General features: G+C 41.0%; 2 protein-coding genes across 2 annotated transcripts; one reads left to right on the forward strand and one right to left on the reverse strand.

Moving 5' to 3' along the window:
• Positions 1 to 11,836: 11,836 nt before the first annotated feature.
• On the forward strand, positions 11,837 to 18,209 carry kics2 (KICSTOR subunit 2). The gene is made up of 3 exons (XM_079263365.1): positions 11,837 to 12,269; positions 13,163 to 13,454; positions 17,239 to 18,209. Exons 1-3 carry the CDS (start codon positions 12,038 to 12,040, stop codon positions 18,056 to 18,058), a joined length of 1,344 nt encoding a protein of 447 aa, XP_079119491.1. The 5' UTR covers positions 11,837 to 12,037; the 3' UTR covers positions 18,059 to 18,209.
• Positions 18,210 to 22,591: 4,382 nt separating this feature from the next.
• On the reverse strand, positions 22,592 to 82,113 carry LOC306773654 (SLIT-ROBO Rho GTPase-activating protein 1-like; the record flags this gene model as incomplete). The annotated part of the gene is made up of 23 exons (XM_079263528.1): positions 22,592 to 23,044; positions 25,004 to 25,337; positions 27,516 to 27,644; positions 30,676 to 30,877; positions 31,203 to 31,282; positions 31,613 to 31,837; positions 32,404 to 32,509; positions 32,765 to 32,899; positions 32,992 to 33,069; positions 35,426 to 35,486; positions 37,160 to 37,193; positions 37,343 to 37,370; positions 37,460 to 37,544; positions 43,723 to 43,920; positions 46,210 to 46,311; positions 46,522 to 46,743; positions 46,983 to 47,111; positions 50,206 to 50,403; positions 51,922 to 51,984; positions 56,555 to 56,662; positions 56,749 to 56,803; positions 58,656 to 58,851; positions 82,047 to 82,113. 23 exons carry the CDS (start codon positions 82,111 to 82,113, stop codon positions 22,592 to 22,594), a joined length of 3,288 nt encoding a protein of 1,095 aa, XP_079119654.1.
• Between the last annotated feature and the right edge of the window lie 56,074 nt (positions 82,114 to 138,187).

Raw genomic sequence — 138,187 nt, forward strand, 5'->3', positions numbered from 1 at the left:
AGGATTCACAGGGATCTGTTGAAGAACAAATAAACCTCTCTCTGTATCCTGACAGTGTCCGCTCTTTGGATCCACCTAGCCCCTCTCTTACAACAAAACTATATGATATTTGATTGTTACCAAAATGCCTCTGTATAAAATAAATTATGGCTCAGAGAGGATAAATGTTGTCTTTTCATAGTCTGGACTCTTCATCTTAGTTTGCCATGTTGGTGAAACTAACAACATTTATCCATCTTACACATTTGTGTTGAGGGTTGCCAGAGAGATGTTAGATGCAGTATATGTTCCACCCTTATGGTGTTTAAAAAAGAGCTTAAAAGATGGCTTAAAACCAATCAAATCTGTCAACATAGATGAGATTTAATATGATTAATAGGTTTAATATGTGCAGTATATTGTATGTGGATTGATTTTGTGTGTGTGTGTGTGTGTGTAGTAATTTGACATATGTTTTATATGTCTTGTCTGTAAATGTCTGAGGACTATGGATGGAAAGTAGCTTCGAGCTAAATCTGGCATATTTACACATTGTAATAAATTTGTACAAAGTGTTCATTAATGTGAATTGTCCTCATTAAATTGAATAAATAAGATAAATAACAGTACATAGTCGATAACAGCCTCCTACATTTCTGATGTTATTTGATTATTAATTCTTACTTATTAATTAATATTTTTTCTTGCATTGTCCAAGACTAATCAATCCCGGACCTCATAATATTTATACACAATATATTTATGCCATTTCTTTGTCTTTTCTGTGATAAAATCAACATCCTGTTTGTCCAGCTCTTTGGGTTGTGATGTAATCCCTCCAATAAGCTCAGCTGCAGTGAAAATTTAGCGTGCCAGCACATAAAAAGTAAAGCAGTGAATATCAGTTCTGAATATTATCTTTGCATGTGAGCAAGCACCAAATTCCATGACTCTGAAATCCGGATTTTCCTGGAAGTATGTTTTACATTCTTTTTAGGAACAAAGTAGCTGAAAGGAAATTTTAAAGGTTATTCATAGAAATCTAATTTCTCCAGCAAGATGACAGCAGTTTACAGAAGTATCTGAGAGAGCTGGGCAACGTCTTCCCATGAAACGATTCAGAGGATTCTCTTTTTTTTCTTTTTTTTTTTTTTTTACCTGTCCTGTCCAGCATCTCAGCATACAGAACAGCAATCTGCGTGCCGTGTTTTTGCCAGACAGATTTGCTCTGTCAAGGGAGACAGAGGATTCAGGGATATTTCTCAAGGAAATCAGAGTTCTTCATTAATGTATAACTCGATCTATTTGTTCTTGATGAATTCTGACAAGATGCATTTACACCCAGCTGTCTTTTTTTTTCTTTTTTTTTTTTACGTGTTTGGGAACATTAATACAGCGTGTCAGAGTGGTTTTCCGCCTGCTCGTGTGATTTAAACCAAAAGATTCAGACTTTTTTCTATTAGCTTTATGTGCTGGAATGTTTCATCCAGACCACAACATAATCTGAGTGATTAACGCTTCGTCATGCTGAAACATGACGAAGCGTGCATTGATCAACAGAGTTCATTCGGTGAAATATGATGCAAGCGAGTGAAAAAACACGGTGTGACATTGTGCTGGGAAAGGTCATGAAGAATCTGAACTATTTATGTGATGGTTACACTTTCACAAAATGCCATCAGCAAAATGAGCTCAATCTCTTCTCAGTAAGTGGTGACAAAAGCTTTATTTACGACTTCAGTGATGGGGATTTCTATGAAACTTGTTCAGGGAAATTTAAAGAACTCAAAGACTTCCCTTGTCGTTCACTCTGGCATTTTGTTCGCTTTCCAGGTTCTGGATTGGAATTTGGACTTGGACTGGCTTGGGTACCTAAAACTGTTGATGCTGTTTTCTGTTGAGTCATCTACTTTTGCTATAAAAAAAAAGCCAAGTTTGGGAATTTTCCTCTTTTATAAGGATCTTCAAAGCTTCCTCAGTTTGACCATCGATAGACGGAGCAACTTCTTAGTGAACACTGCAGAAACCTGGTCTCACTTAAACTTTGTTAAAGTTTTACTGGACAGAAAAGAAAGATGGAGATGGATTCTGTGACTGGATGAGATGAAAATCGAGTGTTACTGGACATGGTAATGGGTTTTATTTGGCAATAGAAAAGGGAGGATAAAGACGACAGCATCTACATATTGGACATGTGACCTGGAGTTTGCTGAGGAGGCTTAAAAAAAACTTTAAACAAACACTTTATTATTGAGAAATGTTATCCTGGATTAGACATTTTTAAACTTTTTTAAAACCAGAGGTCCTCCAAATGGGCGGGTATTGAGAAGAAATGGTGCCAAACTGCCAAAATGACAGTTTTGGAGACCTTACCTAAACCATCTATACCAAGATTTTGTTCTGCCTCTCATTCTCAGAAGTACCGGTAGCCTTTGCAGCGATAATGAATATCTGATAATCCATATATCTTCTCACTCCCATCAATCTTTCATACTTCTCTTCTGCTTCTACTGTACATTGTGTATATTTCTCTGTATATCAGTCTGTTTTCTTCATTACTCCCAACTTATTTTATGCATTTAATTATCTAATAACTTTTACTTTCTAATGTTTCTAATGCATGAGTAAAAACATCAGTTAGCAAAAAAGACCTTGTATGTGAACAGCAAATAAAGTTGATTCTGATAGAAGTTTCTTAGGAAAACCTGAGACTTTTGTGTCATCTCCATTTATTTATCAGCAATGACATATATTGTCGTATTTACACATCTTAATAAGTCTCACAGACTGGCGACGTGTCCAGGGAGCACCCTACCTCTTGCTAGAATAGGTTCCAGCTTCCCCGGGACCCTGAGTTGGAACAAGCGGTAAAAAAAAATGGATGGATGGTTGAATAATCTCACAAGTGTTCCTCTTACTATGACTCCATAAGTATTCAGAGAGACATTATGGTTGGGGAAATATACAGATTTTATTCTGATTTTGCCATTTTTAAGCTGAAAACAAACCATTCTCAAGAAGTTAATATCAAACTATCACTTGTTTGTGTCATTTTGAACAAGAAATCCAAAATGCAAATGTAAATTTATGTAAAATCTAACCTTCAGAGGCAGTATGAAAAATTTTAACTTTCTACAAATACATAAAAATAAATTTATTGTACATAAATGCTTTAATAGCATTTATTATAAATCAAAGTGATGAAAAAATAAAGATCTGTCAAAGTAAAAATACAATTATCTTGCAAGATAATAATATAATAATATAGTTTAAAAGTAAACTATATTCCCTCTAATCTCCTATAAGACACTTTGTTCTGGTGCTTAAAAAGATCAGAGGCCTCTTTGGTCGAATATTTAAACATTTCCACCAAATTAATGAAGATCTAAGTTCACCCTTTCATGCAATAATTAATTTTAAAAAATGCAATAACTTTTAAATAATAATATTTTATTTTACCTCTACAGACATATGCAATGATACTGTTTTGTTTGTTAGAGATATTTAGAACTTATCATGATTTATTTGAATGTAGTCTATAAAATAATATATAATCATGATTATATTATGTAAATCTTTAAAATATAGCTGTATCATTTTCTTTCTCCATTTATCACAAAGGCAAACTTGCATAATTACATTATGTTCAATTATATCATATATTTATTTATCCTCCAGTGAGTGGAAATGAATTGGATGACTCACTAACATCCAACTAAGTGGTTTATTTCCAAAAATACCATCTTCATTTATGAATATGCAAGAAAAAAGCTTGTAAATAGGGGTCCACTATATTGCTACTATGCATGAAAGGGTTAAATATGAGTTCCTCTGTGATTAAGTCAACGCTGAAGTCATTCTGACGGAGGAGAAACGTAAACGTTCATCTGTTTAGATTCAATGTGAAACGCTTGATTTAAAGCTGTACCTGACTTGTGATCTGCTGTTGTGGTTTTACTGAAACAGAACTATTGCTTGAAAATGAAAAAGAAAAGGGCAGAAATCTACTGAACTGACTGTAAACCCTGAAGACACATGCACGAGGGAGCAAAGTGGAAATCACCTACCGACCAGAGATGAGAGGATGAAGATCAGAGACGTGGTGTGAGCTCGTTTGCTGCAGCTGACACTCTTTGAAGATGCACAGACCCACCCCTTCAGAGAGATGCAGTGTTGTGCATGCATGCACATGGTCAAGATTAATGTGAAGTCCATGTTTTGTCAAATCACTTAAGATGATTGCATTAGATGAAATACCTCTGTGTGTATTTCAACTTTATGTAAATCAGTTCTGCTGCTTCTAAGAGTCAAATTCATTTATTTAAAAATAAATTGAACCATTTGTGGAATTGAAGAATTTCCTCTAGCATGCATCCACCTCTTTAAGTCTGATTTAATCCGAATGTTCTGCATTTAGTAGTGAAACGGTGGACTGAAAGACTTTTGTAAAGCTTTGCCATCAACAGACATGAAAACATTGACAGACATTTAGACATTTAAACATCCACACAGCTATAAATACACTCTGGCCTTCTGCTGATGAAGATCACATAAGTTGAAAGAACAAGTTTTATCAAGTTGTGCCTAATAGAAGCTTAATAAAGTTATGCTGACTTTTAATTAACAAAAAAAAAACTTATGCAGAATCATCATGTGACAGTGGGCACCACCTTGATTTCTGAGCGTATTTCTCTGTAAATTCCTTTAAATTGAAACGATGTAAAATTCACCAAAGTGAGGCAGAAATAATCTAATTTGCTGTGGCTGTGTGGGATGAGCCAGAAAACCACACGTTTCAAGAGACTGCATTTGCACACATAAAAGGAATGAAAGGTCATGAAAATGATATGGCATCACTGCTGATGCTCTTTCCAAAAAATTGTTTGATGGGACTTGCAAAAGTTTTCCGTATCTGATTATCTATTAAGTTCTGTAAATGTGTGGCTGGAGAAGACGTGCTGCAAACTGCAGTTGCAGAAACTAATCTGGAAGTGTTTACATGAAAGCATGGACCTCTAATTAGAACACTGCAAAAACAAGAAAAAATATACAAAAATGAGGTAAATGTTGCTTAAAATAAGATAAATTATCTGCCAATGGAACAAGAAAATTTGGCTTGTCAAGACTTCCCAAAACAAGTAAAAATACTCTGAAAACAAGAGGAATTCTCTGGAATAAAAACAAAGACTTACCTTACCTTTAAAAAAAATGCATATATGTACTTAATTAAGATTTTTAATCTTACTTAGATTTCAGTTTTTGCAGTGAAGTGCAAATGTGCACAGAAACATGGGCACATCTAGCAATAATTATGTGAACAGTTCGCACAGAAACATGTAAAAATGGACAGATCATTGGACACTAAGGTTGCTTTATTTGCTTCTTGACACAAATATCTAATCAGTCAACCACATGGCGGCAACTCAACACATTTAGTCATGGTGAATAAAAGCTGCTAAAGGTCAAACTGAGCATCAGAATAAGGAAGAGAGGTTAAAGAGTAGTTGTGCCCATCTTCTTTCAGCAGGATAATGCAAATCATCTTGAACATGACAACGAGTTTGTTGTACTGCAACTGACTCCTCTGTGTTATGCCCACCGATGGAGGTTGTCCAGGGGAACAAAGGGGTGGCAACATTAACACGAGGAAACCAGGAAGATGCAGAGAAATGAAAGCTTTATTTAGGACCTGCTTGTCCTTAAAAAGCATCAAGAGTCACAGACAAAAGTCAAAACAAACCAAACAACAAAAGCAAAAACCAAAGCTGGCACCAACCCAGAAATAATCACCAAAATGAAGACGGCTGCAAGACTGACTGAATTTACTGTGTTGGAAATTAAATCAAGTTGGAGAACTAATCTGCGCCTGTAATAACTACAGCTGACCACCAGATGTCACTGGTATGGTCTATTTTATAAGGCTTTGAAGGTTTGACTCTTTTTTCAGAGCAATCAAATAGAAGCCTTAAAAGCTTCACAAGGCTTCATTGACCCATCTCTAACAAACACCAAACAGTCAAACTCATTCAATATCAGGGAATGAGTGGCAAGCTGTGGCACCAAGACTCAACCAAACACAGCTGCCCCGAACAAAGGTCGTTGGCCGCCTTTATTCTGGTGCTCAGCAGAAGGTTCGGCCAATCAAAGGTAGGTGGGTGTGTGGGCGACCAATCAGCATCCAGCACATCAGTCTGAGGGCGGAGTCAGGAAGAAAACCAGGAGTATCCGATCTCCCAGGTGATGATGGTTTAAATGGTGACCAGCTAGATGACAGGCCATGGGCCGTAACACTCAGTCGGCAGATCTATACGTCCAGCAGAGCAGCTTTGGGATGTGGAGCAACGAGAGATTCTCGTCATGGATGTGCAACAACTGTTTGATGCTTCATGTCAATATGGAGGAATGTTTCGAACACTTTGGCGAATCTGTCACCAGAAATTCATTCAGTTCTGATGATAAACAAGGATCTCTGGTGCTTATAATGGGTATTTAACAAGGCAACCAGGGTGTGTGTGTGTTTGTGTGTGTGCATGCATTGTGATTTGTACATGTACAACTTGCTGCTGAGAGATATGTAGGCCTGTACAGGTTGTGTGTCAGAAGAAACTGCAGAGGTTTCACACACACACACACACACACACTACTACTTCCAAATAAATTATATTTCATGCATAAAATTAACACGTAAATAATGTTACATTGATTGGGTTGTGTGAAAATGTAAAAAAAAAGAAAGAACTCAATCTGTTGGTTTCCTTATGTCGGCTATTATGAATTGGCTCTCATTATGTTCTTTTTTCCTGTCTGTAAAGCGTCTTGAGATGGCGTTGCCGTGATTTGATGCTATATAAATAAAGTTGAATTGAATTGAATTGAAAAAAGAAAACACGAATCTGCCTGCATCAACGTAACTTTGTTCACATCCCATGACACCAATCTTAGCTGGTTGTTTGACAGATGGGGGGCATGACAGGTGGTTCACCCAGGGCGCAAAACTAGCCAGGACCGCCTCTGCACACTGCGATTGGTTGGTCTTGGAGAGACAGAGCTGCAGGAAATAAAGGAATTTTTGAGAGTGCATTTCCAACATCCATCCATTTTCTTAACTCTTGGTCCAGTTAAATGTTGTGGGGAAACTGGGGCCGATCCCAGCAGACACTGGCCAAGAGGCAGGAACACCCTGGACAGGTTGCAAGTCCATCACAGAGAGACAAACAACCATTCATTCTCACACTCACGCCTAGAGTAGCCAGTCAACCTGAAGACAACCCATGTACACACGGGAAGAACATGCAAACTGCGTTTCCAACATGCAAACAGCTGAATGATCTGCATACCTGAATCTGACTGCATCTGTGTAAAGATGGACGTCCTGTTGAACCTGGAATACGGGGTGGAAGGTTTTCAAACAGCTACTTCCATTGCAGGTGATACAGTCCAGTTCATGCATGTGTGCATGTTAACACATGACCTTTTCATTTACTCACCCTATGAGTATGCTTCAGAATCAGAATCACTTTATTTGCCATTTTTGTACAAACAAACAAGGTATTTGACTCCAGCGGCAACTTGGATGGAGTTAGATTTGTGTTTTTATTCAATGCAAGAAAATATACAATCTGGGAGGGAAAAAAATGTTTTGTAAGGAAAAAAAATCTGATAGTAATTCTTTTCACACTGATCGCAAAAAATAATATTTAATGGTAAAAAAAACTTTTGAGATAAAGTATATATGTCATAGAATATACATAAAAAATAATTTGACATGTAAAAAAATATGAATATGTTTTTTGTTCTGTCAGAGTGAAAACTTTTACTTTAAATAAAAATTTATTTTCTCTCAAAATTTTTTTGTTCTCTCTCTCAAAACTGCAGACGAAGCTTGTCATGGAGTATGGAACAAGCTTGGAGTTGGATCGTAGCAGGGAGAGCAGGAGTTTCCTCATAAATAATAGTGAGAAAGGCGTAAACACCTTGCAAAGTTAAACCACCAAGCAGGCAATTTGGTTAAGAACGAACAATAGCAACATGAGACCGTCCATTGTGCAATTCTCACATTGTCAGCAAAATCTTTAAACAAGAGCAGAGACAAGTTTTGAGAGAGAGAACAAAAAAGTTTTGTAAGGAATAAAATCAGATTGTAATTCTTTTCACACTGATCGCAAAAAATGATATTTAATGGTAAAAAAAACTTTTGAGATAAAGTATTCTGTCTTAGAATATATAAAAAAATTGACATTTTTAAAACATATCGTAAAAATAAAAAAAAATATGAATATGTTTTTTTTTCTGTCAGAGTTAAAACTTTTACTTTAAATAAAATTTATTCTCTCTCAAAACTGCAGACGAAGCTTCTCATGGAGTATGGAACAAGCTTGGTGTTGGATCGCAGCAGGGAAAGCAGGAGTTTCCTCATAAATATTAATAAAAAAGGCGCAAATGCAAAAATGAGCCACCCAGCTTTCAGTTTGGTTGAGAATGACCAATAGCAACATGAGACCGTCCAATTTTCACATCGTCAGTAAAATCTTTAAACAATAGCAGAGACGAGTTTTGAGAGAGAAGTAATTTTATTTATTTTGTGTTTTTACTCTAATAGAAGAAAAAAAACAAAAACATACTTGAGTGTTTTTTTTTTTTTTTTTTACGATATATATTTTTTAAATATGAAATTCATTCATTCATTCATTTTCTGAACCGCTTATTCCAATTCAGGGTCGCGGGGAAGCTGGAGCCTATCCCAGCCGGCTTTGGGCGACAGGCAGGGTACACCCTGGACAGCTCGCCAGTCCATCGCAGGGCCACACAGAGAGACGAACAACCACTCACACTCACTCCTAGGGGCAATTTAGAGCGACCAATTAACCTATCATGCATGTCTTTGGACGGTAAATATAAAATTATTTATTATATATTTTATGACAGAATACTTTATCTCAAAACTTTTTCTTTTACTATCAAATATTATTAGTTTATATAATAAATAATAAAATAATTACTATCAAATGTTTTTTTTTCCTTCCAAAACATGTTTCATTCCCACATTGCATATTTTCCTGCATTGAATAAAAACACAAATCTAACTCCATACAAGTTGCTGTCCTTATTCTAACAATTAAAAAATATGCAAAGAATAAGCAAAAAAAAGGAATTTTTAAATAAAATAAATAACTATAAATGCAAAGTAAAAACAAAATAAAATAAAATTATATAAGTACAAGCAACAATTAAAATAGTACGCTCTAATTATTAACATGGTATCCACACCGTATCAACAGCAATTACAGGTTGAGGTTACATAAAGATGAATTTTGTTCATGACAGCGATGGCCTGGGGGAAAAAACTGTTCCTGTCTGCTGGTTTTTCAGTGCAGAGCTGCAAACTGTAAAGATGAAAACTCAAATATATATGAGTACTAAAACCTGGAAAATCATATGCAAATCCTCCCAGAATGCAACTGTGCATGTTTGTAAGTAAATTTATTCTGGGAGCTGGAAATGTCTACACGAATTTGTAAATCCATGCTTCTAAGTACGTGTCATTTATCTGGTGCCTATCAAAGTTTAAATGCATACTTTGATTTATATGTGTACTCTGTGAATTTTCAGTAATATGTAAATGTACAATCAATGTGCTTTTAAATGTCAAAATTAGTACTGAATGCTGTAAATGTAAATCTTTAAATATGCATGCAAACTTCAAAATATGTCCATGATTCTATATGTATATAGGGAAGTGTAAAGGTGGACATTAAATATAAATGTGGATGCCAGTTTGTTTTTATGCTGCATTTATGACAAACACAAATATGTCATCTGTGCTATGATAACTTATATCTACTTTTAGCACCATTCTTCATTTTATGAAATTTGTTTACACCACTTTTTTGTCGTAGATTTCACGAGCAATCTAAACCAGCAGTTCTCAACCTTTTTCCAACACAGTACCCCTTGTAAAATATTTTTTCAGCCAAGTACCGCCTAACCTCTGCAAAGTATGAACATGAAATACAGCACTTTGTCATTTGTATTTGTTTTATTAAATTTTAACCGTGCAAAACAGTGGCAATTATTTTGTACATCTCTACCAGTTGTTTGCGTTGTCAAGGAGACAGTGACGGATGGATATGTCTCGGCTTCTTACATGTGGGGTTCACGTTAGAATGTTAGATTTTGGGAGGAATGAAAAGGTGTAAATCTACAAACATACACTTACATTTATTGAAATATATTAAATATTTATTCAGTATTATATTTATAATTTTTATTTAAAAATGTTTTAAAGAAAACATGAAAAAGATATATGTTTTCAAAAAATTTCACATACCCCCTGGAATGCCTTGAAGTACCCCCAGGGGTACGCGTACCCCCATGTGAGTCCCAAGTCAGATCTGACTTCCAGCAGCCACATAAAAGCTTCACTAAGAAGCTTTTTACCAACGGAGAAACATCAACAGAATTAAAAGTTTAGTCTCCCAGAAAGATCAGGAGAAACTCTCCATCCATTCATCTCCAGCAGACTGGATTACTGGAACGGTCTCTTAACAGGACTTCCCAGTAAAACCAACAGACTGGATTACTGGAACGGTCTCTTAACAGGACTTCCCAGTAAAACCAACAGACTGGATTACTGGAACGGTCTCTTAACAGGACTTCCCAGTAAAACCAACAGACTGGATTACTGGGACGGTCTCTTAACAGGACTTCCTAAAAAGAGCATTAAACATCTGCAGCTCATCCAGATGCTGCTGCTGGAGCTTAACTGGGACTAAGACGTCTGAACACATCACACCAGTTTTAACATCTTTATACTGGTTTCCAGTCAGTCACAGGATAGATTTTAAAACCCTGCTGGTTGTTTACAAATCCCAGAATGGTTCTGGACCAGAATACATCTGGGATATGTTCAGAGAATTTAAACCAAGCAGAGTCCAGACCAGAGACCAGATACCAGACCAGAGTCCAGACCAGATACCAGACCAGATACCAGACCCGAGTCCAGACCAGTAATCAGACCAGAGACCAGACCAGAGTCCAGACCAGATACCAGACCAGAGTCCAGACCAGAGACCAGACCAGAGTCCAGACCAGACACCAGATCAGATACCAGACCAGAGTCCAGACCAGATACCAGATCAGAGTCCAGACCAGAGACCAGACCAGAGTCCAGACCAGATACCAGACCAGAGTCCAGACCAGAGACCAGACCAGAGTCCAGACCAGATACCAGACCAGAGTCCAGACCAGAGACCAGACCAGAGTCCAGACCAGAGTCCAGACCAGAGACCAGACCAGAGTCCAGACCAGATACCAGATCAGATACCAGACCAGAGTCCAGACCAGATACCAGATCAGATACCAGACCAGAGTCCAGACCAGATACCAGATCAGAGTCCAGACCAGAGTCCAGACTAAACATGGAGAAACGGCATTTATCTGTTACGCTGCAAACAAGTGGAACAAACTGCCAGTGGAGATTATACTCTCACACCAAATGTAGAAACTTTTAAATCCAGGTTAAAAACATTTCTTTTCTCATGTGCCTATGCATGGCATCTGCACAGTAACCTTTAATTAATTCTGCTTTTAATTGTTTTAATATAATTTATCATTTTATTGTGATTTTATTTGTATTTTCTTTCATGCTTTTTTCTGTAATGCTTCTTAATGTTTCATGTAAAGCACTTTGAATTGTCTTGTACAGGAAAGGTGCTGTACAAGTAAACTTGCCTTGTCTTTAGAAACAATGATCTTTACCTTATTTCTCCTTAAAAATTGCGCTTGATCATATTTGGTACTCTTTGCTTTCCGTAGTATTTACAAACGTGTAGCCAATATGGCGGAAAGCAGATAAGTGGTTTGTAGGATTCAGGCTTATTGTGAAATATTCTACTATTTTCTGGCATCAGTATAAATATGTTACTTTAGCTATAATGATATGTTACTTAAAAGTTGGTAGAAGTTGAACATATTTCTTGAGGAAATGCTATTTTCTTGGTCGGACTTGATGTTGCTAACTCGGTGAGCTAACTCCTAGCAGGCAGCATTTAGGAGATCCATGACGGAGGTGGAGGAGCTGCGGCCCGTCCCACGGGAGAGGGCCATCCTAGAGAGCTTCTTCACTCAGCTTGGCATGTTTTCTTTTGACCGAGCCAAGGATTATGTGGAGAAAGAGAAGGACATCAGCAAGAGCGCCGGGGCGATCTGGAGCTCGTTGCTGGCAGCTCTAGCTCACCTGGCGGCTGCCGAGAAGGTGTTCCACAATATGACATTCCTGGGACAGAAGATAGGTAACTAACTAACTAAATCTCTATCTATCTATCTATCTATCTATCTATCTATCTATCTATCTATCTATCTATCTATCTATCTATCTATCTCTGTCTGTCTGTCTGTCTATTTTATCTATCTATCTGTCTAAATGTCTATCTGACTATATGTCTATGTCTGTCTATCCATCTATCTATCTATCTATCTATCTATCTATCTATCTATCTATCTATCTATCTATCTATCTATCTAATGTAGTCATTTAACACAGCTTGTTTTCCTTCTATTTTTTTTTTTTTTTTTTAAATCACCAGAACAGCTTATCCATCAGGTTCAAGGAGTGTCCTTATTCTGTTTTACTGATACTCCCACTGTAGGGTTGTTTAGATGAACAGTGTTAATAACTTTACATGCCTTTATGTTACGGCAATCTGTGTCTAATCAGGAATATGTGAAGAACTTAAAGTCCTCCTTCAGGTATTAAGACAATACATGTAAACAACAACACATATCTATAAACAGATTTTTGGATTATTTAAATGCCGCAGGGATTTTAAATTAAAAATGTTGCTAATTTATAATATTGCAGAGGATTTATTCATCCAACACTGATGAATTGCTTCCAAAAGCTGCAAAAATGTTTTTTTTTTTTTTTAGACGATAATTAATTACAGTCTAATTGGGACTGTTGGGGAATGGATATAAGGGTGAAACTCTCCAGCATTAAAATCTTTCTATACAGACTTTTAAATCAATAATAATAATAATAATTAAAAAAAAAAAAAAAACAGATTCTTAAAGATTATTCAGTCATTTAGAATAAAACTTTTAGACAGCAACATATTTCCAACACCAGATGGCGCTATAACACATTCATCTAACCTTTAGTTTCCCTATAATCCCATCTCTGCAGGTGGCCAGTCCTTCTTCAGCCGCAAAGACTCCATCCGCACCGTCTACACCTCCCTGAACAACGAGCTCAGGAAAGTGGCAACGACCGGACGCCACAGCCAGCCAGGCTCGTCCTCGTCCTACCTGGAGGACCTGCTGTCTCACCTGTCGGAGCAGCTGTGCCACTTCACGCAGGCCCGCATGGAGATGGCCGACCTTTACGAGAAGCTGCACTCACTGGGCAGCCAGAAGAGCATCAACTCGGAGGAGCTGGTCACCACGCTGGAGGCCATCCTGCAGAAATACAGCTCCAAGTCTGTATCTGAGTACATCTACTCAAGTAAAAAATAGAAGGAATAGAAAGTGTACAGTTGAATTTCTGCTGCAGCAACCAGCCTCAGTTTGTTTTAAATGTTCAGACCCTTGAGGTTTTTTCTGCTTCTTCCCTTTTCTTCCACGTACATTTTAATCTGGGCTGCAGTAAGGCAGGAAAATCTTACAAAGTACAGCGACATATTGAGGTCGATGCAGGAAAACTTTCTCCTTAATGAAAGCAGCATTCCAGCTTTTCCAGCTAGAAACAGCAGCTGGAGCAGGAAGGCAAACCGAGCTTCTGCTGGCTGAGCAGGTCGCAGCGTGACACATTACACATTGCAGCTTTCACCGTGCACTGAGGGGTGAAGGTGACAGGTTCAGCTGCAGACATCGGAGCGCCAAATGCAGTTTTAGGTTCAGAAATAAACTTGGCAGATCAGAATGCGTCTGTCAGGTTGCAGCAAATTAGGTCGGCCTCTGCTAGAGAAGATAGATGCACCTTTCCGTCTCCACAGAGAGAGCTGGATCGGACCGTAGGGACCTCGCTTATCAAACATTTACAATAAAAAATGGTCTAAATTTAATCTGATTAAAAAAGTGAAGACTTTGCATGAATACAATGAGACACTGATAAATTCCAACATGTCACAGCCCATTTATGGTCGTTTGCATTGAGAAACATCCTCACTTTATTATATATAATAACAACACACCCCTATAGAAATGAGACGGATATTATCTGTGTTCCCTCTCTGAGAGAGAAAACTGAATGAGGCAAAACAATGTGTTTTAAACACGACATATTAAATATTTAAAGCGCATTTAGAAGAAATAAAATAAGTGCAGAAGATAAAGAACGGTTAAAAGATAAATAGTCAAAGATAACTGATAATTAATGCTGCAAAAGAAATGAGTGTGGTCAGAAATTTAGGATTGATGGAATGATTCCCGTCAGAAATAAAAAGAAGAAAAGTTTTGACATTAAACTCGTTTCCAAAGAAACGGACTCATCTGCGACCTGAAGGCAGAGCACAACAGAAACTCCACCTCTGGAGCACATTGCCAGCATCTCTGCAGCTCTTCCCTGTGTGAGCTCAGCTGGGTGATGATTTGCAACACCAAGCTGGTTGAACAAATATTCACCGTTTCCAAAAGTAGTGGGACGCCTGCCTTCCCGTAGCTTTAAACTTTAATGACATTCCATCGGGTTTAATGTTCCACGCTTTGCAGCTATGAAAGTTTTCCTAAAGGTTTAGGATTGTGTTCATGGGAATTCTTGACCATTCTTCCAGAAGTTGGTTTGTGAGATTAGGCCTGGCTTTCAGTCCCAAAGGTGTTTGGTCAGGTGGAGGTCAGAACTTCAGCCATTCTCGGCCCGATACCTGCGGCAGCATGGCGTAGTTTGGACCCAGAGATGATAACATCCAACACAGATGTTGTAATCCAGATGTCCATGATGTGTCCTACTCATAGATGTATAGTAACGAAGTAGAACTACTTCACAACTGTACTTAAGTAGTAAAATCTGGTGTCTCTACTTTATTGAAGTATTACTTTTTCTCTCCTACTTCTACTTTTACTCCACTACATATTTTGGATCACGATGATACTTTTACTCCGATACATTTTTATTGTCCTGCTTCGTTATTCGTTACAACAGAAAATAAGAAAAAAACATGGTGGAAATTTGTTTAAATCCATTATACTTGTCAGAGTGCGGTGTGTGTCTCGATAGACAATCTCTGTACGAAAGTGTGTAAGTTTCAGTTTCATGCCAGTTAAAAAATAGAAAGAGTGGGACCTCTTTCCTCTAGCTAAAGGTTCTCTGGCAGCTTTGCTCAAGCATCAGGCAGCAAGTTAACAGCAACACAACATGTCTCTTGTGCTTTATAAGTAACCGACATAATTGTAATGAAGTGTGTGATTGATGTGATGTGGAAGAGGGATCCCGGATCCAAAGGGACACATCCTCTGCAGGGGAATCAACAATAATAATTACTTTAGTTTTCACAGAATAACTAGCTTATAAGTGGCCGACTTGCCTTTAGTTGCCATAAGTTATGGATGAAGAGAGACGTCTTCACATAAATAAAAAACATTTAAAGTATAATTACTGGTGTTAGAAGGGAAAAAGCTATGGAGGACAATGAACAGGCTTGATACGTGTTTTTTTCATGGATCTTATTGTTCATGTACTACTGCTCCAGCTAAAGATTTCTGAATGTCAGAACAAAAGTTTGAAATCATAAACTATATGATATATAACGTTTAATGTTGTCTTAAATAACTACACAACACAATGAACTACTTTTACTTTCAGTACTTGAGTAGTAATTTTAAAATAAACTACTTGCAATACTTAAGTACAAACAATATTGAATACTTTAGTACTTCTACTTAAGTGGAGCACTTCAAGAACACTTCATTCATAGAGTACTTGTACTTTTACTTGAGTCTTTCCAGTACTTTCTATATGTCAGGTCCTGCTGCACATCAGTAACAGTTTTAGTACAGAAAGTATCTCTACAACACAGATCCAAAGTAACAACGTGACTCTGACGGAGACTTTTTGGGGGCGTGGATGTGCTCTGAAGCTGATCTCTACTTTTCTCTAAAGATAAACCCACAGTGGGGATCACAGTTGTAAAATCTTCGTATAATAGTTTTCAACTACCCGACTGTCAAACACGGTGGTCCTGAGTGCAAACCACAATAACAAAACAAAAAACACGAAACTACAAAACAAAAAAACGCAACAACAAATTAAGAAAACAGCAACAAATTGAAAATGACAACAACAATAAAAAAAATACACAATGACAAATTAAAAAACACGACAAATTTAATTAACACTACAAAAAATTCTAAAAAAAACCCCACAACAAATAAAAAACACAAAAAAACTTAGAAAAAGCACAACGACATTAACATACGGGAAGAGGTAGGTACCAGCGGGCGACAGGAGAAATCACTGATTGGATGATGGTACCAGACGGCTTTTGAACCAGATGTTCTTGTAGTTTTGTACCTCGTTCAGTTTGGAGTAGAGGAAAGGCTGAAGTAGTCCTAAATTTGTTGTGTTAAATACTACAGAAGTGTTGGAAGTAGTTTTAGCGTGCTGATTGAGACACATTGTGTGTAATAATCAAACTATTCTTGGATAGCAGCAGCTATGTTTGGGCCACGGGTTACGTTCATGTTTTGAAAACTGCGCTACGTACACGACAACTTCTGGTTCAAAAAGCCGTCTGGCACCATCGTCCAATCAGCGGTTTCTCCTGTTGCCCGCTGGTACCTACCTCTTCCCGTATGTTAATGTCTTGTTCTTGTGTTTTATAATTTTCTTCATGTTTTTTATTTGTTGTGCTTTTTAGAATGTTTTGGTAGTGCTAATTTAATTGATTGTGTTTTTTAATTTGTCATTGTGTATTTTTTTTTAATTTTGTTGTCATTTTCAATTTGTTGCTGTTTTGTAATTTTGTGTTTTTTCTCAAGGTTTTGACACAAATTAGTCTGAACGTGGTTTAAACTTCACATAATTATTAGAGCGATCATTTTGAGGGTGTGTAGATGTTGAGCCCGCCTCCATCTTTTATGTTTGTTTCCACTGAGAATAAAGCTGCACGTTCCAAAGTCTTAGTTTAATATGTCACCATGGTGACTGAATGAAGGTCCAAGTTGTTTAGTGAAGGTTCACATCAACAGGTTATGTTAATCTAAACTGCTTTAGAAATGATAAAATGTCCAGACGTTGATGACTGATCAGTACTCTTCCTCCTCCAGGTTCCATCATCCCATTCTGGGCCGCGTGGAGGAGGGCTTCCAGACTGAGGTGGATGTGGTGACGCAGCTGCTGCGCTGCCAGGCCCAGGTGTCGGAGTGGCACTTCCTGCCTGCCCTGCTCAGCCTGCACGGCGCCCACACCAAGCTCGCCGCTTGGGGTCAGCTCTTCCAGCGGCAGAAAGAGACACGCAAAAATCTGTTTGGCGGTCAGTCCCAGAAGACCGTGCAGCCTCCTCACCTGTACCTGTGGCTGCAGCGCTTCCAGGCCGCACTGCTCGCCAAGTTCAGCTTCTACTTCCACGAAGCCCTGAGCCGGCAAACGGCTCCGGCTGACATGAGAGCGCTGACGGCTCGCACCACGCCGGACTACCACGGAAAGATCTCCACCTTTATTCGCAAACACGACGCCAGCAACGTTTCGCTGGTGTTTGACAACCGGGGATCAGAAAGCTTCCAGGGCCACGGATACCACCACCCACACTCGTACCGCGAAGCGCCGAAGGGCGTGGAGCAGTTCCCCGCCGTGGTGTCTCTGCCGTCAGGAGAGCGGCCGCTCACACACTGGCCCAACGTCATCATGATGATGGGAGACCGCGCCGCCGAGCTCAACACTCTGGACAAGGTGGTGCACTTCTACGACGATAAAGTCCAGAGCACGTATTACCTGACGCGGCCTGAGCCGCATTTCACTCTGGTGGTGATCTTCGACGGCAGAAAGTCGGAGAAGGACCTGCACATCGCTGGCTTCCTGCAGGAGATCTCCACCTCGCTTCGAAACTCCAAACCCTTCAGCACCCTCAAACCGGGATCAAAGGGCTGAAAAACAGCAGAAGAAGAAGAAGGAAACTCGACTCATCTCGATGCTCCTCGCCGTGTGACGCGTTTTCAGAGGTCCAACTTCAGCTAAAAATGTTCCAGACCAAAGATCTTTCAGCTATCTGGTGAATTTCTTTCACCTTCAGATTGTTGGACTCTGCCTGGAAGCCTTTATGTAAAACTTCCTTTTAATTATTTTCCAGCAACAACTGTTTTAACAGCTTTTTTTATTTCTTATTCGCTGTATTGACACAACTAAATAAAGTTTTGAGACGACTGTGTAGCTCTTACTTGGGGACTTGACAAGATTTTTAAACTTTCACCCCCCTGTTTGACCTTTTATGGAATCAGATTTGTTTCAGAATCTCAGAGCAAATCTTTTTAAAACTCAAGCGAAAAATAATTAAAACCAAAAATTTCTAGAACTTCAGTAAAATAAATGATCTCAAAATCAAAAAAGATCAGTCATCATGAAAACTATTAGGTTTTTATTTGGTTAAATTGAGTAGTTTTGTTTGCAGTTTCCTCTATTTTGGTTGCGCTTCACAGTCTTTGGTTTTGATTCTTGATTGTTTGGTTTAATTTCCGACACAAACCTTTAATGGGCGGGCTCCTTCAGGGGCGCATTCTGATTGTCTGGTGAGTTTTGGAGTGACATAGTGTGTGACCCTTTAATGTCATTTTCTCAACTCTGACTTTTTCTGAAGTCTAACCACCAGAAGATGTAAGCCGTGATTGACAGCAGCTCTTAAAGGGGAAATCACCATGTTTGGACCTCTCATTAACCACCCCCCAAGATATTTACAATGCTAAAAGAAACAAATTCATAGAAGAGAACATCTCTTTCATGCCATTGTTGCAAATTTCTTCACTAAACTGAATTTAAAGTTACTTTTTGTGGATTTTTGATACTTTTACCCCTAGAGTAATCAGCAACCCTGTTGTTCTGCATGTTTTAGATGTTTCCCTGCTGCAACAGCGACTAAAACTCCATGAAGGTCAGATTATCTGAGTAGCAGAGATATATCTAAAACCCGAAAAGAACCAGGTTTGGTGATCTCTCAACTCAAACCAATTCTGTCGCATCGGGATCTGGGAAAAGTCGACCATGCCTTCGTAACATCACACCTGGACTACTGTAGCTCCATCTACCTTGGACTTCCCCAGTCCCCCCTGACTCGGCTGCAGCTTGTCCGAAACGCAGCTGCAAGGCTGCAGACTGGCAAGAAGTTCCAGCACATCGTCCCCACCTTGCATTAGCTGCCCATTCTTTTAAAATCCAGTTTAAGGTTCTTTAAGGTACTAAATGGACAAACACTGCAGTAGATTTCCGAGCTCATTCAGCTTCACTCAGTTCCCAGGACCCTCCGCTCCTCAGACACCAGGCTTTTATATTTTCCACGGTTGAAAAGGAGATGAGACGGAGCTTTTTCTGTGGAACCACTTACCACCTGATATCAGATGGGCCCAGTCCATTTCAGCTTTTAAGTCCCGGTTAGAAACTCACCTTTACTCACCGACCTTCTCCACACATTCATTACATGTCTGTCAGTACACTGCAAAAACTCAGCCTTAAAAAACAAGAAAAAAACATACAAAATTAGGTAAATGTTGATTAAAATAAGATAAATTATCTGCCAACAGAACAAGAAAATTTGGCTTGTCAAGACTTGTTACCAAAACAAGTAACAAAACTCTATAAACGAGGAATTCTATGGCATAAAAACTAAGAATTATCGTACCTTTAAAAAAATAAGCATATTTAATCTTACTTAGATTTCAGTTTTTGCAGTTTAGGGTTCATTTGAGTATGTTTTTCCTTTTTAATTATTGTGTTTGCCTGTTCGTTTTCTTTCTTTTATGATATTTTTAACTCTGTAAAGCACTTTGGTCAGAATGTACTGTGCTTAAATGTGCTATAGAAATAAAACTTACTTACTAACCCTGGGCTTTACAAGTACCATCGGTGGTCTACTACTCTTGCAGTTTCTTAAAAAATACTTAAACAAAATGGAACTGCTTTATTGTGTTTATGATGTATACTGATATCTGAAACAAGTCCTTCTTCATGTCATCTTTTCCTCATTTATAAGGCGGCGCTGGTAAAACTGGCTGCGGGGCCGAAGCTTTTAGTTCGGTTCTGTAAACTTGTCAAATGTAAATGTCTAACCTTGGACGAGCTGGCTTGAACCTTGAATTTCCCCTCGGTGATAAATAAATTATCTTTGATTTGATTTGTGTGCACTGAGAAGTCAGCTGAACAGCAAGAACAGCAGCAGTTGAACATCAATGTCCTGCCAGGGATCAGATACGCTGCTGGGATAATAAAGCGGCCAAAGATGGAAGTTCAGACCACAATAGTTAAAACATGGAAGTTGTTCACCATGCATCGAGGATTCCACCCAAAGTCCAGTCTTTATGCTGAGCGATCAAGTCCTACCAATTGCTGCAGAATCCTGAAGTGTTATGGCAAGCTTTAAGTACCAGGGTCATCAAGGCTCAGATCTGCCACACCAGGCAGGACTCCAGGTGCCAAGAACCCCTGAAACGATCCAGCACCTCACAGCAGGGTGCAAGATACTGACAGGCAAAGAATACAGGGAACGTCATAACCAAGTAGCCGCATAGTTTACAGAAACGTGTGCTGAATATTTACTGAAGACCCCCAAGTCCAGCGGGAGACCCCCAGAGAGGGCTAAGGTCCTGTGGGACCTCCAGATTCAGACCGACATGACACCAGACATGGATGTTCAGGACATGACAGAAGGCTGAACAATGCACTGCTTTACACATTGAAGTTTATTGAATGTTCAACAAAAACATTGAAATAAAAGGTTCAGTCTGAGGATGACTTGAATGCTAATTTATTCAGGTTTATTTATAATATAAATACAACACATTGATACAATCCATTTGGCTATATGAGCTTCACTTCAGGAAGCTCAGTTCTCAAATACAGCAACACTTACAGACAAAAAACCGTTTCCGTTATCATCAAACACATTCAAAGAAACCTCCCTTTGAGTTAAATGCACCAACATGTTATGATGCTACATGCCAAGTACACGATCCTATACATCAAAGTGCAATGTCACAATGGGTTAATGCTAGAATTCATAATTCAGTAATCTACTAAACACTTTATGATTATTTCATTCGGAGTGCTGCTGCTCTTCGTTCAGGACATGCGTGAGTGGATTCACAACTCCCAAAAAAGACAAGGATTAAAAAAAAGGCACTTTCACATTCACACACACACATTTGCACCCACAGCCCATCTCAGCACGTCAGGTTTCATTTTAATCACCACACTCACAGCCCGATCAGCGGCCACATTCAGTGTGCTGTTAAAGTGTTTTTTTTGTTATTTTTTTTGGGCGTTTACACACCGAGCCCCACCCTGTTAGCTTATTGTGAATTTAAGGTTAACCAGTGAATCAGTGTAACAAGCAGGTAAACTGTTATTCTGACACACACATACAGAAAGTGGCATGCTTTTTGCACTCGTACCGTTATCCTAACTTGCACTCGTGTGTTCTGGCACTCAAAGGCAGGCATGAATTATCTATCCTCTATCTATTCTAGTGCTTCTGCACATACAGGGGGGGAGCAGAACAAGGGGCAGGCAAGCAGGACGCACACACACAAACACACAAAACTCGACTTGCACACGCTCAAATAAACAGGAACTAAATCATACACACACACACACACACACCTCGTCGACCCAGAAAAAGCTCCCTCCAGATTTGAGGTTCTGCTCTGGGTGCGAGGTTTTCCTCGGACAAACACAAGAAGGCTGTTAAAAAGTTGAACGAGCTGCCACATCCAGCAGCCCGCTGAACATTCAATAAATGGCTGAACAGTCGTTAAAAAGCTGAAAACATTCATTAAATAGCAAGTTGGTAAAATAAGTTGTCAGTCACCGACAACCTCAAGAGGCGTTTGAGGTGTGAGTGAGCTTAGCAGCTGAACTGAGTGGGAACAAGAACGAAAACATCAATTCTAAGTCAAACAGACGTCGTTGAACCATCGTTGTGTCCTCCTCTTAACCAATCAAGTCACTCGTCGCAGAAACAGCAGCCAATTGGTGAAAGCCTCTTCAGCTAGCACGGGCCTATCCTCATGACATTACAGCCAACGTTCACGTCACTGAAACTACATTTTACTGGAGCTGAGCTACACCGTCCCCCATGTCCCTCTGACGCGGGACAGGAAGCTCCGCCTACACGCTGTCCTGTATCGCCGCATCAGCAGTTCTTTTAGCTAACCTTTGATAAAATGCTTCAATACATGGAGAAAGTAAACTCCTACACACCAAGAGAGTACACACCAACCTGACGACACATAAATATCATGGCATATCATAGGTCATGTCATATATTATAGTTTATTACTACATTAAAAGCCTTTTTGTCTGTCCTACTGTTTCTACCCTCATGTTGATTATAACCATTAAGCAGTACCCTGATCTCCTCTTCTGGCCCATTTTTGGCCTGGGTAGGCCTGATTTGGCCTTCTGTCGGCCTTGTTTGGCTCACATGGTGCAGGATTTGTCCAGCGGTGGAGGCAGAGGTGGGGTGCTGCTCTTCGGTGGGACCATAGGTTTGGGCCTCAGGGCAGGGGGCCGCAGCGGAGCCCCGATGCGGGCAGCTGCCACAGGCTTAAAGGAGCCCAGGGCGTCTGGGGAAGAGTTGGTCGGTCTGGGAGGTCCGGGTGGGGGCCCAGGGAGTGGACTGATGGGACTCAGTGGACTGAGGGGACTTGGGGTGCCTGGGGTACCAGGCGTTCCAGGGGTCCCAGGTGTACCGGGGGTTCCTGGCGTGCTCGGGGTACTGTGGGGGCTGGGAGACTCAGAGGAGCAGGTGGTTACGGGGCCGTTCTTCACCTGCTCCAGAGTGTCCAGGACTACGTCAGGGGCCGGTCGGCAGCCCTGCCGCTCCAGCTGCCTCAGCTCCCCCAGGGCCACAGTCACCGTCTCCTCTATGTCCTGATGGAGGGAAAGCGGGATTAAAAGACGATCCAACTCAAACCTGAACTTTAAGAGAGGAGACATGTTAAAGGTGCATATTTACTGTTTGGTGATAAGATTTCAGGTACTTACATTAAAACATTAAACATTAAAAACAGATTTTTTCAATAAATATTAATGTTGTCTAATTTTAAATTTTGTCCCACTGTATTTTTTAATTTGACACCCCTGCTTTTGAACATTTAACACGCAAAAAAAATACAGCTCTCCAAATCTAATGAATTGCCCTTTCTTATAGTTTATAAATGGATATAATGGAGAATGGGGTGTGTTGACAAAGAAACTAGCTGAAAACATCAATTTAAACTTTGCTGCTACAGAGTTACTCATTCATGACAATGCAGCTTGTGATAAAAAATAAAAACTTTAAATAAAACAGCAAAAAAACTTTTTCTTTTTTTTGACTAACTTGGTGATGCAGACTTAAGGCCCATTTGTGCAGCATTTTGTAAATTGTCGTCAAAGAACAAATTCCAGCAGTAAAAGGGAAGTCATTGCAGAAGTGCAAAAATTGCAGTTCCCCCTTCATCCACTAGAGGCTCTATGAGGGAGTCAGTTCCCTTAAAGTCCCATGTTAAAAAGGCCAACTTCACTGGAGAAATAAACATGTTTACAGCCTGATGAAAAGAAAGAAAATAGGTTTAATAAGTCAAGTTTACTAACTGTAGAGGGAGTGATTATTAGTCTTGAAATTCTGCATAATTAGAAGCGTGTCCTTTTGATTGACAGGTATCTGCTATCCAGTGGCAAGATGTCGGAGTGTAGCACAACCACGGCTTTTAGCCGGAAAACGGCATGCCCGTTGACTGTTTAAAAAGAGATGGGCGGAGCCTCTGTGACATCACCTGTAGGTTTCTGAAGAGCTGAATTGAAGCTCGGTGGGCGGTTCCTACCATCACCATCTTGGCAGGGTCATGCGTGTCATCTCGCTCGGAAAATACAAATATGGGCAAAGAGGTGGAGCTGATAGGGGGGCTTTGATCGTCATGGCGGATGATTGACATCGAGCGAGCTCCGAGCTTTCTGTCGCTAAGAGCTAACTGAGCTAACCCAGAGCCAACAGGAGCTAACCAGCTAACGGAGGTAAGCGGGCTAAAGCTAAGTCATGTAGAACAACCGGCTAAAAACGGTTGTTCTACGTTCTTCTGACTTGAAGCAGGAGATCGGGTACCTGTCAATCAAAAGGACACGCCCCTAGATATCCCGAACTTTGAGATGAAATTACTTTTAAACGGGTGAGTTAGAAAAAAACTAACTCCCCCCACAGTTGTCATGAAGGTAAACCTGACCTATAAAACCTAAAATGGATTTTTGAGCCAGGCTGTAAACATGTTTATTCCTGCTGTAAACCCGTTTATTACTGCCGTGAAGTTGGTCTTTTTAACATGGTAGTCTATGGGGATTCGCTCTGTTTTGCAGAGGATGAAGGGGGAACTGCAGTTTTTATGCACTTCCGCATAGGCTTCACTTTTAACCGCTGGAGGTTGCCGCTTGGGCATGACTTAGCTTTAGCCTGCCTACCTCCATTAGCTGGTTAGCTAAGGTTAGCTTGGTTTGTATTTTGATGTATGTTATCCACTCCCATGCTCACAGCCCCCCTCTCTGTTCCACCTTTTCACCAATTTTCGCTGGAGTAGAACAGGTATGATTCTGTCAAGATGGCGACGTTGGAAACCACCCATCGAGCTTTAATCAGCTTTATAGTTTACAACTTAAAACACCAGAAGAAGAAGAATAAAATCATGGTTATCATGGCTGCTTTTTGGAAGCTTTATAACTGGTGGTTTCTGCTTCATCTTCTTCAAAACGTACCAAATTATGTACGTAACCAACGCAGGAGACTGAGTAAACTGTCCATCCGCCTTTAACATCATGTGACTATACCTGCCATACCATGTACACGTGTTATTTGTCTACCTGTGCAAGAGTGTCAGGGTCCATCGCTCTGGATCGAAGGGAGTCGCTGAAGCTGTGCTGCCCGCTGCTCGAGCGCCTAATGGGCGTGTCCTCTGGCCTCCGCAGCGAATCATGGCGGCTTACTGTCATGGTCACGGCAGCAGAACGGCGGCGGCGCTCGGGGCTGTCGAGAGGCGGAGTCATGCCTTGACCTCTTCCCAACAGCAGATCTCTTGGACTGAAATGACCCGTCACAGGTGGAGAGCTTCGCTCCATTACTCCTCCGTTGCCGTGGTTGTCGTTGGAGCGGCAGAGCGGGCGACGGAACAGACCATCAGTTCGCTTCCTCCTGTGACTTTTTCACCCAAAGATACCAAGAGTTAGCTTCAGTCGAGTTACATGAACAATAACCAGTAATCCATTCTCTTGATATGATTCATCTTAATTAATTAAGATTGTTAATTGATTATCCAGAATCTCAAATTTCCTAAATTTTTTTTTTCTGTCAAATTATCAATAATTGATATTTGAATGATGGAAATCAACATATTGTTGATTAAAAAAACCAAAGCAAGAAAAATGGAAAACTACAGATAATAATAAATATAGTTGGATTAAAAGTTAACAGAAGTAATTGGGACATTAAAAAAAAAGATCAACTTATTAAGTATTAAGAAACATATGAGGCAATAACAGTTTATTCTGCTCATAACCGTTTCCACACTCCTTACAGGTTGGTGGCAGTAATGCACTAAATAATTGTGCTAATCTGCAACAAACCAAGAAACAGAGTTTTCCTGCTGCAACACACTTGACCTCAATAAGACTTAATTAGCAGAGCTCTGCACAAGTCTGCTAATCATATATGACTGTGACTTCTATATTTTTAGACACAATAAAATTATTTCAACTGTGTAATAATTGATCATTTTTAACATATATGGACAATGGTTGTCACTTTTTTCAAGGTTACTTATACTGTTATTAGTAGTTTAGCTGAAGATACATCAGATGATGCTGGAGAACCAGCTTGCCCAAATGTAAGGCGGCGTAACAACCGCTTAGCAAAATAAGCTAACATTATAGGTGCTACGTTGCTACGATAAAAATCCTGACACCAAATAATCTTAAAAGCCATGTTTAGAAGTATTTTTGATTTGTCATTATAAAAATGTTAGTAACTTATTAATTCAAGGTCATTTGATGACTTTGTAAAATGTTTAGCTCCATGATTCATATGTTAGCTAGCTAGCTAGCTAGCTGAGTGAGTCAGCCCAATATAATTCAAAGTTTACATGACGGTTTAGCAGAGGTGGCAATTCCTGGCCAAGAAAGTAGAAGTCCTGCCATGTTTTTGGATCTACCTGTACATTTAGAACAGGTGTTTTCACTAACAGGCTTGTTTACCTGGCAAATGAACTCTGCTCATTAACCCTCTGGGGACCAAAGGTATTTTAGAGAAATAAACCTCACCTGTTTTTTTTTTTTTTTAGTTTAAACACTAATAAACACCACCTTTCAATGCACCATAATGTCCTATACCTTGTTTTTTTATTATTTTGAATTGAAATATAAACTGCTATGTAAATGCGGCTTCTTTACTTATTAAAATGATAAAGTATTATAATTTCGAAGCATGACTAAAGGTACTGAAGAGGACTGAAGCACCGCAGCTTTCTGAAATCACTGTCAGCTGCACACACTGTATCTGTTACCAAGTTATACATCTGTTACGACGCCATCGTGTCGTTTATGTTGAAATAAACTATTTGAGTAATGCAAATGTTTGTTTGAGCAATTACGCATGGTATGCGTGCGTAAAAGCTGTTGTTTTCATAATTTATCGGCCTTGTAAATACAGAAGGCAGCTATCCGACTGCTAATGACACCGATGCATAGTGATTGACACTGCTTGGAGGCGTTTCCTGAGGCATCATCAGCTCTGATTGGACAAAAACACATGTCATGGGTCAAAGACAAAGGCTCTGATTGGAATATCTATTTTGACACAACACTGTGTCACTTGCTACAGTGATGCCAGAACTACTGTCTGAAAGCCCGGAGTCTCCCGATTAAGAGGGGGAAAAAAAGTAAGTTTCTATCTTTTATGGTTCGACAGCTATGCTCGATTAAACACAACATGGTCCCTGGCATCGCCGACTATGCCGGCGTCCCCAGTGTTAAATTCAGCTGGTTTGGTGACTGGTTGGAACAGCTGCCGGACAGAACTTTTACTTTCTGGACCAGGAATTACCACTTCAGCTTATTACTTCACATTTCTCTTCTGAATGTTTGCTTCTAGCTTTTTTACCGCCATCTTTTATGTGGTTGAACATGAATTGTGAGGAATAACTAGACAGTGAGAGGTCTCTGGAGTCAGCAGGTGGGGAAACTGGTCACATGAGAGACAGCTGTGAAAACACCATGATGAGATCTGAAGGTATTTTTAGAGGTGAGAGGAGAAGCTGGAAAATGGGTTTGAAAATTTTCTTCTCTCCTGGTGATGAAGGGAGAGGTGTCTTACATGACAGACCTGTTATAGTTATCTGGTCGGATGTCGGTCGGGGAGCTCAGCTCGCTCCTGGACCTCTTATCTTCAGTGCTGCTGCTTCCTCCGTCGCTGTCGGCTTTCTGACTGAGTGTGTCGGACATGGCATCAGCCCTGAAGACACAGAGCACTGACTCAATCAGGACAAACCATTGCTGAACTCGCACAACACACTAATCATTAATTAACTGATCAATAGCACTGTGGTTAGAGACTCGCCCAGTCCAATATGATTGCTAGTTAACAAGGCGTGCGATCCAGTGTGAGACAAATCCACTAAAATCCGTCAGCACAGGTTGTCAATGAATCAAATGGGCCAATTACTGCATGTCAAATTTAATACGAACATTTCCTGTTACGACGACTTAAAATAAAAATATGAGACCTTCAAAAGCTTTAAAAATCAGTTGAGACATTTCCATCAATTATTATTCACCAATGTTTCACTACTAAGGCTTTCTATATCTAAACATTATGAGATCGATTCTTAAAATGGGGTAAATACAACCTTAGATGAACAGCGACACAAGACATATTGCACTGTCGTTATTTAAGTACCAAAAAATTGAAGAATTTATGTATAAAGTGCTTCACAATGAAAAGTAAAAGACAGAAAAATAAAAATATATAAAACGAAGTAAAAGCAAGTTTAAGAATATGTGTTTTTAGGTACTTTTAAAAACAAATCACAGAGTCCTCAGTCTGAGAGGAAGCAGTTCCAGAAGGAAGGAGTCGCTGTTGGAAAGGCTCTGTCACCTTTAGGTTTCAGTCGTGTTTGCTCCACAACCAGCAGACTCTAATCACGTGATCTTGAGGACCTGATGGGAACACATTGCTGCAGAAGGTCTCTGCTATAATCAGGTGCTTGGGTCATGTAAAGCTCCATGTTCTAAAACCAGAAATTAAAAACACCCAATCTAGGGAACCAGTGCCGCTGGATTAGTATTTGAATGACATGAATGAATTTGGAGGATTTTGTTATCAGCTTTGCAGCAGCGTTCTGGAAAACCTGGAGATGATTCAAGTAATTTTCTTTTTCTTAAACATGTGAAATGGAATTACAATAACCAAGTCTAGAGGAGATGAAGGCATAAATGATAATCTTTTTGAGCTCATGCTAACAAGCAAGCGGTTTTACGTGAGCTAGAGACAGCGCAATGTCAGGAATTATCTAAATGTTCTTGATCGAGGGGTTAAAAAAATGAGGCAAGTTGGCCAAAACTCTCAGACATCTTAGGTAGAAATCTGTCAGAACTTCATTCAGTTGAAGAAAGTCGTCTTTTCGTCCAACTCCTGACAGAATCCAAAACACCCAGACAAGATCTGAATCCTCAAAACATCTAAAGGTTTAAAAGCTTAATGTTTTCAGCAATTATGAAAAATGTCTGCAAAGGCAGCAAATATAAAATAAATGATAAAGGCTCCAGAATGGGCCCCTGTGGAACACCATAGACAAGTGACGAAGAAGAGGACTTGAATTTGGCAGCAGCTATAGAAAATGATCTTCATATAGAAAAGCGGAAGACTATTCAAGAACAGATACTGATACCCCCAAATCAGTGTTTCAGCCTGTTGAGCAAGACATGATGATCAGCTGTGTCAAGCTGAGTGCAAGTCCAGCAACAATACCACGAAGTAACGACCTGCATCGCTCTGCTTCCAGATGTCGCGGAAGACTCTGGGAAGGGTTGTTTCAGTGGAGCGAGCCCCGCTAAAGCCAGACCGAAAATGACCCAGGATACTTTAACTCCTCAAGAAGACTTGGAGATTGTTCAGATGAAGCTTTGGAAACCTAGGCCACGCTGCCATTTTCTTGTTCGAGAAGAAGCTTTCTCTTGTAACGCTTCCAAACAAGCCATAGTTGTTCAGCCTGTTTTCTAACTAGACTGTGGTCAACCTTTACACTTAACATGCTAACTGAGGCCTGGGGAGTCTGAGATACAGCTCTTGGGTTTTTTTGTAGTTTATTTGACTGTTACATAGTCTGAACTTGCTGGGAAGGCAGGATCCTAAGCCTGGGAACACTGGTATGCCCTGCTTTGTCGTTTGCTTACTGCGTTTAGTTTTCTTAAAGCGAACCGAGACCTTTGTTTGTATGTGGGTCAGGATTCACTTCTTTAATCTACATTAGAGTTTAATTGTGTATTCACTCTTTCCCAGTTAAACCAGACTTCCCAAACCAACAAAGTAGGATTCAAATAAGATAAAAGGCTGTGGATCCACCATTAGTAGCAACAAATCTCCTCTCAGATTTGTGCTTTTGTTTTTCCTTCTTGGCTTTGTGTTAACTCATCTGAATGCTGCAAACTGACTAAACTATTTAACTTTTCATGAATTTTTCCTCAAACTGCTTCTGTTTTGATTTGTGCTACATAAATAATAACTGATTGAATCATCGTACATTTTCTAGTTCATCTGATGTTGTATTCAACTCATTTTAAGAACTGCTGAGGACAGTTTTTTATTTTTAACCTTTTTAAATTATAACCTTTTTATGATATATAAAACCTTAGAATTGAACTTATATATGCAGGTCTATAAACATGAAATAATATTAGATTACATTGTGTATATTACTGTTACACAACAGCAACTATAATAGTACTAAAAGCTAGTAACATGAAAACATACATGCATTTAAATAATACATAATCATATTTTGACATGAACTTTACACAAGCATGCAACAGAAAGATGCAAAAAACTATTATGACAAACAGAACTTCACTGTTATATCTAAATAAACATTCAATATTTGAAAAATTTGTGTTATAAATTAATGTATATATTTCACTAAATTATTAAAACTGAAGAAATTACTAAAAGAGAAATAAATTTTAAAAAAATGCAAAGAATTGCATGTAATTGAATTTGGAACAAATTCAAAATCAAATGAATGACTTAGCATATAATTTTATGTCCAAAACAATGAAAAAAAAAAAAGAATTTAAAATGATTTAAAATAAAATTAAACTAAATTTTCTGAAATATAAGAAAGAAAATAATAAAAAAAAAGTCTGATAATTTGTGAAAATGAGCCAATAAAAATAAATCTGCACTTCATATGAAATTATATGGTGCTCTTTCAGAAAAATAGCTGCTGTCAGACTGTGTTGTACTTATTTTACGTCTGAAGTGTACAAACCATCTGGGGCTGTGCACTCGCCTGTCCTTCACCATGATGTACTGATGAGGCACCAGGCCGTGGTTGCCGTTCAGTCGGCCCTCCCACCAGTCATGTGATGCGCGCTGGAAGAGCTGCAGGGACGCTCCCTTCTTAAAGGAGAGCTCCCGGCCGGACCGGCCCACGTAGTCGAACCTCGCCACCGCCTCCACGCCTTCACCTTCTGCCAGGAAGACGGTGAAAGAGAGGAGACAAAGAGGTAAAGATAAGAATTAGCAATGAAACAGAGGTCAATCTGAACCTGTCAATCAACTGTATGGCAGGATAACCAATCAGAAGAGAGCATCTTAAAAAAAAGTCTTTTCTATGAATTCACAATCGAGATGAGAGGAATGAGGAAGGGTAGGTGGGTGTTCGGAGGAAAGGAAGGGAAGGAGGGAACGAGATGGTGTCTCCATGGCTGCTGTTGCCCTAGCAACCACTATCCACTAGGCGGGTAGAGGGACTGGAACGTGGGCGATTGTGTGAAGGTCAGGGGTCAGGCGTACCCTCATCACTGGTCTGGGTCTCGGTGCCGGCATCGGGCTCAGTCTCCTCCAACGCTCCTGGCTCACTGAATGGACTCTCGCTGCAGAGAGAGGAAGAGGAGGAGGAGGAGGAGAAGATCAGGCAGTGAAGCAGGCTGACAAACCATCCATTCAGTATGGAACAAAAGGAGGAGGCGCAAGCACAGCAGGAGGAGTGTGGCTAAAACAGGAGTAGAGCCAGTCACACATGGGGGGGGGGGTCTCAATGTGACCCTGCAGGATTTATATCTAATATGCATGTGAACAAATAGTTAAATTAGTTAGGTTTGGACTGCTGAAGTCAACATTTAAAAAGAAAAACGAGGAATTGGAGGGGAAATATTAGTGGAAAGCAGGAAAAAAAGGAAGCAAAGCTGATCTGTGAGCCTCACCAGTACTGGTCTCCAGTCATGCACTTCTCATAAACGGGGCCAGGAAGCTCCTTAGTGTCAGGGAAGATGTTGTCATGGTGCAAAATGACCGTTTTTATGACCTCATTCACGTGCGCCTGGCAGGCCACCTGATCCAACGTGTCGGGCGTCGGCAGAAGGGTGGGGCCGAAAACGATGGCCAGATTTCCAGCATCCATCATATTCTCATCGCTGTACTGGGAAAGGCTATGGGAAAGAGGAGGCAGCATGAAGACACTGAAATGTGGGTAAATTTCCCTCAAAAAGCCATTTAAAAAATACATAAAAGCAACATAATGATTGAAAAGAGTTCATTCATGGAAGACATCCTGAAAAACGCTGCAGTGCAGCTTTATGGTTCATGTTTGCATGATTCAATAAATCTCCACCTCTTCTCTGTGATAATAATAGGGATGGAAATGAAAATGCTCTCACGCTGCTGCTGCAGCTTTAATAACATTGTAGCTGAATGCATCTCAAAGCTCTGCTAATAGACACAAATTCATCCAGCTCGTTCATCACACCTGCACATCACACTTCCTGCTCACACCTCCTTCCTCTCAATCCCCGGCTGTGCGTCATTCTATATTTAAGAGGCATCGAAAAAACAAAATGAGCCCAGTTTTATCATTTCTACAAGTGTGCACTTTCACCCCCTCTCACTAGAAGAGCCTCTCACACCTAAAAACCACGTGGGAGCTCTGGGAAAGTACAAGGAAATGGCAGTTATCGTTTGATGAGAGGGGCCTGGTTATGTGTGAGTGGATACTCACTGGTTGAGGAAGGCGAACAAGTAGCGCATCACCACCAGCGTTGCCCTCGGGACGCCCAGCAGGATCTTCCGGATGCACTGCGCTCTCTCGTACAGGTTCTCTATTCCTGCGGCAAGAAATGTGCATCACAAAGTCATCACAAGTCCCCGAGACAGCAACGTTGTGTGTGTAAAACACAATGCCACACATCCTGGAAAACACCAGCCGGTGCCAAAATAATGAGAGGCAGCCGGCTCCATGTCGCTGCTGCGGAGGGGATGGCTTTCAAAATGACAAAGATACACTAAAGAGAAACAAAGAGAGGGAAGATGAGCGTGTGTGTGAGCTGAAGAAGGATGGATTCATGCAGCATGGTACTTACGGACGCAGGAGAGGAGGTCATTAAACCTGTCCTTGGGAAACAGAGGATTCTCCAAACCCCTGAAGTAGAGCTTCAGTACTCCTGCCACAGAGTTGATGTCATGGTTGCTCTCCTCGTCAATCAGCGGGTCGTTACCTGGACCAGAGACAGAACAGACATCCTCAGCCTCTGGTTTTACAGCTTATTATTTACATGACTCTCTGGTCACCTTCAAGTTGACTTCTCACCTCTCTCGAATGAGTTCTTGATGTCGTTGACCTCAACCTGTGACCCTGACACGCGAAATATGCCTTGATGCTGAAGACCTGTGGGAAGCAGCAAGCAGTGTTCATCTGCGGTGTCAGAATTATGAACTGGTACTTGTTTTTAAATGAAAGAAAATGAAAATTTCAGGTGGGACCATGTTACTACAACAGGATTTTGTTGTTTTCCTGTTCCAACACACCTAACTCAAATTCAATGGATCCAACAGCCTATGAAGTTCTGTGCAATGACTCATTCATTTGAGCAGGGATTCATGGAAAATCTGCAGGATTGTGGCCTTTGAGGACTGAAACAGGACACCCCTAACCAAAGCTCTTTGAGAACTGCTACTATTCAGCAAAAGAAGAACCTTTTTAACACCCAACTCCAGTAAAATGTGTGGTTCTGTGGGGTCTCTGAGTGAAATAACGCTCGGCTGTCTGAGCAGCCGAGCTAACCATCATCAGAGCCGTTTGAGACCAATGGAAGGAGCTCCAAAGCTTTCTTTTATGGAAGTAAGAAGATAATTCTGTCCAACAACTCGATATGGCAAGAACCTTCCAAGTTAGGCTATGCAGCTGCACCATCTGTGTATGAATATGATGTAAGAGGAGGGAGCAGCCATTGACATCTTTCACTTTTTTTTTGCGGCCGAGTGTGAAGCGGCTGGGATGAGAATCAGCACCTCCAAACCTGAGACCATGGTCCTCAGCCGGAATAGGGTGGATTGCCCTCTCCGGGTCGGGAGTGAGGTCCTGCCTCAAGTGGAGGAGTTTAAATATCTCGGGGTCTTGTTCACGAGTGGGGGAAGGATGGAGCGTGAGATCGACAGACGGATCGGTGCGGCGTCTGCAGTAATGCGGACTCTGTGCCGGTCTGTCGTGGTGAAGAAGGAGCTGAGCCAGAAGGCGAAGTTCTCGATTTACCAGACGATCTACGTTCCTACCCTCACCTATGGTCATGAGCTGTGGGTCGTGACCGAAAGTAAGAGATCTCGTATACAGGCGGCTGAAATGAGTTTCCTCCGCAGGGTGGCCGGGCTCTACCTTGGAGATAGGGTGAGGAGCTCAGTCATCCGGGAGGAGATCAGAGTAGAGCCGCTGCTCCTCCACATTGAGAGGAACCAGTTGAGGTGGCTCGGGCATCTGGTCAGGATGCCTCCTGGACCTCCCTGGTGAGGTGTTCCAGGCACGTCCCTCTGGGAGGAGACCCCGGGGAAGACCCAGGACACGCTGGAGGGATTATATCTCTCGGCTGGCCTGGGAACGCCTCGGGATCCCCCCCGCAGAGTTGGCGAATGTGGCTAGGGAGAGGGAAGTCTGGGCTTCCCTGCTTAGGCTGCTGCCCTCGCGACCCGACCCCGGATAAGCGGCAGAAGATGGATGGATGGCACTTTTTTTTCATTTTTTATATTCTTAAATTATGAACCGTGATAGACATATGAAATCATATCATACCAATATGATATTCTGTCTCAGTGCAACATTGTGATAAGACTGACATAGATTAAGCATTTAACATCTTTAGTTTCAGTTCTGTCGCTTTTGCATTGAAGCTTCTTTAAAGTGTGGACAGATTCTCATAAGACTGCATAACCCTGTAACATCTCCATGGAAATTTTATTTCATTTTTCACCCTTATGCTTCGTTTGGGACAGAGCAACTCAATTTGCCCCGATAAGACTGCAGGTTTTCAATGTAATCCTGCTCCAACACACCAGTCAAATTAAATGGAGTGCATTGGAAAAGGAAGACATTGAAAACCTGCAGGACTGCAGCCCTCTAAGGAGCCGTGATTTCATATATAAAACACTTAAGGCCGCTGGAATTTCAAAATAATTCATCATAAAATGTACACTGTGCAAGAATTACTGAGATCTGATGGTAAAAACTGTATTGAAATGAATTAAAATTCACAGTTGTGAATGGATGGTGGCTGTCAGTGGCCAAACTTGTTCCAGACAGAAACCTTTTATTCATCTAGTTTGTCCATTCAGAGACACCATAGTTAAAATGATTACATAAATATGGCAGCTGCCCATAAGTTGATATAATTGTCTGATTTTTAAAGGTTAAAAACTAAACAGTTGTTGTAATTAGTTATAAGATACAAACAGAAACACAATTTTCTAATCACACATAAATGTTCGCGTCTCGCCTTCTCATTGCTGGCATCAGCTTCAGCCCCTTCATCACCCTGAATTGGACTAAATGGTATAAAAAATTAATGAACATAACATTTATCTGCTACTGTTTTTCATTTTTATGTCATTTACATGCTGTTCCCTTAAAGCTGCCTGTTACACAACACCACTTAAAATCTAACAACTGCTAAAGAACACTTGTACAAAATAAAAGAAAATGACAAATCCAGGAAATCCAGAAATGATCACATCTGACATGGAGAGGTGAAACTCACCATGAAGGTTGATGTAGCGGATGCAGCTCTCCACAAGCAAAGGTATGGCTTTGGTTGAGTCCTAGGAACACGATAATAATTTCTATTTTAGTTTTACACATTTAAGTAAAAACACAACATGCACAACTTTTCAAAAAACACATTTAGACAGCCATACTTCCAGGTAATTTTCTTCTTTTTTTTGGGTTTAAATCAAACAAACAGCAAACAACAAAGTGAAGTTAACAGCAGGAAACGTCTGTCTAGCTTCAACCTTGTTCAGTTTCTAGTGAACAAGTATTACAAATGACTTAAAAAAAACAAAGGAAAGTGTCCGCTAATGTGTTGATACTGCGTTATGAAGCTGCAACTTGAGATATAGACAGAAAATACAGAGAAAAAAACGGAAATGAAAAATTGATCAAATCTTTTCTTTTTAAAAAAAAACCTTTTCACAACCTTTTAATGTCCTGTCCGTTAAACAAATAACAGAAAATGGTCATGTTTTAAATCCTAAGTCTTTATTTGTCCCTTTGTTAAATTATTTTTTAAAAATTCATAAAACATTAACAATGATTATGGAAATGATAATTGGAATATATACTGTCCATTACTGTATAATGTCAGATTTATTGCAGTACAAAGTGTAACCACTAGGTAGGGATGCACTGATCCACTTTTTGGGAGTTCTGATCCGATATCTGAAACTTGCCGATACTGATATCTGTCGATACCAAATCTGTTTATGTGAACATTAGTGTAACTATGGTTATTATTGCTGTTATAACTGTGTAAGATGTCATCAGGTTGTAATAAATGACCCATCCTTTCTGAAGTTACCTTACCAATACAAATATAATAACATTACAGATCAAACTATTTCAACAAGTTTTATTCTGATTTGGCACATTTTACCTAAATACAACTATAAATGTGTGGTTTGGAAAAAAGATCTTGCTTTTAGTGGAGCAAAAAATGTCACATTTTAACATTCAAGGCATTTATTTCTTTTAAAACACATCTGAAGCATTTCATCAACCACATCTGTGCTGGCTTGACTAGTGTGGTATCGGTACACTTTTATTAATACCAAGTACGAGTACACACACTTGGTATTGAGTCGATACCGATATCGGTGCATCCCTACCACTAGGGGATGGAAGACAAGAATCAGATTGTATTAAACAGGGTTTGGAGATCAAATTTTGATCAGATAGTGATGCGACTGATCGCAGAATCTGTTTAAAAATAATACGATTCAGGTGTTGAAGGGTCACGACAATGTATACTAAATATTGTCTTTTTTTTCTATATTAAATTTTTTTTACCCTGAGTTGTGTCTACAGGCTTTGTGGCCAGACAGATGCATCTTGGGGGCGTCATAACCCCATAGGCCCCTCTGTCTTGTGAAATGTACACCTTTTCTTTATATTTGTACAACTTCTTTTCTCTTTTAGTCCTTCTGTAATCCGAATTATATTCCCTCAAATCTCTTTCAGGCTTTAAAATCAATAATATCTTACATATACAAATTGTTTCCAAGCTCTTTACGGTTTGTATTGATCCGCCAGGTCAGGTCAGTTCAGAGCCTGCTTATTCTACAACACCTTTCCACATCCAGCTTACCTTTAAACGAAGAAATCTGAAAAGTGAGTGCCACATCAACAGTGGAAATTACACCCCTAACTGTGAGCTGTCACCACACACTCCCAGGCAAACCCCCCCCCCCTCAACCTGACTACAGTAAAACTCTACCTGGTGCTTGCTATGGGAGTTCTTCCGCCCACGACTGTGATGAGCAGAAAGGGGAAGAGGAGACAGAGAGAAACAGGAGTGTCTCAGTTTCACAGAGTTCAAACTCAAGCGGTGGGAAAAGAAGCAAGACTTATTATTAACACAAAAAGGAAATGTGAACGTTGACATGAGAGAACACCTTACCTGGTAGTCAGTAGCTCAGCTTTATATCCTGCAGGAAGAAACATTAAAAAGAGGGTAAGAAATTCAGATTACCATTTTAACACAACGTGTAAGACAGAAGACAAGTGTCAGTCTTACCCTCTGCTAAGGCTTTCTTTAATACATCATGTTTGGCCTGGAGTTTGGAGATGAGATTACTTCCCTCCAGATACTCGCGGAATTTCTAATGAAACAGATGGATGTTTTATTCATCCCAGCGGGAATTGTTGAGTGACTGCAGCTACTTCATATAAAACATAAACACAATTTATGGTGAATTTTCAAATAAACCTGTCAAAAGTAGACAAATGATGGAACCATAGCTCCATTATGTGGTGAATATGAAGATAATGAAAACATTTTTTATTAAAGGTCCTATATTTTTAATAAATTCATATGGAAGCCAGAGGTCCAGCAACACTGATTACAAAGTGTATTACTTTAAATCCTGCTTTGGTCCTTAATTTAAGCTATTCTAAAACTGTCTCTGAGAAAACTGAGAAAGTTATTGTGTCTGAACGATAGACTGTATATAAAAGATGGGCGGAGCCTCCGTGACGTCACCCGGAGGTTTCTGAAGAGCTAAATTGAAGCTCGGTGGGCGGTTCCTACCATCGCCATCTTGGCAGAGGCATGTGTGTCGTCTCGCCCAGAAAATACAAATATGGGCAAAGAGGTGGAGCTGAGAGGGGACTGTGAGCGTCATGGTGGATGATTGACATTGAGCGAACTCCGAGCTACCTGTAGCTAAGAGCTAACAGGCAGGAGCTAACAGGAGCTAACCAGCTAACGGAGGTAAGCGGGCTAAAGCTAAGTCACAATGTTAACCGGCTAAAAACCGCGGTTGTTCTACGTTCTTCTTACTTGAAGTGAGAGATTGGGTACCTGTCAATCAAAAGGACACGCCCCTAAATATGTCTCTAAATATGCCGAACTTTGAGATTGAATTACTTTTAAACGGGCGAGTTAGAAAAAAATTCACTCCCCCCACAGTTGTCATGAAGGTAAACCTGACCTATTAAACCTAAAATGGATTTTTAAACCAGGCTGTAAACATGTTTATTTCTGCTGTAAAGTTGGTCTTTTTAACATGGAAGTCTATGGGGATTCGCTCTGTTTTGGAGCCCCTAGTGGATGAAGGGGGAACTGCAGTTTCATACACTTCTGCATAGGCTTCACTTTTAACCACCGGAGGCTCCGTCCATCTTTCGTATACGGTCTATGGTCTGAACCCATTAATGTTCATGAGTAGCGTCAATCTATGTCCACTCCATACCCTCTTCTGAGAGAGAATGTTGCTTTTTTGGTGCCCACTCAGTTATTTTAGGGGGTGGGCTAAGTGAGCTGGGGGGGGGGGGGGGGGGGGGAGTGGTTATTTCCCATTATGAGGTCACAAAGTGAAAGATCTCAGACTTACCCGTCTGACCACATATTTGCTAAAAAGTGGAACAAGCAAGTAATGAAGATGCATATGACTGTTAAAAAACCTTTTAGAAAGTGAGTTTTCATTAAAATGGGACATTTATTGCATTTTGGAAAGATACTCAAAGAAAAGTTGTACTTTCAGGTGCAGACTTGACCGTATTTAAAAAGATTAAAGAGAGGGAACGAGATCCTGGAAAAATTTGTTTAAGCAAGCTACATTATGAAAATACACCAAAGTCCAAACTGCTTTTTTCAGACTTCTTTCCAAAGCCACACCTTCAAACCCCAGAAAGACGCAATGCTTTTACCCAAACTGTTGAGGGGGGAGGGGCAAATGGCAATGGAGTTTGATGGACATATCGCCATACAGTGGTTGAGAACGGATTGGTTAAAATAATTGGATGGTGTTTTTTCAGTCATGTTTGTTTCACAGGTGAGTCAACATTTTTATTTTTGTGTTAGAGCATTTAATTAATCAGCTGTAATTGGGGTGTGAATGGGATTATAAGCAAAATAGCAAAAAAGAAAAAATGCTGCTGGAAAACATCTGCAACCCTACCTTAAAGATAACAAACAGAAGAAGAAGAAAATAAAAATGCGATCAAATAATGTCCTAAACTCTAGCTGTGTTATCAAGGTCAATGATAACTTAAATATTAAACCCGAGTGCAGTGTATGGCACTTTTTTATGCCACAAATCAGTATGCAAACATCATTATACCAATCGAAGCATTTAAAGCAAATAAAGTTTACAGAACAAAGTTTATTACCTACAACAGGCAGGTATGTGGTTCATTTAGTTTGTTTATTGGATATTTGTTTATTAGTGTGATTAATCAAAGTGTAATGGATGGATTTACAGCTAATAACAAAAACAATTAGACTATTGTTAGAATAGTCATATTTTGAAGAATAATGTAGTTGCATAATATCTGGGACCCTGCAGGTCCTGCAGGACCTGACACAGTTCTAGTGGGAATAAACTACCAACAAATACAATGCAAGTCCCACAGGGATGATGACTAAACCATTCGCTAATATAAACTATGTTAAATCAGGAAGTTAAGGGCGGTTAAAGCAAGACTTTAGAGTGCAGTATTAAACCAGTGCCACCACCAGAGGGGACCTTCAGGTGCTGCGTTCACGCAATAAAAAAAAAAAAAAAAAAAAAAAGGAATTCTCCACATATTTCACATTTAAGACTCAAATAAAACAACGGTTAGAAGAAGATCAAGCCTGGTGACTTTACTTTTACAATGTCTTCATATTTCTTCTTAATTGCTTAGTAACAAGAAATTAGCAAGCTTGCTATATTCTGACATGTTTGCATCATGATATCATTTTCAGACCTGGGTTCTGAGGAAAAATGTGCAGTTTTTTTGTCTCAAATTATTGGTGATTATAAAAAAAAAAAAAGACTCCTGTTGACATGGTTTTGCACAGTAATGTCACCTTTGTGCTCCTAGAAAAAAAATCAGCATCTAATGCATTGTTAAAAATCGCAATTTTTGGTTTGTAATGAAAATCCTTCTCACATTTTGTATTGCTTATGTTCACCTGATGTCACATCCTTCTCATATGTTGTGTGCAAAATGAGGTGGTGGTCAAAGCCAGCTCATTACAGACCAGAGCGTGACTGGCATATATGTTCCTAATTGCTTGCAAATGGCTTAAATTACATTATTTTTGACTAGTTCATCACAAAACTGATCAGTTTTAAAGAGTTCCTTGTGAAGAAAGTAGCTTAAAAATGTTTTGTTGGAAACAAAAGGAGTTAATTCAAAGTTTCCAGTGATCACACTGTAAATTACTTTACTCTTGGTTCGGGCCCGTCTCTGTTTCTGCCATGTTCTTGGTAAATTAAAGCTCATGGGGCTATAAAAGCCATAGCTGCTTTCCTGTTTTACACACCAAGATTGGATTAGCTCAACAAAAAAAATACACCAAGTACAGGTGAGGTCAGCCAATTTTAACATTAGCTAATGCTTTTGCTTCATTCACCATGTTGCCCCGGTGACCTTTACAATGAAGACGACATAAACTGGACTCAATACAAAGAGACACATATAGCAACAATGGTATAAAACCCGAAATGTGTTCTGACCTAAGCAGGAGCAATTCAGGATTTATCTCAAGGCGTCTTAATCCCACCTGCTTTCTCTCATCTACACACAAAGGAGTAGACTTCCGAACCTTTTCATGTTTTCACCTGCTTGGCAGTAGAAGCTCGTCTGAAGCGCCGGATATTTCCAGATATCAGACAACCTGATGGGTATTTCTCCAATTCAAAACTTAAATATTGGATGATTTATAAGAATTTTGCATTGAAACTTTAAAATAATCAAACGGCTTAAATGTTTGTTTGTTGCTTTGATAGGCGGCTGATATTAAATATTTAATTTAGCAATGGTGATTTCAAAGTTAAAAGGGGAATAAGTGTGAATTCATCATTTCTGGAGAGTAGAAATAAATCGCTATTGGCAGAACTACGGATATTTTTTCATCTGGAGTAAAACACGACATTGTCTCTCCGTGTTGGTCTCCAGCTCCATGTTTACCAGCCAGGACGGCAACGTGTTCATGTACTTTCATGTGAAAAACCGCCTCCCCTCTCCTCTTGCAGTCCCCCCTCCTATAAAAGGCTCCAACAAGCAAGCAATGGCAATGCATATTTTTTAAGTGAAATGACAGAGGACAGAATGAAACGTTTATCTGAAGACAACCAAGATCCAACATGGCCTCTAAAAACAACTACAGTTGGGAAAGACGTTGTTGGATAGAGAAAAGTACATAACTGGATTAATTCTGGCCTTGAATTACCAAAATGGAGACCGCTGCAAGAGCTAAAGGGTCTACGGTTTGACTCGGAGAAAGCTCTCCAACCGGTTGTATATAAAGAGATGGGCGGAGCCTCCGTGACATCACCCGTAGGTTTCTGAAGAGCTAAATTGAAGCTTGATGGGCGGTTCCTACCGTCGCCATGTTGGCAGGGTCATGCGTGTCATCTCTCCCGGAAAATACAAATATGGGCAAAGAGGTGGAGCTGAGAGGGGGGCTGTGAGCGTCATGGTGGATGATTGACATCGAGCGAACTCCGAGCTTTCTGTAGCTAAGAGCTAACCGAGCTAACCCGGAGATAACAGGAGCTAACCAGCTAACAGAGGTAAGCAGGCTACCTGTCAATCAAAAGGACACGCCCCTAAATATGCAGATCTTTGAGATTAAATTACTTTTAAATGGGCGATTTAGAAAAAAATTCACTCCCCCCACAGTTGTCATGAAGGTAAACCTGACCTGTTAAACCTAAAATGGATTTTTGAACCAGACTGTAAACATGTTTATTTCTGCTGTGAAGTTGGTCTTTTTAACATGGAAGTCTATGGGGATTCGCTCTGTTTTGGAGCCCCTAGTGGATGAAGGAGGAACTGCAGTTTCTGCACTTCCGCATAGGCTTCACTTTTAACCGCCGGAGACTGCCGCTTGTCTCCAACATAAATGTTATAAGTTACTCCAGCCTGCTCCACAAAGTGGTGACGTGGCTTTGCTTAGTGTGTCTGTAAGAGGTGGCGGGAAGAGGTAGAGGGAAGTGATGCACTTTGCCTGCCTGGAGACCAAAACAAAGAGCACAACAGCAAATTCATTCATTCGTGATCCTAACCGCTTAATCTGATGAAGAGTCGCAGGGAATATGGAGCTTATCCCAGCAGTCTGTGGGTGAAAGGCAGTGTACATCCTGGACAGGTCGCCAGTCCATCGCAGGGCCACACTGTCTCAACCTCGCCTCAGCCTGAGGATCAAACTATTGACCTTGCTGTGAGGCCACAGTGCTAACCACTATGCCACCATGCAGCGCCCACAACAGCAAATGCTGAAGTAAAATGACTTTGCTTTTTGTTCCTTGAAACATTTACTGTCAGTCTCCGAGTTTGGGAGACGGCGCTGGATGCTAATGACTCGATGCTACATTAAGTCTTTAATGTTCGTCCTATCTTGCAAATAATGGAGAGAAAACTGCAGTTTAATTACATTTTCATATGGTTCATCTAGATTTTTTAAAGTTAATTTTTCTAAAACTTTATATAAGAGATTCATTGGAACAAATGCACAAAAACTAACTGCAGGGACTTCACAGTCTGCTGCATGTGAACACAGTTTCTGCATAAAAATGATGGCTCATTTGATTTTTATTTTTTTTGCGATGCATGCACATTAACCAAAGGTACGTCATTCTGATCGGCATACTGTCAGAACACCGATGGTACATTAACCTGGAGAATGTGACTGATTACAAGCAGTTCAAGTCTGTGGAGCAGCTGGATTATTTTGAGTTATTTGGGATTTTATAGGATACAACTCCAAGTCTGTTGTTCTTCAGAGGTATTATGTGTGATTAAACACATTTTCCTACATTTTATGTAAAAGTTTCGCAGCTAAAGTGAAACCTAGAATAAAAAAACAACTTTTGGTGATTAAAACATACATTAGGACTGTGCTTTATATCAGTCCCACCCAAAAAAACAAACAAAAAAAAAAACAAAGAAACACCAGGAATGACGACCCAACATAAGGAGGCTTCTAAGTGATCTATATGTGACTTGAGATATTGTGACATCAACCCATCAGTGTGATTGTCAATTAAACTTTGTGTGTGTGTGTGTGTGTGTGTGTGTGTGTGTGTGTGTGTGTGTGCCAATATGGATCCTAAAGATTGGTTCGATGAGTGTTTTAAAGTGTTTTATCTATGTGAGTGTGTGTGAAAAGTGAGTATAAGTGTAAGACTTTGGGTATATTCCATATTTTTGTATGTGAAGGCAGGTTCTCAACCTTGTTTTATTCTTGCTTTTTATTCTGTAAAGCACTTTGTGCTACTCTTGTATGAAAAGTGCTGTATAAATAAACTTTGATTGATTGAACATGACGCCCTGCAGCTTCCTCACATTGAAGTAGAAGAGCTCCGTCTCCTGCTGGTTGGCTCGTCTCTTGGCCAGACTGGGTTTGTTCAGGTATCCGTCAGACACACTGGATTTGACAGACTCTGAAGACGGGCTGTGTGTGAAGCTCTGAGAGACGTCGTAGTCGTCCAGCACCGTCATGTCCTGCAGGGTGGTCAGAGTCGCACCCCAGGTTTTCTTCACCTAAACAGGAAACAAATACAGAACAGAAGCTGAGCCGCTGTTCAATTAATATCAGCTCATAAATTATGAAAATGTAATTATTAAAGGGTGTTTTTGTTCCCACCCACTATATGTAAAGTGAGCTGATATTTACAGCTGGGATAATGGATGTAAGGGTGTTTTTATTTGCCTATGATAATCAGGGTGTGTTTGTACGCTGCTGAGACGTGCAGATGCAGCTCATTAATCCCGACTCCTTCAGCATTTTTATGCCCTTCAGGCAGAGTTAACAGCTGCCCTCTGTGCTAGACAACGGCGAGGACACCAACAGACTGCGGCGCACAGGCGCTCTCACACGGCTCAATTTTATTTTTAGAGGCTACATCTGCTACATTATCACCCCATTAAAACTGTATAAATTAGCATAACTCCAAGTAAAGTTTTAACTGTCAGAAAAAAGTCTTTAATGTTTAATGAGTGAGATTTTCATGACAGTTAAAGAGCACAACTATATGACATATTATTAGAGGAATAATACACAAGACAAGTCGCAGGGAGATAAATCTAAATAATTCCCTCAGACGCATTCAGTACTCCGTAAGTCTGACTGAGCTCGTTGGGAAGTGTTGGAATGAGAAAAGAAGCAATTGGTTCAGTGAGAAATAAAAAATCCACAAATAATTAAATCTGATTATGTCGGGTGCTTTTTATTTGGCAGGTTTGTTCCTTTCGCTGCTCAGAAATCAGCTGGACAACTCAACACTACCCCTGCCATTTGTGGATGCTATAGCTCCATTTTCTGCTCCAGGTGACTGATAGCGAAGCCGCTTGAGATCGGACAAAACTGTCCGTCCATTTGTGTATGTCTTCTTTTGTTTGTTGTTTAACCTGTCTGTTCAGAATCAAAACTTCATTTGTAGAGCACCTTCATAAACCTCAAGGTATCCAAAGTCCTGCACAGGTTAAAATAAATCAACATTAAAAGCTTAGTAGTCCTGCTCTCCGGAGTTAAAAGCCAAGTTAAAGAGATGAAAAGAGACTTAAAACAACTTGGAGTCATAGCAGACTTCACAGAAAGAGGGAGATTGTTCCAGAATTTGGGACCCGCTATAGAAAAGGCTCCACGAGTAACGAGTCGAGTCCTGGGGACCACTAAGAACATCTGGTCAGAATGATGGTCTGGCTGCCGTACAGTGAAGAACAAATCTGTGCTGCCAAGAGGAGCCTTTTAAATATGGGGTCTCAAATTTTATTTTTCATCATTGTATTATTTATATCAGATGTTTTTTTCATTTCTGCTTATAACTGCTGGACTGGAGACACAGTAGAAGGAAAAGATGGGGGAAAAAAAAAGCAAAATGGGAAGACTAAACCGCAGCAACTGCAATCAATCCTCAACAGACAAACTACACAGCTTCTACAGCTGGAAAGAAACCGTGAAGATCTGAAGAAAACACAACAGACATTCGTGCAATTCTGCACAAATGGGCCTGAACTGGACTTACTGCCGTCTTATTTAAAAGGTACAGTGTGGAAGAATTACTGATTTCTAATGATAATAATGGGCATAGAAGTTACTTCAAATGCCAAGCTTAGTTGTGAATGGACGGTGGCTGTCAGTGGCCAAAATTCTTCCAAACATCAACATGTTTTTATCTGTGAGTGGATCCAGTGGTGATCCAGCGCTACGAGTAACGCTTATCATTAAGAACAAATGTGCCGCCTACTTCTGTGATGCTGTTAAGGTATTTATTAAAAACTATTGAACAAAGCTGGTGGTGTAGTTTTAAAGTTGTTTGTTTTTAATCTACAAAAATCACCAAACAAAAAAAATGTCCAAAACTTTTTTTTGTTCGTCATTTTTCTTGATTTCATTTAGGGAAAAGCAACACGGTAACCAGACCAGCATTCTGCTGCTATAATGCCCAAGAAGACAAGTAAAAAGATCAATAAGAACAATAAAAATGACAAAAAATTTATAATTATTTTAACAAAAAAAAAAAAAAATTGATTTTAAAATTGTGAATAAAAAAATCCTGATATTCAATTTTCCGATTCGATTTTCCCACCTCTAATGTTGGCCAACATTCAGTCGATTTAAGTGTTACAATAAAAGAGAATAAAACCATATCAGTTATTTTAGTAAAGTGATTAAACACCAATAAAAACACATCTTTTAATTATATTTACATTTTTCTTGACGCTTGACTTCTGGTTTCACGCTGCACATATATTATAAATCTTCCTGTCCAGAGGTGGGGAGATGTTTGTCCACACTTCAAGCTGACATATTGTGTTTGTGTGACTGACCTCCTCGTTCTCTATTTTCAGGGACGCCAGTCGGGTCTGAAGCTGAGTGAGGCGCAGGGTGAGCTCAGCCTGGACCTGTGGCTGGGACGTAATCTGGGCCACCTGACAGGAAATAAAACAACAACTTGATTATCGAAAACGTCCTTTAGTCATTTTGTGCAGCAGACATTCTGGTCATTTCATGTTTATCTAAAGGTTGGCTGATCGACTTTTCATTTACAAGATAAAAAAAAAGAACCAACAGGAGGCGGATCACTGGTTTCTATTCGCTCCGATGACAATAAATATTTGCACAAATGAAATGATACTGACTGCGTCCCCCATATGGGCCTGGAAACTAAAGCGCTGCGGCGGGCAGAAGGCGGTGGGGTACAGGCCCAGCAGGCGCTGCCTGTCACGTGCTGGGTCCAGGTTCTCCACTGCCCCCTCCAGAACTTCCAGACCCGCCCTCCTGGAAGCTTCAAGGCTCAGTTCGGCTGATAGGTAGGTCCTCAGAGCCCGGCTCAGACTGGAGTGGTACCCTAAGTCACAGCACTAAAACAGGGATGGAGGAATAGTTGGAATCACGCTGGAAACATTTGACAAACATTTAGTGATCATATGAACTGAACAGCTGTTAAACCTGAATAAACAAGATGCTTTTTATCATTCCTCACAGTCTGACTGATGCTACAGGATGGAAAACTTGTTTATTTCCTTGTTAAAAGCAGCTTTCTGCTTTTAGAAACACAAAAAAGATTTGATTGGACAAATGAAAGAGGTGATATACTCACGTCTATAATGTCGGGCAGGTCATGGATGTAGTATTTAAACACAGAAGCATTGGTGGCCTCCAGAGTCAGTAGATACTCATTTCTGGCTTTCAGCGTCTTCAGTTTGTTCTCTGAATATTTTGCCTTCCTCTAAACAAGAAAAAAAGACATGAAAAAACAAAAATGTCAGTTTTAGTCCAGATGTAAAGTAATATGCTCATCTTTTGCTCACTGGTCACACTGGCACCTCCGTCCTTTGAGGCAGCCATAGTTTGGTCTGAGTGACTTCCAGTTCCTCCTGATTGTATCTAATCTGACTTGTCTTAGTGTCGTTTTCTTAGCTTCACATTCCCAAACGTTTTGGCCTGCACTTTCTAGTTATGTTAAGCTTCCAGATCTTGCTAATCGGGCTGACCTGAGACCTTTCCTTGTTTTGATGTAGTGAGTGTGTGCTAGGAGTCTTATCATGCAAAACACTAGAAGTCGTCCCAGTATTAAATGCTTTTGAGTGAACTAAACCAGTTTGGGGAGTTCCTTGAATCAGAGGAGCGCTCCATCAAGTGAGGGATTTCAGGTATCTCATGGTCTTATTGGTCATTGCAAACTGGAGCAAGAGATGGACAGAAGGGTTGGTGTCTCGTCAGCAGTTATGACAGCTTTGCACCAGTCTCGTGTTGTGAAGAGGGAGAAATAAACGTTTGACTTTCTGTTCCAACCTCACCAACGGTGATGAGATGTGGGTAGCGAACAAAAGATGAAGCTGCTGGTTCATTGGAGCTGGGCTGAGCCTGAAGGCCCATTTATGGTCAACGCAGAAGACCAGAAAGCTTCAGGAGGCGTGGCCATCTGGACAGATCAGTCAGATTGCCTGGTAGGCCACGCCTCCTGGAATCCACCTGCTGATAAGGACGGATGTCAGATGATGTTTCTGAGGCAGACTGAAGTGACAGTCAAAACATGTCTAGAAGATAAAAACCTTTCTGAAAGAAGAAGCTGAATATGTAAAAGTCAGAGTAGACATGATGGATTTAATCACGCTGTCCTCGTTTCTACATGTAAGGAAGCAGATATGGGCCTTTAAAGACGCATTAAGTAACTTGCTGACCTTAAAACTCTGTGTGTTCGATGACATAGTGACATCTATCATGTGTTTTTCTAGAGCCGAGGCTGAGACACCATAGACATCATATATACATCGATGCCGCATTGTACCACGCTGCCTATGCGAGCGGACATCTCATCTTGCTGCCATTTTAGACGGGTCTCCCATGTGCCTCCATTGCAAAAAAAATGCACAAATTGTTCCCTGATTTTTCTCAGTTTATTACAAAGAACAGAGATATTGTTAAGATACAGATCACTGTAAAACATTAAAAACTACTGTGCTGAAATATTTTTATATGCTATTTAACTAAGAAATAGGGTAGCTACTATATAAATAAATGTATAAATGAATTTGATACTAACATGTTTGATTGTTTATTGATGCATTTGGATTTATCTATTTTTATCTGGCCGAATAAATTATTATTTAACCTTGTGAAATGTAATTCCACACAATCTACTCCCAATATTTTTGCCAGTTATTGCAACCATATGCTGAACAAAATACAGGAATAGTCGCTGCTTTCTCTTGACTACGTTTGACTCTTTTATTTACGTTTATTAATTTATCAATATAGAGATACAGTTGTACAAAGTCTGAAAATAATGTATTGAATCAAAACTGTGTAATTCAAAAGTTTCCCACAAAAACACTCAGAGTTCCTGGATCCAAACAGTGATCCGGATCCCACCTAAAATAAATCTTCCTTTTCACATTTCCAACAAGTCCTGAAAAGTTCATGAAAATCCATCCATAACGCTATAAGTTATCTTGAACACAAACAAACAAACAAAGCTTGTAAAAACAAACCTCCTTGGTGGAGGTAATCATGCTACCATGTAAAACTCTCTTTGTGAAGCATCAATGTCATATTTTTCCATAAACACCTCATAGGAGTAACATTTATCATTTGCATTTAGTAGATTATTCACTGTGTTAACATTATTTATCAACCAGTTATGTAGAAAAGTGTGTTTGTGTGGAATATATACGCGTTGTTCCACAGAAAACAGTGATGTGGGGAAACTACGTTGATCTGCAGCAAGACTGGAAAGCAGAGACCCATCCAATATGGTGGCGACGCTGGTTCACTCTGCAGCGCTCAATGAGGCGTCTACGTATATATGATGTCTTTGTGAGACACCGCACTACAGAACTTTTACATCCAGGGTGCGACGTGACGTTTAAAAAGGAACTGGCTGTTTTGAAAAAGCAACGTTGCTGATTCAGCAAAGCAATGCAAGAAGATTAAAAGAAAGAGACAAGAATCATCGTAAGATCAATTTTTTCTGGCTGGAGAGAGCTAACAGGTCATGTAGGATGGAAGATGGATACTGAATTAGTCATTAATAGGGTCACGTGACAGGAAAATAGCAAAAGTTCTGCAGTGTGTCTTTAAAGAAATGGTAAGAAGCCTGAACGTTCAGGGGAGACTGGTAGGAAAGTTCCTCTGCACTGAAAGGATTCAGCCAAGTCGGCATGAACATGTTTTTAGGATGCAAGTTTAACTGGGACATGACCCAGACCACCATGTCGGGATCCTCCTGGTCTGGGAACATCTCCAGGACGGTTCAGGAGGACACTGGTGAGAAGTGTCCTCCGTAAACCTGCTCTACACCTGAGCTTGAAAAAGCAGAAGTAAATGTTGTGATGCGACTGGATGAAAAGGACCAGAGCCACTTACCTGTAGCAGAGACAGAGACTGAGAACAGGTGTGTGTATTTAACAGAGGAGGAGGTGATAAAAGCTGAAACGTGTGTGAGCTTCCTGTCTGAACTGTGCTGCAGCTTGTGTTTCCCCGAGTTGGATCCTATTTATGTTTTTAGGAGCTGTTGGACGTGTTTATGAAGTCATTTGTCCTCCGAGTACCGTTTGGTCTGTTCGCTTAAGGGCTCCAACGTTTCTGAGACAAGAATTTCTGCCTGTGGTGAAGCTGACAAAGATTTTTACTTTATAAACTGTTTATTAGATGTGTAAACTTTGCAGCCGACATCTGCAGCGTATCTCCCAGTAACAGCTAAGTGAGAGACAGTGGACAGACTGGTCAGACTGGGAAGGAAAACCTAACATTATAGTTAAAGAGCTTCATAATTATTTCTTACCTGGAAGAAAGTCTTAATCAGCACATCTGAGTGTTACCTTTTCTCTCATCTTCTCCATCTTGCGGGCGGCGTTGCGCCTTTGGTGGCGTTCTTCTATTCGCAGGCCAAAAACAGGCTCCACCCCTCCTCCCGTCCCCGACACGCCCTTCACGCGGCCCTCCTGGCGCTCCGCCTCCCGCAGCTTGGTTTCCGCATTGATCGTCTCCACGTGGTACATGTGATATGTCTTCATCACCTAGGCAACAGCAGCCCATCATGCCACAGTCAGACGGAAGCAGAACATAGCAACGCAGCCGGGACCGCCATCTTTACGTGCCCAAGGTTATCAGGCTGGCTCTAATCTGATTTACGGCGTCTGCAGAACGCTTTGGCACATCTCTGACCTGATATAAACTTTGAGGATTGACTGCCGATAATCAGCAGATTTTCTCCTTCAAAGCTCTTTGAAGGCTGGAAAAATAAAAACGATGGACCAAAAAACATCTTTGAATTTGAGGCATGGAGAACTTCTATCAAATTTCCATTTAAAAGGAAGACGATCCGAGCTTCTTAAATGTCCCTCTGTGTCTCCTCTCTGGCCCAGTTTCTGTGTTGTTGCAGAAAAATGCACATTAATTATTTTAAATCTTATTTTTCAGTCGTTTTTATTTGCAGGTATTTTGCACATAAATACTCTTTTTTTTAAAAAAGCAAATATAAAGTGTTTCTTTTTCCCCCTCAAAGGGAATCTTCCTGACATGAACTAATATCAAGTATTGTACATAATATAGACAAATAAAATTAAAATCCAGAATATCAAGGGGAGCATTATATCTATGATGCTTCTCATGGCAAAGTAAATTTGCCCAGCAGAACACAGCATCCAGAAAATCCATTTTACCTGCTTAAATGCTGGACAAGACAAAAAAAAAAAAGTATTGTACATTTAAGATCTTATAGTTCCATATATTCCAAATCGAGCACTTTGCTCTCAGACTGCAGGTTTACTGGTGGTTCCCAGAGTCTCAAAGAGTACTATGGGAGAAAGAGCCTTTAGCTATCAGGCTCCTCTCTTATAGAACCAGCTCCCACCGTGGGTTCGGGAGGCAGACTCCCTCCACACCTTTAGGATGGAGCTGAAAACCTTCCTTTTCCATGATTCTTATAGTTAGGATATGAGCATCTCCTGAGTTGGAGTCTGCATGTACGGGACCCAACTGTCCAGGTTCTGCTCTTTGCTCTTATAGTGATGGGTAGTCTAGCCATCCATTACTTATGTAGCAATGGGGATGTTACCTGATGCACTGAGAAGTACCTCGCTCTATTTCTCTAATGTATTCATGTATAAATAGATGACAATATTGCCGTCTCTAACTTATTTCTCCTTTTTTCCGCAGGCCTTCCTGAATAAGTGCAGTTGTACATGTTGATCTGTCTTTCCTGTCGTCTCCACCCCAACCAGTCGAGGCAGATGGCTGCCCTCCCTGAGCCGGGTTCTGCCGGAGGTTTTCTTCCTGTTAAAGGGGAGTTTTTTCCTTCCCACTGTCGCCGTGTGCAGCTCAGGATGGAGGATTGGATCCAAGTCATGACTCGATGCAATCAGTTGGTTTCTATTATAGGATATTTATAAATTGGCTCGATATGATGTGGATGTAAAGTGTCCTGGGACAACATGGTTGTGAAGCGGCGCTGTACTAATAAAGTTGAATTAATGTTACAAACGTTTCCAACAGATTTTCTGGTTATAAATGTGATAGAAGAGGAATAAACTTACGGTATAAAGCTCATTCAGAAGCTTCATGAGGTCTTCCTGAAGCTGAAAGATGATCTCCTTACTCTGAGGGACAGACGGGAACAGAGAATGGATCCTTAAATGTTGGAAAAGTAGCTTCATTCATTGGATAACAAACTACAGGATTCAGTTTCATGCTGTTAAAGTCACTTTTGCTTCAGTCCAGTATTTGTGTACTTGTACTTGTGTGTTGTTTTTGTGTGCAGACCTCAAGGTTTGCCTCTTTTTCTTCGTCTTGTTTAATGAAAAGTAAAGTCGGTACTCCCCTGAGCTTTGCCGGCCTGATGTGGAGTTAAACAAATTAAACACACATGCGCACACACACACACACACACTGGCGCTCTGAGCCGTCTCTAACTTTAGCTCACCATGTTCATTATTAATCCCGCTTCCGGCTCCTCTTTTATTCATGCTAACTAAAGTGCAGCGGCTGCCAGCAGCTACGAACAGTAGGACCTCCATCACATCACTCCATCCGAGGAGGGACATAGAGGCAGGAGAGACAGACGGCCGAGTGTCCATGGAAACGCCAACAGCCCCGTGGCCATGGCGACAAGCCTGGACTGATCTTTTCTCAGTGTGTGCTATGGGAATGGGATGCATCCATCCTGGGATTCCACAGTCATTTAGCATAATGCAATATTGATGCTGCCACATAACTCCTTCCCCAAACGGCCCGGCTGTTTAATGCATGAGGCAGAGATTCAGCCGAGCCGAGCAGGCGGCACAGCTCGGCTTGTTTCATTTATGAATTCATTTGTTTGTGTGTGGTCAAATCCATTTATTTATGTGGAGCTGCTCAGCATGCCTGACAGATCTCCAGTCTTCCTGCGCAGTGTTTGAAGAGGTGCTCACATGCTTTACTTGAAGCTGCTACCAGTCAATATTTTCATGGTAAATAAAGAGTCAGATAATCTTTTCTAGTGATGAGCCTGCAGAGGACGGCCAGCTGGATCTGGATCTGCAGCTCAGATCACGTGTTCATGTTCATGTTATTAAACCGTCCGACCAACCTGACTGTGAAAGTTCGCCTTCGTCAGGCTTTTAGCATCAGGAAACACCTGTTTTATTTACCTGCAGCAGCTTCGACTGCAGCACTGGTTCTCTCACTGCGGTCGGAAGATAATTTCAGTAGGTCATCAGACTATTGCAAAAAAAAAACCTAAATCAATCAAATAAATTTGTGATTTTTACTAGGGCTTGTCAAAGTTAAACCATCAATGGAGATAATTTTGGAAAATGATCACCTTAATTGAAAGTAAGTCTAAAAAATCTGAATTCGTCATGAATAGAACTGAATCCACCAAAAACTAATTCCTTATTAGTAAAGATTCTAACAGTTTTCCAGCCTTCTGTCTGCAGGATGAACCGTCCGTCATCACGTTGTGTGGGGGTGCTGCACACCAACACGTCACCTTGGGGGTCATGTCATAAAAAGTTTGGAAACTACTGCACTATGAAATGGGACTTGAGTTAATATTATAAAAAGATTTGAAAAAGTTCATTTACATAAATGATATGTTTATGAAATAGAAAGAAATATATAGTTAAACTTTGTCACAGTAAAAATATGAAATGCTGGTATTGGAAATAATAACTTGTCATTTTAGATAATATTGAGTGTTTTTAGATTAAGTATACTTATAGTTTCTATGCCTGAAGACTTTCCATATAAATCTGCACATAAAAAATGACAAAGATAATCCAGATAAAGTATAAAATGTTCATATCACACCGGTCTAGAACAGCTAATGTGGTTATTTTCACCCAACAGGACCTCATGTGGTCTATCATTACTTTCCGACCTTCTGAATTAATTGTAATAAAGTGTTTGGATATGGATATGGAAGCGATTCTGTAACATTAAAAAAAAAAGCATACTATAAATGTTTTTTTCAGTTTCAGAACATTTTGTGACTTGTCAATAAAATGATTAATAAATTGCAACTGCAACGTTATTTATATTGCACTTTTAACACAACCACAGTCGACCAAAGTGCTGTACAGAATAAAACAGATAATGATCATAATACAGAGTGCAAAAACATATAAAATTTCTAAAACTGGTAGAATCATGATTAAAAAACAGTCAGATTAATAATGTCAACATCTCAGGTGGTGTTAAAAGCCAATGAAAACAGGTGAAAAATGAAAAATTTTATAAACTGCGTTGATATTTTCTTATACAGTGCAGCTCATTGTGTAACTTCATTCAAATAGTAAAGAAAAGGACATTTAAGATTTAATTTTAAACAATTATCCCAGATAGGGGATGTGTTCAACTCGAAATATCAAATTTGAAAATTAAAATGCATTTGCAGAAATGCTTTTTTATTTTCAGAATGTTCTACATTTTGTGACTCGTAAATAAAATGATTAATAAATTATATAAACTGAATTTTTCAACACAGTTCATTGTGTAAGGTAAATAAAATGATAAGGACTAAGGCAAATGTGAAATTTCAGAATTAATTTCAGGACATATTTGCTGGGAAATGTTTTTAAAATGAAATCTTAAATGTCCTAAAATGCATTAGAAAAAAATCCTTTTTCAATTTCAGAATGTACCTTCATTTTTTGACTCATAAATAAAATCAATAACAAATCATCCAAACTGCATTTCATTTTAACCGTCATGTCTTCTTATTTTACGACAACTAAAAAGAACGTTTTTTTTTTTTGTTTGTTTTTATGCACACCCCACAAAAAATGATGCAAAATTCAATTTGAATTTGCAAATCCAGGCGCGCAGGAGAATAACATCAGTGACAATTCTTCTTCTACAACCTCCAGTCTGACTGTGTTTCGCATCTAAAGCTCGTTCCATCCTCCACGAGAAGAGAGAACTTTTTCTTGTTCTCGAGGCTCCGAGAAGAAAATGACGTCATTTTGTTCTCGCCGACGTGTTCGAAGACAGTTCTCGACACATCGGGCTCCAGAACTTTTTTCTTGTGGGGCTGCAAGAAGTAACATTTGATTGGTCGGACATGTGAGGTGGGCGTGGTTAACACGGAGAAAGCAGGAAGCGGAGTTGCTGCTTCACGTTTTTACTGTTGCAGGTAAAACGGATTGTTTTGATAAAACAGCTGATCGAAGAAAGTACGAACATTTTTACATGTGGGGTTAAAACACTCGGACGTGTGCACAACCCGCCCGGCCGCGTGCACGACCCGCCCTGCCACGTGCACGACCCGCCCTGCCACGGACGAAGTTGCTCGATAAATATGAAACTAGAAAAGCACTTGGAGAGCAGAAACCTCCGCCGAGCACAATGTTAAAGAATCCTTTTAAAACATTCCTGGATCCAAACGGTGATCCGGATCACCACCAACATTTAATCAGTTTTTCATTTTTACATTTCCAACAACTCTTGAAATTTTTATAAAAATCCGTCCGTAACCTTTTGAGTTATCTTGAACACAAAGACGGCGGGAAAAACATAACCTGGTGGAGGTAACAACCGGGTTCATGGCGCATAAAGCAGACATCGCAGTGACCCCTCCCCGCTGCAGACCTGCTTCTCCTGGAGTATGTATGGACCTGCCGAACAAGACCTTTTTTCTTGTTCTTGCAGCCTCGAGAGCAGGAACTCAGTTCTTGCTTCACGTGGAGGATGGAACAAGCTTTACAGGCAGGTAGAGAACAAGGCGACACCGAGATCCTGCGCTGCTACCGCTGCTTTCAGGATGGATAATAATGATTGCAACCGGCTGGAAAACTGTAAAAACGTCGCTGCATTACTCGTAAAACATGCTACAATGTTTAAAGTGTTGACAGACACGTTGAAGTTGGAGGATTCAAGTCGCGGTCGCTGACGGTCTGGTCGTGGCCACAGTTTGAGTATCTGCGTACAATTTTCCTGTAAAAAGTTATGATCATATTCTTATCTATTTCACCTTCATAAAGCTGTTATTACACACTTCTGTTTGTGTGTTCTCATCAGTTTATTTCACCCCTGCTGACTGATGTTTAAAAGGTTTTCAATAATATTTATATTATGCAAATAATGATTAGATTTTCTTTGGTTCTCAGATAAATTAAACAACAATTATTTGTTGGTTTATTTTTTAAGCATTTCAGTGACAAATGAATAGAAACAAATGCTTCTGCAAATATGTCGTCTGATTTTAATATGTTTGATATAAAAATAAACAAAGTAATTAGAATTAAATGACATAAAATGTCCATTGTAGTGTTATTTTGTTTATTATAAATCATTTAGTACATGTAGTATTAGCTTATATCTAAACTTACAGTGTTGTTCTGGCTTCAACACAGATCAGCACAGGACAGTTTCTGTTGCAGCAAAGCAAGGTCATGTCCTGTGACACAGGTGAAAAATGACCCAGGTACCACGGACCAGAATATTCTAGACTCTGCCAGTTCACCTTTTGGCTTCATATAAAATGTCTAATTTTCTTCTTTGACAGTAAAATATAAATAACAATAATAATAAATAAAGTAATAACGATAAATAAAATCACAAATCCTTAAACTACATAATTTGTTTATGAATTAAACTTAAATGAAACCATTTGATTTGGCATCATTTGACACTCCCATCCCATTCAAGTGAAAAGTTGAATGGGACGAGATGAAGAAGATGAAGACTCACCCTCTTCAGCAGACGCGCGGAGTCCTCGCTGATGTGCGTCAGGCGGGTGATGACGTTGTTCAGGTAGAGGTCGCTGAGGGTGGCGTGGTCCTTACTCTCTCTCCTCACCTGAAGACCACAGAAAGTTGCTCAGTTTTCCCATTTTTTTTTATTGTAATTTTGTTTTGAGAAAAGTGAAAAAGACTCAAACTGACCTGGTTTAGTAATAAGTACCAGCAGTTGACAGGAGAGAGCAGGTTCTGGTCCTTTCTAGAAGAAGAATAAATATATTTTTATAACTTTGTAAAAATAAGACCTGTATGGTTTCTGAATTAAAGAAGCGAAGATTTTAATCCAAGCACAAAATATTCACATTGAGGTTTTTCCTGTTATCGCCTTGCTCTTATTAAACACTCACATTTCTCTTATTTTGGCCACATCACAACTTATATTAGTGCACAGTCATCCTGATCCAGAGAATTAAGTTTAAACACATTTTGTTTAATATTATCTGCAATTTTCAGCCTTTTTAAACACAGACTTGGTATCATTTGGTAACATTCAGTTTGACGTAGACTTTGAGACTACAACCAGAATTTTACACAATTTCCATATAATTTATGGACATAAACTAAATTTTCATCTTCTTCGTCAAACCTGCTCTTTGATTGCTCTACTTTGCTTTGAGCAATCCCAAGCAAAAAAGACAAAATGTTGAGCTGAATTTTATTTTTCAGGAAGAATCAGGCTTTTTTTTTGGATGTTTTAGGCTGAAGCTTAAGGTCTGTATCTGCTATGCAAGAGCGGTGTCGTAGTTTTCGTCTGGCTGGTGCTGGCCAGAAGTAACGGCTCCCAGTCCGATGTGGAAGAACGCTGTAAAAGCTCTGCCATGGTGATTGTCCTTTCCTGGATGGCTGGGACCCTGCACTGCAGCCTTACGGTTCCAGTCTGAACCCCTGTCTGCTATGTTCTCGGCTGTTTCTATGACGACGGGTGGGGTTGCTCTCGATGTGGATGGATCCCTATGAGACTGTTTCCTCACCTGGCTCATTGGTGCGAAGACGCGTACCTGTTTTTATGAGGCGGTATCCCGACATCACTCATTTTGACGCGTCTGTTGTGACTTTAACAAAAGTGGAGGACTTGGAATATAACAAACAAAACCATGAAATGTTTTCTTTTCGCTAGAAATGGAATCACTGAAGTCTTCTGGACAAGAAGTGGCTTTCTTCTTTTACGATATTTTGGTCATTGATCTTGTGATACTTACCATGTTCTCCTTCTGGCATTCAGGATGTCAAGTGATGCTTATTTTAAGCAAATATCTCAGCCCTGCTACAAGTTTATTTTTCAACGGGTTGCGAGATAGTGAAGAGATTTGTGACTTTTACACTGATTTGTTCAATCTTGTCCAAGTTTAATTTGTACTAATCTTGTGGAACGACTCCATCCATCCATCCATCCATCCATCTTCTGCCGCTTATCCGGGGTCGGGTCGCGGGGGCAGCAGCCTAAGCAGGGAAGCCCAGACTTCCCTCTCCACAGCCACATTTGCCAACTCTGCGGGGGGGATCCCGAGGCGTTCCCAGGCCAGCCGAGAGATATAATCCCTCCAGCGTGTCCTGGGTCTTCCTCGGGGTCTCCTCCCAGAGGGACGTGCCTGGAACACCTCACCAGGGAGGTCCAGGAGGCATCCTGACCAGATGCCCGAGCCACCTCAACTGGTTCCTCTCGATGCGAAGGAGCAGCGGCTCTACTCTGTTCTCCTCCCGGATGACCGAGCTCCTCACCCTATCTCTAAGGGACAGCCTAGCCACCCTGCGGAGGAAACTCATTTCAGCCGCCTGTATACGAGATCTCGTATACAGGTGGAACGACTCAATATTTGAAATTTAATCCCATCACCAGCTGGCATTTATAGATTTGATTTTTGGATTTTGAATATGAAAAAAAATAAATAAAATGAATAATAGTAATAGAAGTAAATGAAAAAAACTTGATACATTGAACATAAAACACATAATAATTGGCTACATTGTATCGATATACCTTAATGGAACTTCCTGTACACAGACATATGAACATGCACATAAATAAGTACATTCATTACATGTAAACCTACTTGTATTGCTGATGATCCTTTGTGCTGCGCGTTTTGGCCATGAACCGCTCCGCCAGTTTCTCCAGATTCCGGGAATACTCCGTTTCGATCTCTGCCTTCTTCCTGAAGAAGTCCTGCAGGTCTTGAAGCAGCTGGACCCGCATCTCCGTCTGCTGCTCCAGACAGCGTTGCTGCTCCACCAACTGGGTCCGCACATCTGGATCCAGTCAAAAACACATCCCCGAAGACAGTTATGTTATGTGACAGAAACCTGGATGACACAGCTGTTTGCCTTTTAGAAGCTCACAGCAGTGAGTTTTAGAGAAATTTGGATGTTTGGAAATTAATTTTCTTTGTTCTTAGTGAGCTAAAAACCAAAGAATCATCTTTACGGCGCTGAATGGCTTCGCTGGCATGGAGTCAGGAAGACATGGACATTTATGCTATGAGTAAATACAGGGTCTAATGACATACTTTAACCGTGGGGGTACCTGCTTGTAATGAAATTAAATCCAGTACTTTTGATTATGACAGACACGTTAAATAAATTCAACCAACGGATAAAACGAATAAAAAGTGTGCAGCAAATAACTAAATTAAAAGGTACACCATGTAACTTTTGATCCAAACATCAATGTAATGTGAGTAATATTTAAGGATGCACTGATACCAATATGATCAATAAGTGTGTGTACTCGTACTTGGTATTATTAAAAGTGTACCGATACCACACTAGTCCAGCCAGCACAGATGTGTTTGATGACATGCTTCGGACATATTTTAAAAGAAATAAATGCCTTGAATGTTAAAATGAGACATTTTTTGCTCCACTAAAAGCCAGATCTCTGTTCCAAAACCACACATTTATAGTTGTATTTAGGTAAAATGTGCCAAATCAGAATAAAACTTGTTGAAATAGTTTGATTTGTAATGTTATTATATTTGTATTGGTAAGGTAACTTCAGAAAGGATGGGTCATTTATTACAACCTGATGGCATCTTACACAGTTATAACAGCAATAATAACCATAGTTACAATAATGTTCACATACACAGATTTGGTATCGGCACATATCGGTATCGGTAAATTTCAGATATTGGTATCAGATCGGAATTCCCAAAAAGTGGATCAGTGCATCCCTACCTAGTGGATACCCTTTGTACTGTAATAAATCTGACATTATACAGTAATGGACACTATATGTTCCCTAATGGATGATTTCTGGGGCCAATATACTTTTCATGGCGCATGTCGGCACTCCGGGGGGGGGCACAATGCTCCATCTGAAGGTCTAACAATCTGCTGATGAAAAGCAATTTTTGTGTTTTTGATTAATTGAATATTGAGCTGTAAAAAAAATCACTGAGTATAACTGCATGAAAAGCAAGAAATAGCATGAATTTTTGTACAAATAGTAGAATGAAAATGTCTTTAATGCAGCCGAATTCCCAATAAAGCTGCTTTCATTCGCATTTCTTTGTTTCTTATGTCAAGCTGCCCATTAATCCTCCGTGTCAACTCAGTCATCTAAAGCATGTCTAGACTTTCACTTTGCTCTAATAATATCCTCATTTTTAAAATATTAACCTTTTAAATGACTTGGGGTCAAAAAAATGACCTTTTATGCGGTTTGTCAAAACCATTGTAGTGCAAAAAGTATCAACAACATACTGGGGTGTGAAACTCCAGTCCTTGAGAGCCGGTATCCAGCAGGTTTTTGTTGTTCCCCCCCACCAACACAGCTGATTCAAATCAAATGGATCATACAGCTTCTTGTCAACCTGTTTATGAATTTCAGTCAGGTGTGTTGGAGCATGGAGACAACATAAACCTGCAGGATACCAGTTTGAGGACTGGAGTTTGACACCTGTGCATTAGATTGTATACAACAGGGTTTAGAGCAAAGTTTTTACCATAAAAATGATATTTTGTCGTTTTTGTATTTTGCTCAGCTTTATTTACTTAACTTTTAGGTAATCTCAGGGAATAAAACTCGAAACTTCAGAACAATGACATGTAATAAAGCTAATGACAAATGTATTGACTGAAGCACATGTTCATTACGCCAATCCTTCAATATAAAAACTTCCAGCAAACGTCAAGTCAGTTTCTTCTAACGACAGTTTATCATTGTGTTTGGGTTTTATTATATTTGGGCACCTTTTCGAGAGAACAATATTTTAAATAACAACATGAATGTCCGCTAAATGACATCATATGATAAATAAATGTTTTTCATAAAAGAGACCTATCAATGCTGCGCCCATGTGGAAAATCCAAATATAACACGCTCCCGGATACATGTATCCAGAGGTTTAGATGGAATTTCACTTTATCTCCATTTATGCACTAAATTACATGTCCTTATTATAATAACTATTATCTGCTTTTAGTCATCTTGAAATATAAAAGTGCATCAGAGAAATGTTAGATTTTATCATCTGCTTCATCCATCCATGTTTCCTAAAATACAAATACAAGAATCACTGAAACGATAAGAAAAAGGCTGAAACAAAAGAATAGTTAATCATGATATTGATTTTAGGTGATTTCACCCAGCTCACGTTCTGCATGTTTGCACAATAAATCACAATAAATTGAGAAATTTGTTCGCAAAATGTTTAATTTCTTTATCTTTACACTCTAAATCTCTGTATTTTTGTGTAATTACTCATGAATTTTTTTCCTCTGAGGAGTCACCTTGGCCCTGCGTGCGCACACACACACACACACACACACACACACACTTTTAGTCATTGGTACAGTCAGCATGGTAAAGCCCGGCTGCACGCTTCACCGCTCGCTGTGTTTTAGAGCTCGATTTATCTGCAGCAACGCAATAGGAAAGCCAGCACAAAACACACAGTAACTCCACCTCTTTCCCACACACACACACACACACACACACACACACACACACACACACACACACACACACACACACACACACACACACGAATCTCCTGAGACCCTATCCACTCCACTACCTGTTGTCTTGGTAACCACACACTGTGTGTGAACCATGTGATGAGGAAGGTGAAGAGCTTGTAGCTGCCGCATCGACTCAAACACACACACACACACTTTGTCGTGCATGCCTGACAGATCTGTACAGAAAACTGCAGAGTCTATAAAACTCCTTCTATTATTGTGTGTGTGTGTGTGTGTGTGTGTGTGTGTGTGTGTGTGTGTGTATCGATTCTGGCATCGTTTTGCTGTTCTTTGCTTTCTAAATTAAAATGGCTGCCATCTCATGTGGCTTTCATTCGCTGAGAAAGTGTTGAGCTGGAACAATTTCATGTGAATGAATGGGAGCTCTGCTGCTCAACGCCGCTGATGGCTGTTGGAAATGTTACCCAAGGCAGAAGAAATACTCGTTTCTGATTGGCCAAATAGTATTTTTTTCTCTTTTATTCTTTTTTTTCCATGACAGTGATCGGCATATTTAATCACCCCTCTAAAACGATGTTGGGGCCACGCTATTATTTATTATTATTATTATTATTGTTTCAAGCGTAGTTACAAGCATATGAAAAGAAATTATTCACTCACTGCCTTTTTATTAGGCGCTCAAAAACACAAATAACTAATCAGCCAATTGTATGGCAGCAAGTCATTTTAACAGGTCCAGTTGTCTGGATCAGAATGTCTTGTTGATGGTCAGACTGGTTGGAGATGATAGAAAGGCAACAGGAAGTCAGATAAACACTGGTTAGAACCTAGAGATGCAGAACAGCATCAACAACCTGGAAGCAGATGGTCTCCAGCAGCAGAAGACCACAGCGGGTTCCCTCCTGTCAGTAAGAACAGGAAACTGAGGCTACAATTCACACAGACTCACCAGAACTGGACAATAGAAGATGGAGAAACGTTGCTGGTCTGATGAGTCTCCAGTTCTGCTCCACATTCACATGGTAGGATCAGAATCTGCTGGATACATCATGACAACATGGATCCATCCTGGCTTGCTTGTCCCACTTTGGTCTCCTTAGTACCAACATGACCTGGTTTAACCTCCACAGCCTACCTGAGTCCTGCTGCTGACCATGTCCATCTATTAATGAGCACAGAGTAGCATCTTCTGATGGAAACTTCCAGCAGGATGATGCACCATGTCACAAAAGCTCACATGATCTCCACCATGACGATGAGTTCACTGTCCTTCAACGGCCTCCACAGTCACCTGATCTACATCCAACAGAGCAGTTTTGGGACGTGGTGGAACAGGAGATTCTCATCATGATGTGCAGCAGCTGTGATGCTTCATGTCAACATGGAGCAAAATCTCTGGGGAATATTTCCACCTTGTTGGATCTATGAATCTAAGAGTTCTGAAGGGAAAAGGGGGTCCAACCAACCCAGTGCTAACAAAGTGTAACTTAAAATGTATCATTGTAATTCCTGTCTAAGTCAACTTAAGGGTGATAAAACAACTAATAAAAGTATAACTAATTAAACCAAAATAACTAATAAAATGAACTTTTTAAGAGTTTTTGTTTTAAGAAACACGTATTAAAGCGAAATGTGATCAAATTCTAACTTTTCTTTTTAAAGCATCAAAACCATAGACTGTATATAAAGAGATGGGCGGAGCCTCTGTGACGTCACCCGTAGGTTTCTGAAGAGCTGAACTGAAGCTCGGTGGGCGGTTCCTACCGTCGCCATGTTGGCAGCGTCATGCCACGTCTCGCCCGGAAAGTTCAAATATGGGCAAAGAGGTGGAGCTGAGAGGGGAGCCGTGAGTGTCATGGTGGATGATTGACATCTAGCAAACTCCGAGCTTTCTGTAGCAAATTGCTTACCCCGAGATAACGGGAGCTAACCAGCTAACGGAAGTAAGCGGGCTAAAGCTAAGTCACGTTGTTAACCGGCTAAAAACCGCGGTTGTTCTACATTATTCTTAATTGAAGTGGGAGATCGGGTACCAAAAGAACACGCCTTTAAATATGCCAAACTTTGAGATTAAATTACTTTTAAACGGGTGATTTAGAAAAAAATTCACTGCCCCCACAGTTGTCATGAAGGTAAACCTGACCTATTAAACCTAAAATGGATTTTTGAACCAGGCTGTAAACATGTTTATTTCTGCTGTAAACATGTTTATTTCTGGCGTGAAGTTGGTCTTTTTAACATGGGAGTCTATGGGGATTTGCTCTGTTTTGCAGCCCCTAGTGGATGAAGGGGGAACTGCAGTTTTATGCACTTCCGAATAGGCTTCACTTTTAACCGCCAGAGGTTGCCACTTGATCAAAACCCAAATAAAAAACAAAAAGAATTTCTTTGGCACATTAATTGACACTGCCCATAAAAAAACAAGGTCAGCCTTGATTTGACAATGATGATGATGTTTCAGCTGCTACAGCGAACCTCCAGCTGAGGATCTTAAGAGTCTTCTGGAGAAGAGAAAAATTAATTCAACCCCTGACAGGAATTGTAAAGTGTTTCCTTAAAAGCAGAAAAGTTACATTTCTTCCTCAGCCATCTTGTGCATGCTATTGATTCTCTGCGCCTCCCTCTCATTTTTCCAAGTGACTCCTTTAGAGTTTTGTTACCATTACCTGATCAATTATTATATTAAAAAATCCATTTTTTTTATGTGAATCAATTATTTCCACAAGTTTTCCTCATTTTGTTTAGAGAGCCTAAACCAGGGGTGCCCAGGTCCGGTCCTGGAGATCTACCATCCTGCTGTTTTTAGGTGCAAACATTCTCCAAACCACCTGAATCAAATAAGTGGCTCGTTAGCGGGCCTCTGCAGAGCTGGATGACATGCAGAAGGGGAATTCAGCTGTGCTGGACAGGGGTTGCATCTCAAGGTTGCAGGATGGTAGATCTCCAGGACTGGACTTGGGCACCCCTGCCCTAAACCTTTTCATTTTGATTCTGATGAGTATGCTAACAATTAGGGCTGTGACGATATGTTTTTGTCGCGATTCGATTCCGATTTTTTTGAATGCCGATTCGATTTAAATTGCTATTTTCACAATTCATTGATGTTGATGATTTTTGTAGATTAAAAACAAATGTATAAAACTTTTTTTTTTTTTTTTTTTTTGCTCATCAGTTTTCTTGATTTCAATTAGGAAAAAAAAACACAATAAGCCAGACCATTATTTTTCTGCTATAATGCCCAAGAAGACAAGTAAAAAGATCAATAAAAAAAACAATAAAAATGACAATTTTTTTTTACAATGGATTATTTTTATTTGGAAAAAAAAATTAAACAAAAAAATTGATTTTTAAATTGTGAAGCAAAAAAATCCCGATTTTCGATTTTTCCATTTGATTTTCCCACCCTGACTAATAATGCTATTCATTTATTTGATTTGCTGCTCATTTATCACTTAGCTGATTCAAGTTGATATACAGATAAAAATTATATCTGGAAAAATTTTTTTTTAGTTGTTTCTCTGCTCCAACACTTCTAATGATGATCACATTGATCACACAGGTTCTTTTCAACCTCCTCACAATGAACCACAAACTTCATCCCGACATGTTGGAGCAAGGAAACAACAAAAACCTGCAGGACAGGGGGAACGCCTGTCGCAATAAGCAATAAGTCAATTAATACAACAAGCTTCCATCTGTACTTAAAATACAATCATCAACTGCAACTTTCCAAGATGGGAAAAACAGACCTTAAACAGGCTAGCTCCATCTTCCCGACCGTCCGCTCTCATCGGAGTGTTTAACCTACAGATTAACTACCAACAGGAAGGTGCAACATGGCGTGCACTCAGACAGCATGGTTGGTAAAGCCATGCCGCCCTTTAATATCGTTAAAAAGGCGACATTTTGAAAAATGTTGCAAACATTTGACAGCCAGTTTGAATTCCCTGGATGAACCTACATCTTACAAACGGCAATTTCACAGCTTTAAAATGAAAAATTAGATTTTACCATTCCACCTCTGGTCAAGGCCAAACATGTCCCCTTATTGAGCTTTACCATAGAGTTTAAAGACCATATCTTCCAGATAACCACACCAAAACCCTGATCTGTTTTAGCAGACTGGGGACTAGATGAGCATAAACTAGTCGGCACATTGACCTTAAGCATGTTGATCTTTGAAAAAGGGTGTTCTTGCATTATTATTTTTGTTGAAAATGGTCTCAAAATGACAACAATAATCATTTAGTGCAATATTATCGTCTATTGCAATAATTTCTGAGGCAATTAATCGCATGGCAAAATTTGTTATCGAGACAGGCCTAGATAGGCGGCCCCGGGACCAGACTACAGTTGCACATCTGACTCTCCTTTCTGTGACTGGCACAAGAACAATATTTACTCTTTACCTCTGTATAAACATAGATCATCCCCCTCCTCCACAAAAGTTTAGTATTTCATATTTCGACTGACGGAGACAAAACACAAAATATTCCAAAACTTATTCATGATTTATATCTTTTAGTTTCCTGAAATTCCCAGTCCTATTTTATTACTAATATTTCTCACACTAAAGGTTGTATAAGGTACCCTGACTGCCAACAAAATGATTCGAGAACATTATGTTTCATACAAGCCTCAAATTCCCATCAGAGGCAAAAGCAGCTCCGTTGGCAGTGTTAGGACCTTTCATCTGTTCTAGTGTCTTCCAGGGGATGTTTCCCCTCCAAATGGCATTGATAGCAATTAGCTTTTTCCCCTCCTTACAGCATAGTTAAAAATAATCGTTAAAAGTAAAGCCCTAAAAGATTCATTTAAAAGATTTGGAGGAAACCGCTCTCCAAGTTACTACTGATGTGCTTTCAAGAAGTATATTTAATTGTAAAATGAAAAAAGGGAAAACACCTTTTTCCCGTTTCCTAAACTAAAACAAAACACTGGTGCTGTTCTATTATGACAAAAATTATAATCTCGATTGTTTTGACTGAAATTGAGATCTGGATTATTTAACACAATTATCCAGTATTTTTAAACAACGCTGCGCGTCGTGGTGTTCTAGACTCCGTGTCGTCCATTATAACCGTCTAATGCACGGTTCAGAGTTGTTTAATCTGCTTTTACCACTTATATAGGAACTATTTTACGTTGGCCTGGATGTATGTTTTATACCAAACAACCGCTGTCAGGCTGCAGCGCGTTTCTCTCATTCACCTGTTAAAAGACAGCTGATCTGAACCAGCTGGTTAACGCGTTGCTATGGTAACGCCCCGTAACGGAGGGATATTACAGTGTTTAACTGGCCGAACTATGTATAGGAAAATAATGCAGCCAGTTGTCAGTGACAATGGTATAAACTATGTTTAGGTCAACTTCCACAACCTACTGCAGTTATTCTACATTGACCTGCAGCCGGAGCCGACTGAGACTGGCCGCCTGGGAGTGCTTTAGGACGGGAGAGGCTCCCGCTGCTCCTTCCTTACAGTAACTGCAGAACAATATGTGCCTTCAAGTCAGTCGCCAAAACACCAGAAAAGTCTCTAATAACTCCAGTAAAAGCTGCTAGATTTGTCGCTTTTAACAAAAAAAGTCGCCAGCTTTAGTGAGAAAGTCGCCAAGTTGGCAACAGTGTCTGAATGAAAGCAAAGCGGCTGTGGGAGGAGTTTACAGCACAGCGCTGCAATGCCAGAGACGCTCGATTAGCAGCTGAAGACAGCAGGAGAGGAATTTGCAAAGAGAAAAATAATCACACCCTTTTATTTTTATCATCGTTGGAAACTCAGATCGTAGTTTAGATTAAAATCCGATTAATCGCCCAGCCCTATGAGCTAGTTTCAGCTACATGGCCCAGAAGCTTTCTCTGCTCTGCGCTCTGTTGATTACATCCCCAGCATTGTGTGGAACTCCTTCAATAGTCATGATAAAATCAGAAATTAATTCTGCAATGTTTATTCTTTTCTTTAACTTTCTTATTTCAAAAGACAAATCACCTGAAAGTACACAGACCCGATCCTCTAATAACCCACATACAGGGATAAATACAGCCTCTCAGACTCTCCAAGTCTGCTTTGCTTTACACACCAGTATGTTTTGTCTAATATAAAAACCACTCAATACACAAGTAAAACAAAAACCATTAACTTCCCACTGATGGAATCGGAGCAACTGGTAGCTGCAGGCCTGAGGAGGAGCGGGTCTCTTTGTGTCCTGAGAATCAGACAAAAATTGGATTCGCTGCTGCAGATCAGGAGGAGGATTCCTCCAGCGAGGAGGCAAGATTATATCAATGAAGCTCCTCGGCTTGGATCACAGTCAAGTGAAAGTGAAAAGAGGACATCCGCTGCGCTTTACCTTTTGATCTCTGAAATGCTTCTTCTTAGAAACTTCCTCGTGCGTCCTCGTAACACCCTAAACGACAAGACTCAGGCTCTTTGATCAGACGCGCTGCAGACGGCGCAGCGTAGCGAAACCCTGAGTAAGCAGACTAAATAATGAGCGGAGACATTTGCCTTGTTAAATCTGCAGAATGATTCAATCTGAAAGCTCTCCAAAGCTCATTTTAGTCCTTTACCGTCAGGCATGGAGGTCTCACGTTAGACACCTTCAAAGGTCAGAGAATAAAGCAGATAATGCTCCAGTTTCTTTGCTTAATGTGTCCTTCATTACAATAAATGTCACAATTTCTCCTGAATAATATCAAAACACAAAATCACATTCAGCTGATGTCACTGATTGGAAATCTTTTTTGTTGGCACCTTTGCTGAGCTCCATATGGAGCTTACATGCACGCTGCTTCGGTCTGAAACAGAAAAATGTGCATGAATACGATGCGCCTGCACAAAAATGTTTTTACCAGAATTCTGTTTGGGCATCTAGAAAATAAACCAGGTGTGTTGCAGCAGGGAAACTTCTAACACTTGCAGAACTGGAGTTCTCAAGAACTCCATCCTGTAGTAAATCATTTAAATCTATTTTTTTTTATCCAAGTGGTGCTTGAAATGAATGCGCTCTACCTGATCTGCCGACCGGACAGAACGGGAGGGGGCTAATGGCTGCAGCAGACTGGACAGATACCGGGACCGAGGCCATGAAGGCGTTTTAAACCATTTTAAAATGAATCTGAAAGATAACCAGAAGCCGATGGAGTGAAGCTGGCCCTGCGGTAATGTGCTGTCATCCGGTAGTACAAGTTAAAAGCCCGGCAGCAGAGTTCAAAACTAGCTGGAGCAGAGCCACTGTGACATCTGACTGAGCCTTGCATAAAGTTCATCACAAGATCTGGCAAGATGCTAAAATACGATGTATAAAAACACACCTGAGACTTTACGAGGTCCACTCACTAGTTCTGGGTTTGATCCTCCTTTTTCCTTCCGAACTGCTTTAATTTTTGGTTTCATAGATTTAACAAGATGTTGGAAACATTCCTCTGAGATTTTGCTCCATATTGGCATGAAGCATCACACAGTTGCTGCACATCACGATGAGAATCTCCCTTTCCACCTCATCATCATGAGAATCTCCCATTCCACCTCCTCACCAAGAGAATCTCCTGTTCCACCTCGTCATCATGAGAAGTTCCCGTTCCACCTCATCGCGATGAGAATCTCCCGTTCCACCACATCACGATGAGAATCTCCCGTTCCACCACATCATGATGAGAATCTCCAGTTCCACCTCATGATGAGAATCTCCCGTTCCACCTCATCACCATGAGAATCTCCCGTTCCACCATATCACCAAGAGAATCTCCCGTTCCACCACATCACCAAGAGAATCTCCTGTTCCACCTCGTCATCATGAGAAGTTCCCGTTCCACCTCATCGCGATGAGAATCTCCCGTTCCACCACATCACGATGAGAATCTCCCGTTCCACCTCATCATGATGAGAATCTCCCGTTCCACCTCATCACCATGAGAATCTCCCGTTCCACCACATCACCATGAGAATCTCCCGTTCCACCTCATCATCATGAGAATCTCCCGTTCCACCTCATCACCAAGAGAATCTCCTGTTCCACCTCGTCATGATGAGAATCTCCCGTTCCACCTCGTCATGAGAATCTCCCGTTCCACCTCATCATGAGAATCTCCCGTTCCACCTCATCATGAGAATCTCCCGTTCCACCTCATCATCATGAGAATCTCCCGTTCCACCACATCATCATGAGAATCTCCCGTTCCACTTCATCATGATGAGAATCTCCCAGTTCCACCTCATCATGATGAGAATCTCCCGTTCCACCTCATCATGATGACAGTCTCCCGTTCCACCTCATCACCATGAGAATCTCCCGTTCCTCCTCGTCATCTTGAGAATTTCCCGTTCCACCACATCACGATGAGAATCTCCAGTTCCACCTCATCATGATGAGAATCTCCCGTTCCACTTCCTCACCATGAGAATCTCCCGTTCCACCTCATCATGATGAGAATCTCCCGTTCCACCTCATCACCATGAGAATCTCCCGTTCCACCTCATCATGATGAGAATCCCCCGTTCCAGCTCATCATGATGAGAATCTCCAGTTCCACCTCATCACCATGAGATTCTCCCATTCCACCTAATCACGATGAGATTCTCCCATTCCACCTAATCATGATGAGAATCTCCCGTTCCATCTCATCATGATGAGAATCTCCCGTTCCACCTCATCATGAGAATCTCCTGTTCCACCTCATCACGATGAGAATCTCCCGTTCCACCTCATCACGATGAGAATCTCCCGTTCCACCTCATCACGATGAGAATCTCCCGTTCCACCTCATCACGATGAGATCTCCCGTTCCTCCTCGTCATCATGAGAATTTCCCGTTCCTCCTCGTCATCATGAGAATCCCCCGTTCCAGCTCATCATGATGAGAATCTCCAGTTCCACCTCATCACCATGAGATTCTCCCATTCCACCTCGTCATGATGAGAATCTCCCGTTCCACCTCATCATGAGAATCTCCAGTTCCACCTCATCACCATGAGATTCTCCCATTCCACCTAATCACGATGAGAATCTCCCGTTCCACCTCATCACGATGAGAATCTCCCGTTCCACCTCATCATGAGAATCTCCCGTTCCACCTCATCACGATGAGAATCTCCCGTTCCACCTCATCACGATGAGAATCTCCCGTTCCACCTCATCACGATGAGAATCTCCCGTTCCACCTCATCACGATGAGAATCTCCCGTTCCACCTCATCACGATGAGAATCTCCCGTTCCTCCTCGTCATCATGAGAATTTCCCGTTCCACCTCATCATGATGAGAATCCCCCGTTCCAGCTCATCATGATGAGATTCTCCAGTTCCACCTCATCACCATGAGATTCTCCCATTCCACCTCATCATGATGAGAATCTCCCGTTCCACCTCGTCATGATGAGAATCTCCCGTTCCACCTCATCATGAGAATCTCCAGTTCCACCTCATCACCATGAGAATCTCCCGTTCCACCTGATCACGATGAGAATTTCCCGTTCCACCTCATCATGATGAGATTCCCCCGTTCCACCACATCCCGATGAGAATCTCCCTTTCCACCTCATCATCATGAGAATCACCCGTTCCACCTCATCATCATGAGAATCTCCCGTTCCACCTCGTCATCATGAGAATCTCCCGTTCCACCTCGTCATCATGAGAATCTCCCGTTCCACCTCATCATCATGAGAATCTCCCGTTCCACCTCATCATGATGAGAATCTCCCGTTCCAGCTCATCATGATGAGAATCTCCAGTTCCACCTCATCACCATGAGATTCTCCCATTCCACCTAATCACCATGAGATTCTCCCATTCCACCTAATCATGATGAGAATCTCCCGTTCCATCTCATCATGATGAGAATCTCCCGTTCCACCTCATCACGATGAGAATCTCCCGTTCCACCTCATCACGATGAGAATCTCCCGTTCCACCTCATCACGATGAGAATCTCCCGTTCCACCTCATCACGATGAGAATCTCCCGTTCCACCTCATCACGATGAGATCTCCCGTTCCTCCTCGTCATCATGAGAATTTCCCGTTCCTCCTCGTCATCATGAGAATCCCCCGTTCCAGCTCATCATGATGAGAATCTCCAGTTCCACCTCATCACCATGAGATTCTCCCATTCCACCTCATCATGATGAGAATCTCCCGTTCCACCTCGTCATGATGAGAATCTCCCGTTCCACCTCATCATGAGAATCTCCAGTTCCACCTCATCACCATGAGATTCTCCCATTCCACCTAATCACGATGAGAATCTCCCGTTCCACCTCATCACGATGAGAATCTCCCGTTCCACCTCATCATGAGAATCTCCCGTTCCACCTCATCACGATGAGAATCTCCCGTTCCACCTCATCACGATGAGAATCTCCCGTTCCACCTCATCACGATGAGAATCTCCCGTTCCACCTCATCACGATGAGAATCTCCCGTTCCACCTCATCACGATGAGAATCTCCCGTTCCACCTCATCACGATGAGAATCTCCCGTTCCTCCTCGTCATCATGAGAATTTCCCGTTCCACCTCATCATGATGAGAATCCCCCGTTCCAGCTCATCATGATGAGATTCTCCAGTTCCACCTCATCACCATGAGATTCTCCCATTCCACCTCATCATGATGAGAATCTCCCGTTCCACCTCGTCATGATGAGAATCTCCCGTTCCACCTCATCATGAGAATCTCCAGTTCCACCTCATCACCATGAGAATCTCCCGTTCCACCTGATCACGATGAGAATTTCCCGTTCCACCTCATCATGATGAGATTCCCCCGTTCCACCACATCACGATGAGAATCTCCCTTTCCACCTCATCATCATGAGAATCACCCGTTCCACCTCATCATCATGAGAATCTCCCGTTCCACCTCGTCATCATGAGAATCTCCCGTTCCACCTCGTCATCATGAGAATCTCCCGTTCCACCTCGTCATCATGAGAATCTCCCGTTCCACCTCATCATCATGAGAATCTCCCGTTCCACCTCATCATGATGAGAATCTCCCGTTCCACCTCATCATGATGAGAATCTCCCGTTCCACCTCATCATGATGAGAATCTCCCGTTCCACCTCATCATGATGAGAATCTCCCGTTCCACCTCGTCATCATGAGAGTCTCCCGTTCCACCTCATCATGATGAGAATCTCCCGTTCCACCTCATCACCATGAGAATCTCCCGTTCCACCTCATCACCATGAGAATCTCCCATTCCACATCACGATGAGAATCTCCCGTTCCACCTCATCACCATGAGAATCTCCCGTTCCACCTCATCACCATGAGAATCTCCCGTTCCACCTCCTCACCATGAGAATCTCCCGTTCCACCTCATCACGATGAGAATCTCCCGTTCCACCTCATCACGATGAGAATCTCCCGTTCCACCTCGTCATGATGAGAATCTCCCGTTCCACCTCATCATGAGAATCTCCTGTTCCACCTCATCACCATGAGAATCTCCCGTTCCACCTCCTCACCATGAGAATCTCCCGTTCCACCTCATCACGATGAGAATCTCCCGTTCCACCTCATCACGATGAGAATCTCCCGTTCCACCTCATCACGATGAGAATCCCCCGTTCCAGCTCATCACCATGAGAATCTCCAGTTCCACTTCATCACCATGAGAATCTCCAGTTCCACCTCATCACCATGAAAATCTCCAGTTCCACCTCATCACCATGAGAATCTCCCGTTCCACCTCATCACCATGAGAATCTCCCGTTCCACCTCATCACCATGAGAATCTCCCGTTCCACCACATCACCATGAGAATCTCCCGTTCCACCTCATCATCATGAGAATCTCCCGTTCCACCTCGTCATCATGAGAGTCTCCCGTTCCACCTCATCATGATGAGAATCTCCCGTTCCACCTCCTCACCATGAGAATCTCCCGTTCCACCTCGTCATCATGAGAGTCTCCCGTTCCACCTCGTCATCATGAGAATCTCCCGTTCCACCTCATCATGATGAGAATCTCCCGTTCCACCTCATCACCATGAGAATCTCCCGTTCCACCTCATCACCATGAGAATCTCCCGTTCCACCTCCTCACCATGAGAATCTCCCGTTCCACCTCGTCATCATGAGAGTCTCCCATTCCACCTCATCATGATGAGAATCTCCCGTTCCACCTCGTCATGATGAGAATCTCCCGTTCCACCTCATCATGAGAATCTCCAGTTCCACCTCATCACCATGAGAATCTCCCGTTCCACCTGATCACGATGAGAATTTCCCGTTCCACCTCATCATGATGAGATTCCCCCGTTCCACCACATCACGATGAGAATCTCCCTTTCCACCTCATCATCATGAGAATCACCCGTTCCACCTCATCATCATGAGAATCTCCCGTTCCACCTCGTCATCATGAGAATCTCCCGTTCCACCTCGTCATCATGAGAATCTCCCGTTCCACCTCGTCATCATGAGAATCTCCCGTTCCACCTCATCATCATGAGAATCTCCCGTTCCACCTCATCATGATGAGAATCTCCCGTTCCACCTCATCACCATGAGAATCTCCCGTTCCACCTCATCATGATGAGAATCTCCCGTTCCACCTCATCATGATGAGAATCTCCCGTTCCACCTCGTCATCATGAGAGTCTCCCGTTCCACCTCATCATGATGAGAATCTCCCGTTCCACCTCATCATGATGAGAATCTCCCGTTCCACCTCATCATTATGAGAATCTCCCGTTCCACCTCATCATTATGAGAATCTCCCGTTCCACCTCATCACCATGAGAATCTCCCATTCCACATCACGATGAGAATCTCCCGTTCCACATCACGATGAGAATCTCCCGTTCCACCTCATCACCATGAGAATCTCCCGTTCCACCTCATCACCATGAGAATCTCCCGTTCCACCTCCTCACCATGAGAATCTCCCGTTCCACCTCATCACGATGAGAATCTCCCGTTCCACCTCATCACGATGAGAATCTCCCGTTCCACCTCGTCATGATGAGAATCTCCCGTTCCACCTCATCATGAGAATCTCCTGTTCCACCTCATCACCATGAGAATCTCCCGTTCCACCTCCTCACCATGAGAATCTCCCGTTCCACCTCATCACGATGAGAATCTCCCGTTCCACCTCATCACGATGAGAATCTCCCGTTCCACCTCATCACGATGAGAATCCCCCGTTCCAGCTCATCACCATGAGAATCTCCAGTTCCACTTCATCACCATGAGAATCTCCAGTTCCACCTCATCACCATGAAAATCTCCAGTTCCACCTCATCACCATGAGAATCTCCCGTTCCACCTCATCACCATGAGAATCTCCCGTTCCACCTCATCACCATGAGAATCTCCCGTTCCACCACATCACCATGAGAATCTCCCGTTCCACCTCATCATCATGAGAATCTCCCGTTCCACCTCGTCATCATGAGAGTCTCCCGTTCCACCTCATCATGATGAGAATCTCCCGTTCCACCTCCTCACCATGAGAATCTCCCGTTCCACCTCGTCATCATGAGAGTCTCCCGTTCCACCTCGTCATCATGAGAATCTCCCGTTCCACCTCATCATGATGAGAATCTCCCGTTCCACCTCCTCACCATGAGAATCTCCCGTTCCACCTCGTCATGAGAATCTCCCGTTCCACCTCATCATGATGAGAATCTCCCGTTCCACCTCATCATGATGAGAATCTCCCGTTCCACCTCATCATGATGAGAATCTCCCGTTCCACCTCATCCCAAAGCTGCTCTGTTGGATGTAGATCTGGTGGCTGTGGAGGCCGTTGGAGGACAATGAACTGACGTGACGCTACACTGTGCTCATGAAGGGATGGACATGGTCAGCAGCAGTACTCAGGTGTTAATGTGTTGGTTAAACCAGGTCATGTTGGTACTAAGGGGACCAAAGTGGGACCAGAAAACCTCCCCCACCATTCCACCAGCAGCAGCCTGAAGCGTTGATCCTGACGGCAGGATGGATCCATGTTGTCGTGATGTTTCCAGCAGATTCTGATCCTACCATGTGAATGTGGAGCAGAACTGGAGACTCATCAGACCAGCAACGTTTCTCCATCTTCTATTGTCCAGTTCTGGTGAGTCTGTGTGAATTGTAGCCTCAGTTTCCTGTTCTTACTGACAGGAGGGAACCCGCTGTGGTCTTCTGCTGCTGGAGACCATCTGCTTCCAGGCTGGACGTGTTGTGTGTTCAGAGATGATGTTCTGCAGATCTTGGTTTCAACCAGTGTTTATCTGACTTCTTGTTGCCTTTCTATCATCTCCAACCAGTCTGACCAGTCTCCTCTCACATCGAGACATTTTGGTCCAGAAAAACTGCTGCTCGCTGGATATTTTCCTTTTTTCAGACCATCTCTGTAAACCCTGGAGATGGTTGTCTGTGAAAATGCCAGGAGATCAGCAGATTCTGAAATACTCAGACCAACAACCATTCCACATTCAGTCAATTTAATCTCCTTTCTTCCTCCTTCTCAGTTTGACCTTCAGTAAGGCTTCACCATGACTAAATGCATTGGCAAGCATGCAGTGGTTGTGTAAAACAAAGTGGAGGTTTTAACGGCAGCACGTTAAGACTGTAGCTCATATTGATTTAAGAAAGGTGATCTCACATCATCTCATGACACGAATGAATAATGACACTGTTACTGTTTCTCAGATAACAAAAACTGCAGCATTGCACAAAACTTACAGTTTCTGACGTCATTTTGTCATAAAACATGATATGAAGCCAAGAAGCGTACAGCAGTGTAGAATAAGAGCAGTGGTTGGGAACTGTTAAAACACTTATAAATCCACATCTATGGTGCAGAAACGGCAGCATGTCAAACGCTTCTAAGCGCATCAACAGTCTGTCTGACAAGACGATGGAAAAGGGTCTCCATTCTTTTTTTCCTTTTTAATTAACCTTGATCTCATCTGTCAACGCTGATGTGTCAAAAAAAGGACACCAACTGCTCCAATACATCAACCAGTATATTAATCAGCGTGCACAAAGGTTCGACAAATTAGACATAAAGCAACAAATCTGTAACCGCTTCTGTTTGAGTCAGAGATGTCACCTCCACTATTAATCAGAGAAAATGTGAGGAAATAACTATCTGGCTCTCAGATGGCTGGCTTCCGTCTTTTCAGAGCCTCCAACTGCTGGTGGGAGCTTTCACTTCCAGCTGGTGATGAAGACTCATTAATTATTCTCCAGAATGATGCAGAACGGAGATGTTATCCATCAAAACTGGCCTCTGTAATAAGAGAACATACAGGTGTACATTTGGTGTTTAGATGTTGATCTGAAAGACACGCTTTCGGTTCTGTTTGTGCTGAAATCACCTTGTTTTTCTTCTTCCTTTCTTTTTTGCCCAACTTTAATGGAACGTATCGACCTCTCTAACACCGGACAATGGAGGTCGATGGCCACTGCTACGGGTTCTGCTGGAGGTTTTCGGCCCCGCTTATGCCGGGCGGACACTGTGCGATTTTGAGGGGATTTCACCATGATTTTGCCGTCGCAGACCACGCTGCGTCATCGTGGAAACATCGTAGCGTCGGGATGTCCGGTCGGGAGGTCGTGAGAACACTCACAAGGAAGGATTAATTGCTGCTAGATTCTAACGATGATGCTGCGACCTCCCGATCAAACTTCTGGCATGTCAGAAATTTTCGCCGTCACTCGTACAGTGTGAGTGGTGTTACGTCACGATTCTACGTTCGCACCTGCGCAGAAGACACCGGTGGAGCTTTAAACAATGGCAGGCAACCCCAACTTGCGATGGACACGGCTGCTAGAGGATAGATTAGTAGAGCTATGGAGGGAACACGAAAATCTTTTTTATGTTTGATGTTTCCTCAGCCATTCACGTACCCAAATCCTTTTCTTCTTTTTTTTTTTCGTTTCAGCGCACAAGAAAAGTGAGCAACGGCTGGCCTCCGTGTCAAAAACTGGTAGAACATTTATTAGGGCTGTGACGACATGCTTTTGTCCCAATTTTCAAATTTTTGGGTGCCGATTCAATTTAAATTGCGATTCTAACAATTCTTCGATATTGCTGGTTTTTGTAGATTAAAAACAAAAAAAAAAAAAGTACAAAAATATTTGTTTTGCTCGTCATTTTTTTTTTTCGTTTCAGCGCACAAGACAGCGCACACAACTGCAACAACTTGCTGCCTGCTCGCCATCTTGTTGTCAGGCACGCTGTGGTTGTCATAGGAACCTTTCTTTTTCGTTGTTCACACTCAAGCACGTCGTGCCGTCACGCGCCGACTGACGCCGACAACTAGTCGTGGTTGTCAATAATTGGGGAGGGACAAACCCGGTCGTGCAGTGGGAGCATTTCCCCGACAGTCAGATTTCTAAAATCACACAATGTTCGCCTGGCATTACACGACAACCCTGAAACAGTGAAACCTCCTGAAAGTTCGGTTGCATTCTGGCATCTTGTTTCCACGGTTACAGCGTTTTGGTTGGATATGTCCGCAAAAATGTCGCAACGGTTTCCAAAGTGATGTTTTCTTGCAGCGCAAGGCAAATCCTGTCGCTGTAAACCGAATTGGGAGTCAATGGGCAACGGTGACGTCTTTAACATTATGTTGCAGTTGCGCACTAAGTCTCTGTTTAACCAACGAAAGTGAGCAACGGCTGGCCTCCGTGTCAAAAACTGGTAGAATATTTATTAGGGCTGTGACGATATGCTTTTGTCCCGATTTTTGAATTTTTGGGTGCCGATTCGATTTAAATTGCAATTTTATCAATTCTTTGATATTGCTGATTTTTTGTAGATTAAAAACAAAAAAAATTGTACAAAAATATTTGTTTTGCTCGTCATTTTTCTTGATTTCAATGAGTAAAATCAACACAGTAGCCAGACCATCATTCTGCTGCTATAATGCCCAAGAATACAAGTAAAAAGATCAATAAAAATGTAAAAAAAAAAAACAATAAAAATGACATGAAATTTATAATGGATTATTTTTATTTATTTGAAAATAAACACCTATTTTTTAAACAAAAAAAAAATCTATTTTAAAATTATGAAGCAAAAAATTCAATAAAGCAAAATATTCAATTTTTCGATTTGATTTTCCCACCCCTAACATTTATGTTGTTAGCGATGACAGAGGTTACATGCGCCAGATAACTTGCGGTTAGCATACAACGCTTCTCTTCTGTTGTCTTGTTTCTTGCTCACACCTGACATGTGCACTACAGCCATTCTGAATGAATTAATGACTTCATTTCTTTTAATAAATTTACTGAACTTGAGCAGATTTTCTTGCCAAGTCACCCACCACTCTTGCTAATTCAGCTTCTATCTTACATCCAGCCTCTTCTCTGAAATCTCTCCAGCCAGTAAAAGTCAGTCTGATGCCGACCTTTTCATCACTTCCCTCATTAATGGGCTTTTACATTTCATTGATAAATCAGCCAAGGTGAGCGTTTACAACTACCAGTGTGTTGATATCCAGTTCTTGATGCGACACGAGGCGTAAAATAAAACTAAACTAAAAATAAAAGCTGTGAAATGTTGTATCTCAGCCTCAGGAGGCTGTTTGGCAATGACAGCTCAAGGAATGTCTACTAACTCTCCCTGAGTCATTAAATCAGGTAAAAAAATGCTTATTTTTAGGTTGGAAAATTAAATTGTACTACCTTGAAGTGCCTTGAGATTATTTGTAATGTTATCACCAGACTTAACCGAATCAAATTGACCTCTCCGTCCCTTTTGAAGATTTTGGCTTGAAAATAACATACTCAAATACAATTGCATATTTCTCTGTGATCATACACTCTACATAAACTATCTTGGTATCAAATTAAAGCTAACACTTGTGGGATTTTATCTGAAGTGAAATCACCACCACAAATGTTACTGTTTTAAAGTTATTGAAGATGGAACATCAAAGATTTTATGATTTTAAGGAAAAAAAAAAAGATGTTTTTTTTCCTCGCCTAAATATCTTTTTGCATTTCAAAGTATATAAAAGCTTTATAAGTTGCCACTGAAGCCAAAACACCCAGAAAACCATTCCTCAACATGGGGACAGTACCTGTGCAAAGTTTCACGCAGCTGATACAAAGCACGACAAAGTTACAGGGATTTGAGTAAAGAGGTGGCCAGGCGTTTTGTTTAGTTCGGCACAGTTTGGCACCATGACTACAGATTTAAATTTTGTAGTGTATTGAAGCTTAGACATGACCCAACTTTACAGGTCTGCAAAAGGTGGTTTGTGAATATTTTTAAGGAATAACTCCACTATTTATCACCCTATTAAAAAGCTTAACAGAACACTCCCGTTAATTACCCATACAGACACTATAAATCTACAAGCTGCCCATATAGGTAAGCTGATGGTCCCAGATTCAGGAGGACAATTGCAAATATCCAGATGGAATTGGGACAAGAAGTCTTTCAACAGACGGTCTGGACACATCAGGGTCATGAGCTCGGCATCATACAGTCAGTTTGGAAACTCAGTTCACAGAACTGAGGACAAGATGCTGAAACCACCTGCAAACAGTTGTGCACCAAACAACCAAACAAGAATAGAAAGGAAGGAGTCTGGACTCTCCTCACACCTGACCAGCATGAGCAGCCAACAGCTGGTTTCAGACAAACAGATAGCAGAGAGAAAACCCGCCTATCAGGTGTCAGGGAGATGCAGGTAGAGGATGTTTCTTGATGCTTTCAGAAACAAAATAAATCCACGTTAAACCCAAAAGAACAAGAGACTGGAACAGCAGACTGGCCAAGAACCTCACAAAGTTCTCTTCACAAAGACATCTGAGGCTGATATTAACCTGAAAAGCAGCTTTATCTAAACTTCTGCGTAAGCAATTCTGTGTAAAGGATGGTGTGACCGTTACTATGACAACCAGGTTCAAGGACAAGAGGGTAAAGCAGCACTGAAAGATCATTCATGAACACACCGATCGGGCCTTTGAATTGGCCCCTTCAGGTGATGTCCAGACTGAAGGGTTACTTCATTATCCATCTCCTCCTGCTCAGTCCGTCTGTCCATCTGTGTCAGTTTGTCAGGCAGGTATGCAGATCAGGTCACTAATCACCTGCATGCAGACGGAGGCAAACCCCCCCCAAGAGCTGCAGCGACTGCATGCAGCAGGAAACACCTCATCTCTGCCTCTCTGCTCTGCCTGCAGAGCTCCTTTTATCCCCCCCCCCCCCCACACACCCTGCTTTCATTTGCATTTTCTCATTAAAATGATCCTCAAATCCTTCATTCAGACAGAGGAGGTGTCATGCGTTGGCACGGCGACAGCCTGACATCAGTGCAATTCCAACCATGCCATTAACAGGAATACAAATATGTATTGTCAGCAGTGTGCATCATCTCCCTGCTACCTTTCAGGCTCACCTCACCCCGCCTCCCCTGTGAGAGAGCGGCGGCCACCTCCTGTGTATACATTACACACCACCTCCTGCATCGACCAATCAGGAGCCAGAGCAGAGAGGCAGACTTGGGAAGCACATAGTTACAAGAGTGAATCTATACGTTTGGCTCTCAGCAGGAGAGGACGGGCGCAGTGAGGGCCGGCCGGAGGAGCAAGAGGAGGAGGAGGAGGAGGAGCGGTGGCTTCATCCGAGCGGTCATTACAATGCAGGGCATCCCCGAGTGTGCTTTGGCAGGGCGCCAGAGCAAGGGCCACATGCACGCAAACACAAGCTTCCAGCCACAAACAAAACAACACACACCTTCCATTAAGTCTAATCACTCAGAGTCTGCGTGGTTTCATTGTGCAGGAAGCAGGAACCAGACACCGAATGCATCATTTCTGAATGAAACTGCTGAACACTCTCCCTTTCTGTGGGATTCAGGCAAGAAAAAAAAGCCTTTCAGAAGAAGCTGGTCACAGCAAAGATGTTGTGGGTGTAGCTGACAAGAGGAGGTGGCAGAACAAGTGTGTGAGGAGCCATGTGGAACTGCAGGATGGAGAGGAGGAAATGCGGTTGGAGCAGGTGAACACATGAGGTGTCGCACCGTTAAAGGTCAGACATTCTGAGGTGAAAGAGTTTTCACAAAAAGGTCATCTAACGTGACGGCCTCTCACACATGCAGGGATGACGGTAACCATGGCGCCTGGTGATAAAGAGGAGGAGGAGGAGGGGAGAAGGTTAACCAACCTCTGTTTCAGTCATCACCTGGTTGTCAGGTAAACCCTGCAGCTGGAGTCCCAGAGGAATACCAATAGAGGGTCTGAGCATAAAATGACTGACACACACATCAAATGGAAAATTTGAAAAGGGGCTCCACAGAACAGACAGCCCTCTTCATCTCCTCCTCCTCTTCCTCCTCCTCCTCCTCCTCCCCGAGGCGCCATGCAGCACTCAGGATGAACCCAGAAATCCTGACGTCTCACCGTGAGGTGTCAGCTCCCCGTGCAAACACACCCTGCACGGATGCAACGCATGGCCATGAGTGCACACAGGTGTGTGAGTGTGCGCGCGCGCGCGGTTTGCAGAAAAAGGTGTGAAAATGTGGGTGTGACTGCAGAGAAGACACGAGACGGTTCGGCTCACCTTTCACTTGACTCTCGTATTCTGCGAGGATTTCTTTGTCCTTCTTGCTTTTGTTTGAGTTTGACATGTCGCCAGGATGGAGGTGAGGGATCGACAGGTAGAGATGGAGGGGGGAAAAACAAAAACAAACAAAACAAAAATAAACAAATCCGTTTTTATTTCCCTCCGCCCGAGGCTTCACGCACACACATGCTCGTTACGTCCATCCACTGCCGCAACGACACAGCGTGTAGTGGCCCCGCACCTCCACGCTGAGGAGCAGGAGGAGGAGGAGTAAAAAAGGAGGGAGGGAGGGAGGGGGGAAAATCACGCACGCTCAGATAGAAATGACCCACTCACAACTGCTGCCGCGTGGTCCAGATTCCACCTGATAAAACATCCCATCTTATTTTTTAAAAAAAAACTGCATTAAAGTGGGTTTCTGACATGTAATCACACCCGCGCGCGTGCACTCATGCACCGGCTTGCACATAAGGAGGGAGGATCGGGCACACGCCCACTAGGTACACATGCGCCGGCTGGACCACATACACACACACCAAAGCAGACAGACAGCAGACTGAGCATCGATGTTTGATGTTCTCCTCACCCCTTCATAACCTTTTACACACACGGCGCGCGCAGAACGCACAGACAGACTGCGCGTGCAGAAAATGCCAATGGCCGTAAATGAAACAGCCGGTGCGAGGAGATGGGTGTGTCCCAGTGGGGGGCGGGGCTAAATGCGTGATGGACAGCTGAGGCGGCCACTGCTACTCAGAGGTAAAGAGAAAATCAGATTACTTCATTTGTATACTTTCATTTTAGATTGCATTAAATTTCCTTTTATAAAACACACACACACAAATTAACTAATAAAAGACCTATTTGTAACACATTAATAAGGATAAAACAATGTTTTGGGCTTAGTCTGGGAAGCAAACAGCAGTCTGCAGCTGTTTAAATTGTATAAACTTCCCACAGTGGGTCACAGATGACATTGCAAATACCTTAAAGGTGGAGTGTGTAAGATTTTCAATAATGTAAAAAAAAAAAAAAACCCTAATAAAATAACTACAATCATAATTAGATAGTTTTTTAAACATGTAGGTTCCAGTCTGTCCATATTTGATGTGTTATTAAATTACAAGTTTACTTAATGACAAAGACCCTTCTTAAATGTTTGCCTACCAGGAAAAAAAAAAGTGCTTTTTGTCATTTGTCATTAATCAAACTTGTAATTTGATAACACATCAAATATGGACAGACTGGAACCTACATGTTCAAAAAACTATCTAATTATGATTGTAGTTATTTTATTAGGGTTTTTTTTCTTTTAATATTGAAAATATTACATACTCCACCTTTAAACACAACTTGCTCGTTAAAAAATAATTAGCATCATGAGTATTTATCTCCACCTTGTGGTTAAATGTGATTTTACAACACTCATGACTGTCTTCTCTTAAAAGTGCAATGTAACAAAATCAAAGATAAATTACATAAAAATTTTACTATATCATTAAAAACTTTGTTTCTATTGTTTTTTTTTAATCACTTTCCTAAAATAATGTATTTTTATTCTCTTAGATATAAAAGACTCATTCGTGGCAGCAGCCACATACAGATAAATGGCAACTTTATTTTTACTACCGTGTCTCTGAATGGACAAACTTTCACATTGTGTGTAAAGTGAGAACCCTTTGAGCTGCAGTACCAGATAGGTGAGCAATCTTTTACACAAGTAATGCTTTAAAAGTAACACAGAAAAGAAGTACCCATAGTTTTAAAGGATTAGATTTGTACAGAACTTTTCAAGGCACCTGAAGTGTTTTCAGTGAATCCACAATTATTCAAACCACTTTTATACTTAGTGGTGATAAGCTACATGTGAAGCTACAGCGGTCCTTAAACATACTGATGAAAACAGCAGCCAATCACACAAACAGACTCTCTAACCACCTCCAGACTTACTGGACCAGCAATGCCAGCACTGGAGGTGACACCACAGATTGACTGGGAGATCAGACTAGAACTGCTAACCTACTGGTTATTGTTAAACCCGTTAGACCTGGCCTCCCACCTGAGCCATATGTACACAGTGTTGATGTTGTCACCCGTAGCGCAGTCATCGCTGCACCTGAGTCCACTAGATCCACTTACTATATGTTGGTCTAGAAGAATTCTGACCACTGACAGCCACCGTACTTGTGATAATCGTGACATTTGAAGTAACTCTTCAGGAGTAGTGACACAAAACTTTCTGAACTTATGCGTTTCTGATTCGTTTCACTGGCACACCGATGTTCAGTAAGCACATTCCTCGATGCGTTGTTGCCCAGGGATTTTCCAAGCCTGAGAAATCTCTCCTCACAACTTTTTTTCTTCTCTACCAGGATTTAGTGTCACTTCATGGCACCAGCATCTACCACTCAACCCCAACTGCATATCAACACACTGCTTGCTTAGCGCTTTAAAATGTCTGATTCAGTAAAGAAATGCTAAAGATGTAATGTAATGTAAAGATGTTTCATTTTAATGTGACCACAGTTATAGCAGTAGTGTATATGAGTGTGTGTTTTAGAAAGAGGAACACAATCATTTCTTTTCTTAGTATCTGACCCCCTGATAAAGTCTTTAATGACCATCCTGCCTCTGTGGTTGAAAGCAAAAAATAACCAAAGGATGTAAAAAGAAAAGACAAAACTAACATGATTTGCATCCAGAGGCGTTTTTAGCCCATTTTTGGGGTGGTGAAGCAAAGAACTAATCTAATTTTATTTGTTTTTGTCTTTTAGTGTATGCATTTTTTTTTTAAAAAATAAAAAACAAACAAATAATAAAAGTGTAGAAAATGTACACTACCTGGTGTAAAAAGTAATATTGTAACACCCCCCACTCACACACATACACACCCACCACCTGGCCGCCGTAATGGTTTGATCTATTGATCTATTGATCTATAGTCCCACCTTCCCCGACTCTGACAAGGAGAAATCTCAGCGCTCTCTGCTGAATGATGCGCTGCCGGAGTTGTTGAACCGTGATAGTAGTGTAAGTGTCTGGCTTTAACCAGGATTTGTTGCACAATGCTAACCTTCCACTTCATACCAACACATTTTTATGATTACCAGTCCTCCTGATTGTTCCTGTGCTTAAACTTAGGCTTTATGTGTGTTGAGGTAGGAGTTAGCCGACGTTACAGGTGTTTAATACCACTGTCCTGTTTGAACGAATGAGAGAGGCTAGTTTCTGTGTCAATTGCATGTGTTTTATAAAAGATAATGTGCTAATAATGCCAAGCTAACTGGATGCCCATTAACATTATATAACATTAACATTAACATTATTATATGTATCAGGTAAGAGTCGCTGTATCAATGTTGACATCACTCTATAAAAATCAAATGCATTGTTTGGGTATGTGTCATGAACTGGGGCGGGGTTTGGACAGTGGCCTTTCTGTGTGGAGCTTCCATGTTCTCCCTGTGTCTGCGTTAGGACTGGGTGATTAACTGGATTTTAATCTAAACTACGATCTGGGTTTTTTAACAATCATAAAAATAAAAGGGTGTGATTATTTTTCTCTCTGCAGTTTCCTCTCCTGCTGTCTTCAGCTGCTAATCGAGCGTCTCTGGCGTTGCAGCGCTGTGCTGTAAACTCCTCCCACAGCCGCTTTGCTTTCATTCAGACACTGTTGCCAACTTGGAGACTTTCTCACTAAATCTGGAGACTTTTTTTTTGTTAAAAGCGACAAATCTAGCAGCTTTTACTGGAGTTATTAGAGACTTTTCTGGTGTTTTGGCGACTGACTTGAAGGCACATATTGTTTTGCAGTTACTGTAAGGAAGGAGCAGCGGGAGCCTCTCCCGTCCTAAAGCACTCCCAGGCGGCCAGTCTCAGTCGGCTCCGGCTGCAGGTCAATGTAGAATAACTGCAGTAGGTTGTGGAAGTTGACCTAAACATAGTTTATACCATTGTCAGTGACAACTGGCTGCATTATTTTCCTATACATAGTTCGGCCAGTTAAACACTGTAATATCCCTCCGTTACGGGGCGTTACCATAGCAACGCGTTAACCAGCTGGTTCAGATCAGCCGTCTTTTAACAGGTGGATGAGAGAAACGCGCTGCAGCCTGACAGCGGTTGTTTGGTATAAAACGTACATCCAGGCCAACGTAAAATAGTTCCTATATAAGTGGTAAAAGCAGATTAAACAAGTCGGAACCGTCCATTAGACGGTTATAATGTACGACACGGAGTCTAGAACACCACGGGACTATAGATCAATTGATCAAACCATTACGGCAGCCGGGGGGGGGGGGGGGGGGGGGGGGGGGGGGAGGAGTGCGTGTGGGGGGTGTTACAATATTACTTTTTAAACCAGGTAGTATACAGTTTCTGCACTCATATGATTTGTTTGTTTTATGCTTTTTTATTTAAAAAAACGCATACACTAAAAGACAAAAACAAATCAAATTAGAAGAGTGCTTTGCTTCAGTGTAGAGGTGCTTCACCACCCCAAAAGTGGGCTAAAACCACATGGATACAAATCTTTGTTTTGTCTTTTTCTTTTTTACATCCTTTGGTTATTTTTTGCTTTCAAGCACAGAGGCAGGTTGGTCATTAAAGACTTTATCAGGGGGTTATATACTAAGAAAAGAAATGATTGTGTTCTAAAACACACACTCATATACACTGCTGCGATAACTGTGGTCACATTAAAATGAAACATCTTTATATTACACCAAGTCTTTAGCATTTCTTTACTGAATCAGACATTTTAAAGTGCAAAACAAGCAGTGTGTTGATGTGCAGTTGGGGTTGCGTGGTAGTTGCTGGTGCCATGAAGTGACACTAAATCCTGGTAGAGAAGAAAAGAAGTGTTGTTTAAAAATACTGGATAATTGTTTTAAATAATTTAGATCTCAATTTCAGTCAAAATAATCATGATTCTAATTTTTGTCATAATCGAGCAGCCCTAGTATGCGTGGGTTCTCTCCGGGTACTCCGGCTTCCTCCCACCGTCCAAAAGCATTCATGTTACGTTAATTGGTTACTCTAAATTGCCCACAGAGGTGAGTGTGTGCGTGAATGGTTGTTGGTTTCTGTGTGGCCCTGCGATGGACCGGCGAGCTGTCCAGGGTGTACCCTGCCTTTTGTCCAAAGACTGCTGGGATAGATGACCTCTGATCCTAGAATCGCCCCTGTTTGCATCTGTAGCAGCTGCAGCATCAGACAGGTACTGAAACTTGCTTGCAGTAAAACACCACTAGGTGACAGCAGAGTGTCTCTCATCACTTCTCCAGATGCTGACAGTGGAAACAAGCTGGAAAAGATGTTCAACCCTGCTGAGGGGCTGCAGCTCAGACTGGAACGGAGCTTGACTCAGTTAGACAGCGTGACTGATCCGGTGTGAACTGATCTGCAGCTGATAACTCCAGGAGTCATCGGCTCACTGAGCTCCACACCTTCAGAGTTATATGCTTTGGATCAGATTTCCAAACAGAGTTTCAGGCATGGAAACTGATGGGTGACAGTCCAACATATGCAGAAAGTGATAATTAACCACAAAATGTTTTTTTTAAAAAGATGTTTTTTAAGTCTGTTTTCGTGTATTTTACTATATAAATTTGTTTCTGTTGTCAAGTTTATTTTTGTCATTTTGCATCTTTTGCAGCTGTTTGTTTTCTACTTTGTGTCTGTGATTATATATCATTAACCTTTAGCATTTTTTAGTTTGTTTGTTTATTTTTGGTTTTAGTTATGTGTGTGTGTTTTCTTCTGAGCTTTTTTGCAGCGTTCGTGTGTTTCTTTATGTAACCTTTGGTGGTTGTATTATTGCGTCTTATCTTTGCAGACGTTTTATATGTTTTTGAAGTTGTTTACAGTTGTTTCTTTGTGTCTCTATATTTGCGGTTGTTTTGAGTATCTACACGTCCGCAGGTTCTCGGGGGGGCTTTGGCTTCCCAGACCAAACCTTGGTCTCCACCTCTAATAAAATTCCCTTAATGAGTCTAAACTGTTTCTTTATTTTGTCAGCCTCCCCCTTTAAGAAGAGCAGCAGATATTATCAGCAGCGTCTCAGAGGTAATAATATATGGAATGTAATTTGTGGGCCCTGCTGCTTTACATAGTCTGCGCATCCATTAAGACCCAGAGACTTAATGGTTCTGTTTGTCGCATAGCTTCCTGTTGTTCAGGCTTATCTGTCCTGAGCAGAAAAACACCAGCCAGGGTCTGCTTGCCTGAAAATTCAGGGTCTCGAAATGTTTATGCTGGAGTCCACAAGGGCACGAAGACGTGTCCAATTTTCTGATTACCTTGAGTTTAAACAGCTATTTCTTCTCACTTAGTCTGGCTGAGCACAGTCAGTGGGTTATTTTACAGTTTCAACAATAACAAAGTCAGTGTAATCATCTTTTTTTTTTAAAAAGAAACTTCTTTTACAATATTTTATGCTGGCTTTTGCATTTAGTCATTTTGTCCTATCAGGTTGGATTTAGGCTATAACACCACTTGGTTACTGTCATAAATCAAGAGTACTTATTTATGCTTTAAAAATAAAACATAAAACTGAAAGTCAAATCTTTACCCTGACCATCAGATTAAAGATCCTGGATGTTGTTTCGCCTGCAGTTGCTCTCAGTACCACTAGGGGGCACAGTTTCTCTGAACATATCGTTGTGGTGTATTCCTGTTTCTTTTCCATGATAATTTAGGACCAAGTCTGAAATGGGCGGGGTTTGTGTGAAATTGCTGTGACGTCAGTGTTGTGACAAGCTCTATAACAACCATAGACCATATATGAAAGATTGACGGAGCCTCCGGCGGTTAAGTGAAGCCTATGCAGAAGTGTACAAAACTGCAGTTCCTCCTTCATCCACGATGAAGGAAAATGGAGTGAATCTCCATAGACTCCCATGTTAAAAAGACCAACTTCACAGCAGAAATAAACATTATTTACAGCAGAAATAAACATGTTTACAGCCTGGTTTGAAAATCCGTTTTCGGTTTATAGGTCAGGTTTACCTTTATGACAACTGTGGGGGAGTGAATTTTTTTTCTAACTCGTCTGTTTAAAAGTAATTTAATCTCAAAGTTCGGCATATTTAGGGGGGGTGTCCTTTTGATTGACAGGTACCCGATCTCCCGCTTCAAGTCAGAAGAACGTAGAACAACTGCGGTTTTTAGCCGGTTAACAACGTGACTTAGCTTTAGCCCGCTTACCTTCGTTAGCTGGTTAGCTCCTGTTATCTCCGGGTTAACTCAGTTAGCTCTTAGGTACAGGAAGCTCAGAGTTCGCTCAATGTCAATCGCCCACCACGACGCTCACAGCCCCCCTCTCAGCTCCACCTCTTTGCCCATATTTGTATTTTCCGGGCGAGACGACACGCATGCCCCTGCCAAGATGGTGATGGTAGGAACCGCTCACCGAGCTTCAATTCAGCTCTTCAGAAACCTACGGGTGATGTCATGGAGGCTCCGCCCATCTTTTTATACACAGTCTATGATAACAACACAGAACCTAGAGGCAATCTGCTACTTGGTCTGCAGCTCGCCGGTCGCTGACCATCTCGTCTGTTTGATCCACTCCAACCATTGCAGTCCTTGACCTGCTAAAAGTCACTTTTGAGCTTTTTCAGCTTCTCTCGACGCTGCTGAAAACGCCTTCCCAACCCATAGCCATTGGGTCGGAAAGCTCTTAATAGATTTTTTTAATTTTGTGTCGCTCCATCTGGTTCCCCCTGTATCCTTTCCTCAGCAACCAAGCAAAGAAATGTCCACGGAACAGACTTTTGTTGTACCATAGCTTGTCACGTAATGGAAACAACTTATGAGTTGGAGTTGTTCTTCCAGTCATGTCACTCCCTGACCTCTGTAGCTGTAGCTGCATCACTTGTTGGTCCGCCCCCTTGTGGAATCCTCCTGTAAAAGCAGGCAGGGTGCAAAAGAAAGAACACCAACATCCCAGCTGCTCGCCTGCAGGAAAAAAATCTGCACATTTTACTCATGACAACACAACTTCAATGTTTCAAAGTAATCCTTAAAAACTGTTTCAATGAGTCTTTTTTAATGACAGAAGGCTGATCTGTATTAACATGCAGCAAATAAGTCTTATTACCATGATTAATGGAACTCATGATTTTGTGGATAAATTCTAATGAGGTTAGAACATCCACATTACAGACTGTTTGCTGCTTTGCCATCTTTACAAGTCTGCTGTTTCCTGCATTCCACTTATTTCCTGACCTTCCTCTACAAGTTGCTTAACTCCCCTACACGCCTTTTACCCAACCTTTGGTCTAGCGAGCCTCTCTGCTCATCCAAAACTGTTTGATTTAACTCTTTAACACCAGTTCCTCCTCTGGTGGTCTCCATCCAGCAGAGAAAACTCAACAAAACACTCAGGCATTCACTGTATGCCAAGAGGTGGGTGGGGAAATGAAAAAAAATGTTTCAAGAAATTTACAACAATCCCTCCAGTGTTTTTGTTGAATAGGTTTCATTCCAACGGATACGTCTGCAAGTACGTTTTAAGATGGCATTTCTTTCATATTTTTTCAGGCAAACTGCTCTCATTATATTATAGACTACTAAACAGACTTTCAAACAACTGGATCTGAACACTAAATATCACAGTCAGAAAGAAAACAATGAATAACAAAACAAAATTTACTGTGTAATTTTGTTGCTTGAGTGAAACACTCGTCGCCTGGGATTCTATTTATTCTGGCTGTTCTGCCCAAAATAACCAATAAACAACTAATCTGCCAAGTAGCATCAGCTTGCTGTCACAGTAAAACACAAAAAACTGTTTGTTTGAGCAGAAGGGCCAAAATACAGAGCATGTTGCCTGTTTAATGTCTCAAGCACACTGAAATGCATCCTCCCAACAACTTGTCAAACAAAAAGCGTTGCGCAATCTGGTTAATGACTTTTTAATACGAGTCAGGTGTGTCGAAGCCTGTTGAACTGTCTGAAACCTGCAATACAGTGTCCATGGAGGGCCAAAATTGGCATTCCTGGTTGAAAGGGATGTACAGTGCTGTGAAAAAGTTGTTTTTTTTTCTTCAACAGGAGTACTTTCAAACTTTACCTCCTTGCCTCTGATTAGAGCCGTTTGTCAAATGTTGCCAGCGTGGTGCAGATTGAAGCCTTGAACTTCTCCACAAACGATAAGGTCAAATGAAAAAATGAGAAGTCAAACCTGCAGGTAACAGTAAAGCTGGAACTCACATTCTAAGCTAATCATTTCCACATGCACCAGCGGCGATGTTCAGCCGCCTCCAGACGCCTTTAAAGGGAGACGCGAAGAGAAACCGAAGATGGTGGAAACTGAGATAATTCAAACATATAAACAGCTAAATAAAACAGCCATCATTTACTCCGTTTTCATCTCACAGCTGGAACGTCACCAGGAAATTCACGTCTCTATAAACACATTCCGCTGAAATTAGCACCATGCTTCGGCCGTGAATTGTTTTCTGGTTTAAATTAGGAAGGTTTAAGGAGAGCTGCTGAAGAGATGAAGCGCTGTGAGAGGAGCAAAGCAGAGGTGCTCAAAGTTTTCTTTAAAAACAGCCAGTTGGTAATAAATCATTGTAATCTGCTTTCTTTCTCAAGTGGGTCTTATGTGGTGCATCTAACCAGCACTGAGGGCTTCAAGTCCATACTTCATTTCTCAAAGGCTTCTTTGAGCTCAAAGACGTACAATTAATCTGAAATGTGGTTCCCAAAGGCATCATAAGGGAAGATTAACGGACGAGTTCCTTATAAATGGTAAAATCTTTTGTAGGAACAATAAACCAATCAATTTATCATATTAATCATGAAGGTCATTGTGCTGGGGTATGAAACAATAGAATTACATTTACTGCAAACACAAAAGAAAACCTCCTCCTGGAGTACCTCCTGATGTTTGGATTATAACCTGAAGACTCACAAATGAAAGTAGCCGAGCGTCATCATGTCAGACGTTTACCTGCAACAAGGCCGTAAAAAGAAACGTCTTCATCTTGGAGGGTTAAATGCACCTCCTGTCTGCATGCTTAATGGTATGGTAGACCTCTGCAGTCACCTTTTACCTCTTAATATGTCTAAAAGCCAGTATTTACAGTGGTGATCGAAAGTTTGGGTACCCCTGGTAAAAAAAAAATGTATTTTAATGTGCAAATAAGGAGCTTAAAAAAGATGGAAAATCTCCAAAAGGCATCAAATTACAATATAGACATTCTTATAACATGTAAAAAAAAGTTACATCTTATTTCCATCATTTAAACTTTCAAAATGACGTAAAACAAAAGATGGCCCAAAGTTTGGGCACCCTGCAGAGTTAGTACCTTGTACATTTGGACAGCTGAGGCCTGACAGTGTTCTGGATTATTTACAGTTACTGTCTGGAAAGACCAGGTGATGTCAGTCTCAAAGGTTTTACATGCCCAGACTCATCTGACCTCATCTCAACAATCGGCACCATGGGTTCCTCTAAGCAGCTGTCAAGAACACTGAAACTGAAAATAGTTGATGCTCACAAAGCAGGAGAAGGGTGTAAGAAAATAGCAAAGTGCTAATATCCTCTGTTTGGAATGTAATCAAGAAATGGCAGTCATCAGGAACAGTGGAAGTTAAAGCAAGACCCGGAAAATGAAGAAAAAACTCAGACAGAACAGCTCGCAGGACTGTAAGAAAAGCAAGTCAAAACCCAAGTTTGACTGCATGATCCCTCCAGGAAGATCTGGCTGATACTGGAGTTATGGTACACTATTCCACTATAAAGAGGTACTTGTACAAATATGGCTTTCATGGAAGAGTCATCAGAAGGAAACTTCTTTTACGTCCTCATCACAAAAATCAGCGTTTGAAGTTTGCAAAGGAACATATCAACAAGCCTGATGCATTTTGGAAACAAGTTCTGTGGATTGATGAGGTTAAAATGGAACTTTTTGGCCAGAATGAGCACAGGTACGTTTGGAGAAGAAAGGGCACAGAATTTAATGAAAAGAACCTCTATCCAACTGTTAAGCATGGGGGTGGATCAATCATGCTTTGGGTTTGTATTGCAGCCAGGGACACAAGAAACATTTCACGAGTAGAAGGAAAAATGGATTCAATGGGATTTGAGCAAATTTTGAATGCTAACCTAATGCCATCTGTGAAAAAGCTGCAGTAAAGATAGAATGGCGTCTACAAATGGATAATGGTCCTAAAAACACCTCAAAATCCAGGGTGGATTAAATCAAGAGGCATGAACTGAAGGTTTTGCCATGGCCTTCACAATCTCCTGACCTCAACATGATTGAAAGTCGATGGATAGACCTTAAAAGAGCAGTGCGTCACAGATGGCCCAGAAATCTCAAAGATCTGGAAGGCTTTTGCAAGGAAGAATGGGTGAAGATACCTCAAACAAGATTAGAAAGACTATTGGCTGGCTATAAAAAGTGTTTACAAGCTGTCATACTTGCCAAAGGGAGGAGCATAAGGTACTAACTATGCATGGCGCCCAAAGTTTTACAAAGGCCATTTTTTGTTTTCTGTTATTTTAAAAGTTAAAATGATGGAAATAAGATCAAACCTTTTTTGACATGTTATAAGAATGTCTAATCTGTAATTTGACGCCTTTTGGAGATTTTCCATCTTTTTAAAGCTCCTTATTTGCACATTAAAATAAATTTTTACCAAGGATGCCCAAACTTTGGATCACCACTGTACTTCAAGTGAAAAGGTAAATGTGGTATTTGCACTTTCATTTAAAGGCAGAGTATGTAAGATTTCAAGGCAATTCTTTCCACCACTAGCTGGCAAACGCCAGGTCGTGAGCTAAACCACAAAACTGCTTCCTCCACAAACGACCACAGGTTGGCAGTAATGAGCAAAATTCCCCCCTCACCCCTCCTCCTTGTCAGCTCCAATGAGGGCAGGAATCGCTTGTGAGCTGTAGCTCAGAGCCGCTCTGAAATAAATGGGCTTATTCTCCCCCTACTGGTGGAAAAAAGTACTTACTGGTCGGAAAACATTCAAGAAGGGTCTTTGTCCATTAATTAAACTTGTAATTTAATAATGCATCAAATATGGACAGACTGGAACCTACATGTTTAAAAAACTATCTAATTATGATTGTAGTTATTTTTTTAGTTAATTTATTTTGAAAATATTCAAAATCTTACTACTTTTTTAGAAGAATTCTACCTTTGAGAAGGTGTTTGAGAACTTCCTTCATCGCTGACTTAAAGCTGCCATCACTCTTACAGCAACGTGAACAAAGCTGAGTTCTGCAGATGACTGTAGGAGTAAAAGCTCATCTCGCAGAAACATTGCATTACTGCCCATCAAGTCCATGTTCCACACAAGTGGAAACAGGACAGCTGCCAGTCATCTCAGGAGTCGTCGTCTCAGGAGGTTCAGCCCGTTGGACCGTGCAGCTCGGAGAAACATAACAAACCCAACAACTACATCTCAGACTCTTCAGGCTTCAGCTAGCGTGTTAAACGCATATGTTGGCTTCTGTGGGGATTTTTCTTGTCTCCTAGCTTCCAGGTGCTGATGCGGCTCACCTGTGTCGACTCACCGCTTCTGCCTTTAAAACCTGGATCTGCTTTTCAGCTGCTGGCAGTTTTCTGCTTTCTGCTGCTTCTAAAGCATGTTGAAGACATTAATGTGGTTGATTTGTTTCATGGTTTGGACTTTTTGTGTCCTAGTTTTCCTGTTTTATTTTGTAGTTTTCCCTGTTTAGCTCCCTTGTGCCTTGTTTTGCTTTTGTTCCTGTTGATTTAGTTCATTTGTTTCACCTGTGTCTTGTTGTGTTCAGTGTATTTATACCCTCGGTTTCAGGTCTATGGTTGTGGATTCATTGGCTGTGTCTCAATCAGCGCACTAACACGACTTTGCGCACTATGTTTCAGTGTGTAGTGCGTTTACACTGACTTTTGTGCAAAAAACTCAGTGCACTGAAAGTACCCGGATGCTGCCCTAAACCCGCCCATAAATGCAGTGTGGAACGATGGACACTTAGTGCACTAAATCGACGCCATGTTGCTGACGTAGCGGAAGAGGATGGACTTTCCATCAGTTTACCAGGTAAATAATGGCGGAGTTTAACGCCGGTCCAGGCAGGGATTCATTTGTATAAATGTAAGTATTAAATTATTCCGTTATGATTGTGATGTATACTGCAACCTGCTAATCTATCCCTGACGACAGTTATGGATTTGACCATTTGTCAGACTCGGTAGTTAGCACCGTAGGTTAGCACACTGTTAGCAGTTTATATCCGCTGTAGTGGACGTATACAGGTTATATGTGTTATAAATGATGAATGTTACAGGTTCTGTATGTTCATTCATCCTTGTTGAACGTCCAGATGAAGCATTGTGGTGTTTATAACGCAAACTATTAATACCGATATAGCGCCAGTTTTTAGAGACCTGTCCGTTACTATGGTTACCACTGATGCCATAAATCTGCATCGTATCGTCAGATCTGAACTGCTGAGACTGAACGAGAAAATATAGATATAAAATAAACATAGTAGTGAATTTAGTTGGTATGATTATTAGAGTGCAAAGTGTGAGGTGTGTAACTTTCTTCTGCATGGCTCCACCTCGTCTGTCCCTGATTGAAAATCCATCGAGTGTGTGTGTGTGTGTGTGTGTGTGTGTGTTTAGTTTACGTTGTAGTTGGTGTCATGTAATATTTACTGAATGTTTCGTGTGTTTTGTGTATGGTAATAAATTAATCATTACAAAATATTTAATTATATTAGAAAAATGTAAAGAGAAGTTCATTGTAGATCTTCATCATATAGAGACACACAATTTGTTTCCCATTCGCCAAATTATTTATTGTTTAGATATAAATGCAATCATGATCTGGGGAGTAACACATCATTACCATCCTCTGCCTCTCATCAGCCTCACAGACGGTTCCTGGAGATGCTGCTGGTTCTCCTGCTGGTTGTTCCCCAGCTGCCCTCCTGACATCTTCATCATCATCATCATCATCATCTGGCTCCAGAAGGTCACCGCTGCTCATGCAGATGTTGTGGAGGACGGTGGACGTACTTCACCTCCTTCCAGAGCCTTTAGGAAGACGGACCTCCACCTGGTCTCTAGGGTCCTGAAAGACGGACCTCCACCTGGTCTCCGGGATCCTGAAAGACGGACCTCCACCTGGTCTCTAGGATCCTGAAAGACGGACCTCCACCTGGTCTCTAGGATCCTGAAAGACGGACCTCCACCTGGTCTCTAGGATCCTGAAAGACGGACCTCCACCTGGTCTCTAGGATCCTGAAAGACGGACCTCCACCTGGTCTCTAGGCTCCTGAAAGACGGACCTCCACCTGGTCTCTGGGATCCTGAAAGACGGACCTCCACCTGGTCTCTCGGATCCTGAAAGACGGACCTCCACCTGGTCTCTAGGGTCCTGAAAGACGGACCTCCACCTGGTCTCTGGGATCCTGAAAGACGGACCTCCACCTGGTCTCTAGGCTCCTGAAAGACGGACCTCCACCTGGTCTCTAGGATCCTGAAAGACGGACCTCCACCTGGTCTCCAGGGTCCTGAAAGACGGACCTCCACCTGGTCTCCAGGCTCCTGAAAGACGGACCTCCACCTGGTCTCCAGGCTCCTGAAAGATGGACCTCCACCTGGTCTCCAGGATCCTGAAAGACGGACCTCCACCTGGTCTCCAGGATCCTGAAAGACGGACCTCCACCTGGTCTCCAGGGTCCTGAAAGACGGACCTCCACCTGGTCTCTCGGATCCTGAAAGACGGACCTCCACCTGGTCTCTAGGATCCTGAAAGATGGACCTCCACCTGGTCTCTAGGATCCTGAAAGACGGACCTCCACCTGGTCTCTAGGATCCTGAAAGACGGACCTCCACCTGGTCTCTAGGACCCTGAAAGACGGACCTCCACCTGGTCTCTAGGATCCTGAAAGACGGACCTCCACCTGGTCTCTAGGATCCTGAAAGACGGACCTCCACCTGGTCTCCGGGATCCTGAAAGACGGACCTCCACCTGGTCTCCGGGATCCTGAAAGACGGACCTCCACCTGGTCTCCGGGATCCTGAAAGACGGACCTCCACCTGGTCTCTGGGATCCTGAAAGACGGACCTCCACCTGGTCTCCAGGGTCCTGAAAGACGGACCTCCACCTGGTCTCTAGGATCCTGAAAGACGGACCTCCACCTGGTCTCTAGGCTCCTGAAAGACGGACCTCCACCTGGTCTCTGGGATCCTGAAAGACGGACCTCCACCTGGTCTCTAGGATCCTGAAAGACGGACCTCCACCTGGTCTCTAGGATCCTGAAAGACGGACCTCCACCTGGTCTCCGGGATCCTGAAAGACGGACCTCCACCTGGTCTCTAGGATCCTGAAAGACGGACCTCCACCTGGTCTCTCGGATCCTGAAAGACGGACCTCCACCTGGTCTCCGGGATCCTGAAAGACGGACCTCCACCTGGTCTCCGGGATCCTGAAAGACGGACCTCCACCTGGTCTCCGGGATCCTGAAAGACGGACCTCCACCTGGTCTCTAGGGTCCTGAAAGACGGACCTCCACCTGGTCTCTAGGATCCTGAAAGACGGACCTCCACCTGGTCTCTAGGATCCTGAAAGACGGACCTCCACCTGGTCTCTAGGATCCTGAAAGACGGACCTCCACCTGGTCTCTAGGATCCTGAAAGACGGACCTCCACCTGGTCTCTAGGATCCTGAAAGACGGACCTCCACCTGGTCTCTGGGATCCTGAAAGACGGACCTCCACCTGGTCTCCGGGGTCCTGAAAGACGGACCTCCACCTGGTCTCTAGGATCCTGAAAGACCTCTCCACACACACCTGGCTTCTGACAGGCAGCAGGTGAAGCGAGCTTGCAGGTGGATTCAGACAGGCTGCCTGAGGAGCGTCATGAGGAAGATGGACCGCTACAAGCAGGAGGAGATTCAATAAAAGATTCAATAAAATGTTTCTATAACAACTTTGCTGCATCTCTGTGTCTGAGCATCTTCTATACAGCATTACATTCCCTACATTATCATTTATAATCCCTTTCCTGTTGCCAGATGTGCACAGCATCACAGTAAACACCAGTTAAAACACATGTGTTTCATGTAAAGGACATTTTTTCCACTGAAAATATCTTTGCATGTTTAAAAGCTGTTTTATTAGTGTTTTGCTTTGCACTTTATTATACTAATAAGCCTGAGGGAGACATGCAGAGACATGACAGTCTGATGTTGCTTTGTCCAGTTAACAACTGAGATAGATCCCTCTAGTGTAGGCTATAATATATGATGATATGATACATAAAGTTATGTTTGCTGGATTTGTTCATTTATTTTTTACAACTTCCTAAAAAGAATTTAGTGGGACGAACCGTCCCTGAAACGATAAGCCAATAAGGAAGCGAGACTGGCAACAGGTCCGCACTCTGGTATGCAGGCAGGTCATACACGTTACAAGTAAATAAATATACGTACCAACTCATGTTCAGCCAATCGGAGGAGGATCCTTTGTCATCTTTAATGCGATGTAGTTTCATGAGAGAAGCAAATTCATTCTCCTAATTTCGCGCTTTGTTTTACTTTTGGCGGCAGAAGAGTTGTGGTCAAATGCGAGTTCGTCACTACCGGTTAGTGCACGACGTCCATGTTCCATTTGGGACAGTACTAACCCACCGTAGTGCGCACTACAGAGAAAAGTGCGTAGTGTACACTGTGCGCTACATTCCAGTGCACTAACAAATTGAGACACAGCCATTGTGTTGGTCACTTCCCTGTGTTCCTTTGGCTCAAGAATAAAACCAGCCTTGACTCAGTTTCTCTGCATTTGGGTCCACATCTAACTCCACCTGCTGTGACAATTTGCTCTTTTGCTTTTTTTATACCTCTTTAAGTTCATCCGTCATTGAGTCAGTCCTGGGAGCTCATCCTCTGGTCACGCTGTCACCTGCCTGGAAGGTTAAATGCTGTTTCACTTTGGCTGGAATTCCCAGTGAACACCGGTGGATTCACCAGTTTCATGTTCTCCTGTAGACTGCTCCAGATTTCCCTCCTTTCTGCAAGCATCCAGACCCAGCAGCTTCAGCTCCATGTTCTCAATAAATCCCTCTTAATTTGTAATTTGACCCTTTGTGTGTGTGTGTTTGTTTTACCAAACCACAACAGTATAATTAGACAAAGACTAAACAAGAATGACTTGTTTGGAAGGAGAAACACTGCTTCTCTCTAAAGCAGGGCTTCTCAAACTCAGCGCTGGGACCCTAACGGGGGTCGCCAGACAGAGGTGGGAATTCCTGCTCCAGAAAGTAAAAGTCCAGTCCGGCAGCTGTTCTCACCAGTCACCAAACTAGAATTTAATGAGCCGAGTTTATTTACCAGGTAAACGAGTCTGTTAGCAAAAAGAGCTGTTCCAAATGTACAGGTCGATCCAAAAACATGGGAGGACTTTATTTTCCTGACCAGGAACTGCTGCCTCTGTCGCCAGAAAAGTGGAAAAGATATATACAAGATTAAACCATTATAATACAAATAAACCTTAATTTTTAACACGTGAACAAACAAAGTTGTTGTGTCACAGTAAAAATTCAGTGTTTAGAGCATAAGCTGGATTTCTCGTAAAATGTCATCTGAGTGACAACAGATTTGACGAGAATCGTTGCTTATGCAGCGTAGCGACACATTTCAGGGTTTTCTACTTGCTGCGGAGCATTTGCCACAGCTTTTCTTGGCCCTCCTCCCTCATTTCCATTTCTAATTCACCGTAGGGCTCCACATTTTGCTCATTTTACTCCACACTGATCCATCTTTGCTGGAAATGAAGCAGTCACATTTAACACCTTTGTCACATCTGGTAAAAAATGTTTCCGTCATACTTTTGTGGCATACTTCTAAATCAAAACATCTGGAAAAACCACCTCATGAGAGCGTAAAGCTTTTTAGCGATATTTGGGAGTTTTCAAATGTAGGCGTTTCCATTATCTGTTTTTTTGTAATATTTAGGTTTTAAGGAATTCTAGCGGGAATAAAAACGCAGCTACTGTTGCAGATTTAGCGCCCCCTATTGGCCAAACTGTTTACAGGTTTGTACAACTTAAAATGTTTAAATAATTCATAAAATCAATGTTTTTGTGTTTATTTCTGTTCTACATCTCATTTTTATTAATTGCTTTGGGTTCCAGTGAACCTAAAGAATATTCTTACGGTGAACCCTGAGTTTTTCTGGGATGTTTTCAGAGTCGGAACAAACTTTCAGCCGAAGGGATTAAATGTGCACACACACTCTCTCTTGGTCTAAAGCCTATCATACTGATTAAGTGTTTAATGTCCGCTTTGGAGGGGCTGCAGGGATTTCTGCGACAGATTATCTCAAATTCTTACAGCTCTGTATCTTGTGCTCCCAGATTACCTGATCTGACATGATCTGTGTTTGATCCTGGTTTTATTACAAGCGCTCTGTGGCAGCCAGCGAACTGCAGCGTCGTCGGGAAATTCTCTAAGCATCAGAGCGCCAGCAGGGATCTTTCTGCAGACAGCAGAGCCTGGGATCAACCTGCACAATTACAACTAAATCTAACATAAACATAAACATAAAGGAATAGTTCTGCATGTAAAGAAATTTCCTTCCTGTTTTAAGTTGAACAAAAGGAGGGAATCTGATGTTCTGAATGCTTGTAGCTTAAAAATATCATTGCAGAAACTGAGAGATTCTCTCTCCTAAGTGTCAGAACTGATCTTCCAAACCTGCAAATTACTCTGGATGAACTAGGTTACTTATTTGCCACAAATGTTATTATGAAATCTACACATACATCAATAATTTACTGAGTACTTAGATAGTGAACGACCAAGTTTTGGTTTTAATTAACAGCAGTGACAAATGTGAGTGGCTGTTTTATATGGAAGTTAATTAGCAGAGCTGACTTATCCTCATTGCTCCGAGACACTTTGAAGGCAACTTGCTTTATGAAACCTCATCAGTTCAGAGCGCATGGTGCAGCCATGGAAGTACTTTGTTACCTTACTTGACTCTTATAATCCTAACATGACATATTTGGTCTGGGAAATTTAGCATTATGTTAAAGCTTTGCTTAAATCCTGTTGAACCCAATCTGACACTTGTCTTCTACATCTTAACACAAACCAGGAAGCAGAATACTACACAATAAAACATTTTAAATATGGTAATAAATGGTAAATATCACCCAATAATGTGTTAGTTCTGTTATAACTTGTTAAAGGGCCAAATAAAAAATACTAAAAAGGACTTTTTTACAATCTTTTTTAAGAGTGGAGCCTGAAGGAGTTCAGTAGAAATCTATACTTTACTGGAGGAATTCATTTTCAGCTGACTTAAAAGACCTTTCCAGATAAATCCGGCCATCCAGGTAGAATGAATGTGATTATGGTTGGATGAGAAAAATCAACATGCACTACTCTTGACAACTTACTGGTTTGTACACAACGCCGTCACACATGTGCAATGATGCCCATCATGGAGATGGTGGACATATGCAGCCTTGTATAAAAATGTCCATGAAAAGACTCAGGAGAACAGGTCGCCTGCAGCATTCCGAATTTTTCAACATTAACCGTGGATCATATACAGTCGTCCTCTAATGTATTCATACTCTCCCATTAAAGAAGGAAAAAAACAGCTGTCAGTTAAATAAGCTGAAATTGACAAAAATAATAGTAAATTTTTTTTATGAAAATCATTACAATATTTTCTAATTCTGGCTGAACAGAAATAATTTTTTTAAGGAAACAAATATGATAAAATAATGTATTTGACATCACTAATAAACTAATTGTAACGGCTGGTGAATGTTGGACTCAAGACAAGGGCAGTGGCAATTGGATTGATGGGAATATATTTAGAGTATCGAAACTCCAGGAATGGGGAAATGCCAGGAAAACTGGCAAACAGAGAAGACCAGATGCCAACGTGGTTTGGTGTGTGAGTTGGAGAAGCATCCGGCATGGGAAAAAATCCAGGTCCTGAGCAGGTTTGAAAAATCCCACAGGGGCCAGAGGCAGAAAACAGCACAAAAAACTAGGCGGAGAGACAGGAGTTAATAGGGTTGCAATTAATTTGGCAGAGAACTGAGGTTTGCATGGTGTTTAAGAGGGGAGTGGAACAGGTGAAGTGGGTTGAGTTGATTGACAATAATTGCAGTGAGCAGGAAGCACGCCCAAATAAGGCAGGAGTCAGTGAGGCAGACCAGAACCATGACACTGAGGTTGTTTCTCAGGTCAGGGTCTCCACACGCCGAAGTGCGCTAATTGTCAGTAAAATGAGACGGCCTACCATGTGTATGAGAATTACCCATAGTGCTCCATTCCTCCGTTGCCTAGCAACTACATATGCCAAGTTTATCTAACTACTGATCCCATTTTTCCACAAAAAGACGCCAAAATATTTTTTAAATGATATAAAATGGTGCCAGTAATTTAATTTAATTTATTTTCATTTGTGTGTAAATGAGCAACATGAGGCGGTTTAGACGAGCTGGCTGACAGCTCATCCTGTCAAGCTGACGTTAACTTCAGTGGAAAATAATCCTTGTTAGACACATATACTGTCATCTTCACATGTATTCATACCCTCCCATTAAAGAAGGAGAAAAACTGCTGCCTGGGAAATAAGATGAAATTGACAATAGTACTAATGAATAAAAGTGTTATTAAAATCATGACATTATTTTCTAATTCTGGTTCAATAAAAATATTTTTAAAAAGCAAACCAATATGATAAAATAACATGTTACATCACTCAAACTCATTTTTAAAGAAAATCCTTGAATGTTTCTGCTCCAGTCAGGTGTTTTCTGTTCCTCTCAGTCAGACTTCTGTACCTGTTGACAGGTATTTTGTCCCACTGTTCAACAGAAAAGTGCTCTAGTTTGTCCAGGACTGATTTTTTTTTTCTTCAACTCAATTAAATGAAAAAACAGTATCTTATCTCACTAAATCAAAACTGAATGAATTTTTAGTTATTGTTCCATTTTTCAGTCTAGTTATTTAAGTGACTCTTGTAAATTCAGACTTTACTTCATGAAAGGGGATGAAGACGTTTGAGGACGACTGTATAACTATAGTTAGGGCCTTTAGAATTATGTCATTTTGAGGAAGGTGGGGTTGTGGCACGGTTCCTGTGGAGGAGCCTGAGCTTTTTGCATTTTTTTCCCTTACATTCCTTTTACTTTTGTCTTTTAAGTCAGAGGTGCACAAGTCAGGTCCTAAAAGTACAATCCTGCAACTTTTACATGCTTCTCCAAAACACCTCAATCAAACAGCAGAATTCCCTCATCTGCATGTCATTCAGCTCTGCAGAGACCTCCGAACGAGACACTCCTTTGATTCAGCTGTGTTGGAGCTGTTGAAACAAACCTAAAAGCAGAAACCTGTTTTTTTTTAAAGAGCATTTGGATGTCATGGTGTTGAAGTTATTTAATCTGACGTACAGACTCTTCAGATCGTGTTTTCAGATGTCTGCAGTGCAGCATTGATCTGGGATTGATTGTTTGTCCACGCATGTTCGCAGATGATTCAATATCTGGTCTGTCTTGTGACGCATTTTCCTTTTTTCTGATCAGAGAAGCAACATTTTCCATAATGTCCTCACAGGATAAACTTTAACTGACAGAAACAGGGGGAATATCATCCAGTGGGTATTTAAATACAAGGAACAGCCCCATAAAGCAGCTTATTCATTACTTGGCTGAACCAAAAAGATGGGCTAACAGCTTAAGGTAGCATAAAAGAGACTTTATGTTTATGGTGCTTTCCAGAAGAATGGGGAAAGTTTCATCACTGTACAGAATTTCATGTCGTCTACATAAAATTAATACTTCAATTGATCCAAATCTATTTTCTACTTTTAAATCACTTGTCTGCAGTTTGCTGCTCCGCTTGCTGAGAAATGTGGCTCATCAACACCATATTCTACCTTTTTGCATGTTTTCAATGCTAATGAAAGACAGTAATGATTAATTTAACAGTTTTAATACTTCTGTTATCATGTTCTGAGCTGAGATAAAAGTCTTTTGAAGGGTGTGTTTTGTTTTTTTGTTGAACTTATTCTGCTGGAACTTTGTAGGACCTGCCCATATTCTCCACATTGTCCTTTATCTCACATTCATCCGTGTTAGTACACATGTTCACTGCACAAGCAAGCCTGCGAGATTATCAAAGCTCTGCTCAAACAATCACCAGAGTGGATTTGGCCGCCAGCGAGCGCATCCTCCACCAGACGAACAGATAACACCGGCTCATGGGTTGAAGGCCAGCAGTGAGAGTGTTTTTGCATGTGGGTGGGATATTGTCTTATCAGTCAGGAGCCATATTGCTGCAGGTTTTTTTGTTTTTTTTTATTTATCTAAATGTTCAATTACAGCAGTTTATCCTCAAACAGCCTGAAAGCAAAACGTATAGCATGTATGGCTTTTTTAAAAAGGGCAAACTGATGCCATGTTGCCTTGAATTGAAACAGTTTAAGCTAAAGTGTTGTGGGGGCTGTTGTGTGTAAATCTACCAAACATGCATAAACAAGTCAATAAAAAACATAATCATGCAACGTACAGTTGCATAACTATATCTAAAGGGACACTGTGTAACATTTGAGCCAAACATCAGCCTAATGTGAGTAATAATAGATGTTTTCAGGGGTCAGTATGGAGTCCCTGATGTGTGTTGGCGCCCCGAAGGGGCTGCCCTCTTCTGAAACCAGACATTGACTATGGTTATATGATGTTTTTTAATTTGGAATTAATAATTCGGACCTAAATAATTCGGAATTAACGTATTCTCCTATGAGTTTACATGAAAATAATAATCACAAATGGAGGTTAATTCCTCTTTAGGGTTGGGAAGGGTTCTGATTGGACATAGGGTGCACGTGATGTATGACGTATACCGGAAATAAACAAAGTTTGCTCCCTGCTTCTCGTCTTTTCAGTCGTAACTTGTGAAAACTACATAATAAGAACCAGTTTTGCTGCTATTTTTATTATAAATGTGAAGTAGCAGCTCAACACGAGCATACTACTTCACTTTCTGCAGCAACTGAGAAGGAGAAGAAAGATAGGCCACCGAACACGGGAGGTAAAACAACGCGCGTCATCGGGACAGGACAAGGTAACGAGCATGCTCAGAACGACTGGAATTAACTTAGAGAGGAATTAATGTTTACATGACAGAGAAATTAAATAGTTCGGAGTTAAAATGCGAATAAATCAGACACTTACATCGGAATTAAGTTTAATTCCGAATAGAAATTTGCATGAGGAATTAAGTGTTTACATAGTCGTTTTTCAACAGTTTAAAGCAGAATTAACTTTTATTTGGAATTAAATAGAAATTAAAACTAACATTTAAACGCAGCAAGTGTAACTTTGCAGGACCAGATTTGTCTCAAGATGTGACCTGGAGCACTTTGCTTTACAGCTCCCCCCCTTTTAGGACAAGGGTCTCCGCTTTGTGCTACTTTTCCTCTTCCAGTCAGAGTTTGTCATGGCTGAACCAAGTCAGAAGGTGAAACTGGTGTCTGAGGAGGCCAGAAAGAGAAAGCAGGAAAGGAATCATTCAGGAGGAGAGGCACAAGTCCACCTTGGGAAAGAACTGGTTGGAGTCTGAAGAAAGAACAGTGTGGATGTAAAACACACTCTCTGTTTGCCTCAGTGTTATCACACTGCTAAGTTAGTATGTAGTTCTGCCTGTTATGCAAACGCAGCAAAATGTGATGAACTTTCACATCTTTCAGCCAGCATTAATTAAAATCAAAGGCAGTAAGTTTCTGATGAGCTGCAAAATGTTGCAGTTTACTGATATTTTGCAGAAGCTAAATGCAGCTCCTTGAAGCTAACTGGCTAAAGCTAACGTGACTCTCTAAACCAGGGGTGTCAAACTGCAGTCCTGGAGGGCTGGTATCCTGCAGGTTTTTGTTGTCTCTGTGCTCCAACACACACCTGACCGACACTCAAACAGGTTGACAAGAAGCTGCTGGATCCATTGATTTGAATCAGCTGTGTTGGTGGAGGGAAACAACAAAAACCTGCCGGATTCCGGCCCTCGAGGACTGGATTCTGACACCCCTGCTCTAAACATTTCCCGCTAGTTGAGCTGGTTTGCAGCAATAAATACATTTCTTATAATTAATGTAAATATCAAATAAGTAACAGAACAATTGGCAACTGGTCTGGTTTAGTTTTATGGTTTTCATCCTACTGTAATGTCCCCTAAGCTAAGGGCTAATGCTAATGTTTTCATAACGACATGGATGGAGAATGTTTAGTCATGTGCTTTGTGGCCTGTGGGAAGCGCCCCTAGTGGCCAAACGTTACACAGTAAAGGTTTAAATGGATATCAAGCAAACTCTGGTTTAAATTCTGTGTAACTTTACATTTACAGCTCAAAAAATGAATCTTTTTTCAGCAGTACATAACATTGTAAAAAGACAAGCAAGTCATTTAGCTGCATTTGAATTTTGCTTTATCCTTTCCGGCAACGTGATGAATGTGTCTCAGTGAGCGCTGTCATGAAGCCCAGCATGATATATGGATGGTCTAATAATCAGACTTTCAGCATTGAGCTTCCATGGTTTGTTTTTGTTTAGTTTTTCTTTCGTGTAACAACTACAGATGAGTTTACAATCCTCCGAGGCTTCTTCTCAAAACAAAGATGACTGTAAAGACCAGAGCAGCATAACAGATTACATAACGAGAAAGAGACATAAACAGTGTCATGATGGACAAAAATAAGAAATGGCTGATTGTTGTTGCATAAAAAAAAGCTATAAATCCACACAAAACAGCAACAGACACGTCTTTCAAACTAACGAGAAAATATGTGAGTTGTTGTTTCCCTTTCGGCTTGTCCACAGTGAGTCATCACTCGGGTGAGCTGGCACGTTTTACACCGGATGCCCTTGTGCTTGGGACCAGCCATCAGAGAACAATCCTCCACGGGGCTGCAGCGGCAGAGCAGGACTCAAACCACCGACTGTCAGGTACCAAGACAAGCGGCTCTGCCAGCCCAACATGAACTACATGAGTAAAGTATCTGAAATGATAAAAAAAAAAAAAGTAACTGATCATCTTTTCAGCACAGCAAAATTCTGCAGATAAAACCTGCTTGTGGAGTCAAAATGTGGAACAGGATGGGCGCTGTTTATATATCCACATCTTTAAATCAATATATACAGATATGGTACTGCATACAGAAAAGAGGAGTAATATTTAACATATACTTGCCATGATATGATTTTTGTGGAGTCTCTTTAGTTCCAGTTTCCTGTTCTATTTTGTAGTTTAGTTCTCCTGTGCATTGTAGCCCATTTTCCTTATAGGTTTATTAGCTCACCTGGTTTGATTTACTGTTCTTCATTACTTCATTACTTCCTCAGTGTATTTATACTCTAATTATAAGACTAAGTTTTGATATTCAGATCATCCTGTGATGTTTCCTTCCTGTTTGTTCAGTTCATCATTCGGATTAAAACCTGTTCCAGCATCTTGTCTGCCTCCTATCTTTCTGTTCTTGCGTTTGCGTCCCCACTTCTCCACTAACAGTGAGAATATCAGGGGAATCTCCAGCCTTTGAGGACAACTTGGGCTTAGCCCGGATGAGATGTAATTTATAAATAACCTTATAAAGAGCCACATACATAAATATATACAATTATATATATATATATATATATATATATATATATATATATATATATATATATATATATATATATATATATATATATATATATATATATATATAATTAATTTCAGTTCAGTATTATACATAAGAGTAGATGCACCTAATTTATTTTAGGAATGTCAATTTAGACCGGAGGCAGAAAAAAAAAAGGCCTTTTGATCATTTTAAGGTTAAATAATCTACTTTCAATAAACTTCCTGATATTCATTGACTGAAAAATTATAATCCATTTGTCAGCATTGTGTGTTTATTTTTTTCCCCAGAACTTTATTCATTTTGTTAATGTTAATTTAATTTGTTGATGTGGCGGTTGCGGTCTCAACTGTCTGAGGGGGGCTGATAAATAAAAAGGACCAGATCCGATTTATCATCCACGTATTTTATTAGTTTGATAATCTTCAGATGTTTCTGAACAAGTCTGCCATTAATACCCCCAGTGGTGGAACTTAATTTGCTTGCTTCTTGTGGCTGAAACTAATTTTCAGACCTTTACTCATCTTTTTATTTATACTAACAATATTGGCGTGTGTTACGGCCCCTGGGAGGGGTGCAACCCGACAACCACAGAGGAAGACAAGACCAATATAGAGGGTTGACACGTTTATTTACAGGCCTTGTATATGGCAGGATTGTGGAACCTGTGGGAGAGGATGGGACATTTAGGCTGTGCCAAAATCAAAGAAAACAATAAAAACAAAACAAGGCCTAACTCAGACTGTATCTGTAAACCAAAATGAAAACCAAATAAACTCCTATCTAACTGATCTAAAAATCAGATTGGCCAAAACATTTACAAGGGGTGGCAACAGCCTCTAGCCCTAGTGTGTCTATACATTGTTTTCTACATGTGGAAATGTAAAGGGCGCCCCAACTTACCTGGTCCTCATGCCCCCCCCCCCCACATACCTGTTCCACCATGCCATTAACAGACACAAGCAAAAGAAGGAAGAGCCTGATGACCTCCAGGTGCTGCTCTTTTAAAGGGTGATCTTTGATGCTGATTGGTGCATCTGAATTTCGAACCAGCCAATAGATCCCAGGCTAGGCAGATCTCCACTTCAGCTACTTAGAACCACCTGGAGATAACAGGGATGACAAGTTTGATGATGCACGTAACACCCCCACCCATACAAGACCAAACAACATTGTTTGGTACTATAAAATCGCCTACCTACCTACAGCGCACGCGACAAAGCATCAGCAAGAACATTATCCGAACCCTTTTTGTGGTGGATCTGTAGATTGTAGTCCTGAATGAACAAAGCCCAACGCATAAGGCGGTGATTATGGTTGAACATCCTTGAGAGGAACACCAGAGGGTTGTGATCTGTGTAAACCTCAACAGGTCTAACACTGGATCCCACATAAACTTCAAAATGTTGCAAAGCTAACAGCAATGCAAGAGCCTCTTTTTCGATAGTGGAATATTTCAGTTGATGGTTATTGAACTTTCTTGAAAAGTAGCTCACTGGGTGGTCTATTCCACACTCATCCTCCTGCAGGAGGACAGCTCCAGCCCCAACAGCACTGGCATCAACTTCAAGCTTAAATGGCAATGCAAAGTTTGGGGCAGACAAAATAGGGGAACAACAAAGCATAGCCTTGAGACTGTCAAATGACTTTTTACACTCGTCTGACCAAACGAAAGGCTTGGACGGGCTAGTCAAAGCAGTCAGGGGAGAAGCTACAGATGAAAAGTTTTTACAGAATCTGCGGTAGTATCCAGCCATCCCAAGGAAACGCCGAAGTTCTCTTCTGCTTTTAGGGACAGGAAAGGCAGTAATAGTCGATATCTTAACATCTGCAGGACACACACGTCCTCCACCCACTTGCTGGCCAAGATAGAGAATAGTACCTTTTCCAAACTCGCATTTTGCGAGGTTCAATGTTAGAGAAGCAGCCGAAAGGCGTACAAAAACTTCTCTTAAGACAGAAATGTGGTTGGCCCAGCTGTCAGAATACACCACAATGTCATCCAAGTATGCTCTGCAATTTGGTACGTCACCAAGTACCTTATTAACAAGCCTCTGAAAGGTTGCAGGAGCATTACATAAGCCAAATGGCATAACTGTATATTGGAGAAAATGGTCAGGAGTCACAAAAGCAGAGATTTCTGAGGCTTTGGCAGTTAGTGGCACTTGCCAATAACCTTTTAGCATGTCAAGTTTACTGACATATGTTGCTGGACCAATTTCATCGATACAATCATCAATGAGAGGTAATGGATGTGCATCTGGTACCGTAACAGCATTCACCTTCCGAAAATCAGTACAAAATCTTGGACTACCATCTGATTTTGTGTCCAACAAACAAGGAGAACTCCAAGGACTAACGCTCTGGATTGCCAATCCGTTTTCAACAAGATAGTCCACTTCCTTTTTAATCAGTTCCCGTTTTGCTGGGCTTACCCTATATGCATGCTGTTTGATAGGTTTTGGATTTGACAGAGTAATATCATGACACACAACATTGGTTTGGGAGGGTACATCACGAAAGAGATTTGGGAAGTCTGAGATGAGTTTCATGACATCCTCTTTCTGGCCAACAGGGAGATGGGACAAATACTGAGAAATATCAGATAAGATCTCTGTATTATGAAGCCTGACTCCATGTGGCAGAGCTTTGCACATCATCAAGCTGTCGCCTTGATCATCCACTACTGATATGGATGCTACAGGAGAGATGGTTTCAGCAACATCTGCTCTGGGCGCCGCCTCAGTAGATTCTCGTGAGCAGTAAAGTTTCATCATGTTAATGTGACAAATCCTACTTTTTCGTCTGCGGTCAGGAGTTTGAATCACATAGTTGGTCTCACTGAGTTTCTTCTCAACAATGTACGGACCAGAAAATTTTGTTGACAGTGCAGAGCCGAGGACAGGTAAAAGGACTAAAACGTTATCACCTGCCTGAAATGATCGGGCAACTGCTTTTTTATCATAGCATTTCTTCATTTTTAGCTGGGAAGAGGCCAGAGCATGTTTTGCTAGAGAACAAGCTTTTTGAAGTCGTTCTCTCATTTTAACAACATACTCAGGAATATTTGTCACAGTCTTCTCCGGTACAAATAGCTGCTCTTTAAGAATCTTCAATGGACCCCTAACGTCATGTCCAAAAACAAGTTCTGCTGGACTAAAGCCGAGTGATTCTTGACCTGCCTCACGTGCAGCAAACAGTAAGAATGGAATACTGTCATCCCAGTCCTTCTCAGAGGACTGACAGTGCTTGCACAACATGGATTTCAATGTCTGATGAAATCTCTCTAAAGCCCCTTGACTCTCAGGATGGTAAGAACTGGAAGTAACATGCTTAACGCCTAGTGTTTTAAGAACTTGAGCAAAGATTTTTGATGTAAAATTTGTCCCTTGGTCTGTTTGGATAACTTTTGGAATACCAAATGTTGAGAAAAACTTTACCAGAGCCTTGGTGATGACAGGTGCTGTTATTTTCCTTAGTGGGACAGCTTCTGGAAACCTAGTAGAAACACACATGATGGTTAATAAGAATTGATTTCCCGATCTGGTTTTAGGCAATGGTCCCACACAGTCAACAATCACCCTCTCAAATGGTTCACCCATTACTGGTATGGGAGAGAGAGGAGCCGGAGGAATTGCTTGATTTGGTTTGCCTGCTACTTGGCAGATATGGCAAGTGCGGCAATGATAAGCAACATCTGATTTGAGACCTGGCCAGAAGAAATGTTTGAGGATTCTATCATAAGTTTTTGTGATCCCCATGTGTCCTGACCAAGGATGGTCATGAGCCAAAGTAAGCACCTGAGAACGGAAAACCTTGGGCACAACAACCTGATAAACGGCAGCCCACTCATCCTTTGGGTCCCCACCAGCCCAGCGTCGCATCAACAAACCATCATCAAGGATATAAGCCACTCTTTGGTCTTTAGCTTCAGCCCGAGAAAGAACAGAGGCATAGCATTTTGAAAGAGATGCATCCTTGTTTTGGGCTTCAAGAAACTCTCCTCTCGAAGCTGGAAGATTAACAATCCCTGAACTAGGAGATGCAGTTACATTCCCAGACTTTACCTCAGGCTGGCTGTCAGGCCTGTCTGTTTCGGGATCATGTGCGACCAGAAATGAGTCAGACAGATCAAGACCATATTTCTTGGTCTGAGCTCTTGTAACCACGCAAGCTGGAAAAATCACAGGAAAGGTCTGTGGTCTTTCAGACTCTGAGCTCAAGATGGGTTTGTCCAACACCTCTGGGACAGGCACAACCAGTCCACCTGCTAGATCATTACCCAAAATAAGGTCCACACCTTTAATTGGCAAGACAGGAAGAACAGCAACTTTATAAAAGCCACTAACGAGGGCTGACCGTATGTGAATATGATGCAAGGGAGCAGAAACACATTTCATCCCAATACCCTGAACAACTGCACTCGAGTTACAGGAAGATGTCTGGGATAATGGTAAAATACCATTCCGAATAATGGACTGCGAGCCCCCTGTGTCTCTGAGTATGGTCACAAGCTGCTGACGGATTGGATCCCCATCTAACGAGACAAATCCCTGTGAAATGAAGGGCTTAAAACAGGAATCATGTTGAGTTTGCTCCAGGCCTGGCAGACTTACGCTCTCAATCAAACCCATGCCTTTTGGCTGCAGCGCAGTGGAAGAAGCCGATTTACGCCTTAAAGCAAGACAATCTGCAATGACATGGCCCCTTTTATGACAATAGAAGCACTCACGTGCCTCACGAGGGGGAGATGGAGGACCCTTGGCCTTTTCCACAGGAGAAAGTCTGGATTCTGGTCTCACAGAACGTGACACAGACATCTTATCAGAGTGAGAAGGCAAAAACACATTTTTATGGGTCAATATAAACTCATCAGCCATTATAGCTGCCTTTGACAATGAAGTCACCTTTTGCTCATTTAAAAAGACCACCATCTTTTCTGGCAATGCACTCTTAAAATCCTCCAAAAGGATTAACTGACGAAGTGATTCAAAATCACATTTAACATCACTAGCAGAACACCATTTGTCAAAAAGAACGCTTTTCTCTCTTGCAAACTCTACAAATGTTTGGTTTCCAGACTTTCTATGGTTCCTGAACTTTTGCCTATAAGCCTCTGGCACAAGTTCATAGGCACGCAAAATGGACTCCTTGAGAGTTTTATACTGTAAACTCTCTGCAACAGAAAGAGAGGACACAACTTCCTGTGCTTTACCGATTAACTTACATTGAAGCAAGATTGACCACATATCCTTGGGCCAGTCTAGTGCCGTAGCGATCCTTTCAAAGGCACTGAAGTAAGAGTCAACCTCTGTCTCACGAAAGGTTGGCACCAAGGCAATATTTCTACTGACATCAAATCCTCTTTTCTCAGGTAACACCTGTGAGGAGTTTAGAGATGCAGAGTCTGGACTGCTTTGAACTGATGCTTTTGCTAAGGAAAGTTTCATGGCTTCTACATCAAGCTGTTTTAATTTAATTTCTTTTTCAGCTTCTATTTCCAATCTGCGAATTTGCAGTCTTAGGTCAAATTCAGCTTTACGCTCTTTTGCCTTTTCCTCAGCCTCTAACCGGAGGCGAGCCAGACGAACCTGGAGCCTGGCATCCATGCTAGAACTATGGAGTTCAGGAGACACAGGCTCAAAACGGGGCAAAGTTCCAGGATTGGCTTTGAGCTCCAGCGGGTTTCCTGGAGTAACGGCCTGGGGAGCATCTTTGCTCTCCACCACAGGAGAATCAGGTTCTTTGGGTGAAGAAACACGGTCAGAAAAAACCCCAAAATCAGGAGGTGTGGCATCTACCAAAACCTTTAATTCTAAAAGGTTTAGTAAGAGTGCCTCCTTAATTTCCCTTTTGAGGCCATGTTTGGGCACAGAAATATCAAAATGCGCTGCAATACACAACAAATCATCCTTGCGGCATGCCTCAATCTTCTCCAAACTGGGATGGTCAATAAATTCCTGTAAGACAAAAACCATTGTTGAAAATATTCAGATGACCGATTCATCAGTAATATGACCTGTCCACTCTATGGTTGTCAACAGCTCCACGGAAAAAGGATCCCGGACGAGCCCCCACTTGTTACGGCCCCTGGGAGGGGTGCAACCCGACAACCACAGAGGAAGACAAGACCAATATAGAGGGTTGACACGTTTATTTACAGGCCTTGTATATGGCAGGATTGTGGAACCTGGAACAATTTGGAATTAATAATTCGGACCTAAATAATTCGGAATTAACGTATTCTCCTATGAGTTTACATGAAAATAATAATCACAAATGGAGGTTAATTCCTCTTTAGGGTTGGGAAGGGTTCTGATTGGACATAGGGTGCACGTGATGTATGACGTATACCGGAAATAAACAAAGTTTGCTCCCTGCTTCTCGTCTTTTCAGTCGTAACTTGTGAAAACTACATAATAAGAACCAGTTTTGCTGCTATTTTTATTATAAATGTGAAGTAGCAGCTCAACACGAGCATACTACTTCACTTTCTGCAGCAACTGAGAAGGAGAAGAAAGATAGGCCACCGAACACGGGAGGTAAAACAACGCGCGTCATCGGGACAGGACAAGGTAACGAGCATGCTCAGAACGACTGGAATTAACTTAGAGAGGAATTAATGTTTACATGACAGAGAAATTAAATAGTTCGGAGTTAAAATGCGAATAAATCAGACACTTACATCGAAATTAAGTTTAATTCCGAATAGAAATTTGCATGAGGAATTAAGTGTTTACATAGTCGTTTTTCAACAGTTTAAAGCAGAATTAACTTTTATTTGGAATTAAATAGAAATTAAAACTAACATTTAAACGCAGCAAGTGTAACTTTGCAGGACCAGATTTGTCTCAAGATGTGACCTGGAGCACTTTGCTTTACAGCTCCCCCCCTTTTAGGACAAGGGTCTCCGCTTTGTGCTACTTTTCCTCTTCCAGTCAGAGTTTGTCATGGCTGAACCAAGTCAGAAGGTGAAACTGGTGTCTGAGGAGGCCAGAAAGAGAAAGCAGGAAAGGAATCATTCAGGAGGAGAGGCACAAGTCCACCTTGGGAAAGAACTGGTTGGAGTCTGAAGAAAGAACAGTGTGGATGTAAAACACACTCTCTGTTTGCCTCAGTGTTATCACACTGCTAAGTTAGTATGTAGTTCTGCCTGTTATGCAAACGCAGCAAAATGTGATGAACTTTCACATCTTTCAGCCAGCATTAATTAAAATCAAAGGCAGTAAGTTTCTGATGAGCTGCAAAATGTTGCAGTTTACTGATATTTTGCAGAAGCTAAATGCAGCTCCTTGAAGCTAACTGGCTAAAGCTAACGTGACTCTCTAAACCAGGGGTGTCAAACTGCAGTCCTGGAGGGCTGGTATCCTGCAGGTTTTTGTTGTCTCTGTGCTCCAACACACACCTGACCGACACTCAAACAGGTTGACAAGAAGCTGCTGGATCCATTGATTTGAATCAGCTGTGTTGGTGGAGGGAAACAACAAAAACCTGCCGGATTCCGGCCCTCGAGGACTGGATTCTGACACCCCTGCTCTAAACATTTCCCGCTAGTTGAGCTGGTTTGCAGCAATAAATACATTTCTTATAATTAATGTAAATATCAAATAAGTAACAGAACAATTGGCAACTGGTCTGGTTTAGTTTTATGGTTTTCATCCTACTGTAATGTCCCCTAAGCTAAGGGCTAATGCTAATGTTTTCATAACGACATGGATGGAGAATGTTTAGTCATGTGCTTTGTGGCCTGTGGGAAGCGCCCCTAGTGGCCAAACGTTACACAGTAAAGGTTTAAATGGATATCAAGCAAACTCTGGTTTAAATTCTGTGTAACTTTACATTTACAGCTCAAAAAATGAATCTTTTTTCAGCAGTACATAACATTGTAAAAAGACAAGCAAGTCATTTAGCTGCATTTGAATTTTGCTTTATCCTTTCCGGCAACGTGATGAATGTGTCTCAGTGAGCGCTGTCATGAAGCCCAGCATGATATATGGATGGTCTAATAATCAGACTTTCAGCATTGAGCTTCCATGGTTTGTTTTTGTTTAGTTTTTCTTTCGTGTAACAACTACAGATGAGTTTACAATCCTCCGAGGCTTCTTCTCAAAACAAAGATGACTGTAAAGACCAGAGCAGCATAACAGATTACATAACGAGAAAGAGACATAAACAGTGTCATGATGGACAAAAATAAGAAATGGCTGATTGTTGTTGCATAAAAAAAAAGCTATAAATCCACACAAAACAGCAACAGACACGTCTTTCAAACTAACGAGAAAATATGTGAGTTGTTGTTTCCCTTTCGGCTTGTCCACAGTGAGTCATCACTCGGGTGAGCTGGCACGTTTTACACCGGATGCCCTTGTGCTTGGGACCAGCCATCAGAGAACAATCCTCCACGGGGCTGCAGCGGCAGAGCAGGACTCAAACCACCGACTGTCAGGTACCAAGACAAGCGGCTCTGCCAGCCCAACATGAACTACATGAGTAAAGTATCTGAAATGATAAAAAAAAAAAAAGTAACTGATCATCTTTTCAGCACAGCAAAATTCTGCAGATAAAACCTGCTTGTGGAGTCAAAATGTGGAACAGGATGGGCGCTGTTTATATATCCACATCTTTAAATCAATATATACAGATATGGTACTGCATACAGAAAAGAGGAGTAATATTTAACATATACTTGCCATGATATGATTTTTGTGGAGTCTCTTTAGTTCCAGTTTCCTGTTCTATTTTGTAGTTTAGTTCTCCTGTGCATTGTAGCCCATTTTCCTTATAGGTTTATTAGCTCACCTGGTTTGATTTACTGTTCTTCATTACTTCATTACTTCCTCAGTGTATTTATACTCTAATTATAAGACTAAGTTTTGATATTCAGATCATCCTGTGATGTTTCCTTCCTGTTTGTTCAGTTCATCATTCGGATTAAAACCTGTTCCAGCATCTTGTCTGCCTCCTATCTTTCTGTTCTTGCGTTTGCGTCCCCACTTCTCCACTAACAGTGAGAATATCAGGGGAATCTCCAGCCTTTGAGGACAACTTGGGCTTAGCCCGGATGAGATGTAATTTATAAATAACCTTATAAAGAGCCACATACATAAATATATACAATTATATATATATATATATATATATATATATATATATATATATATATATATATATATATATATATATATATATATAATTAATTTCAGTTCAGTATTATACATAAGAGTAGATGCACCTAATTTATTTTAGGAATGTCAATTTAGACCGGAGGCAGAAAAAAAAAGGCCTTTTGATCATTTTAAGGTTAAATAATCTACTTTCAATAAACTTCCTGATATTCATTGACTGAAAAATTATAATCCATTTGTCAGCATTGTGTGTTTATTTTTTTCCCCAGAACTTTATTCATTTTGTTAATGTTAATTTAATTTGTTGATGTGGCGGTTGCGGTCTCAACTGTCTGAGGGGGGCTGATAAATAAAAAGGACCAGATCCGATTTATCATCCACGTATTTTATTAGTTTGATAATCTTCAGATGTTTCTGAACAAGTCTGCCATTAATACCCCGAGTGGTGGAACTTAATTTGCTTGCTTCTTGTGGCTGAAACTAATTTTCAGACCTTTACTCATCTTTTTATTTATACTAACAATATTGGCGTGAAAGAGACATATAAGTGAAAAAAGCAATAAAAAGGCGTCAAGTACAAAAACGAGGTAGTTGGAGGGATGGAGGGTCTCTAACATGTTCGCTTAGGGGTCAGAGTTTCCTCCGTGACAGGTATTAGTGTTTCACTCTCAGGTGAGAAGCTCTGACTACTTATCGTCTCTTTATTGAGTTGGATTCCAGTGAAATTTGATTTCCTGAAGGCTTTACTGTCCTAAACGTGTTTTCACTGCTGAGAGGAAACGATTCCAGCAGAAAGACAGCAGCTGCTGCAAGTTGCTCCGAAACATAAAACTGTGATGAAGGCATTAACGGAGAAAAGACCAGAGCAACTGCAACTTTCAGCTGCAACCCTTCTCCAACATCTGCTGAATAACATGCAGATGATTCAGGTGTGTTGGAGAAGGGCTGCATCTAAAAGTTGCAGGATGGTAGATGTTCAGCTGCATCTAAAAGTTGCAGGATGGTAGATGTTCAGGACCAGACTTAGGCAGCCCTGGTTTAGGAAACAGTATGTTCAGAAGAAGTATGAAACATCAGAGTGTCAGTCCGAGCAATAGACAGTATAAAAAGATGGGCGGAGCCTCCATGACGACAGCGGTTCCTACCATCACCATCTTGGCAGGGGCATGCGCATCGTTTCACCCGGAAAATACAAATATGGGCAAAGAGATGGAGCTGAGAGGGGGGCTGTGAGCGTCATGGTGGATGATTGACATCGAGCAAACTCTGCAGATGAGCTTTCTGTAGCTAAGAGCTAACCGAGCTAAACCGGAGATAACAGGAGCTAACCAGCTAACGGAGGTAAGCGGGCTAAAGCTAAGTCACGTTGTTAACCGGCTAAAAACCGCGGTTGTTCTACGTTCTTCTGACTTGAAGCCGGAGATCGGGTACCTGTCAATCAAAAGGACACGCCCCTAAATATGTGCCGAACTTCGAAATTACTTTTAAATGGGCAAGTTCACAAAAAATTCACTCCCCCCACAGTTGTCATGAAGGTAAACCTGACCTATCAAACCAAACATGGATTGAAACCAGACTGTAAACATGTTTATTTCTGCTGTAAACATGTTTATTCCTGCTGTGAAGTTGGTCTTTTTAACATGGGAGTCTATGGGGATTTGCAGCCCCTAGTGGATGAAGGTGGAACTGCAGTTTTATCCACTTCCACATAGGCTTCACTTTTAACCGCCGGAGGCTCTGTCCATCTTTCATATACGGTCTGTGGTCAGAACACACAATATAACGAGGTTACGATGAGGGGACTGAAGAGATGAAGAGGTGGAGGATGTAAGTGTCACTCTTGGAGTACTTAGACGCTGTAGGCAGGTACTATCAGGTATTATCACATACTACCCAGGTAAAATGTGGCGCACCAATGCTGAATTTAGTCTGTTTAGGTTTTAGTTTCTTTTTTTTGTAATTAACATTTTTATCAGGAGAAGTGACATTTCAAATATACAATACCTCAATTTCTATAACAGTCCTTCTCTTCAATTTTGTATAAAAAAAACAACAAAAACAACAAAACGGCAAAGCACGAAAAGAAAAAAAAAAAGCAACATTAAAGACAGGAGGCTTACAATCATGCAATACAATGCACAATGGATCACATTCTTATGCATATAAGTGTATAACGTATACATAGGGCCGGGCGACACAGTGATATTAGACCGTCTCACGATCTTCACAGCTGAAATCATGATATTAATTTTTGCCATATCGCCCACCCCCATGCACACACAACACACACATAAAAGGAATATTTAACAGTTGAATTAACCTGGAGTTATCTAAAGTCATTCCTGATTGGAGATATAAAATTAATCCATTTATTCCAGATGAAGTAGAATTTATCTAACTGAGTCCTTAAAGAATATGTTAATTTTTCCATTTTAAATATTTCCAATATTATGTCAAACCAATCATTAAGTGTGGGTGATGCTGAATTTAGCCATTTTCTTGTAATTGATTTCTTGCTTGCTGCTAGAAGCACTTGCAACAATTTTATATCCCCTCTCCTTTCTACAGCTGGAATAAGACCCATATACAGACTAGTAAAATCATTGTCAATTTGAATTTTAAATACATCTGTCAAAACTTTATAGATACCTGACCAATATTGGTGCAACTTTGGACAATCCCAGAATATATGACAATGATTTGCCTCCACAGAGCCACATTTTCTCCAACATTCAGCATTAGCATTTCTAAATTTGCCCTGGAGGGGGGTCCGAAAAAAAACGTATAATGTTTTTCCAGCAGTGTTCTCTCCAGTCCAAAGAGCTAGTAGAAGTCCACTGGAAAATACAGACTTTTTCCCAGTCTTCAACTGTGATAACACTTTCAGCTTCATGCTCCCATTTATATTTAATGTGAAGAGTGTTATCTTGCCTTGCATTCAGCATCCCATTATACAATTTGGAAATTGCTTTTTTAATCACAGTAACCTGAGCTGATTTCAAAATGTTTAAAAAAATCCGATTCAATTGATGATAAATTTGAACATTTACAATGCTTGTTGAAATAATCACGCATTTGGAGGAACCTGAAGAAGTCTGCCCGCTCCAAGCCAAACTTAGTTTGCAAGGATTGGAAATCCTGTAATGTTCCCTTATGAGTAAAGGAATGATATGTCGTCAAACCTTTTTTGGTCCACATTTGGAATTTTTTATCAGTCTTGTTTGGGTGGAAATCTGTATCATATGCACACCATCTGAAATGTTTCACTATATCTGCCATATCTTTAAAGTATGATCAATCCACGTATTGACACCCTGCAATTGATCTGCCCTTTTTTTTATCTGCAATCGCAGCTTGTAAAGGAAACTTGGAGCATATGTTGAATTCTATTGTCTTCCATTTGGCTTGGATGGCTGGATTACACCAGTACAACATCGGAATAATCTGAGCAGCAAAGTAGTAATACTGCAGACAAGGCAGCGCTGCACCTCCTTTCTCTTTTTGTAATTGTAGGACTGTAAAGCGAATTCTTGGTTTCTTTCCCTGCCATATAAAACGGGAAATCCATTTGTCCCATTCCTTAAATTGGCTGTCGCTCAATTCAATAGGTAAAGTTCTGAACAAATATAATAGTCTAGGAACTATATTCATTTTCACTGCAATAATTCTTGAATTTAAATTTAGAAAAGGGACAAGATTCCATCTATGTAAATCTGATTTAATTGCTAGTGATAATGGATCATAGTTTGCCCGTAGCAAAGTGGAAGTGTCTTTTGTCAGAACTATTCCCAAGTATTTTAAAGAAGTCGCTTCCCAGTCTAGATTATATTTTTCTTTAAGTGTTGTTGAGACATTATAATTCAAAGTCATCACCTGAGTTTTGGATATATTTAGTTTGTAACCAGAAAGCCTACCAAATTGAGTCAATAATGACATTAACTCCTCAAATGATTCCTCAGGCCCCTCCAAAAAGACAAGGACATCATCCGCAAACATTGAGACTTTTTCCTCCATTCCGGCAACTTTAATTCCCTTAATTTCTTTAGTCTGTCTGATCAGTTGGCCAAGGGGCTCGATGTAAAGAGCAAAGAGAAGGGGTGAAATCGGACATCCCTGTCTTGTTCCACGTTCAAGGAGGAAGGAGCCAGAGAGACTTCCATTGATTTTTACATAGGCTCTTGGCCTATCGTATATGGATTTTATTATTGAGATAAAGTTGTCCTTAAATCCAAATTTTGTTAATACTTTATAGAGGAATAACCACCTGACCGAGTCGAAGGCTTTCTCGGCATCTAATCCAACGAGTACAGCCTTGATATTTTCCTTATTTATTTGTTCTATCACATGCAATGACCGTCTTATGTTATCCAGGGTCTGTCGTTGTTGGATAAATCCACACTGGTCCAGCTGTATTAAATCTGGAAGGAATTTTTCAAGTCTTCGAGCCATAATTGCAGTAAACAATTTATAGTCTAAGTTTAGAACACTGATAGGACGATAGCTACCACAATTTTGCTTATCTTTACCCTCCTTTGGTATGACAGAAATAACAGCATCTTTCCAGGATGGAGGAATTTCACCATGTTGTATGATTGAGTTAAAGGTTTTTAAAATAATAGGAGACAATTCTTCTTTAAAAGTTTTATACCATTCTGTGGTGTAACCATCTACACCTGGAGATTTCCCCATCTTTAACTTGGAAATAGCTAAGTTCAATTCAGCGGTTGTTATTGGTTGCACTAACTTTTCATTTTGTGGAATTGTTAACGATGGTAGATTTAACATGTTTAGAAATTCCTCCATTTGTGTTTCATTAGACATTTGAGGTTGGGAGTACAAATCCTTATAAAAAATTTCAAAAGCTTCCTGGATCTCTTCAATTTTGTTTACAACTGTCTTGGAAATAGGATGTTTGATTTTATTAATCGTGTTTTCCGCTCTCTGTTTGCGTAATTTGTATGCTAACAGTTTAGTCGAATTGCTCCCAATCTCATAGTATTTCTGTTTCAGAAAGATCATTTTCTTTTGCGTTTCCAGTGTATAAATATTGTCTATTTCTCCCTTAATCTTTTTAATTTTTTCTTTTACTGTGGAATGACTTTTAGAACTGTCTTTTCTTTGCCGCTGTTTCAACTCACTTTGGAGATCAGTCAGTTTTTGCTTCTTTTGTTTGTTTAAGTAGGAAGTCATTGAAATAATCCTTCCTCTTAACACAGCTTTCAAAGCATCCCACAGTATTATTTGGGATACATCACCTGTGTCATTCAATTCCAGATATGTCTTAATTTCCTCCTTTAATTTTTGTTTTATTTTAGGGTCATTTAGTATATTTGAGTTGAATTTCCACAACCCTTTTCTAACCTTTTTTTCTAAAAGAACAGACAGTGAGATGGGGCTGTGGTCAGAAAGGTCAATAGTCTTAATACTGCATTCTCTTACTCTAAAGGAATCACTACCAAACATAAAAAAAATAATCTATTCTTGAATAAACATTATGTGGGCAAGAATAATGTGTATAGTCTCTACTTTTTGGGTGCAATTCTCTCCAAACATCGGAAATTCCCAATTCTTTAATCAATGAATTTACTTTTTTCAATAATGCATTTTCATGGTTAATTGAACTCGACGCATCCAATTTAGGCTTTAACCTGATATTAAAATCTCCTCCACAGATTACCACTCCCTGAGAATTCACCATAAGATCAAATATATCCCTGTAGAAAGCCCAATCACTTCCAGGTGGTATATATACATTCATAAGAGTGACGTCAAATCCCTCTATTTTTCCAGTAATTTTAATAAATCTCCCTTCCTCATCTTGAACTTCTGATATATGCTCGTAATTCAGGGAATTAGCAATTAGAATAGCAACCCCTCTCCGGCGTCCTGCTTTATAGGAAGAGGAGAACACGTATTTAAAGCCCTGCCTCTTTAGTTTTTCATGCTCAGATTGACTCAAATGGGTTTCTTGAAGATAGGCTATATGTGCTTTTTCTCGTTTCAATTTAGACAGGATCTTACTCCTCTTAATAGGATTTGAAACTCCATTTACATTGACAGAAACAATTTCAACTGGTTCTCCATGCATTTATACCCTCTAGATCATTAAATCTCAATTTTCTGTAAGCACTCCCTAAATAAAACAAGAACACAAAACAACTTTTGTAAACACTATAAACATTGAACACTGAACAGATTCGAACATTTTCTTCCAACCCTAAGGTCCATTTACTGACCCGATGCTGGTTAGAGGGATAGCCTCTGCTCCTCCAGTGTGCTTGAGGGCCCTCCAGTATGACGTCAGTCATTTAGTCAATACAGTTAGTTGTCTCTTCCTCCGACCAATTTATTAAGTAATCATTTATCCTACCAGCCTCACTCATTTCTTATTCTGATTATAAGCATATGCATAAAAGAGAAAAATAGTCAACCTGTATCCTCCGTTGTCGCGCGTCTAAAAGCCTGCAGTTTTTGCTTGAAGCTCTGTGTCTTCGGGGCTGTCGTGGAGCGTTTGTTCCGCACCAGCTGCCATGCTCCCCGCTGAATCCTCTCCCGCAATGTTGTTGGTTGTTCAATCACTTTTACTGACAGTCCTCGGCTCGCCATGTCAGCGGTCGCCTCTTCCGCTGTGTTGTACATCTTCTGCCCTTCTGCATAGTGGACTCTCAGCCGGGCCGGGTAGAGGGTCTGGAATCGTATCTGGTTTTCTTTCAGCACTCGTCGTGCCTCGGCGTAGGCTTTCCGTTTAAGCAAAATTTCAGGAGCATAGTCATGATCGATGCTTATTTTATGGCCGTCTAACTCAAAGCCTTTCTTCTGCCAAGCCAAACGGATAGGTTTTAGTTTCAAACAACAGGAGTTCCCCTTGTTCTCAAAGCATCCTGTTTTCTATCAATCATGCTTTAAAACAGGTCCATCAAATTTATTTATTTTTTTATTTATGTTGCATTCCACTTTTTCCAGTTTCCGGTCGCGGGCAATCTGGAGTCTATCAAAGCATTTAGCAGGTGAGAGACAGGTACATCCTGGACAGGTCACCAGTCTGTCGCAAGGCCAACACGGAAAGATGAAAAACCATTTACGCCCATTCCAAAGGACACTTTAATGCGATCCAGTAACCTCACATCTACTCTGTTGATATGCATAAGTTAAACAGGGACATGTGGCTGCAATCAGCTCAAATAAATTCATTAGGGTCTCGATTAAGTCAGTAATGATGCTTCCAGAAGCTGGGTGTCGTGAAAATATTCAGTATTAGAGATAAAATATTCCATTCCATATTTCATATTCCGTAGATAGAATAGATGGATGACTAATAAATCTTTCCTTTGTTTTTGCTGATGGTTTACTAAATATTTTGACAAGATATGTAATTATTGTTGAATTTATTCATTTAATTTAGTAATTTACTGGTAATTTCCTTTCCCTTTAGGCAGCTTTGAAAGTGATTTTCACAAATACATGAAGGTTTTGTTAAAAGTATTGGCATTGGATCTGTATCATTGAAAGTAGCTTGAATTTTACTGGAATCAAAAATCTGTATTTTTATAGTTGCAGCCACCATTTCCTCCCATTTATTAGCGTTACCCATGAGAAAGCAAGTCAGTGGAAGCCACCATGTGTCTAGTTTTTATCATATTTGTTTTAAATGGGAAAATCTGGCCCCGTGGAAAAAAAGCCAAATTAGCCAAGAACAGTTGTATCTGAAAGCTTTTTAAACTTAAAAACAGGAAGTTCATATAGGTTCACACTCATGTTTTGGTTGACAAAAATAGTCCGAAACTGTGTAAACTCCCAGTGATTGTCAACATTTCTCAGGAACCATAAAGAAAATGTCTCCTGTGGGACGAACATCCATCCATCAGTCTCCATTTGCCTTGAATGATCCCACATGGAAAGCAAACATCAAGGTGGGAAAAGCTGATGAAGCTGGGGCAAAGCGTAAGCAGAGCGTGACAGTGTTGCTCTGAGAGGGTGGGAGAACACATGGACATGAGAAGGACAGGATGTGTCCTCATGGCCCTTTGGCCCCGTCCAGCAATGCGATGCCTCAGAATGTAAACATGTCATGCGACAGTCCTGCAGGAATGCCCTGGATCATATGTGCACAACACAAACAGAAGACAAGCAAACACATCCAGAAGAAAACATGGGAAGAACCAGGCTGGGAAAATGTGTCATATTTATGTTACTGAAAGCGAGAGATTTAACCCAGCGGCTTCACTCAACTGGTCATGGTGGTCCCATTTCCTTCCATGTCCATCTCTAACAGGAATAAGATTGGCTTGCAAAATAAACTCTTTAATAATGACGAACAAACTACGGCAGATTCGCTTCATTTGAGCGTGTAAACATGCAGAAACATAATCATGTGCAGTCAGTAAAACTTGGTGACACAGCTGCATGAAGCAAATTCATTTTTCATTAAAAGTTACGCTGATGTCCACCTGATGTATGTAGCCGTGAAGGGAATGAGATTAAAACTACGCAGAGGCTGGTGATGGAGGAGATATCTTTTCCGAGCTACTGATCTGGCTAATGATAAGCTGGAAAATGAGAAGTCAATGACTCGCATGTCAGACCCAGCAACCTGCTTCTGCCAGATGATGCATCTCTGTGGTCGGAACAGACACACAGACTGATATTCATGTTTCTAATGACACAAAGTGAGCAGAAACCGTCCAACATCCAACCAGCTGCAGAGAATGAAAGTATTAACTTCTTTCTCACAGGGCTGAGGGAGATTTTCTGCAGATGACAGACCTCGCTTTGCCATGTCAAGAATCATTCGGAGTAGGGTTCCAGAAAGCTTTCTACATAAATTAGTTCTCATAATAGCTAAAAGTCAGCGCTCTTCAGTGCCTGAACCGCAAACCTCGCTTCCACCGAGAGGGTCTGCTTCAAGAAGACGTGATGGTTTGGTTTTTATAAACCCTGATCTCTGCGGCGTTTCTTCAGCTGCATGACACCGCCTTGGAATCATAGCGAAGAAAAGTGACAGATGTCCAGCAGTTTGTATACTTCCTTCTTTGCATGTGACTTTAAACATTGTATATTTACACGCGGCGGTTTTGGACAATACAAAGTCTTCAGTGTGTTGAGCTCCACTAAAATCTGTAAGACTGGGAAAGCAAGGAAATGGTGCTGGAAAAGATGGTTCAGACCAGATTTAATGGTACCTATCCCAGTTTTTGCCAGTTGCTCACAAAAGCTCCGCTACCACAGAGCTTCCCTATGATTGACCTGCATAAAACACCACTTCCTGTCTGAAAATGTGTTTTTTGTGTCTTATATTTGAATAATTTTAATGTTATTTCTGAAAACCTTGAAACCAAAATCGGTCTGTGCATCATTCATTTATTTAACAATCACTAAAAACTACTTGTTTTTCATTATATTTTAATAAATTCAATACTAAACGAAGTAATCAGGCTGTGATTGAACGAATCTAACAGAGACTGATTAGTCTCTTTATCTAGATTAGTCTAGACTAAATTAGTCAGATTTCTGTCGCTGCAGATTCTTTTTCTGCAAATTGACACTGCTGCCTGCGGGACGTCAGGGTACAGATGCTGCATCAGGAGGAGCTCTGCAGCCATGGTGCATGTCACTGCTGCTCTCCCTGAAGGACCAACATCCACAGAAAAGGGGCACATGGGGGTAAGAACCATATGGTTACCGGGGTTCCCAATATACTTTCCAGGGCCCACCAAATTACTGTAAAAAATAGACATTTATCGAATTAATTTTGTATTTTTGTGATATGAGACTTGTTAAAATGAACACGTTGATGCAAAGTGAGTCGTTTTAATGTGTCATGTCCTGCCTACGGTGGCCCTGAAGTGCAAACCACAGCAACAAATGCATTCACAGCATACCTTGGATTTTAATATGTCCTCATGTGAATTCTTTTGCCACCCCGAAGGTAAACCAGCATATGAGATGGAGGAGTCCCATCCAGACTGGGCTCCAACACTGCATATGGGTCACTCTGTGGTGAAAGCCACAGTCTCAGACCGCCAGACCCGCAGACAGCGCAGATGTGGAGAATCCACAAGAGGCAATAATACAAAAATGTGCATGAATGGAAATGTGGATTCCAAGCGGATGCAGGAGCTGTAGGAAAGGAGCTACTTCAACATCAAGCTGATGCTAAAGATGTTAAAGATACTTGTGTGTTAGCCCACCTGAGGACACATGAAGAAAGAGTAATAGGCAGCTTGCGCAACAAGTACACACTGTTACACAAAACACTACCAATAAGTTTGTTGCTTCCCTGTGAGGAGGAAGAATTTACTCTTCTTGATAAGATTGTTAAATGTTTGTTGTATACTTGTAAACATGTGTCCAAGTGTTGTTGTAAGACCGGATGAAAGTGAGATGTGTGCATGTTGAAGGGTGTCTATGATGGTGTAAAACTACTGATGTAAAGCGATGAAATGTCTGATTCTTCAATAAAAAAAAAAAGAAACTTATTACAGCTTGACAGAGTGAAACTGAGGTTAACTTTGTACTTATTACTTAATACTGATTCAAGTAAAAAGAATGGATGTATGAGTGTACATATGTAGATATGTGTGTATACACACACACACACACGCACGCACACACACACACACACACACACACACACACACACACACACACACACATATATATATATATATATATATATATATATATATATATATATATATATATATATATATATATATATATATGTATATATATATATATATATATATATATATATATATATATATATATATATGTATATATATATATAGTGTGTGTGTACTAAAACTACAGTAATCACAGTCTGTACACTGCCTGGAAATGACAAATAAGGTACACTTAGTGACAGTAGAAGTATTTATTAATAAAAAGTATAATAAAAAGCCTTAGTGTAATATTTAGCAAGTAGCTCTGGAAGCACACCCTCCTAAAGAAGACTTGTGCTTCTGGTAGATAGTTTTCCAGAACTCCCTGTCTGGGAAGATGCGTACTGCTACAAAGTCCTGTTCTGTCCAAACAACAAGGTCACAGTCATCAGACTGAGTTACAATAATCTTGTATCCCACTTCTGGTTGAATCTTTGTTAAGTTGCTGGGCAAAACCCAGTATGCTCGCACATCTGTCACAGTCTTCATTCCACGGATGTGTTTTTTGTAATTGTTCTCATTTTTAATTTGTTGCTGTTTCTTCATTTGTTGTTGCGTTTTTTTGTTTTGTACTTGTGTTTTTTGTTTTGTTGTTGTGGTTTGCACTTCAGGGCCACCGTACCTGCCTCCCTGGCATCCCTGTTTCTCCTGCTCCTCATCACCACATCACACCCTCCATTTCTGCAGTTGCTGTTTCTGACCTGAAAACGGACTCTGCTGATCCGCATGGACTTCCTCGGTTTCCAACCTCCAACCCTTTTCTCTGCTATTCAGCCCAGTCTGTACCGTTCACCAGCAGAACTTAGCATGTGAAGAGATGCAGCCAGCAACCGAGCCTTTTCCGTATGTTTGGCAGGACCACACAGTGTACGAGACCAGAAGACAGCAGAAAGAAAATCATGGACCTGTTGGTGGGTGAAACCTGGTCCCTCAGTCTTCAGGGTGCGCCTGAGATGTTGGCTGAGGCCATTGAGGACAGCACCCCCAAGCCTCAGCCTCCCCCCACAGTGGCCAGGTCCAGTCCAACCCTGGTCTGTGTTAGTTGCAGGACTCCCAGTTGGGGGCACTTCTGGGCCCACTCGGGTTCTTTCTTTCATTCTGTCATTAATAAACCATTTAGTTTACACCAAATCAGCTCCTTCTTCCACTCCATACAATACAAAATGTGTTATGTTATTAAAGCATTAACATATAAACAAAAACATTCTCATGCTATAATAAAAATGTAAATTTGGCAATATTTTGGTGAGGAAAAGCTGATTTTAGGCATGCAGGAACTTTGTTACAGCGTTAACTTGATCTTCTTTAAGATTTTGACAATTTTCCACCTTTCCATTTAAGAAACGGCTGCAGGATGATCCATTTCATATTTCAAACAATTAACTAGCCAGTCAGTTGGACATCCTGGTCCACACTTTCAATTCTTGCATGGCCTCAACTGGAGTTTGTCTCAATACGCATCAGAGTGGGATGGAAGAATCTGAAAAACTTGTCATAAACTAACACATGTTATCTCAGGGGTTCGGAAAACCAGGAAACAACAACTTCTGGGAAAAATCTGAAAGATTATATATTAAAATTGTATTTAGCTTCTGAGGTCACTCATCCTATCAAACTTATTTTAAGCATTTTTATACATATTTCTAGACAGATTTTTAAATAAATATGAAATGAATGAATGATGCACAGACCTTCCAGGTCAACCCACTGCAGCTGAGATAGCAGGCTTAAATGTTTTTTATCATCCTTCAGTTTGAGTTGTTTTTTTGTTTGTTTGTTTGTTTTAGAAATTAATGTAAGATGCCGCAAAAATGAGGTTGCGAACATAACCAGTTGAAATTATTTTCCTCCCCAGGGTGGCGGGGCTCTCCATTAGAGATAGGGTGAGGAGCTCGGTCATCCTGGAGGAGATCAGAGTAGAGCCGCTGCTCCTCCACATCGGGAAGAGCCTGTTGAGGTGGTTTAGGCATCTGGTCAGGATGCCTCCTGGACGCCTCCCTGGTGAGGTGTTCCAGGCACGTCCCTCTGGGAGGAGACCTCAAGGAAGACCCGGGACCTGCTGGAGGGATCGTATCTCTCGGCTGGCCTGGGAATGCCTTGGGATTTTCCTGATGAGCTGGAAATTGTAGCTGGGGAGAAGAAAGTCTGGGGTTCCCTGCTTAGGCTGCTGCTCCCACGACCCAAGTGGAAGAAAATGGATGGATGGATGAATTGGATGGATGGATGGATGGATGGATGGATGATGCATGGATGAATAGATGGATGGATGGAATAATGGATGGATGGATGGATGGATGGATGGTGGCTGGATGGATGGATAGATGGATGGATAAATAGATGGATAAATAAATGGATGAATGGATGAATGGATGGATAAATAAATGGATGGATGGATGGATGGATGATGGATGGATGGATGGATAATGGATGGATTGATGGATGGATGAATAGATGGATGGATGGATGGATGGATTGATGGATGGATGAATTGATGGATGGATGAATAGATGGATGGATGGTGGATGGATGGATGGATGAATAGATGGATGGATGGTGGATGGATGGATAATAAGATGCGCAGATCTATTTAAATAAGCGGATAAAACAAAAGTCCACGTGCGTGACATTAAAATATGCAGCACTCTTTTATTATTTTAATGCACGTTTCCTTTTCCTACATCCTGAACAGGGTTGATTTTGGGTTCTGGCCTTTGTGAAACATTACTGTTCTATTGCTACATGTGAGTTGACTCAGGATAAATGACCAACCAAACCTCTCCCCTCTTCCTTATGCAACTTCCCAGCAGTAAGAATTAAACAACACAAAAACACTTCTGGGGTTAATCGTGAAAACCTCATAAAAATAAAAACAATGGATCTAATAAAATCTGAAAATAAGACAATAAAGTGTGGCCTACTGAATATTAGATCCCTCCCAAATAAGTCTTTATTAGTCAATGACTTGATAGGTGATCACCACATTGATTTATTCTGTCTTACGGAAACCTGGTTCCAGCAAGAGGATTATGTTAGTATTAATGAAGCTACACCAGCTAACTATTTAAACTTTCACATTCCTAGAACTACAGGCAGAGGAGGAGGTGTTGCAGCTATTTTTCAGTCAGAATTTTTCATTAATCCTAAGCACAAAACTAACTATAAATCCTTTGAATTCCTGACATTAAATTTATCTCATCCAAAATGGAATTCAGAGAAACCGCTCCTTTTAGCATTAGTGTATCACCCACCTGGACCTTACTCCGAGTTTCTGACCGAATTCTCTGATCTCTTGTCTGAGTTAGTGCTGACTACTGATAAGGTCATTGTGCTAGGTGATTTTAATATTCATGTTGACGATGAAAATGATAGTTTAAACATTTCCTTTAGCTCTATTCTAAACTCAATTGGGTTTTCACAAAATGTCAATGGAGCCACTCACTCTCATGGTCACACTCTTGATCTTGTTCTAACATATGGTATTGAGACTGATAAGCTCAAAGTATTTCCTCAAAACCCTGTCTTGTCCGATCACTTCTTATTAACCTTTGAATTCACTTTATTTGATTACTCACTGACCAAAAATAAATTCTACTATAGTAGATGTTTATCAGACAATAATATTACAAAATTTAAACAATCAATTGAATCAATTTTTTCACATCTACCATGTGTTAGCATGACTGAGAGTCCCCCTTTAAGCCTTACTCCTGCTCAGATTGATCAACATGCTGATACTATAACAGCTTCAATGCGTACAACCTTGGATAATGTTGCTCCCCTAAAGAAGAAGAAATTAGGTAAGATTATGAAGGCTCCCTGGTTTAATTCCCAGCTTCGAGCTCTAAAACAGGCATCAAGGCGTTTGGAAAACAGATGGCGTTCATCAGGACTAGAGGAGTCTCACTTAACCTGGAAAGAAAGTTTAATCGTATACAAAAAAGCCTTACGTACGGCAAGAACAGCTTATTATTCATCATTGATAGAGGAAAACAAAAACAACCCTCGGTTTCTTTTCAGCACTGTAGCTAGGCTTACTAGGAGCCGGAGCGCTGTGGAGCCATGTATTCCTTTCTCACTTAGCTGTGATGATTTCATGTATTTTTTCAGGAATAAAATTGACACTATTAGAGATCAAATTCACAATACTCTTCCTTCTACCTATAATGTTGAGCCTGTTGTAGTCTCCGAAGCATCCTTAGAACCAGGATCTGACTTGTGTCTAAATAGTTTCTGTCCTGTCCAACCCTCTGAATGAACTAAAATAATAGCTTCATCTAAACCATCCACCTGTATCTTAGACCCTCTCCCAACGAGCCTCTTTAAGGACATTTTCCCTTTAATTAATACATCACTACTAAATCTTATCAATATGTCTTTAGTGACAGGATATGTACCACAATCATTTAAAACTGCTGTAATCAAGCCTTTACTTAAAAAGCAATCTCTGGATCCAGAGGTGATAGCAAATTATAGACCTATATCTAACCTCCCGTTTATGTCCAAAATTCTGGAGAAAATAGTTTCAGCTCAGCTACATGCCCACCTGAGCAGTAATAATTTATGCGAGGAGTTTCAGTCAGGATTTAGAGCTCATCATAGTACTGAGACAGCATTGGTGAAAGTTACTAATGACCTTCTTATGGCCTCAGACAAAGGACTTGTGTCCGTACTTATCTTGCTTGATCTTAGTGCTGCATTTGATACAGTCGATCATAACATTCTGTTACAAAGACTAGAACAGGTGATTGGAATTACAGGTACAGCATTAAGCTGGTTTAAATCATATTTATCTGATAGACTTCAATTCGTTCATGTAAATGACAAGTCCTCCTCCCAAACTACAGTAAGTCATGGAGTTCCTCAAGGTTCTGTACTTGGACCAATACTCTTCACACTATATATGCTCCCTTTAGGCAAAATTATTAGACAGCATGGAATAAACTTTCATTGTTATGCAGATGATACTCAACTATACTTATCCTTTAAACCAGATGAAACAAATCAGCCCAATAGGCTACAAAATTGTCTCATAGACATAAAGACTTGGATGTCTAGAAATTTTCTCCTCTTAAACTCAGATAAGACTGAAGTCATTCTCGTTGGATCTGAAGAACTCAGAGCTAAATTTTCCAGTTTTGTAATGAACCTGGATGGCATTACTTTAGTTTCCAGTGCTACAGTGAGAAACCTTGGAGTAATATTTGACCCTGACCTGTCCTTTGGCCCACATATTAAGCAGGTTACTAAAACAGCCTTCTTTCATTTACGTAATATAGCCAAAATTAGGGACATTCTGTCTCAGAGTGATGCAGAAAAACTGGTTCACGCTTTTGTTACTTCGAGACTAGATTACTGTAACTCTCTATTACTGGGCTGTCCTAAATATGCCCTGAAAAGCCTTCAGCTGATCCAGAATTCTGCAGCCAGAGTCCTGACCAGAACCAGCAGGAGAGATCATATTTCTCCAGTTTTAGCCTCTCTTCATTGGCTGCCTGTTGAATCTAGAATAGAATTTAAAATCCTTCTCCTTACATATAAAGCCCTCCACAACCAGGCACCACTATATATCAAAGACCTCATTGTTCCTTATATACCAAGCAGAGTACTTTGTTCGCAGACTGCAGGCTTACTTGTGGTTCCTAGAGTCTCAAAGAGCCGAGCAGGAGGCAGAGCCTTTGGTTATCAGGCCCCTCTCTTATGGAATAAGCTCCCAGTTAGTGTTAGGGAAGCAGACACCCTCCCCACCTTTAAGACTAGGCTGAAGACTTATCTTTTTGATAAGTCCTATAGCTAGGTATGGTTAGCATCCCTTAGTTATGCTGCTATAGGTTTAGACTGCTGAGGGACATTTCCTGATACACTGAGCTTCTTTCTTTTTCTCTTTATCTCTTTCTTTTACCCCCCCCCATAACAGTGTTGCATCATTAACATGTATGTCTCCTGTCTCAGCAGGTCTCCCTGGCCGGGAGTAGCAGTTCCTGTTGTCTGTTGTCTTTCTGTCCTCTTCCCCCCACACAGCAGAGGCAGATGGCTGCCTGTCCTGAGCCGGGTTCTGCCGGAGGTTTCCTTCCTGTTAAAAGGGAGTTTTTTCCTTCCCACTGTTGCCAGTGTGCTTGCTCAGGATGGGAGACTGAGTTGGACTCAACTCAATCTGTTGGTTTCCTTATATAGGCTATTATGAATTGGCTTTCATTATGTTTTCCCCTCTGTCTGTAAAGCGTCTTGAGATGGCATTGCCGTGATTTGACGCTATATAAATAAAGTTGAATTGAATTGAATTGAATTTCACTGCTACATTTCTTGAGAACAAACAGGCCGTCTCCCACATTCCAGTGCTCCCAGCGCAGGGATTACTCAGGACCACTGTGCACATGCAAGTGTGAAATCAGTTAAACCAAACCACAACATTTCACAGCTCTCAGCTCAGAGAGAAGAACTTTTCAGAAATCATGTCACACCATGACCAAAACAAACACAAGGTTTTTATGTTGCATCCGAGCAGGCGGTTAAATCCCTGGATCAATCAGCACGTGTTGGGAAGTTTACAGTCGTGGTTTGAGGTGATATATCTCTGAAACTAATGGATGGATTCCAGCTGATTTTGGTTTGGATATTTATGATCCCCAGCGAATGAACTGGAATAACTTCAGTAAGTTCAAAACTGAAGTGGTTTCATTTATAGACAAATGCATGCAGAAATAACGCTGTGATCACCCCAAGCTGTGCTTTACTTTACCATCAGGAAATTACAGGATATGGTTTATAATAAATGTTGGCATACATTCACTGAGCAGCGAATCAAAAACACCTGTGCAATCTGGTGGAATCCAGATACTTTGACCCTGTAATGACTGTTTTTAGGGTGAACAAAATATTAGGAACTGTTTTCAATCAAATGGATTCCATAAAAATGATCTAAATGATAAACAAAAAGCAGAATTAACACCTTTCTTTGATGCCGAGTGGTGCAGGGCTGCAAAAGATCGCACAGGTGTTGTTAATTATCTGCTCAGTGTGTATTAGAAAAGATGAAACTCCTAAAGAATAAAAAAAAAAAAAAGTTTTTAAGCTGCTGTTAAATCTGTACAAAGACATTAAACACATAATTCTTGCGTTCATAAATCTCTGAGACCAAATAAAAATATGGTTTAAACTTGTTTGAGGAAAGATTAAAGTTGTCGTAGACTTGCCAGTACTCCACATCACAAAAACAACCCTGCTGCACACGTCTGGAGTCGTGGCGTTCTTGCTTTGTTCTCACAACTCCAGATGCTCAGAGCTGCAAAACAACATTAACAAATTAATGCCAGTTCTGTTTTATTCCCCCTCTGAAGAAACAGAAGGATTAAGAACAAAAAAGCCTTATCCCCCTTTTTTTTTCTAACAAAATGAGTCATTTCTGCTGTGGCTGGAGATTAAAAGTAGGTCTGGCAAACTGGTCCAAACATCAATAGTATCAATACCTAGGCTATCAGGATTGTTTCATACCAGCAAGATGAGATCAGTGTTTTCCTTTCAAAGTGCTTTGGGCTTAAAAAAAAAAAAATAGTAATAACAAGAGTCAACAGTAGGTTTTTCTTTCATTTGGCTAATTTGAATGTTTGTCTTTATTTTGCTGTTTAGTAGAAGCTGAATGCGGCGAGTTGAAGCTAACTGGCTGCAGACCAAAACTAACATAAACATTTAGCAAAGATGGGCTAGTTTTCAGCAATAAATGCATTTTCTATAATTCATGTAAATATCTAATAAATAACAGAACAATTAGAAACAGGCGGGTTTAGTTTCATATGTGCTTATAGTTTGGGGTATTTGAGCCATCCATTCGTTATGCAGCCGTGGGGACATCACCTGATGCTTTGAACAGTACTTGCTCCTTTTCCCTCATGTACATATATGACAGTGCTCCCTTTTTTTTTTCTTTTTCCGCAGGTCTTCCAGAATAAAAGCAGTTGCACATGTTGTTCTGTCTTTCCTGTATTTTCCACCCCAACCCCTCGAGGCAGATGGCTGCCCTCCCTGAGCCAGGTTCTGCCGGAGGTTTTCTTCCTGTTAAAGGGGAGTTTTTTCCTTCATACTGTCGCCTCGTGTAGCTCAGACCGGGATACTGAATCAAAGTCAAGATTTGATGCAATCAATTGGTTTCTATTACCAATGCTTTTTATTAATCGGCTTGAACTGATGTGTCTATAAAGTGCCCTTAAACCATAGACTGTATATAAAAGATGGACAGAGCCTCTGTGACGTCACCCGTAGGTTTCTGAAGAGCTGAATTGAAGCTCGGTGGGCGGTTCCTACCATCACCATCTTGGCAGGGGCATGCGTGTTGTCTCGCCCGGAAAATACAAATATGGGCAAAGAGGTGGAGCTGAGGGGGACTGTGAGCGTCATGGTGGATGATTGACATCGAGCAAACTCTGAGCTTTCTGTAGCTAAGAGCTAACCAAGCTAACCCAGAGATAACAGGAGCTAACCAGCTAACAGCGGTAAGCGGGCTAAAGCTAAGTCACGTTGTTAACCGACTAAAAACCGCGGTTGTTCTACATCCTTCTGACTTCAAGCAGGAGATCAGGAACCTGCCAATCAAAAGGAAACGCCCCTAAATATGCCGAACTTCGAGATTAAATTACTTTTAAACAGGCGAGTTAGAAAAAACAATCACTCCCCCAACAGTTGTCATGAAGGTAAACCTGACCTATAAACCGAAAACGGATTTTCAAACCAGGCTGTAAACATGTTTATTCCTGCTGTAAACATGTTTATTTCTGCTGTGAAGTTGGTCTTTTTAACATGGGAGTCTATGGAGATTCGTTCTGTTTTGCAGCCCCTAGTGGATGAAGGGGGAACTGCAGTTTTATGCACTTCTGCATGGACTTCACTTTTAACCACCGAAGGTTGCTGCTTGCCTGAAACTGTCCAGGTTATGCTCATTGCTCTTATAATTATGGGTAGTCTAGCCAACCATTACTTATGTAGCAATGGGGACGTTAACTGACGCACTGAGAAGTACCTCGCTCTATTTCTCTAATGTATTAATGTATAAATAGATGACAATAATGCCGTCTCTAACTTATTTCTCCTTTTTTCCGCAGGTCTTCCTGATTACGTGCAGTTGTACATGTTGATCTGTCTTTCCTGTCCTCTCCACCCCAACCAGTCGAGGCAGATGGCTGCCCTCCCTGAGCCGGGTTCTGCTGGAGGTTCTCTTCCTGTTAAAGGGGAGGTTTTTTTTCCTTCCCACTGTCACCTCATGCAGCTCAGGATGGGGGACTGGATCGAACTCATGACTCAATGCAATCAGTTGGTTTTTATTGTGGTGTGGTGAGGAAGGCTTCCCCTTCCCACACCAATCTGCACTGCTCAGGTGCAAGCCATTGAGGCCAATCAGGGGGCCTTTATAGATGGGCAGGTGTGCAGCTCTTCAGTCTGTCTCCTGGTTCTACCAGCATAGCAGCAAGCGTGGTCAGTTCTACCCATTGACAAATTTGTTGTAGTTTGCCAGCTGTGGCTGCTGGGTGAGCTGAACCATCTACTTCTCCAGCATCAGTTGGCCATAAATCTCTTTGTGGGTAGGCTGCACTTGCCTTCCAGGCATACTGGGGAGGTGTACACCACATGCCATTGCTCCAGGTTCCTTGGACACTGCTGTCTTGTCTGGCTCACAACAACCATTGGAGTGGACCCGCTTCTCACTGGGGAGAGACCTCTCCTGGCGGCTGTGGTTTCTGAAGACGAACCATTTTGGCCCTCCCATATCTGGGTGTTGTTGGGCACGGCTGGGACTCATCAGTACGGAGGCAACCTGCCTTCAACATTTTGTATGGTTTGTTTAAGTTTTCATCTTTGATTTTGATTTATTTTGTTTTGCTGTTCTGCATGTTTATTTCATTTGGCAGGTTGCTCTCCTGCAGGCCCATCCCTGTGCTCATCCCCAGGCTGTGGATTCACAGGGTTTTATAGATTGTTTTTTTTTTTAAATTTAGCTTTTAACCATTTGTTGTAATAAATTAACTTTGCTTTTATTGTGAAACCCACAATCACTGTCCGGGCTTTCATCAAACTTGTGGCCATGCTGGCCAGTTGCTAGGGAGTCACCCCTAGCTGGCGTTGTCTTACTTGTTGTCCTCTCTTCACTCGCCACAATAGGTTATGTATGAATTGGCTCAAAATGTTGGTTCGTGTATGTAAAGTGCTCTGTAACAACATAATTGTGAAGTGGCGCTATTTAAATAAAACTGCATTGAAAAAATGCGCAGTTCAATAAGAAGCAGTACGACTGTCATGTCTCATAAGCTGAACGCTAATTCTGACATTTCATATTTGAATTACTTTGCTGGTCAGCGTGGTCTGCAAACACAATTCCAAAACAGTGTCATGTGACCTGTGGGAAGTTATTGGTTTAGTCCCACTAGCGACCAAAAGTTACACAGTATTCTATTAAATTTACATTTCTCAGTTCTGCCGTTGAGTTTGTCAGAAATGTTTTATCTGAAAAAAATAATGTACTTTGTTTTATTACCATATTCATAATCATTGTCAATAATTAAAGGAAAAATTGACAGTGAAATTTAAATCAAAGAGCAGCTGTATCATTTTGGTGTATGCAGTACTTGCCCTGGAATAACATGAAGCAGTATTATCCTGCCCGGATTTCAAGTTTGGGTCAGGCAGTCCTGTTCTCCACGCAGAAGCTCCA

Source organism: Telmatherina bonti, assembly GCF_933228915.1.
Source record: "Telmatherina bonti genome assembly, chromosome: 23".
Lineage (NCBI taxonomy): Eukaryota > Metazoa > Chordata > Actinopteri > Atheriniformes > Telmatherinidae > Telmatherina > Telmatherina bonti.

Excerpts from the sequence above, each read along its gene's own strand:
- kics2 (XM_079263365.1), top strand. The coding sequence starts at position 12,038 with ATGACGGAGGTGGAGGAGCTGCGGCCCGTCCCACGGGAGAGGGCCATC. Across the intron at positions 12,270-13,162 it reads ATTCCTGGGACAGAAGATAG|GTGGCCAGTCCTTCTTCAGC; the intron begins GTAACTAACTAA and ends CCATCTCTGCAG. Across the intron at positions 13,455-17,238 it reads CTGCAGAAATACAGCTCCAA|GTTCCATCATCCCATTCTGG; the intron begins GTCTGTATCTGA and ends TTCCTCCTCCAG.